Below are 144,179 nucleotides of genomic sequence, written 5' to 3'. Positions count from 1 at the left end.
TAACGTCAAAAAGACGGTATCTATGTGCTTCTCAATTAGAGGAAAAGCTAAATGTACTATTAAATTAGATCAAGAAGCCATAGAGGAAGTTGTGGAATTTAAATTTTTAGGTATTGTTCTGGATTCCCAACTCAAATTTAATAAACACATTAACAAACTCTGTAAGACTGTCCGGACAAACCTGAATTGTTTTAAATTGATTAGGCATCATATGCCTGGCAAGGCAGCTTTGCTGTTTTTTCATGCTATGATACTTTCCCATTTATCTTATTGCGTTACTGTATGGGGCCAAGCATCTCAGACATCGGTCAAACCCATCATATCATTAAACAAACAGGCACTGAAAATAATGGATCAGAAACCAATCATGTGGCATCACTGTTTGATTGTACAGAAATATAAGCTTTTAAATTTTGTTAGTTTTATTAAGTTCTCTTTTCTAAAATTGATTTTTAAATGCACAAATAATTTAGCTCCAGCCGTACTCTGTCCTTTTGTGACAAAAATAAACACAAGGAGAGTGGCCACTAGGAGAGCAGTGGGTGGCAACTGCATAGCAGAGGGACGCAAAACTACTTTTGGCCAGTCAAGTTTTTCTGTAATAGGGACACATTTTTTGGAATGATTTACCAATGGAATTAAAAACAGAAACCGACCTGAAAACATTTAATAGAAAAGTGAAACACTGGCTGAAAGAAAATCAAACATGTTGCCACCTAGGAATTCTGTTTGGAATGCATTGTCTGTACCGTGTGCCTAAGTGATGTGTTGTTTTGCGCAATGTGGTTGTGATTGTGTAAAATGTTAATGTTTGTGCTTATAATGTATTTGCTGTGTGAATGTGTACATTTTTACACTATGTAGTTTTTTATAATTAATATATTTGGATTATGTTTTTAGAAAGGTCTGACCAGGGACTGGGGTTGCGAATTAGCCTATTGGCTAGAAACCTTTTATGCAACACATTTACACTTATTTTTATTGTTTTGTCTATGATAATTATGTATGTAATAATGTGCGCTGCATTGTCCCTGACAAATAAATGTTCAAAAATAATAATAATAATATGTGTAACCACACCGACGTACAGTAGGAAGAACGAAAAATTCTCCTAGATATCAATTTGCTGATATCTCCTCTGTCTTCTATTTCTACCGAGAATAAGAAAATCAGAAACACCGGAGACTTAGTCGATTCTAACATGAAACAACAACATCAAATCTCTTGAGCTGTGAAAGAGCAACCTGTGAGCAATACATTTATCTATATCACACCACATGCTATTTTGCACAAGGAAGCTGCACTCTCCTTTTCTTATACCTTCTATTAAACTGCAAATGAAAAACAACACAGTCCGATTTGTTAAGTAGCAGTCATGAAAGCCGACTTAACTAAAGCTGTGAACAGCTTGTTTGCTCCGCGGCTACATCAGCCTCACCCAGTAACCCAATTTACCTGCGTACTTCGCCAAACACTTCCCCTTCTCTGTCTTTGCAGAACGCTCACTAACTTCCTTTACTTTGCCTAATAATGTCAAATGAAACTATTTGTCATGCGTTTGACACGGGGGACTGGACTCGCGACCTAATTGCTGCGTGTTTGTTCAAGGTCTGCCAGGAAAAACAGTTGAAGTCCACCTCAGCAGTGTGAACAGGGACCGGCACACAAAAGTCTGCATTCACATGGCCAAACCCTGGGGGGGAGTGTGGGGCCCGGGGCCCGAAAGATGACTGCGGACTTTCAGCCTCTTCCCCCCCTCGCAGACATTCTCCGCCTCGTTTTCATATATGGCGGAAAAGCACAGTCCAAGTGCCTTCCTCTTTTTACGAACATCAATCAGACGCGGCACACTGAGCTGTGTGGAGAGGTCATGCCTGTTTATGAGAGTGGGATGTGAACACGATGTAATGTCAGCTACTGTATCCACCGCTGCTGCATGAGGCAATTGTGGGAAAGATTCATACAGTCTGAAGAAAGATAAGTAAAAGACGACATGAAATCAAAACAAGGCAGATTCCAAGCATTATTAATCTTCCCCTCAGCGTCTCTCACATTTATATCTCAGCGTTGGAATAACTGCATGGCCCCTAACTTGGCTGATGACGCATCTTGGGAGATTTATGTGTCAGGAGCGCTCAGCCTCCCGTTTGTCTTGAATGATTCTGTGTCGCCAGGTCTCAGAGCTCCTAGTGTGAATCGAACAAGTGTTACACTAAAATTAGAGAAAGAAACAAGGTTTATTTTACATAAAGCCTGTTTATAAGCCCAGATTGTTATGAAAATTATATTTGACCATCAATCACTTTAACGTTTCTGGATGTTGTTTTTTTATTCTTATTATGATGGAGGTGAAGAAAATACAGCAGATTTTGTTGACCCTTTCCTGGAGACATGATTATGCACATCCCCTAGACATTCACCTCCAGAGAGCAAACACGGTACGTGACGATTTTAACGGAATGATGTCTGGTCATCTCCCTCCATCATGCTCATGTATTATGTGAGGCCAAAACACCATCTGAAATGAAATGACATCACTTTCTAACAAGAGTTAGTCGTGACAGAACAGATGTTAATAATATTTTTTGTATTGTATTATTGCAAAAGCTAACTAGCATGCCAAAATCTAAATATTACCATGTGGGACAGTGGTACGGCTCTCATCCTCCACGACACTGAAAACAGACACTTTGATGATCATACAGAATAATAACAGCACATATTCTTGAATACAGGTGCTGTTTTGCCAAACACAAGAAAGCCTTTAGAGAAATTCATCTGAATAATTTGGAGGTTGTGAGATGCCACCGTAACACTGAAATATGACTTTCATCAGTTAATGAGCGCTAGGTTTTCATAGGGACACTACGAGCTCACTCGCTGTAATTGGGTTACAGAGTTTCTTGCTAAAACTGATTGTGCGCGTCCTACCGGCTGATGGATGGAAATGCTATGCCGAGAGCACATTTTAATACCCCAGATTTTCAAACCCACTTACTGTTCTCAGTCTTTCTTCAGAAGACAATACCGGTAACGCAATTACAGTAGGATAAAATTTGCCTTGGTCCTAAAATAACTCCCACAAAGAGACAGCGCTTCAAAGTAACTCTCTTGCCTGTCCTCGCTCACGGAGGTATAATTTCTCAGTTAATGCATACTAACGAAGAATCTGCTTTAAAAACATCCTTATCCGATTAGGCCGTGGTGCCTTTGTTGAATATCTATGACGCTATAGGATTCTTTATTTGGAATACAAAATATAAGGCACATACATCACTGTCAACAGAATGCATCCTGAAACATTAGCGTGGTTTGCCCCGAGACAGAAGAGTGTTAAAAACTAGATCTTAAAAAATAGATTTGATGATCTTTGCGGTTGCCATGGTGTTGCTATGCAATAGCTAAGATGTTCTGAGCAGTTTTTACAGTGTTGCTAGGTGGTTCCTCACTGGTCCAAGCCAAGAAGCCCACTGAGATTTGTTTTTATTGCTCATGGTGTGCTCTTTCGTAGAGATGTGTACTTATTCGTATAAGAAACAACAACAAGAAGTAAAAACAGAAACAAATGAGAGTAAAATGAATGTAGATTGTAGATCGCGATTTGAGTACATTTGTTGAGAAATGTTTGAGATCTTCAATAATATTCTGATCTTCATTTGAGAGACATTGTTGGGATCTCTTCTGAAACTCTATGCGACTCTTTTCTGAGATTTCTTACTCTTTTACAAAGGACAAATACCCAAAGAGGCAAGAAACGTGAACAAATTCTCCACTTGGTTTCTATGTAACTGATATTGAGTAGAAACAATTGAGATATTCAACTGTGACCCACCCGTGATATTTTATCACAATGACTGCTATATTCCTGTCTCTACAAATCTGGCATTTTAAAGTCTGTTTAATGGATCGCAACGAAAAAGTAAGCCCGACCCAGGTCACAACATAACCCAACAAGCCAAACAATTTAAGGGATTGTAATGTTTGTTCGAGTCATTAGATTTAGCTTTGCTCACGTCTAATATAGACATAACTGTGGAAAAGATCAAAAATTTCCTCCGAGTCACAGAGGTGAACCAGGAAAGATTATATTGGCCACCGTTGCTGTCCTCGGTCGTATTAGCGCTCTCAGTAAAGGGGAAAGAGGTGGATTTGCTTCTAAAGTCCAGCTGTCTCTTTTATCATATGCCTGGCTGCACGTCTGTCCTCCTCCTAATTGTTTCCAGAAGAGACAGGGCTTGCTTGTGTCCCGAGTGGAAAATGTCCCGTTTCCTGTTCTTTTTTCTTGCATTTAATAAGGAAGTGGATCGGAAGATGAAAAGGTGAAAATCTCAGCCAATTTTCCGTCAACTTGCGTTCTCTCTGTTGTCGTGCCTGTGTGTGCGTTTAGATTCATAGGACGTTTTCACGACACGCCGTGTGCCATCCAAGTTTTACACATAGTTTAGGACATCACTCAATTAAATTGCGCACGCATGAACCATCCCCACAAATATTCTGACCGCAACCTGCCATGAAAAATTATTCAGACATTTGCATCACATCCTGTGGATAGTGGTGGAATTCCAGGAAATTCTGAACTCTGTTCGTTCACACACACTCCCATTCTATTGCTAGATTACACTTCCAAAATCATAAATCAATACAGCAATCTCTACAGGAGAACAGTAAGGACATATATCTATGAGTTTTATAATAAACAATAAATGACATTAAAAAGATTATCAGGGCACAAGGGCATCATTAAAGCAGTTATTCCAGATAAACTATCAATGCATAAACTATGTCTGCCCTTAACATTCCCAGAATACCACAATGTTTAGTGGTGCTTTTGAAACATCTGCATTCAATATTTAACTTCATAATTAAGTATTAAACTTTACTGTTTAACTCATATCTCAGATGTGCTATTACTTTTGTAAGTGAAAATCTGAAAATAATTGAGAAATCCAGTGAACCTGCATGGAAGGAGACTAGAATGTCATTGGAAGTTTGAAAGTTTGAGCATCCCGGCGATCGCATCACAATGTGCTAAAATAAGACAAACCACTCCACAAGAAAGAAAAATCACAGATGAGATCATTGATAATGTCATTGATTTCTCCAGAATTTGAATGAGATTAAAAGGAGAGCAAACGGACGGCAGGTCTCCAGCATCTCAGATATAAAACCTGAAAAAGGGAATCAGAAACTCACAAATGTCACCATTAGAGTTTGAAAGGAATCTCAACATCGTCTCAAACTGATATCAGATTTATCTCAATATGAACTCTCATCTCAATCTTCTCATTCTAGACCGCCATACTCTTCTTGGATTTCAACAATGGTTGAAGAAATTGAGTTAATCCTCTGCAAACATTTGAGTTTACTATATACGGTCCCAATGCTACACAAAGCCATTGTAATGGTCTGCAATGAGATTCTGGAAAAGCTAAAAGACTTCCTCTGATCGAGCTCATTTCCGGTCTCAAATCTTTCTCGCAGCACTTGGCTCACTTCATCGGTGGGGGCCTTGAGCGCCGGCCAAGCACTCACTCGCTCGCTCGAACCCAGACATCCCAATCTCTTCCTCGATCTAATCTCCAAGACCAGGAAATCCAACCGAAATGTGTTATTCCCTTTTCTCCACCCAAACAGCACCACAATTCATCCTCCAACGGTTCTGGCTTTTGCGTCAGCGCCCTGATAAGTGCAGAGCTACTGACGCTTTCACAAATCTAATGATAAAAGCCTCTTTTAAATAAACTCGGGAAAATCAAGAGCTTATTGCCAGGTGTGATGGATTGTGGGAAAAAGAAACTGCTCTGGGGATATATGTGATCGTGATATCAGCGTTTTCACACAGGATCGGTTCGTAAGAGAGCACAAACTGTGTATCTGGGCAGTATTGTGAGAACAGAACCCAATCCAGACTGTTTTGGTTGAGCCGTCTGCTGGCCCAGAGTATGTTTGCTTTGTTTCTTCATGAAGAACCCAAAAGACTTTCAACTTTTCGACATAAGCTACAAATCCAGCCAGAACAGAGAATATCTCCTCCATTCAGCACAGCAAACACCAGTCAAGTCCATATTTACCAAATATCCAAGACCTTAGCGTGAGTACTAAGCATTTCCAATAATCCGAGTTTATCACAGTTACATGTTTACATGAGAACACCTCTCGGTTTTATTAGTCTGATAATTTATTTAGTTATAATACACAGCACAAACCATGATCTCGGATACAGTAGGTGTGTGTTACTGGTTATCGTTTTTAATATATTTGCGTCAAATGCATAACACCGTTATGTGGACGTGCCACTGTGATAAATATATTAATTTCATATCAAATATCTCGATTAAGGCACATTCTTTTTGCGGTTAAAACCGGCGTACACCACGTATATTAATTTGATTATGCTTACTACAATTATGAGCTTAATCGCGTTATTTAAATGGAATGACTGCGTTTACATGAGATAAAGTGTCATCGTAATATTGCCAAAATCCTATTATAATCGCATTATGAGGGTGCATGTAAACGTAGTCGTTGATAAATAGATTTCTCCACATGTAACATGCCAAAGATCCAAGCGAGGATGAAAAGACTGTGGATTTGGCAGAAGGCCTGTCTTTGAGCTAAGTGATGTGGTTAAGTTAATGTCCTTCGGAGCATTGACACTGGCGGATATCATCAACCACAGGAGAAAATGAGCCTATTTTCTCCAATAAATCCGTGCCCAGGGCAGATGATGTAATTTCCCACCAACCTGTAGTGCATTACAGGTAAATAACTTGACAAAGATTCTAAATTGGTCTCATTGGCTCATTACGGATGCAGCATCACAAAAAAGAAATCAAGCTCTGCATATGTAACATAATTCTCCCTGTGGGGTTCGTGCGCCTCCAAATGCTGCAGCTATCGTTTAACAGTAAGTACATTCAGTTTTAGACGCTTTTGTGAATCTGAGACTCTGATTAGCATCCATGCTAATCTATTCTGTGTCTCAATGGATTAGCCACACGAGGTCAGGGCTGTTGATGTATTTTCTTTCCTATTTTCTCTAAATACTCACACTATCCTTTGTTAAATATAGCGGAGGGCTTACATAGTTTGCGCCAGGCAAACTGATAAAACAGTACATAAATCCCATAGTTTAAACATGGAGTTTTATTGAGAACAGACAATGAGGTCAGGCGGCTTTACGCTAAATTACATTACTTTGCGGAAAAGCCTTTTAGAATGGATAAACTCTATCTACTGACAATTTTATTAAGGACCTCATAAAACATGATGTAGCGCATTGAGCCATGACAAATAATGAAAGAGGATTAATTTTGATAGGAAAAGTTCAACCATATTTTATGAAATAATATTTTTTATGTTAATCATTTTATTATTTGACAAGCTGAACTAACACAATAAAGGCCAACTTATATTATATCTGTAAGGGTTTTTGTTAGTTTATTTACAATTTTCTGTTTGTTATTACAAGGAGCTGTTTAAGTCATTGTGTGTATAAATTCATGATCTTCTGAATAAAACAAATACACAAACACACAAATGTGTAAAACATCACTGACTCTATAATAACAAATTTGATAACTTCTCTAGCAGAGCATCATCTGTTCCATCAGTCCTCGTGAGAAGCAGAGCAGCGTTTGATGTACTGAGACCTTCGCTCTGGAAATACTCTTAATATACACGGCTCTGATCTTCCTTTGATCTTGGCTCCGTGTCATTTTGATAACATATAAGTTTTTCCCAGCCAATATCTGCCCAGGATAGTCTATGTTGTTCCACTGGTCTGTTTTTGCAACTTGCCAGGAGACATTAGCATGCAGCCCTGATACATTTTACATTCTCTCCAGACATTTGTTACCCACCACGAGACAAAATACAACATGGCCAAGCTGTATGAGTAAATAACTACACATTCACTTATAAATGCTTTAATATTAAAACATTTCATTCTTTTTTAATAAGTAATTCAATTCAAATGTATTTCAAATGCGCCTTTCACATATTGCATTGCATCAAGCTTTACTGTAAAAACGAAGCAGGCGGAAATGAAATATATATGGAATTGATGGTATTATTACAATAATGGTATTATTACAGTACATTTGCTGTACCAACCACAATATCTCTAGCACAAATTAATAAGCCTGCATAGCCCTATACATTTTTGTTTTGTTATATGTATCTATAAAAGTCTTTTATAGTGGTAAGCAAAAATGCAAAATAATCCAAATCAATTAAAAAAATTAAAATCAAATAATAGAAAAATGTGGAATATCTAAATATCTCTATAAAAAAATGTCAAAAAAGTGTTTATTACTAGCTTACTGTAAAAGTTATTGTCTGTGGGACAATAATCAAAATTGATGGTGCTATTATGAAAATATGAGTTAATATGAGCTGTAATGTACACAACCGGTCAAAAGGTTTCGAACACTTGCTCACTCACTTATATTTTAGAAAAATAGCAAACTCCTCAAAACTGAGGATTATGTTTCAACTAAAAAATCTAAACAATAAAATAAAACGTTATATTATATATATAATATATTCCCATCTTCAATTTAGTTGTGTTTTGCCTAGAATTTGAAGAAATGTTCTATTGGCATTTTATGATGCCACTTCTTGGGTTTTACCATAAGATCTTTATTTTAACAATATTAAAGAAGTTCCCATCAAATACTTTGCAATGAAAACTTTTTAAGACAATGAGAGACATTTTATTAAAACGTTCAAAACCTTTAAATCGTAGTGTACATGGCAAATGAACATGATCATTAAAATGAAAATTAAACTCTACCTGTGCCTGTTACCTTTCTAGTTTATACACTATAGTTCTGTTGTATGAGTCAGTCAAAAGTGAACCTATATTTGTCTATTTGATATATCTTGATATATCTAGTTTTACACAGACAAAAGATCTTGACCTCTCCTTAAAGTTTGTTCTTTGATATATGTGAACTCTTACAGCAAACCACTTTGTTTATGAGCCATCAGTATAGTCCTTATATTTGTCTAACCTTCACCTCTGAATTGCTCAATTTTACAATCGTTCCCAAAACTGTAAAAACATTTTCAATGTTCTGATGTCGTAGCATCAAATACAGCTATTTATTAACCGCAATATATGGACAAAACTCTAATGCGGTTCGACTACAAAGACAACCGACACTACAATAAAGTATGTTCATAAAAATAAAACCATCATTAAACAATCTTCTACGCAATCTTCCTACACACCCATACAGTTATCAATATATAAAGAGTTTGGTTCTAAAATGAGATACTGCAACTCATGTTTTTTATTATGTTAACATGTTTTTATTGTGTTTTATTGTGTTAGTTAGCCGTTAAAAAAAACTCAAATCAAACAAACCAACAGCAGTTTGATTTATATCAAACGGGCTGCACAATAAGAAAAAGTTCTCTCATTTTTTAACCAAACTCTTCAAATATTGCTGTATATTGTGAACAAGATTTGATACTGTTCACAAATGTGTGTCAATTTAGAAATATTTTAAAATATATAAATAGTAATATAATTTATTCTAGCATTAGTGCTGCACATAATATTCAAAATTCTTTGTATAACTTTTGTAAGTTTGTGTACGGAGAACGAATATAAAACATGAATTGCAACAAATAAAAACTTGTAATTTAGTCTAATACTGATGCTGGAATATTAATACAATGCAACGCAGCAGACTAAATGTGAGTTTGGTGACCTAAAAACTTTGACAATAGTCGTAGGATAAGTTATGACAATCACCATTGTGCCCTTGAGGTTTAACCCCGATCTGCAAAGGAGGAGATTCACGCAATTAACACCGCAAAGAGAAAAGATACTGAAACTCTCCAATAACAGCCTGAAAATATGTTCAGGGTCTGGAGGGCAGACCCAGCACCAGCATGCAATAAAGCACACTAAAGGAGGAAGTTGTGTGCGAGCTTATCAATCACACAATACACTTCACATAAATGGCAGCAATAAAGCTCAAGTCCGGGCCGTGAGCGTGCTTGAGTTCCCACGAGCAAGCCATCGTGTAGCACAACCTCATAAAAGCCATCAGTACTATTGGTCCATTGGCCCTTAACTTCTGTCATCTATGCTATTTCAATCTGTTATCGTTTACAGCTCGGAGACGACACGCCTTCATGGGCCCACAAGCATCACGGGACGATTAGCAGCGAGTCTTCGCCTGCCACCACCGTGAGTTGATCTGTTCAACTTAAACGCTTCTGACAAGCAAATGATAGGCTGATGATTTAGTGGCTAATGAATGAAATAATAAATCGGAGGCTCCTGGCACGCTTTAATCTCTTCAGTATGGTGCCGACTGATGAATGAGACCTCACCTGATTGATGGGACCAATTAGCCCGAGTTCATTCTCCAGTCACACTGATAACCATAACTGCAGCTACCGCCCAAATCCAAACGGTCATCACGTATGTCCATTCCTGTATCGATGGATGTGTAAACAATATGCAAGAATAGTTTTATAAACCACGTTATTATTTGCCAATGCAAGTTTACCTTCTGATTGCTTGTTTTCTTTGTCATTTGTTTGTATTTCTTGGTCTTCTCTGCATAAATAAAACATAACAGATACAGGGAGATTACATTTACATTACATTACGTCATTATCCAAAGCGACTTGCAAATTAGGTAAACAATGGAAGCAATCGGAACAACATAAGGACAACAAAAAAACGTAAGTGCAGTAAAAACTGGTCTCATGTAGCCTGCCACATTATACAAAGCATTTTTTTTTTAGGAAAGAAAGAGTAGAAAACCAAAGAAAAAAAGATTGCAGATGGCAGGCAATAGGATTTAAAAATAAACTCTACATCATATCTGTGCATCAAGCTGGACCATTGAGACCACTTTATAATTATCTCCACTCCTGAGCTTTACGTCTGACCACCTCACGGTTGACAGATCTGCGTTCCCAGTAGTCCAGAGAAAAGCCCACGTACGAAGATCCAATCGTCCAGAAGGCCCCGCCCCTCATCCAGAAGTCATCGTATCACTGACAGATGTTTACAATAGGGTCATAAAATATCAAAAACAGGAACATCCTCGGAGCTTGTAACTTTCAAAAACCCTAAATCTACATGCCAGACGGATGGATACACAGCGGCTACGGCAGGGATACGAGGGCACGTCGCTGAGCAGAAGTGAAATGCTCCCACAGCATCTCGTGTTAGGTCACTGTTTCCCCAGGGGTCTGTTCGACTGCCAAGCCAGACAGCGAAGCACTAAACGCTTCCATTTGACGGTCATGTGTATTGAAAGGGAGCATGATCGTGGTGACCCGACTATAAGGCTGATCTTACAGTAAGTGACAGGCCCGTCCTTATGTCGCCCCATCGCGACCGAGCACCCGCACTGTTTTATTTTCCTCCCCAGCTGCACCTTTTCCTCCAAACCCCTCAGTTATTCCACAATGCCAAAGCAGCAGTTTCTTTCCTTTGAAAACACATACAGCTCACAAGTCATCTGCATTAAGGTTTCTTTTCAAAAAAATGTTGCGTTGCATTATTGGGTCATTTTATAAGTTGAAGTTTCTAGGTTTCTTATCTACAAGAGAAAAAAAAGAGAGTGAGAGGGAAATGATGCAAAAGACAAGTGTGAGAGAAAAATGAGAAAGAATGAACTGAAAAACACGGCACGCACCCACACACACACACACACACACACAGACTGATCTGTAGACCATTAGAGGGTTTGCAGTGACGCAGGCAGCGAGCTGAATTAGCCAGGACTGATTGTGCTAAATGTAGTAAACATACGGTTCAAACAGGGTTATTCTCTGTGCTGCTGCCAGACATGGTGATGAAGTGTTCAATTGTGTCCATGGGGAGCGCACTAACTGTAATGTTACGCCATGTGCAGATGTAAATCAAACTCAGGCCGAACAGGAAGCTGTGCGGGGGGGTCAGCCGTCCTGAGAGACCAACAAAATCTCCACCTAAGCATTACAAAGTCTGGGATCAGAATGGTATAAAGGTAAATGTACAATATCAAATTTAACACTTTTTAGAGAGGGAGAACTTTTAAGCCCAAAGTATAGTCCGGCCATCCGCACGCCTTTCATAACGTCTGATGCAGCCCAATTTTTGAGGCCGTGCGGATGGAACACCTACAACAGCGCATGCAAGCTCGTCCACCCGTGGTTTAGTATGCTTGAAAAGCTACGCAGTCACGTGTGCGCGCGTGATTGAGACAGATGCGGAGAGTTAACTATACCTGGGCCTTTAATGTGCCAATCCCATGTCTTGGTATGAAATATTCCATGTGCTTTTTAGTTTTTCTTTTGTATAATTGTAACATTTCAAACACCCAATTTCACCCTTGAATGTTGTTTTATTGGAAGTTAATTTGAGTGTTTTATGTGTCTTCAATATGACTTTCTATACTGTAAAATCTATTTTACAAAAAAAGCCAATTTTATACATCCGTACGACCACAACAATGTCTTCAACGAACCGCTGTCTTTTTTGTCCAAAGATGGTCAAGACGTGTTAAGTTTCAGAATGATGATCCTTCTGAATAAAAATGCCCGCAGCACTTGCATCATGGAATGATTAACCAGCCTGCACTGCACTAAAAAATGCACGAGTTTAAAATCTCTTCAATCCAGCCTCGGCTCTCAGGCTCATTAAAAGCACTCGACTACAGCAATGAATTTCTTCATGTCGGACATGAAAGCGTCCTCATTTGAGGGGGTAATCCGTAGCACCGAGGTATTGTGGGAGATCCGGTCTTTTAGCAGAGCGAGTGCAGCTGGTTTGAGCGTTCTCCGCCAGCGTCTAGTCCTGTGATCTGACACATCGGGGAGTTGGACTTCACAGCGTTGCGAGAAGCCCTCGGGCACAATAAGTGTCTGAAAGGTACAGAGTGTGTTGTACGGGGTCTACACACTGAAATAAAAAATGAATAACGGCATCAGGGTGGGGTGGGCAAACAGTCACAGTGATTGCAGTGTCCACTTGGACTTTAGTGAGGGAAGAACAATTGTTTTGCTTAAAGGAAGCTGTATGATAAATACATCAATGACAATTAAACAACAATAACAGAAAATTGTAAGAGCACTGAATACAAGTTCAAGCTTTATTAAGATCAGCTTTTAAAGGGAATAACCTGGAAATATTCACCCCACAACTCGTTCGTAAATGACAGAATTTAATTTTCACTATTTTTAAGACGTTGCTTCGGTGAAAAACGTACAGTAAAATAACCCTTAACTAAAGCCTGAATGCCAAGTCTCAGCTTAGATTGTTCTTGAGGAAGAGAGATTCATATTCTCAAGCTGTTTGGCTTTGAAGTCTGAGAATCTAATCTGTTATCCATTTTCATTAACAATGTAATGTTCAAAGAGACCTGTGCTTCCCTCAGGCTCAGAGAGTCGGGTCAACCTTGACACAAAGTGTATGACAACGACAAGACTCGCTTCGCTTCTCCTCTTTTCTATGGCTATAAGAGACGATTTTGTGAAACATAAGCAAGGTCACCCTCAGCTCCATGAAACGACATGATTCACGAGGAGTTACATAACCTCACGTGACGTCAGATGCCTCACGAGAAATCTTGGCCTCGGTTGCCGAGAGACACTTTCCCGCTTATCGTCCTCGAGAGCTCTTCATCTGTGTTCTGGAGATGATGTTGTTCTAGTTCAGCCCTGTTAAAGAAATGATGCCTCAATAAAGTTCAAAATAGTGAAACAGTGGCAGACTACACCCAATGTGTGCTTCATTTATCCCACAATGCACTGCACGCCCTTGAATATTACATGAGGCTCCATCTGTAGATAATATAGGATGCCGGCTAAATATAAGCGCCATGCACGTGTAAATAAAATACACGGCATTGCCAGATAGCTGGTGGGCAGGCAAGTTAGGGTTTAACTAGAACCATCGCATTTCCTAGAACTATATCCACTAAATCATGACTGATAGATAACAATACAAATGCTTAATTTATAATCGTCCCCTTTCAAAGGCGGCTGATTTAGAATGAGACGTACTTTAATAGTCTTGTAGACAGTTTCATTGGACGTGCGCACCAGGACTGCAGTTAACGTCCTTTCTGTGTTTGGCTAGTGTCATGTTCATGTTGATATTCATTTACATTGTTATTTTATTGTAAATTAATTGTATTAAACTGAAAACGATTTGTTGAATTTTGTTGTGTTTATTTTACTAAATGAATGGGTCCTGTAGTCGCATTTAAAGATACTGTTTGGTACATTGACATCTAGCGGTTTAGCTTGGTATCGCAGTCTACAGTCGAAATATTGGAAAGGCAAATTTAGCCAAGTAACTGTTCTTTAGTGTTTCTTTTTTATTGTTATCAGAAATAATCTACAGTTACTCTTGTATTTGCGCATGTGTGTCGGAAGTTAAGGGAAGAGCCCAAACAAATCAAATATAATTTGTATAAAATTAGCTAAATGAATGAAGCCCGTTTTATGTGTTCTGGATTTGAATATATTACACTTCAACGTAATTATTTGTATCAATCTATCACATGTCGATTGCATGCTTTTAGCTTTACTGTCCGAGCATGGAAGCAATACCCGTGCATGAATGCATAGAGAAATATTTAATGAGGAAGTGACGATGTCACGTTTATCTGAGAATAGAAACACAATCTCTCATACAGTCTGAGAGGAAATCTAAAAAAGGTTCAGAAACCAGAAGAGGCCAATCTTTCACAATGCAACTTCAGGGATGGCATATAGGTTTACAGGTTTGTAATGTACATCCATTGAGAATGTGTTATTTAACTTGTGATATCAAACCACAACAACACAAAAATGTTAAAAAGCCGCTTCTATCTAATAGGATACAATTATAAACTATATTTATAAGACTTTTTTAATGACTTCATGCAAGATCTTTTTTTGCAGAGTTTGAGAGACAAGTTTAAAGGGATACTTCACCCAAAAATGAAAACTCTGTCATCATTTACTCACCTTCGAGTTGTTCCAAATCTGTGTAGATTTCTTTGTTCTGATGAAAACATCTTGCACTGATCTTGCATCTTGAACACATAAGACGACATTTTGACGAATGTAGGACAGCAAACAGTTCTGGGGCACTTTTGACAACCATTGTATTTTTTCCTACTATGGGAGTCAAGATCTGTCTGGTTATAAGCATTCTTGATGACAAATGATGACAGAATTTTCGTTTTTGGTTGAAGTATCCCTGTAATGTCTCATACGTTGGTCCAAATGTTGACACCAAATGGGAGGGCTGACCTCACACAGCTGACGGATTAGTGGATATTTAGAATAATTCACTGTATTTGTCATCTACCTGCCTGTAGGTGAAAGCATCAGTTATCACAGGAGAGCTCTGACAGGGGCCGAGTTTCATTTCACCCAATCACTTCTTTAGCTCGTTCTTCCTTTTCCCGGCACTGCTGACCCAACTGTTTTGATCCAGCAATTTTCTGTTTTGCTTCTGGGAGTGGAGCCTGTATTTTTTACAGTGTAATTCTCTCGGTCATTATTTCAAATAGGCTAGAGGTGGGGGTCCGCGGAGCTTACAGGACATTTAGAAGAAAACCTGCAACCATAAACACAGAGTGCTACTATATAACTAAATAACGTATGCTGTTCACAGAATGCTAATTTTCTGTATGCATAGAATACCCAGAAGACTTGTGCCAAATGCACAGTACATGACCAGAGTACAACGCATTGAAAACTGCACCACAAGTCAAATCCACCTAAATAAACATTGTGATTTCTATTAAGGGTGTAATAAGGGATTAATCATGTAGAGCACGGTGCAATACACAATACTGGGTTCACGTACATTAGTCTCACAATATTTTAAGAAAAAAAAAAAATGTAAACACCATTATTTACAAAGAGTTTCAACATTTTTGTAGTACAAACAAACAAGGTAAACTAATAAAAATTCTGTCAGAGAAAAATACAACTACATTTAAACAGAATAAGACTAAACTAAAAGCTAAACCCTAGAGAGAGTTGTGGTGACAACATGTGGTGAAACAAGTAAAAATGTCAGAGAAACGAGTTTAATATGAACAGACCGTTCAAAGAACGGTGCATCGCGCCTGTGTGGTCGTCTTAAACCGGCAGGTGTTCTGCCTCCGGTTGGGCAACTAAACCCTCATCGGTCCACCGACACAAAAGCGTCTTTGTGAACAGAGGTTTTGGACTCTTTTTTTTGTATTAATGGATGAGGTTCAGCGTGTGTGTGAATGCGGTTTGGGTAATTTTACTCTAGCTGCCAATACTCCAAACTTTTCTCCAAGTCCAACAGGGTAAGGCACATGCGTCAAATAAAATTCAATATTTGGAAGGATTTACCAGGAAAAGAGGACAGCCAAGCCCCGGGTACAGTGAGCACAGGACAAGAAGTCAGCAGCCAGGACAGATGCTTACGGTGAAGTGGGATGTGTCCCGAACGCTGCCGTTCTTCTACACTCGTCGCTGGATTCCTGCCACAGAGAGACTTTGTAAGTTTGGAGAAAGTCCCCGAGATTGTGTAGCAATACATACACACACAAACCCAGACTTCATTTGGCACGAGTAAGCACGTTGCAGAACAGTGCCATGAAAACACAAGGAGCCTGGCCCACAGAATCAAATCTGTGAATACAATGAAGGGCAGTAATAAAAGCCACATTACCCACAAACCAGAAGCAATACAGCACAAGCAAAATAAAGGCAACTATACTCAAACCCACCCTCCTTCTTTAATAGGCGAAAAAGCCTCAGCCTACTGCAAACCATTTCTGGATCATCCAGTGGAAACAAACTGATAAACATCCACACAGGAGCTCTTTTACAAGCTAACCAGACCTACACTTGCTACGAGCAAAAGTGTTATAATGGATTTAACTATGAGAGATATGTTTTTCATTTTCTCACAATACAACAACAAAAGATTATTTAATAGTAATGATGACATAATTGTGATTTTTTACTGTGTAATAAACCATTGCCCTTTTAACACCGAGTATTACAAATCAAACGATAACAATGGAAATTACACAAGACAACCACAAAGTGTAATGTTAAGGCATATTCATCTATATACAGTATAATGTAAAATAGCATTTAGTTTTCCAGAATCAAATGTTACGTGTGGAATGATAATAATACTAATTCATATTATTGTTGTTATTAATTATATGAATAGTTATATAATACAATAATAATAGAAATTCTTCAAGAATAGATTCTAGGTCTGCAAACTCCTCACCAGCACATGACAGCGTTAAAGCGCAAAACTCACACAGGTTCCATTACCACAGTCCATCAGTGTTTCATACAGAGAAACCAGGTGAACCTTAATAGAAATAATTCAATATTAAGGGGCTGTTGCGTGCAAAACAAACCAATCTGCAGGGAGATATGCAAACAGATTACAGTACATACTCCATTTATTAAGGAAAATGGGTTTTAAATGAAAACAGCATTTGTGGACTGCTTACTGATGCCTGTTATTTACGACATCTGAAGGGAAGCAGTGTGGAAAGTGTGTTTGTGTGTGTGTGTGTAGAGAGAAACTCTAGAGTTTGGCTTTATTAAACATATGGGAGTCATCAGGTTAGCGCTGAACTGAGCTCAGCTGAGAGCAAACTCTGCTTTTGTTTTCACTTCTACCCAACACCTTCCCATAGGACCCAAGAGCTTTAGACGGTAACCTCGGACACAGCCGGAGAGAGAAAGTGCGTGTGAAAATGAAAAAGAAAGGCACAAAACCCACACCAACCTCTTTCTCAGATACCAAACACATAAGTTTACAGGTTGACGTTACGGTGAGACAGCGGGAAAACTTGTCAAAGTTCATCTGCGGTCTCTCGTGCTGGATAACCGTGCATTTGCGGAGGTTGAGCAAATTACACATTCGTCCTCTCCATTGTCGTCACTTGCTCTTTCCTGTTGACATTAATAATTCAAAGAATTCACTGCTTGACGTTTGGGAGGGCACACATGGCCATAGATGGGAGCAGAGCGAGGCTTTATGCTTCGTGACGTCAGACGTGTTTGGCGGGTGGTTTTCTGCGTGGTCCACAGCCCCTCTGATAGATGACAATATTAAAGGTTGTTTAATTGGAACTACTTGCAATTGAATTGCTAAATATTACACAGGATTTATTGCAGCAAGGTTATTCCGTACAAAACAATATTTTTAGCTGCGTTTAATTGAAGTTACAACTGAGCAGAATCATTAAACTGTTTTTAAAACTCTTGACAACACAAACACGAATTATATTTGATGTGCACTACTTTCTTCTGGGACTTCACTTAAAACTATAATACAATATTTTACTAAAAACAATCTAACATGCCCTAGAAAGAATGTGATATGTGCTGTAATGTGGTCAACAAATATTGAAATCCCTTGACAGGAATTAACCAACACAGTTTGAATTCAAAATGCATCTATGACATGTATAAACACAACCATGTTCTCACGCAGTCTCCACACTAAACACCACAGCTTAAAGCAGACAATATTGGCATCATTTCTCCAAGCACTCAAACAAGACAACGTCTTATAAACTTAAGGGGGTGGGTTCTGCACTGTGGTATTTAAATGCGTCATAAAGTTTGCAATGTTTAAAGCACACAGAAAAAAGGAATTTTGTGTCATGACTTGGGCAAGTTTTTGATGTGGTCTCCGCAAACAGACTGCCAAACTACAAGAGCAGGATATGTTTCATAACGCGAGGTCCATCTCAGGGGAGCTTGTGTATTTCTCATGGGACAAAAACGCTCACGTACATCTATTCACTATCAAAAGAGCTTGGCTATATTTGTACCCAATCCGTGTCACGCCGGCAACAAATGCACAGACGTGCTCGCAGCTGAGGGCAGAGGCCTGTTGTCCATCACATGGCCCTGAGACAAACACAATCTGGGGTTATGACATCAGAGCAGGCCACTGTTAGATCACACGTCAATGATTGGCCACATGTGATCCCATCACAATAACATCATGGGAAAACCATGAACAGCTGTGGCGTCTGCAAGAAGGCTTTGTAAGCTTAAAGCGGTTTTGGTCTGCAACAAGACAAATGTGAGAAATACATAACAATTAAAGCAACACGGCGGCTTTTATGAAATAAATAATACGGCACCCAAATGTGCCACTATCACAGCCTTAGGATGGATGATATTTAAAAAAAAACTAAAAGCGCCGGATTGTTAATGTAAACAAAGCAATGCAAACAGAACATATTTAAAAATATACTTTTGCACCAACCAATCAGAATTCAGAAAAAGATCGGTTTTGTAATTCCCTGCAAATAACAGCGCTGATGTCAAAAGGTCAAAGAAAGTCTACGGGGAAGGGAAAGGGCAGGAGTGCAGATGGATTTGGCATTTTCTCAAAGCTGATTGGAGGAATGGAATTACCCGTGGGGTTTGATGCGAGCCACAGCGCGAGGTCTTGTGAATGATGCCAGGTGGCAGACAAAAACAATGGAAATTGGTGAAAACCATTCGTCCTATCCCATGTGCATGAAGAATGCAGTTTAACTACACGAGTTTATCACATTTTGAGCGACATCTCATTTATGGTTCAAAATGAGTCACATATTAGGCCGGCATAAATCTGATCCCAAAATAAATATCTAATCTTTTTTATAAGGTGAAAGTACAGTTTGCTTACAGAGAAGCCGGTTATAAAATCCAGTAAGAGATTTTGCAGTGTGATTTTTCTTATGATAATCAAGCAATAAGCATCTCTCTTTACAATAGTGTTAAAAGGTTATATTATTTGAAGGCATAGGTGTTATTAAAGCCAAAAATGCCAAGTTAAGAAAGTCAACCTTTAAAAATGGTACTAAAGCTATCCTTATAGTAACAAGCATCTGGTGGGGTGAACTTGTGCACACAATGATAAATCTCTTCTGTACAAGACATAAGAGAAGCCAAGACACTAACCAACATTCAAGACGGGCTTAGGAGTCATGTGACTTAACACGTACCCATCGGCACAGCCCTGTTGATGAGATGTTCATTATAAAATGTCTTATGGCAGATTACGGAGTAATGCGTAACCTTTAGCATTCACCCGTGCAGTGCTTCAGGGAAGGAGATATGAAGGGCCGGACAATCAAACCAGTTCCTCCTACATGTGTTTCCCATTAACAGGAAAACTCGACACCTTTGGTGTCAATGTTCCGTCTCTGATCGTGCGGTTTGGGCTGCAGCGAGCCCCAGAAGACTATATGTTAAGCGTCATGCGTTTAAATCTATTTATCCGACGAGTGCATTAATATCATCAATCTGCCTCCGCAGATTCAGCCCGGCATCCAAACACTTACTTCACACATTCCACGGATTGCAGCCGTAATGTTTCTCAGACCGGAGTGCACAGGAATAACCGCATCTGTAACTGAAGCCAATCGTCTCTAAAGCCTCACTAGTTACACCATTAATAAATCAATACATAAACGGTTAGTAGCTTTCTGCCGAGGACACAAAAAAAGCAAGAGTCGGGAATCTGACATGAGGATATCATGTTCTTAACAGCCAAGACATAAAATGCATAATAGCACATAGGAACATGGGTATTATTTGTTCAAAGGAAAACGAGTTGGTTTGACTCTGCAATGGTATGGATGGACTATAACTCTGTAGCCAAACATCTGTAAGAGGTAGCCACCCTTTCCGAAAACCCTTAAATGTGTGGGATGCTAAGAACGAGACGTTTCTCCTCTGCCAAACGCTGCGTGATCAACCCGTTGTTTTCAACTCTACACATGAATCTCATCCATGGCACTGGAAACACGCACAACCCAATATTCTCATACGACCGAGACTTTGATTGGCATAACCGGGCACTCACACTGCCCTACATTTCAAGCCGTATCTCATATAAAACAGTTTTTTGTTTGGACTAAATGGAGCTAAGCCACATTTCCCATGTGTTTCCAGGATCTGCTCTGGAACAGGTTTACATTGTTGTTTGATGTTTTTGTTGGGTCACACCGTAGCCAACAGTTCTGCCGCTCTCCTGAACCCTTTACTGCAGTTTAGCCGGTGTGTAGCAAATGAGTCAGGAAAGTTCACCCAAGCTGACTTCTAGCTCATGCTGAAATACATACTGGATTAGACAATATGCCAGAAACATAAGGGCCGTTCATAGAAATATTTTAAAACAAAGTAAAGATGAAGGGGCACCCTAAAGCAGCGAAGCTTTTAAGTGACAAGTTGTTACAAAACACACGGCATGATGAGACCATATTTAGCCATAATTCCCAAGATATTGTAGAGGTTCATGTAAACACGACCCCGGAACCACTGCTAACCCTCTCGAGTCCTGCCACAGACCGCTCTGAAAAAATGAGAAAGTTGTCATGGAGAAGAAACCCAGAGGGTTCATTATTTATAACTTAACACCAAAGTCTGACACACACTTTCAACAGTGATAAAAGTGACCCGCGGCCTCAACGCTAATGCTCCGCCTGGTTTGTTGCCAAGTTAGAATTTAATATTTATACACGGGTACATGTAAATCTGTCCTTCCTCGCACAAAAATGTATACATTCGACAGTAGTCCAAGACCATTTGGATTGTGTTAGCAGTCACGAAGAAGCCGAAAATATTTTGTAGAGACACAGAAAACTAATTGACAGCGAAAAGAAACGGAGCCAACATTCTCACACACTCAGTTATTTGACTTGTTGTCGGACACGAATTCCAGCATTACTACAAGCACCATTACACGTCTGTCTGTCTGTCTGTCTCGCTAGCACTTTCAGGAGAAGAGCAAACCTAAACATTGTTCCTCGACCCGTCCCAGGGCAGCTGCGAAGCAATTTTAGACGTTTCAAACTGAAGAATGTGAAAAGGCAAAATAATCTTTGGATGAGACGCGTCTGCACTGTATACAGGGGTTATCAGATGATTTATGGGCCGTGCGTGTTAACGGCCATCGCTGCCAAAGTCTTCGTTGAGATGAACATTTCCACAAGCCAGCCAACGGACTCGGATGACAGCTGGGAGAACATCAGAGCAACTTTAATAGTTTACGGGAATGAGGCAGCAGGTACGAATCAAACGGGACAAGGTCTTATTAGCAGCTGGGACTAATAGGATTACATGGATGGGGAAAAAGACATGTACATTGCTTTGCCTAAACAAACGTTCGACTACTAAGCACTAAATAATACACAATGTTATGATTAATAATAAGAACGGATAGATGAGTTATATTTGATTTTTTATTCAAGACTCTGGCTTGCTCTTCAGTTTTGGTTTAGAAGTCATAAAGCCTAAGGCTCTGTAAAGCGGCCACAGGAAAAGGAAATGGCTTCCACATGTGGTCCCACCTCTTTCATGTACCTCACTTCCTCTGATGAGAAAACAGCGTGTTTAAAATCAAGACCAGAGGCCAAGCATGAAGATCGATAGCTGTCTGCTAACCATCATGGGCTTAAAAGACAAAGAAGATGCCTTTTTTAAATGGTCGGATGGCTTTGAAAACGGTACATTACATTACACAACCTATGCATTACATGTTCATCCATCGGGAGCACGTGTGCTGTTTGACGTAACCAGGTCTGGATAAAAATTATCTGGTTAAATAGAAAAAAGTTTTCATCAGCTTTTTGTTTTCTGGATGGCATGTTTTGTCACAGCTCTAAAAAAAATACGCTTACTCGGGTAAGACAACAGATCCAGAAATCTGATGAGTCATCGCGCCAAAGCACCGCGAGTGCATTTGCATCCGCAACATTGCTCCGGATGAGCGACGGCTAGCGTGAGGCGGACCTTCACCTTTGACCCCAAACGCCGTCCCATTTCCAAGCAGCTATATACAACAATCTGTTACTTGGCAGTGTGTGTTAGCGACACAACGAAAGATTTCATCTGACAATGTCAACCACGATGATTCACTCTGAGCTTTAAAAATGTGTCTTTTTTGTCCTTTTCGGTGACAGAGGAGATATAATTAAGCTGTAAATAACTCAGAGGAGAAAATACATCGACTTCCCCCACCGGGATGAGAAGGCTCTTCGGGGAACGTGATTTAGCTCTTCGGCATGAATGAAGGTCACTAAAGAACTTGCTGTCAAAATTGAAGTATTTGATTTGCCAAAAGACAAAAAATGTCTACAAAACTACATTTGTCACTTTATCTTTCAGCACAAGTAACGAAGAATAATTGCAAAGTTATACTAAAATATGAACATGACATTCTCTTATTAGCGCAATGTTAACCCTGTTCCTTTTCTGATTATATCTCAACATAATAGGCTTGTCTCAGAATGTCATGTTACCATCATTCTGTGTAGCGAAGAATTAATCCTATGAATGCTATATTAAAACATTGCATTCTCCAATGTCAAATTAAACAACAAAACCCTGTTCCTTTTCTGAAAATATTATATCTCAAAATACATGAAACATTTAGAAAATAATTTTGATTTAAGATGACAGGACATCACGTTATTTGACTAAACGTCTCAAGCATAAAATCTTTTAGAAGTGGCACCGTTTTCACAAAATGATACATTTATAAGCCACTGGCATCATTCTGTTAGTGATTTTGACAGCACAGACACAATCTTACATCTTCAAGCATGCCAATCACAACATTCATTCATATTTTTGTTATTTGGCAAGTGTCATAGCCTTCCCACAAACCATCAACATGATTGCAGGTCTAATTATTGGCAACGCTCTGTTTCCCAGAGGTTTGGAGCTCCGCTTGCGTGAACAGAAGTAACAATTGTGACCATGTGAGAAACGTTTAGGCGCACGACGCGAGAAGAGCCAGTTCACAGCCAACCGTGGTAATCTATCAATCTGTAGTCACCTCAGTGTGTGAAGACTTACACAATGAGCTTTAATTCATAGCAGCGCTCCAGAGACAGAAATGATCAGACGCAGAGAGAGAAGCCGAGATGACAGACCACACAGAGAGCATTTGCCATTGCTCGCTGAAGCCTGAATCTTCCAAGGTTCATCTGACCTGATTTCAGACGTGCAAAACATTTTCTCTCTGCTGGATGCGGTTTGTGATGCTGATGCTGAAGTAGCAATAAGAGCACCGCAAGGAAAATAGTCGGAGAGAAGCGTCAATCAAAATCCTGGTTTTACACCAAAGACAACAAAACGCATGAACATTTTCTCTAGAATATCTCTAATACGAAACACAAGGATAAATACAATGTCAGAGAAACGACAATAGACTTATTAAATTAACATAGGCCTACACATTCACTTCTATTACCTCTAACCCAACAGTCTGTTTTGTGAAAAATATATATTCAGAGAGAGACACACGAGTTCCACTAGATGAAATGACCAGTATATTATTACTAATATACAGCGGCCCAAAAATGTATTTGTGCACTTAAACCAAAACTAATTTCTAAATCATTTAACTGCATTTATTTTAACAGAACTGCTGACATATTTCTATAATGTTTATAATTGTTTTAAAGTATTTTACTTGCTTTTTTTTTAAATAAATGGCAAAACATATATGGTTCCCTAATGCAATAACATGCTTTTATTTGCTATAGTACACTTGGGGCTACTGTGGTTGCTGTAAGTAAAAACTGTTTCAATAAATTAAATCAAGTATAATTATATGAATAAAGTATATTTCCCATGGCTTCATGACTTCTCTATTAAAACCAGAGGAGGAATTCTGCTTCAGCTGTTATGCTTCTTTCTAGCTAGAGGGAGTTGTGACGCCGTCACTGAGAAACACTGAATTAAAAACAGTAATTGATACAACAACTGTGAAGCAGCGGCTGCGGGAAAAGACAATATAACGCTTTAATATGTAGCATCTGTGTTAGACCTCGAGGTTAAATGCTTTTTAAAAGGTCTGAGCATCTTACTCTCAAAACTGACTTCACGATCATAATGTAGGAGTTTATTGCGCAACACTGAAGCTGAAGGTCTTTGCACATTTCTGTTTGTGACGCTGGTTTGTACGGTGAATTGTCTAAAGCTTGCTACGGATGCGAAAAACGCAGAAAATCGTTCCCATTCCAAATGTTTTTAATGACGGAGGAAGTGTGTAAATGTGATTGACACAACGTGAGGTGGTATTTATTTTTTAACGCGTGGAAATTTTGGGCGCAAATTTCAGACTCAATGTGCAATGGCCTTTACTGTTGTTTTTGGAAACATTATCAACCAGACGACTGTTTGGTAGACATTATATGAAACATTTGATGCCAAATTGCTCAGTCGTGAGAATTTAAGAGCTATGGGATAAACTGGAAATACAGTGCTCACATTACTAATGCAATATTGCTTTAGCTAGCTGCAAAATGACTCTTTTCATAATCAGGGCTAAAAACTTGACTAGGACACAAAGGTTCAAGCTGACCTCGAGCTAACTGATCTATATGAAAAACACCATTCCCGTATGTGATCTGACACTTTTCATTTTAAAAACAGAAAGCTAAAACTATGAGACCACTGGACCAGATTGAAGGAGTCAGATGACATCTTGAGAGACACCTTTTTCAAAAAGGTCCAAACGGATTCTTCCCCCTTAAAAATGAACACTGTTATTTTACTTTGCGAGGGCAATGATGTGTTCTTTGCGCCTTGACTGAAAGAACTTTGTGAACTAATAAAAAAAACAGTACATCTTCAGAAACTTTGGTGGGTTGCCAAAATGTGCTAGATGTGCTCTAAATACACACTAAATGGGAACCTCAATCTTTGCAGCTCAATGGTCTGAGGACAGAGTTGCCTCTGGGATTTGTGGGAAAAGCGTGATGTCATCACGGCCGCCATGGTCCTCCTGAGAGTCAGCTTCACTTGTTCTAATTAGGGGAAGATGTCTATAATTTACCCGGTCCAGATATGAGGCAGCCAAGGGGTGTTTCAGTGATCTACGACTGTTGTACGATGACGCACATGCCCCCCTTTTCAAATCTCTGATTGAAACCTATCGGGCCCTTATATCAACGTTTACAGACACAGAACTATTATCAACGTTCCATTCGCCCTCAATGGAACATATTCTTGTTTGTAAGCCAGCGCTGCCAGGAATTAAAAAATAACTTCCTGATCTAGGGGGCGACGTACACGGCTTTGTTTGTTTTTTCCCCCACGTTCGCAGATGGAAGACAGGTTTGTTTACGCAAAGTTGAAAAATGTACAGCAGCTGACGGTGAAACAGAGCAAAACAAGGCATGCTTGTGTTTCATAAATCAGTCGGCGTCATACATGGCGTTCTTGGAACGGCCCGCATAGGCGGGGAAGCCAAGCGACAACATACTTTCTCACACGCAGGTTAGAACCGCATCCAAAACCACAATTCACTGCAGCGTGGAATAATCAGATTCAATCCACAGGAAAGTATGATTCACTATGATTTCAGTCAATATTAAAGATCTCACAGGATGTTGTTTACATTACTTAGGATGATTTTACATGGAAAACTGGGTTTCACAAGCAAGTTCACATTTTCTATCTGTGACCCAAGAACAAACCAATTTCAAGCATCCAGTCGATGACAACTTAGATGTACAGAAAACAGTCAATTTAAGTTGTCGAAACGTTTTTTTTAGCTAGACATCATTCATTTGCATCCTTCGCACTTTTCTTATACAAAACCACGCTGTCTACGAAGATTTCGAAGACAGAGTTGGTATGAAAAATCCCATAATGCACAGCAGCAATGAGCTCAGGAAAAAACCTGTTAACAAAACTATCAGTTAGCAATACCATTTATCTCAAAGGTGGTGTATAACCTCTCAAAAATTGACTGTTATTCTCCATATTGCAGGTTTTATAGCCAATCACCTGAGTGGTAAAATGATGTTTTGTCAATGATGGCACCACTGTCCTACAATCAGCAGGGATTATGACAACTTTGAAGACAGCTCTCTATGCACTGCACTCCCTATAAGAACTAGAGAGCCTCTTCAACAACGTGAAGGGTTTTACCCAAAGTACTCCTTTTCGCATCCACTAGATATCGGATATTATATTTCTCTTTTCGTTCCTTCCAAGAGCTTAAATACCCACATAACCACGCCAGTCATGTGAAGCACGCAGGGCGCAGGCGGGACGTCGAGGGACCTATCCGAGGGAAAAGAATGAAAATGGACCCATAACTGAGATGAAGAATCAGAGCTCGAGTTAAATACGGTTTCAGCTGCGGTACAAACGGATCTAGGTCACATGCTTACCTTCTCTTCAAAGGCCTGGAGAGAGTGCATAACTGCGGTAATGGCATAACAGCACGAAAACAAAGGAGTCTGATGTTTCAGGACTTGGAAGATGCGCATCTAAACGCTGCCATATTGTGTTGAAACTGGATCTGTGTGAGCAATCGGATGGAAAAAATATCCTGGTTAATTTCTGCCACACACATATGAATGGGAAATGAATCTGACGCTTGTCATACATCACATTTAGCAAAGCCATACACGGTTACTTGAACATAATTACAATAATAATTTATTATTAAGCATATTAACGTAAGTTTTGAATATACCTCTAACAGACCAATATTGTAAACACATTTCAATAGCTTTGTACATAAGCGGATGTGAATTGGGTAGATTGGGTTATTGATGGAAATCTTTCAAATGGAGCAAACAGAATGTTTCAATACATCTATAGTAAAAGAGAGACATACGGTCTAATGTTATACCAATGATTTCATTACACTGAATTAAAATAAACTTACATTACTTTCTTTGACTAGTTCGCTTGAAATTAAAGCACTTCATCCACAGACATCACACGTGTTAGTGTTTTTGTTTAATACCATCAAATCATCAAACCAAAGCCAGCTGGTGATGTTTGTGATCTCAGGTCTACAGAACCGCTGAGGTAACCGCTCTAGACAGGCAGTTGCAGCGTTTTGTGTGGAATTTGATACCAAATTACAGTAACTTAAAGACGTGTAGCCAGGTCATTATGAATAACTATCATAACTTCTGTCCTGTCTGAAATAACTTCATTATAAACTACATGAGTCACGTGACTCATATTTTCGATCACTTGTATGACGTGAAACACAAAAATACTTTACTCAGACGTTGTTAAACAAGCACAATGTGACCGCATAAATACTTTGAAAACGTTTTATTTGTAATGCATAAACTTTGAGGCTCTGCTCCTGTTTTCTCATGGGACAGGAATCATTTTTTGTATACATGTAGAGTAAATATTTGAACCTTCTTCTGAAAATGACTCATAATAAATACTCGTTTCTCATGGTGACCTGTGCATACTATATGGAAAGCTATTTTGGATGCAAAGTTGGTAAAACGGCAATTGATTTCTTGTAAGAACATTTTGGAGCTAATTCACATCTCTGGATGATTGGGCAGGTTACAGGCAGGGTGTCGGTTCAGAAGGTTTCACAAGAACAATCTTATTGTAGCTGCCATGATAGACAGCAGATGTTGTGTATTTGTTGTCATTAAGACTGGCATGTTCCTAAGGGGTATGTAGTAAAAATGCATTTGTAAAGTCAAACATATACCCTTCAGGTGCATTACAAATTCCACCCATGATTGGGACTTCTCATTTGTAGTTGATGCAAAATGCATCACAAACCCACAGTACGAAACGCTGAAGAAAGCTTCCTTTTAAATATACTAATTTCCACATTGTAAAGCCCAAACTGAGCGTGACAGTCAACAGAAACATGAATTATTTTGTTATGAAATCAAACAATGGTCAGGTGTCACCTAAAACAGCAGTCGTACTCATCTGACACTGACCTAAGGGCCCTGGCAGATGCCCCCAGTGCCAATGCTTGCACTTAAATAACTCCCAGATGCCCCCGGCCTCCTCATACCTAATAAACAAGAGTCCTGCTGTGTGAAAAACAGAAGCTTTATATATGCTGGAACAAGAAATTACTACAAATCCGTTAGCAACCGGCTAAACAATGCAATTGGTGTTTATACATAGAATCAAACAAACACGACTTTTTTCAGGATATTTCCGCTTTACTACAAAGACAGAAGTATAATCTATGAGGAACAGGGTCTTGTTATATGATCTAAAAAGCACCATCATTGTTGGTCTAAGAATTGTCCTATGTGCATTAGACTAAACGCTAGTGTTAGCTTTAGCACCATTACGTCGAGATGTCTATACACTCCTTGGCTTGTGTAAAGCTTTAAGAAAGATAACACACAAACAGTGCACACTGTAAACAACAGCTTTCCACCATCGCCATCAGTGAGTGGAGCAGCAACGTGTTCAAATCACTCCGTATTAACCGTCAAACTAAATAAAAACACGCAAAACCTAAACTAAAACAATGTGTATGGAAGCATTTACATCAACCAAACTATTCAGCTATCACATTCTGTACAATTACATCATCTGTCAACTTGGCATATTATTTCTATCTACAGAACAGTAAAATTTTGCAGTACAAAAATATATTACAAATCTCCAGGAATATTTACACGGGCACTTTCTGACCAAAACCGAAAAAACAGGATTCATAAGAGCTTGTCAGAAGAGTTCAGGACGCAAGCAATGAAATTTAACTGATTCAACCGTGATGCACAACACATTTGAAAACAATCTTCCTAGACAGTTAAAAGTCCAGCACAGACAGGATTCACAATCTTTTCTTTTTCCTCTTCAAGCGATGAAAACACATTAAACTTTCACTGCATGCTTTTGCAGACTTTGAGCATTAAAAAGAAAAAAGGAGGAAAAAATCTTCAGTCTCAAAAGATCGGCACGTCCACATCGGTTTGGGTAAGTCAGCGGGCACTGCCACTGACAGATGTGGGCCCTCCCACCCGTCTTCTAGAAATACATCCTGAAAACAAGCAGATCCTGCTTTAGTACGGAACACACACACACAAAGGGAACGACTGCCATTTCCAATTGAATATTTGTAGCATAAACACGCAGCACACATGCTTCAGACCCAGGAGAACCAGGGCATCTGTCCGCACGCCTTTATAAGTCTCACTTTGTAGGGTTCCATGCTGTCATTAATGTGTATGAATACAAACACGTTTCCATTTTCAACAATATTAATTTTGCCTAAAAAAAAAAGTCCACTCCAATGAAAGAAATTAAGAAATTCCTAATGAATTCTAATACACCGAAAAAATGATGTATTATGTCATAATGTCCTGGGGAGGAGAAGGTCCGCAGTAGAAGGTCAAAGGTGATTTACTGGCGCTCGGCTTTGATAAATTAACATCGTCTTATGGAAGGTTTTTGATCTCCCACCCACATCCCCCTGAGGTCTCCACAGCACATCACAGTAGATCAGAAAACACTGACGTTAGCCGCAGCGACACTGGCTCCATCTGCTGGAAAAATTCAAAGTAAGTCTTCCTGTTGGGAACTTCAAAACACATGCCCTTGGTGATGAGAGGAAGGACTGATTCTTTATTCCTCGTGTTACGGATTAAATTTGTGATGCTAACAGAGTGGTTCGGAGTGTCACCTGGAGATGTTGGGGTCCAGGAGTTCGGCTGTGTCCTGAGGAAGCTGAGAAAGATGGACCACTTTGGTCTTCAGCTGTGCACGGTCGCTCTCGCCAACCCAAGCGTCTGGAAGTCTGCGCAAATCACAACAAAAGATATGTTGAATATTTCATTTCGGGACTAACACACTGACCTTTCTTTTTAAAGTAGAGCAGCTTGCTGTATGTATGCACGGTGTATGTGCATAATAAATAAACATTCCCATTCCCACACAAGCATGACGCTTTTAATTCTCCTCCCCACTCCCCCAACACACATTCCACAACAAGATGATTAAAAATGAGGTGGTTTTCTCTTTTCTTCTGACGTTATTCCGTGGAGGCAACTTGTTTGGCTCCGGCTTGTTGTGATGACCCAGAAATACATTTTAAACACGGCCTCCTGGGAAAGCAACTTGTGCGGTGTTATCGCTGAGCTGACAAACATTCCCCTGGTTCAGATTGATGCCTGCGTCAGAATAGCAGCTCACGCCTAGAATCTTGTGTGGAAGTCTACAGGCTTACAAAAGTGCATCGATCATCACAACTCTAATCTCTCATCTAAATCTTAAAAAAGATATTCAATTAAAATAAATCAATTTTCTCAAAGTATTAGCCGCAGTTTCACTACATAGTCAACTCTCAGAACGAGAGTTAAGTTCACATGTAAATGATCAACTTTAAATCAGCTCGTATACATTCATGTGAATCTAGGGAGAACAGCATCAGCGACACGTTCAAAGGTCACACCCGTCATTGCCATGGAAACGTTGAGAGGGAGAGGATATCCATTAGAAGGGATTTAGGAAAGGACGAACATCAAGGCAGGTTTGCCGGGCACACGAAATGGAGCTGGTGGGGGGTAACACGCAGCCCGCAGGCCCCTCCGTCAGATCGGACACTAACATGGATGTTAACCAACGAGAGCTCGGCCACGAACTGACCTGAACATCAACGCTCAGGTGGCACTGCATACCACGACACCAGACTCAACCTTCCCCTCTCGCGATGAATAAAAAAGCAGGCGGTATGCAGCACGCTAGTGTTCTGAACACAGCTCTCAGTACAGAAAGACACCGGACGCACCAGGACAGGGTCATATTAATAAACCTACAAACAGTTATTGGGACTTAAATGACCCCAGAACAGTGAATCTGTGAGCACAGAGAGAAGCAGGTGTGTGTAAAGCATCAATGACTAACACTGCCCCCTCAGGTAACCTCTGAATCACACTCAGACGCCTGATATTTGGGTCAGGGCTTTCAGGTGAGCGCATCTCCTTTCCTCTACTCACATGTCCTCCGGCGTCCAATGAAGCAGCACTTTCACCTTCCCAGAATCCTCCTTTCGCCTGGCGATCACCTGTTTCATCACACGTATCGGATCTTATTTATAGGTCAAGAACGGCATCAAACATCTGATGCTTCATTTCTGCTACCATGTGAAATCAATAGTAATAGTGATGTTTATCTTAGCAAAGGATTTTTTCAGTATACAGTACACATACTCCTGAACGGCAGACTACCGACAGATGTGAACACCACTTTTGTGCAGCATGTGTACACTGCGCTCTAGTGTGAGGGAGGTGAACTGCAGTCGCTCACCGTGCTGTGAAACACAACGCTGTGGCCCTTGCCCTGACTCTCGATGTGAGTCGCTAGATTGAGACAGATGGCACGATGACGGATGGCATCCATGGTCTGCGCATCAAAGAAGTCATGAGGCCGCGCTGGAGGAAAGACACAGACTGCTGTTAAAGAGCAGCAGGAGTTTTAATGAAACACTGCTGGCTTTTATATGATCACTTCAACAAATTCAGGACACCACCAGAGATCTAACAACTCTGGTTCACTTTAAAAAAGGCTTAAGTATGGTTTGTTTGTTTTTTTAAGAAGACTCAAAGTGTCTGATGATACGTACGTAAGGAGCGTCTGCGCTTGTACTTGAGTTTCCTCCGTTTGTTTATGCTCGCTTTGGAAGGCGACTCTTCCTTCACTTTGGCTTGACTGGAGAGTTTGGAGGAGTTCTGGGAGCTGAAGTGGGTCGGGACGTGGCGCGCCAGCCCTCCCTGTGAGGCGAAGGTGGCATTGCAGCCGCCCACCACACACTGCACAGAAACAGACATCAGCTATTACAGTAAATAAAAACAGCTCACCTGGAGATATAATTACAGATGGAGTCCTGTGAAAACCGTGACACGACTTAAACAAAACACCCAGTGTGTAGCAGTATTGTACTTGCATGAGAAGTTCAGAACCGGGTCTCACCACAAAACAAAATAAGAACGAGATCAAACATTATCATAATGTGAAAACATATTCTGAATACTCTCTGTGTGTGAGGAATAGATGTAACCTTGAATGGCTTGTCTCCGCTGTGGGACAGCATGTGTCTCTGAAGCCAGCTCTGACTGGTGGATGGTCTGTTATACACCTTACAACCTTTCCAAAGGCACACAAACACCTGCAGGAGAGCGACAAAGATAGAATTAAACATCATCTACGTATCACACTTACAAATGTTTGAACGTCAACAAACGCTACAAACAAGCGACACCTACCATTTAAAAACAATTGTTTTCTAGTGGAATGCATGTTCCATTAATGTCTATCAGACTGCTAGTGTCAATGTTTGTAAACACTTAGTTTAAAAAGTGAGCTTATTTGCATAGTAAATGCAGCCTTAACATAAACAGCCCTTGCTTTGATATCCCACACACTGACCCCTCCATGCTGGCCATCGACATGGACCCCACGGATGTGTTCCGCCAGGTCTGGACTGGTGTTGAACAGCATGTGACATTGGTCCCAGCAGCACGGGTAAGATGAGCCCTTAACGGAGGATGAAGAGGCTCCGCCGTGACCGTTCATCATGGCCGGAGTAGATCGTCCGCTGGACGCGATGCTCTCCATATCCATCAAAGTACTGCTAATACTGAAACAAACACACAAGATTATATTAAACACACAGTCCAAACATGTTCCCATACTCCTAATATTATACTGTATATATGTAACCCTGTATTCTAAAGATTGTATCGACAGGAAATTGATTGTGTAACGGGTCTCTATAGAACACGTGCATGGAAAGGCTGAAAGTTTTATAAGTGAAGTTCTTTTGAGAAAATTTGTTGACACAAACAATTTAATTCTTTCCCTTTTATTTATTATTTAGAAACAGACTCTTTACAACCCTGAGCCCGTGAGAAGAGTAAATGAGTGCAGTGGCACACGAACACTATAACATTGTGCTTCAGAGCAGACGCTACAGCTGTGCCATGCAGAGGAGAAAGGACCGCAGGAAACCACCATGAACTGAATGAGACTTAATAGCCCCCTGGGGGGGGGGGAAGAGGGGGATACACACACACACACACACACACACAGTATGAGGAGATTCCATCTGTTGGTTCTTTTCAGACTTGACTGCGCACAACAGACAAAATTCCCTGGATGTGCTGGAGCAAAGGATTCTGGGTAATCCCATAAGTACACACTTATTGCAAGACTGACTGACTTATGAGGTGTAAGATGTCTTTTACAGTTGAATACCTGTACGGTACGCTGTCAGGGTGTCGCTGTGGATGTGTGATTTGTGGCAGAATACTAATGATTGATCAAATGAAACTGCCGTCTAGGGCTGTAGTCAACCAAAGAAATGCTTGGTCGACCAAAGTCCTGTCCTGCGCAGCGATCAGTCGACTAAAAAAAAAAAAAAAAAAGACGCGATGTTTTGCATTTTGATTGAACATTTATTAAACAATCGTCATAGAACATTTATAAAACAACAACGAAAAGACATCAATAATACATACAACTATAATAATAATACAATTCTTTGAAAATTAAGTGATTTTTTTTAAATAGCCGAAATTAAAGTATTTAAAGTTGGGGATGAAACATAGGCTAAAAAAAATAGGCAACTGGTCGACCAATGAGAATGTCAGTCGACCAAGACGGCATCGACCGATTAGTCGACTAAACGACTAAAGTTGACAGCCCTACTGCCGTCTCCATTTTACTTACTTTTTTGTAGCCTATATTTATCCGTGAACGAGAATGAATGGAAAATGCCAAGCACGCCTGACATGTGATAAACATCTGCGTTCGTCTCAGGTTTATATGCTCAGATGAGCGTGTTAAGTGACAGTACAGAGGTCATGACCTCTGCACATGCAGCAGTCACACATCATATGTACGATGAGCTGAACTAAACACCATCTCAAATCTCCAAGCACCAAAAGCCCCAAAATTTAAATACTCAGAATATAAACAAAGTTTTACAAACGATCTCCGTCTCAACTCTGCAGAGGTGATGTGCAGTTGTCGTGTGTGGAACAAGCTTTACATTCAAGCCCTCCAGCTGTCGGAACAGCAGGACCCAATTCAAGAGCATTTACACAATGAATGCATCACGTGTCCGGCATCAAGTACAAATTCTCACACAAACCTCTGCCTACACCCTTGGGCCGACCTGATGCATTGTTTGGAAATTCCTTTCACGGTGCCTAAAAACATGTGACAGATTTCACATTTGCGAAGAGTCTCGCTTGTAAAAACACCGGTTCATCTTCACACATTCAGACTAACAGAAAAGCCATAGACATGATCACAATGCAACAGAAACACTACGACATTATGACTGCACCGCAAAATAAGTGTCGAGAATGACAAAGATCTCCGCATAGAAAACCCACTTCAAACAAATAAAGGGATTTTTTTTAACGTTTAAAAGGCAACAAGAAGTGGTGACAGCAGCCTAGGGACCCCACCTGTTTAGGGGTTATTCCACAACGACACGCATAATACACAGGCTTTGTTTTATACACAGTTTATGTAATGCGCAGTGGTTTGGGTTATTAGGGGCCGTTCATATTTCACGTAGCCTATATTTGTATAAAACTGGAACTTGCGCTCCCCTGGTGTTTGCTATTGCTCAAACATGAATGTAGAGCAAACACTAGTATTTGCCGTCTCAATGAGTGTAGCCGAGTGCGGTGGTTCCCGACGCCCCTCGCAGCGCTGGTTTGGCGTCTCAGCTTGATGGTGCGTTTGCATTCATCGGCATCACAAACGTGCACGACACGATTGAGCATTGCGTTAACAATGGAAGGTTGTGGGTTCGCAGACACCCATGTATACATGTATATGATAACGCAACGCAAGTCGCTTTGGACAAAAGCGTCTGCCAAATGCCTTAATGTAAATGTGATAGTCAGAACACGGGTCAATATGCTGTGCAGATAATAGCATCGAGTGAATAAAACAACACTTGGTCTTACACCTGACGTGACAGGCGTGACGTGTCATGACAACTGTGGGTTTGTTGCGTCGTGCCGCATCCAGTGTGGACAAAATGTTGAATTATAATGTGTATGAAGGTGTCCACTGCAATTAAAACATATAGAAGATAAAGATAAGGAAACGTTTCAAATGGAAACACAAATGCGGTTTTAGAAGTTTTATGGAAAAGTTAAGTGGGTTTGTCGCGTCGTGCCACATCCAGTGGACAAAATGTTGAATTATAATGTGTTTAAATGCGTTTCTGTCGTATCGGTGTTACACCGCTGTAACTGTATGTTCCCTTTTTAAGAGCTTTATAAATCTGGAAACATCATATTCACTTCCATTGACAAGGCCCATAATCCAAGGTAAATAACCAACGCTTCCATCCCATACATGCGTTTCATTGTAGAGAATACATTGTAATCGGCTAAAGCGCATGCGCAGCACGGCAGAGTTTGCGTGACAGCTTTCACATTGGCTATTTTTATGCGAACCGTGCCCCGTTCCGAACTAAAGCGTGAAAGGGGGGCAGCCTAGGGCCCCCCGACCACCATAACGCCCCCCCCCCCCCGGTTACACTGTATTTCTAAACGTTATAGTCACGTTGTTAACTGCTGTCCGAGGATCCTTCTGTTACCCTGCAGCAGTTTACATCGCGCGTATGAAGCTCTTGACACGCACCTGTCCTCAGAGTCCATGCGGCTGAGCGGCTCTCCATCCGAGGACGAGCTCAACTCCAGACTCGCGCGTCTCTTCATCGCGCCGCCGTTAGCGTTCTTCTCCGCCGGCGAGGACGCGCTCTCCTCCTCTCTTTGTTCTCTCTTAAGCGGCTCCCCGGTCCCGTCCGCACTACCGGGGCTCTTCTGCTGCTCCTTCTCCGCTTCCGGTTCGGTTTCGCCCTCGTCTCCCCTCGTGGCTTCATCCGGCCTTTGTTCTCCGTTCGACTTCTCGTGCGTCTCCGCTGCGTCCGCGTCCATCTTAACGGCCGGTTCCTGGTCGTCGGCGGCGCGCAGGCCCGTTTCGCTCCCGTCGCCGTTTTGTTCGCTCGGGTTCGGCGACTCTTGCCCGGAGCCGTCGGGGGTCGTCGAAGCCATCGGGTTCGGCCGAGTTTAAGCGGCGGCGAGCGGCTGAAAAACCGGAGACTTTTACCGACCGAACTGATCGTGGAACTGGAGGTTGATCGGGGACGCGCGGGGAGGAGCGAGCGTGACGTCAGCGCTTATTATGAAGGCGTCCACGTGCTCGCTGCGATTAAAACATGTAGAAGATAAAGCAGAGGAAACACGAATGCTGTTTTAGAAGTTAAACCCACGTGTTATTTTCATTTAGTTGCATTTCACTAAGGGAAAATGTAAAGATTTTGCGGCGCGTGTGCTTTTTAAAAGCATTTCTTTTACCGGCGCACATTTTCCAGTTTCATTATCGAGTAAAACACGTTTAATTGAAGCCTTTCTCGTGTGTTGGGGATTTCCAGTGATAAAACTTTATCATATGAATCTAGAATGAAACCCGTAAATGAGTCAGATAAACCATTTTGCACTTTCGAGAAAACACCACCAGATGGCACCAGTTTCCTGTTTATACACACGGAGATGTTGGGGTCGTTTCATTGTCATTCATTTTGAAGAGCTCGTGATTTACATGTAAATTTAAACTCCACAGAATCGATTACTAAACATATAAAAATAAAAAAATAGAGTTTAAATGTATATATACTTCAACACGTGACCTGCAGGGGGCACCCCAGCATCAAATACGCATTGCATTCAATGAGCAGAACTTGTGATCTAAAGTGATTTGCATAAAATATAATGCAATTTATGGCATTGCATGAAGACAATATAATAAGATGATTAAAAGTTGCACAGCCCTAGTGCGCCTCCAAGCAAAAGACAATACGTTTTCATTAGTGTTATTAAAGTAAAACAATTCTCATGATTTTTTCTTTTCTTATTTGGTAGATATGATGATCAACTTCCCAGCAAGCACCAATGAGAAGATGAGAGGGGATGTAGAAATGAAACCGACCATTCATATTTTCCTTCAAGTTGGTTGGCAAAATAAGTAAACCAACAAAAGTGTTCACCTTTTTATTTAGCTATTGATTTGAGCTAGATTTATTGTTTTAGAATAGGGCAATTGATTTTAAATTGCATTTTGTCATACTACATACGTAATAAGGAAGATTATAGTACCAGAAATACATCTCGTCAAGTACAAAAATGAAATGAGTATCCGTAAACGAGAATAAAATCTAAGTGTTTCTTACACTTTGGTAGACAGGAGATAAGTGGGAATCTTTCCCACATATTATAGCATTTTCAAATGGTTATATTTGTCTACTACTGTACTGTTGTCCATTGAATAAAAGCGTCTGCTAAATGAATAAATGCAAATGTTGTCCTCCACCAGACTAAAAAGAAACCCGTTAATATCCATCAGATGAATCACAGGAAGAGCTCTAGACAAGAGAAAGTCCAAACCGCATTATATGTAAGAACAACATTTATTTCACATGATATAAAACAGATGAAATATGAACATTTTGCATATTGACTCTTAAACATAACCTCTTATGGTTCTCTGCTCTGCTCATTGTATGATGTACACTATATACACCATGAATTGTACAGTTTATACATCAAAGTTAAACACCAAAACCCTGCTTATTGCTGTTTTTGAACTGTAAAACCTATACCACACGTGTGCTATTCTCCTCTAGGTTTTGACGCTTAAAAAGCGCCCGAGCGCAAACTAAAGCGAATCTCTGTAATACTCGTCTTTAAAACTGTAATACTCTTACTCATCTCTCTATTTAAATATATCTCAGCCATAGAAAAATAAAACGTAAGCTGGAACATTCATGAGTGTGTCGGAAAACAGTGTGGAGGCTATTGCAGACTATATATCCATACAAATCATTTACAAATCCCGTCCGTCGGCAGCAGTACTGTGGCACCTTAGTGAAATTTTCTCTTGTACATCGTTTATACACAAATCGTTTGATATCAACCTAGTAAAAAAGAATCAATGGGAGTTACAGTGCAAAACATATGAGTACTTATAATCGCATCCACCAACAATGGGTACAACTGGGAGCCATCGATTAAAAGTGATATAAAACAAGCTAACAATGAACACAACCCTTATATTGTTCGAATAAAATGTTTATCTGTTGAAGCATCTGGCTGCCATAATGTACACTTATGAGGGTTCAGCACCTTTAACTCCCACGTTCACACTAAACTCATCAAACAGAATAAAACTCTGTGATCTAAAATATGCATCATAAAAACAAAGCCGTAATAGGAATATAAATAATTGTCAGTATAGCTGTGGGGTTTTTCCTTGGATTGTGGTTGCAAACTGGATTGTGGTGAACTAAGGCTTGGATGTTACGTCGGTATTGGTCAGCCGATGCAGGAGTGGGCGGTACTTCCTGTCTGCCATGACGTCCGGTCACATACTGCGGTTTACTGATGACAGTGAAGGGCTGGTGGGAAAAAAAGAAATACCGGCATGTTTCCAAATATACATTTGCACTTTCATACAGTACATATCACACTGTATATACGGCAGAGCTATAACATGTTGCTTTTTTGCACATCATCCATGTTTAAAGCCAGACATGTATATCTTCAGTCAAAGATGTGTGTGTTCTGTGAATGTTCATGTGTGTTTGGCAGAGCTGGCTGCGGTATATATATAAATATATATATGAGACGCTCCTCCTCATCTGGAACTTTCACTATCAAGAATGGCTCTTAATGACATTGATAATTACTGAAGCTTCATGCTTGCTGGTACACTGTGATGCTAATGAATCCTGGTTGGGAAGCAAATTACTGCTTCATTTGTGCGAACCCTTATGTTTCCCCAGAGAAGAGGCCGATTACGGCATTCACTCGCTCACTTCTTTTTATGATGCTGTAAAATCCCAGTGCACTGGTGCCAAACTCCTCAGAAAACTTCTGCAAGCTGCTATCAAATGCCCAGATGGATTTTGTAAAGGGTTCACTTCGCTACCTCCATCTACTGACATGAACATAAAGGGATGCGCAGACAGGTCGATACCAAATTAACAAACAACTATTTCAAATCTGATATAGTTTGTGTTCTCGGTTGATATATACTGTATGTATAGTTCATTCGCTTCTGTTAAATGCAGTAAAGTGTAGTTTGTGTGTGCTTGAAGTCATCTTACTCTTCCACATCTCCTCTCACACGCACATGAAGTGAGATCCGTCCGTCAGCTGAGGGGGAGAGGATGGGGGCGGGGGAGAGGAGGAGGAGCTTGGAGATTGGGGCGGAGTTGACAGACTGTTCACTGCAAATCAAACACGGCACGCGTGACACAAACAAGCTGTTAGTCAAACACAGAGACGCATTCAACTGAAATCAACATTCGGTAAGAGCCAAATGAGACTTCAGTTCATGTTCAGTCATCGGAAGGTCATTATCACGAAATGAACCCAGACGGGGTGATGAGTAATAGATGACTGTTGATAGTGTAATAAATATAATAACAATCAGACCTTCTCTAAGAAATAAACGAATAAAATGGATGCAAATCTTCCCGTTGTTAATGACTAGTTTTCATGAATTGCACATAAATAGAACAATAGAGCTTCATTTTTACAAAGATCGCCTTCGACAAATCCTCATACTTTCTTCGTAAAGACGTAAAAAACGTTTTTGTAAATATTCTTGATTTATAAACAACTGTCAGCCTCACAACACACACAGTTTAGTTTGATGTTAGTGTTACACAGGACGACAGACGAGGTTTAAAGAGAGCCGGGACGTTCAGCTCGCTCACCTGTCATCAGCGTGCTGTGTTTGCTATTGGTCATCTCATTAAAGACGTCCTGCTCCCGACTGGCAGATTTCTCCTCCTCTTCATCTTCATCTTCCTCTGTGCCCACACGTACCATGACGGCCTTCTGTAAACTGAGACACACAGCACAGGATGAGCTTGTACACACATCAACACTGACATCACTGATGTTGGGACGAGCTGTACCTGTTCTGAGCGGCCAGAGTCCTTTGGTTCTCCACCGGTGATGGGCGTTTAGGTCCTGTTTCCTCCTCGTTCAGCATGGGTTTAGGACTTGGGCTCTTGAGTAAAGACTCTTTGATCGAGTTTGTCCGGAAGATGTCTGGTTTCTTCTGTATAAACAGAGAAGACGATGATCAGAAATAAGAATGTTTAGGTCATGTTATGTTCATGTGTTGTGTGTTTGTACCTTAATCTCTGGTTTGACCTTCTTCGGTTGTGTGTCTTTAGCAGTCGTGCGGTTTTCCTCAGGGTCGGCCGGTTTTGTGAGTGGCTGGTGTTCTGTTGGTGACACATCTCTGCGGTCGTCCGGTTCGTCCGGCGAGAGCGACGGGCTCTTCTTACGCGTCTGCAAAAACAAACGTCTCATTAAAGCACTTTGGTCTCCGCTCAAGACACTGACAGATGCTCATTTCTGAAGAGTGGTCGGCCAGTAACACTGCTGTGGGGAATAATGAGGAGCACGAGCCGCCTGCTGACTCATCACTCACTGTTCCTTTGAATTACAGCTACGTCTGACACAAACCTCTAATGGCAGAGCGGCCTTATGGGCGGAAGAGCCCCGCTGAGTAGCTGTGACGGATGCGGCTTTTCAAGAAACCAAGTTATTCAGCTCCACGTCACGGGGCCACAAATTCGGTGGAACCGCTGTGAGATTCACGAGTTATTCATGTCCTGTGCTCACCTGAGCATTTTACGCTGTATTGTACGGCAGTCAGGTCACGTATCAGACAAAATCACAGCCAATTAGATTATACTTGATGTTCTAAGTCTAGCTACATGACACATGTCCAACAAACAGGATTTCATTGCGCTTTGGGCTACCCGGAACAACCCAGTGAACCCCAGATGAAGTGTGTGATGGATGTTGTCAGGTGCAGGTACCTGTAGTGTATAGTATTGGTTATCTCTAGTGAAGGAGAGGCTACGAGACAGCGAGCCGTCCTCCCTCCTTCTATCCCGCAGCGCCCCCTGCTGGTGTCGTCTGATTCGTTCCATTTGTTCCTCGACGCTCATGCGAGTGCGTCCGACCTCTAGTGCGCTGGTAATGTTGTCGACTGCGCTGCGGGGGCGGTCCTGCTGCTGCTGAGACTGAAAGCACATTTAGACATTTGATTTGGTTCTTGCAGACTGAAAAAAGCAGTAGGAAGATTTTACAGCTATGCACGTACTGTTCTGGGATCAGGTTTCTTGCTCTTCCTCAAGGTTACGTAAGAGGCAATAGTGGAGGATTCAGGCATGGGTGATTTGGTTCTTGGGCTCACGACACCGACAGGATAAACTAAACCTGATATGAGAGAGAGAGAATCAACGGCAGGTCAGGTTAAGGAGTCTGTGTTCAGATGTGTTGATGTTTGGTACCTTTGGTAAAGCTGGCTGGCTCTTTCTCTACAGTCTGTTCGGATTTGTCTTCTCCGTTACTCTCGTCCACCTCTGCCACCGTGGTCAGCTCGGGCTCACTTTTATACAGCCGGTAATCTGGACCCTAGATAGTAGAGATTAACACTTCATTTACACTGCAAACAGTGCTTAGTTATCAGTGCTGACATTATATGATGTTCATGACCATGAATTAAATGTCAAAATGGAAATGAGTGGAAGGCCGAAAAGAATGAGGTACATGATGTGTTTGTTTGTCTTCATATATTGAATGTTTCACAGGAAAAGCTCAGGGATGTTGATGGACTGGGTGCTATGCGATAAAAAGACTTTCCACTTACAATAACAGAACAGTCAGCAAAACTAAATACACAAATTCAACTTTGGGATGCAAACAAAAAACAGACTTGAAACCAATGAAGAGTTTATAAAGCAACGACATCAGGTTAAATGAAAATGTCGGGGATGAATCTGGTGACGGGGATGTGAGGGTGGTACACAGCTGCCTCTTACGCTTTGGGAACCGTTTCGCTGGGCGGCCTTGCGGTCTTCAGGCCTGTGAGGGGTGGTACGGGGCACGAGAGGCTGAGGCGGGCGCTCTCCCCCCTCATAAGAGTACGGGAGAGGAGGCCGGGGGGGCACGAGGTCTGACTCCTACAGATCGCAAGACAACGGCAAAGTGAAGGCAGCTGCCATGGGCGACAACCAACCTCATAATAAGGAATCGTGTGATGTAACCTCTGAATACAGGTGAGCGTTTGTTTTGTGGGTTTGAGATTGTGCGAGTGTGTAACATTCAGAAACATGAGGACACTCACTTCACTTTTATGCAGGTTTGATAGAGGATTTGCTCCAGGAAAACCTATAAAGAAATGTAATAATTTGTTTTTTAATCAGATAATATACACTATATCTTTTGAACACGATCTTTTTTTGGATAGAGTTTTCCTACTGGGTTCTGTTGTTTTCTTGGGTTTGTTTTTGCTCAGCGCCTCCATCACATCCTGGATTCTCCACAGCTCCTTCTGGATCTGAACGTGTTTTTGGCTGGGAGGCTCCGTCTAAACACACAGACACAAATGTTCAAAATATTTTCGTGTGAGGGATTCTCTTCGTTCCATACGACTTAAAAACATGTAGTGTGTAGTAAGCAGATGAATATGGGAGGTGGATGATCACCTGTGGACTCCCGAGAGCCTCTAGTTGCTCCAGCAGGTTACTCTTAGCCAGGGCGACGTCAGCCTCCAGTCGATCAAACTCTCTGCAGCTGCGCTCCAGTTCCTGTGAACATCACAGCTTTTAGAGAGAGCCCACCAAACACTTCATCACGGCCTGTGTGTGTGTGTGCGACGTACAGCGGTGACGCGTGACACCTCTCTGCACGTGCTCAGCAGTCCGCTCTGCAGCACATCTCTCTGCTGAATGACGCTCTGGATGGCCGATGGATTATCAGCGCTCATCTCGATCTCCTGACTGGCTGACAGTAGAGCAGTCTCCAGTGTGTGCTATACACGAACACAAGCAGAACCATCACACACCGCAACACAACAATAACACTGCACACACTCACCACATGCCTAACAAACACACTTGCATATGCTCTCTCACAATCACGTACCTTTTCTCGATGGAGCTGCTGTAATTTTTCTTCTTGAGTTCTCACGACTTTGTCCTGCTCACAAAGTCGACTTAACTTGGCCTGAAACAACGGAAAAGTCAAAATCAATAGCCATAAACAGTTGTGCTTCTGCAGACAGTCTGATCAATAGTGTTTACACTTTATAATAACAGTTCATGCCTATAGCGGCTAATGAACAGCAATATTTCAGCTGAAAATGCTTTGATCTCACAGACATGAACTTCTTCTCACTGCTGCGCCTTCAGATTTCCATTTAAACATTTATAGCATGTCAGTTCGAATTCATTTCCACCAAGTAACATTTCTATTCATGAATCTATAAGTTGCTCGATCAAGTTAAGATTATCGTCTATAAAAACAACATCTCTTCATATTTTGTGCAGGTCGAGAATGTTATATGAGAAAATAAAGGTACACATACATCAATATCAAGTTCCTCTGGTCTGTATGAGTAGGAGGATTCTCTGAACTCTTCGGGACTCATCTGCTGGAATGACAGGACATTACATGAATATATTATAATACACTCCTCATAGTATACACTATATATGTGTTATATATGCAGGACTACAGAGTGCTTTGAGCGTAAACGTGTGTTTTGAACATGAAGCGATGGAGCAAGCAATGTGAATCAGCTTGAGCTCTTACAACAACACTTGAGACAGCAGTTTGTGTGATTATTGCATCACATTGATGAAAATATATTGACATATTTGTCTTTTGATTGCTGTTTACAGGTGATTTATTATCAAACAATAATAGAAATAAACTCCATTTGAACTTCAGTTTACATAACTGAACAGAACTACTGACATGATATAAATACACAGATCGGCTGTACACAATGTCACCAGACGATACACAATAACATGCAAACTGCATCCAAACAGTTTCGAGAAAGCAAATGGGAAAATCTGATGGAGTCTTTTGAACTAAACAATAGCGACTATTACTAATTTAAAACCTGATAAACTGTCAATAGTCCCTTTTATTGTAAACGTGTCGTTGAATTAAAGTTAATAAAGACATTAAAAGTCTTTTATCATTGTGTATGTGCAACAAAACTCCTAATGTATTACTAAAGTGACTGAAGTTAATAAAAGTTCATTCTTGCACATATTAACAAGTCAAATACCACAAAAGTAGAACATTGTAAAGGTTATACTGTTTATATAAGAAGGGCGCAGAAATGTCTGATTGATACAAATATGATGCTAAAAGCTTTTAATGCTAAAACGACGCCAGAACAACATCTTATGGGCAAGTACAAATACCAATCTGACTACAATCACTTATCTAGCAAATATTGTACGGAAATCCTTATCCGTCTGTATCAAATCAACGCCGACACACGTTTCTTTATAAAGAACACACAGCGGACAGCACACACTCTGAAACTCCATCAACACATGAATGCTGGCGTGATGGATGAAGTCATTGCTAATGAGCGACACATTAGCACCAGCGGCCTGCTGGATTTAATCAAGCCATGCCAACACCAGATTCACTCTCAAAAACGAAAAACAACAACAACGACGACGAAGACCAATGGGATGTGCAGGAAACGAGACCGTCACGGGATGGGCGTGTGAGGGGTGGAGCTTCCATATGGAGGAACAAAGAGGCGGACCCATGACACGAGGGGGAGGAGCATAACCATGTGTTCCAAACCCTTACTTGCTGGTAGAGCTGCGGCCTCGGTGCCGAGTTCTCAATCATAGTGTGAATCATGAAGATAACAGGCTCACTTTCTTTCATCTAATACATGAGGAGGAGGAGGAGTAAGAGCTATTATCAGAGCACAGCATCATACACGCTTACTGTTTGGATTTCTGTTCCAGGACAATGAAGGCACACTTTAGCAGAACCATCAAATATTAAAAGAGATAATAAATGGTTTCTTGGTTTTGTCATGAGAAGAAGCCTTGGAGGAAAGATGTTGAAAATAACTAAATTGTTCAAAAGAGGAGACAAAAGCAGAAATGTTTAACCCAGTCAAAACATCCGAATTTCCAGCTGAAATCATCATCTTTACATTATTCACTGTGTTGTCTGATACACAATAATAGGAATCAATCTTTTATTAGTATCAGTTAATGCGATAGTCTATTACTTGCATTAATAGCGCTGTTTTAAAGGGACAGTTCACCCAAAAATGAAGATGAAGATATTTTGAAGAACGTTGGAAACCAATTGAACCCCATTGACTACCATTACATGAACACAAGGCCACTGAGACATTTCTAAAAAAATCCTTCTTTTGTTTTGCACAGAAAAAAAGAGTCATATGGGAGTTTTAAATGAAATAAGAGCCAAACAAATGATGACAGAAGTATTTATTTTGTCTGAACTATCCCTCTTTTTAACAGATATTAGTACTTCTTCAAAACGAAGAAATATATCTGGTACATTGAACTCTACACCTGAAAAAAGCACAATGACAGAGAGAAAGGCTGAGTTTGACCTGTGCTTGAACGAAAGCCAAAGAAAGAGGCGACCAGTGAGAGAGAGAGAGAGAGAGAGGAAGTGAGAAACAGGAAAGGCCCTCACCTGACTGTCCAGGTACATGAGGTTCCTCTGTAGGTGATGGGAAAGAATGTCACTCTAGAGAAGCCAAGAGAGAGAAGAAGAGACGAGAGGAGTGAGAAACCGTGAGACGCTGTGGGAGATAAGAGCATCAGAGGAGGGGAAGTGCACAGCGACAACAGAAGCCATTCAATGCTGTCAACAACCGCAACCAAAATCTGACTTTACAGCAAAGCTCCTCCATCATGCACATCTATAGGGCTGAGTAATGACTTCACGTGTATTCTGACATGTTCACCCAAATAGGAATATTCATATGTCATCCCAGACGTAAAAAGCTTCAAGCATTCAAAATCTGTCCTGACTTTATGGCCAAATATTGCACTCAAAATGTTAATAGAGAAGCATTAAGATTTCAAGTTATTCACATGTTGTCATCTGAAGTTTGGTTCTGTAAAATTCTTATGACTTAAGTGCCAATATGTGTTTGTTTTAGTTTTAATTTGGCTAGGCAAGTTCACTAAAAGGACATCATATTTATCTGGATTCTAGAATGGCAGGAACATAACATTTTTTGGGTGAACTATTCTTTAACAAGGGTTGGGTTCACTTTATATACAAATTGATTTCTTTCAATATATATTTTTCAGTGTTACAAACTTGCACAAAGTTAATATAATGCAACAACTCTGAGAATGAGATCTGCACAGAGCTTATAAAAGCATGGACCATAGGTCCACAACAAATAAAATAATGAGCAAATATAAATAGAGTTTTCCACCCCAAATATATCCACAGAATACAAATTTCATTTAATATGAAACAGATTTTTACCCAGCCCTATACTAGAAATAAGCCAAACGCAGCAAGCCAAATAAGCACATCAGAAATAAGACAAGATCTGCATAAACCGAGCAAAACTAAACACACGAGGATCATGTTCTTTAAACCGCATCATTACATTCATGCTACAGACGCTCAAAAACATGATCTCTGATCTACAGGGCTGAAGGGATTTCTAAATGTTAGTTAGATACTTGTCCTACATCTTAACATCAATCCACAACAGCATGCGGCAGCAATGAGGAACAAAAACACCAAACTATATAATCAAAGGGGCGGGATTGAGGGAGTGGGAGGGGCTTAGCAGGGTAACGCATACTGGGATGCCCTTGACTCTGGGTAAGCGCACGTGTGATCCGGCTGACCTTTGGGTTGGCGGCATCAAGGTTTATCTGCATGAGTTGGGCGAGCGTGTGCTCGCGGAGGCTGTTAAGCTCCGCCTGCTGTCTGCGCAGTTTGATGAGCAGAAGGGTGAGTTCCTCCGGCTGCAGCGGGGACACAAGCGTTAGTTCGGACCGTGACGGGGGGATGATAGGACGGGTTACAGGGGACTGACCTGACGTCTTTTGCTTTGTGTTACTCTTGTATTTTGAAACCATTCTACATGTGCGGATAATTTGGTTAGATGAGTGACTTTTGGGATATATTGGCAAGAAACCTGGAGTGTTAACTGAGTAAACGTGACTTACAGAAGCTTTAAACTACGAGATGAAAACTCTTGCTAAATAAATAAGCCACATTTGAAGAACAGGAGGACCGTTGTGTTGAAAGATGGTTTGAAATATTGGGCCTTAACACTCCAAATAAAATATATTAATAAGAAAATAAAGAGGGTAAAATCATGTCTGGAACATAGAGACACTGTTTATTGAATGCACTAAGAGGTACCAGCAATAACAAGGAATGAACTCTTAATATTTCATAAGATAACCGCAGGCTTTTCTATTCAAATGTTTTAGCTCTGAAGCAGCTCAGACATTATCTATCAGTTTTATTATTAAAATCAAGAAATAACCACAGCTAACACAGAAAGACTATGTTAGCTATTAGCACAGAAAGCATCCATAACCGATTGTTCTTATATATATAAATAACCAGAAATGAGTCTATAATCCATCATACCAATAGTCTCTTAAAGCTCATTTGTATGGAAGTGTTTCAGGACAGACACCATATTACACTATGACATATTGCACAAATGTAAACAATGTTGTAAGGGAAAGAGAGACATTTACATTTTTGTCTTAGAAATATAGTTTCATTCGCTGTGTTAGCTACACAACAGTATCATCAATTGGACAGAAAATGCTCCTATTCCTCACAACCCTACAAATGAAATATTCAGTCTCCCCGACTACGGTCCATTGAAATGCTTTAAAGCTTTGTTTACTTATTATAAACATTTTCCACCTTCAGTCTAGACTAAAGGTAAATATGATGTTCCCAGCAGTTTAATCTGAAAGGCAAAGTCAGAAACTGAAAGGTGAGAGAAAGAGTGATATAGAGAGTGAGATATAGAGAGTGAGAGAGAAATCGTGAGATAGAAAGAGTGAGCAAGTGAGAGAGAAAGCGTACCGTTTTGCCCTGCAGTGACTGCGCAGTGATGCTCTGCGCTGGAGGCGGAGCTCTGCGTTCAGGAGCATACGAATACTGACAGAGAAAAGATGAAAGGAGGTGAGTACCGCAGAGCAATAAAGATCATCCAAACAACCGATCAGGTCAAGAGCGGAGAAGAGAAGACACTTATTGATAGAAAACACAAATGAAAACATTAACAAAGATTTTAGAAGATGGGTAAAGGATGCGTCCGTGCGGATGAAGAGTGGATTTAATTGCACTCAAACCTTTCGACCAAAACATTTGTCACTTCATGATTTAAGGATTTTTAATGGATTAAGGATTTTAAAGGATTATTCAAAATCATTTTAAGGCGAGTGAACACTAGCCACCATTTTAAGCTTATAAAATATTTTAAGGCAAAAAAATTACATTCTCTTAGAAACTAAATAAATAAATGATGAAAAGTTCTGCTTATTAGTCTCTATGGTTTAAATCAAGCTTTCAGTCACTCTACTAGAATATGTCATGTAAACGTACTATAATACAAAATTAAACATTACCTTCAAAATATAATAAATAAATACTAAAATAAAATATATATTTTCCTATTTTACCTTTGACAGGTGCTGTCGGTGGCGTCGTTCTAGAGTCACGTCCCCACGAAACACCGGCGAGGTCACTTCAGAGCGGGTGTCTGGGTTAAGAGGGCGATTCGGAGAGAAGGTGTGATATCCAGACAGGGATCCGTGTGAAGGGGAAGTGGGGATAGACTCTGCTATCTGTCCGAGTGCTTTAGGGCAGGGCAGCGTCCCGTAACCGAGTCGAGTGTGTGCCTGCCTCTGCTGCCACTCATACAGCTGCCACATGGTGTCGTCCCGGATGGAACGGCGCTTTTCCGCTGTGCTGGGCTGCAGGGCGCGGTCATAAACCGACCCCGCCACGCTAGAGATACTGTCTGGTCGCAGCATGTTGCGTGGGAGCGTGCGGTAACCTTCGGGGTACCGCGGAACCACCTGCGCCCGGTGGCTGGGCATGTTCCGGGGCAGCGTCTGGTAGGAGGTGATGCTGGAAGACACAGAGAGATTAGAAACTCTATGGAGATATCTGTGACCTTTCTGCTTCTGTCTCAAGAGAAATATCAGAGATGCCCTCAGATCATCACAGAATCTGCTTAAAGTATAGACAGAAAGCTTCTGAAAAGACACAAATATTGATCTTGGTTTTAGAAGTCGACCCAAGCCGAGACACTTCACCAAACACCTTTTGATAATCAGCATGGTAAACAACATGAACGCACACAGTCGTTCCTCTCCACGCTCGCCCTCTCGCTTCTCTCCCTGCCGCTCTGATTCACTTTCAGATGAGTTTCTGTGGTGCTTGAGCACAAAAGTCCATGACTTATTCATCTGAGGAGAGCAGGAGGAGCGCAAACACGCATCCTCCAGCTACACCGCTAAACGGAGGATGGCACCTGACAGCGATATGTGACTCCTACATAATAAACAGAGAAACTGAGAGCAAGCAGCACGGGGTCATGAGAAAAAGAGCTCAGAGAGGAACATCGCCTGCAGACAGAGAGAGGTGCTGAGGAGGGATGTGTCCGGGGGCGCGTGGGAGAGAACATGCTGAATTCTGCCTGAACTGCACTCTCACTTACACAATATTCACGATATTTCTTGAATTGAAAATAAATGAAATGAATGTGTGCAGACAGGCGTCCTCACCTCCTTGTGTCATCGTCTGGTGCCCGTGTGCGTTGCGTCCGGACCCAGTGCTCCAGCTGCTGCATTGAGTTTGTTCTGCTCAGGGTTCTCTCTGGTTCTACAGGTTGGGGCGGCACGGCGGTCCTCCTGGGCAACGTGTTGCCTACATCAGCAGGGCTTCCATCTCCTCCGTTGACCTGCGGCGGCTTGTACTGAGCGTTCTGAAGTTGTCTGGACGAGGACACGGCCGCAGCAATGGCCGCCGCTTGTGCGGGCTGAAGCTTGATGCTGTTGATCTTAGTGAGCGGCCGCTCCAAAGTGCCTTCCTTCTGGAATCCGTACTTCTCACCCTCGCGTGGAGGCGGAACAGGTTTTTGTGTCTCTTTCTGCTGGCTGTGTTTATCTCCCTCCCGTTGGAGCGTGTACCTTCCTTCCTTCTGCAGCATCTGCTCAACGTCTTTGTCGTGTTTGTCCTCCCTTTGAAGCGTGTACTTATCTCCCTCCTTGTGCACCGTGTACTTCTGTCCATCCTTCTGCAGTAAATACTTGTCTCCTTCTTTGTGAAGGGCATATTTCTCGCCGTCCTTCTGAAGGACGTATTTCTCCACGTCTTTCTGCGGCATGTACCGGTCTTCGTCACTCTGCAGCGCCAGTCTTTGAGCTTCTATCTGGAGAGCGTAGCCGTCGCCGTCCGTCTGTACGATACCTCTGCTCTCTTTCTCCTTCTGGACGCAGGCCTGTTTCTCTAAAGCTTTCTGCTTCTTCTCCTCGTGGCGATGAGTCTCGTGGTTTCTCTCGTTGTTTTGGATCTCGGGTCGGGTCAGGACTCTGTGATTCAACATGTTGTTCATCTCCTGAGTGCTGCGTGGCTCCATCTTTACTTTCTCAAGCCTGCTAAAAAGAAAAGAAACAGAAGACCGGAGAAATTTAGTTTTATACATTTATATCATATGTATACTTTCTTCTGTGTTCAATTGTACATGTTCAAATGCATTTATCATTTGTGCACTTATGAATCCTAACTGGTTCTCATGTGTCTCGTGACTGCTCTTGGTGATGTCAAACCTGGATTTTGAAACATGAGGGTGAATAAATAATATAATAATATAAGTATTCCTTTAAAGTCGCTAGGCATAATACACCGGAGAGTCTTCACCTGTCGATCTATACAAGCACAAATAAACATTATAAGAACTGAAGAAAGGTTGTGTTGAATATACACACAGTCATATTTAAGTGTATGTTCCTCTGAAAGTACAGGCTTTCACTATAACAACACACTAAACCATATAATAACACCACAATAAATGGACATGTAAACAAAGCCCAACATGATTTTCTTCACTTATCCGCCACCAACCGTGTTTCAGCTCCTCGATTTATTTTTATTCACAGCTGTTATGTTGTATTGTTCAAAAGCAATTTCAGCCTTAACATTCCTCGACTTCTGTAGTTGTGCTTGTTGTTCAGAGAACACTTAAACACACACACTCACGATACCTCATACACACACACACACTCTTCCCTCGCATTTCCAAAGCTGTGTATAGAAAGTAGGATTTTCCTTCAAATAATTCGAGAGCAAGAGAACAACAGAGCAGAAGTGCTGTGATCTGTAAAAGTGACTCAGCTTCCTCTGAGACGAGTTAACAAAGCTCTCAGATAGTGTTTACATTCAACAATCACATGTGATTTTCTAGGTATAGTCTTCCCCCTGACGTCTCCACACTTTAAAATCTACTCAACATTAATAAACACGAGATTTCATGATTCCTGCTGTTAATCGACGGCCGATTTCTTACCTTCTGATTGGCTCCATGTGGACCAACGCCGCGTCTGTCATGACCTTCATCCATGACTCCATGTCTTTGGCTGTGTCGGTGCTGAAATAGTACGTCCGCATGTTCGGATGCGTCGCCTGGTTGCGATTCACACAAAATAAGCAATGCGATTTTATCACTGCAGTTTCTTATTAGTTATTCTTATTTTCATTACTGTTTCTATACGTTTGATAGTGAAAATGATTTTCTGCGGTTCCTTACAGCACAATAGAGTTAAACATGAATTAAAGTGTCTTAAAGTGCCAACTCTCAAAGCTCAGCGTCATAATGATTTCAACTGCAGCCAAATGTTCGACCCTGAGCGGATATCATCATTACTGTCCATCATAAGACCTGTTTAAATTCAAAGACAAACTGCCCCTGTGTGCTCGGCATTCACCCTAACACTACATTTTGTGTCCCAGAGAGAGACTAAATCTGTCTGGGCTCTGAAAGAGCTCTATGGAGACGGAGGACTCCCGTCCGTCTGAAACGTCTCGAGTCCAGTAGTGCGAGCGCTCGGAGTACAGTTTACATTGAAAGATTGTTCATGTTTAACTCCAAAACGCTGTCAATTAAAAATAGATTGGACACATTTGATCGTTCCACACGGGTCGAAGCTTTAAATCAGAAATGAAAAAGCAAATGTTTTATGTGACTTGTTATTCTTTCGCTTTCAGTAAAGTTATTTTAGTAAAATTATAATGAAAGATTTCAGGTTCAATGAACGTCTCTTAGTCTTTCACACAGAAGATTTAGGTACACAAAAAGACGCGGCCACATTTCACAGATGTTGAATATAGACTCTGACCTTGAAGGCGTATTTTCTACTTATATGATCGTCCACAGACAGCATAGAGATGTGGAAACTGGGTAGGAGAATACTGCCCAGGATTCCCTCTTCCTTCTCATCTGAAAACAAAGAGACAAACGTCAGCAATGGTGAACACCTCCAAACAATAAACATTTGTCTGTTTAGATCTCTGTGTGGACTCACAATTACAAGTATACAAGAAAACACAATCTGAGAACTGGATGTTTGATTCGGTTTTGGTGAACATTTAAGCCGAGCTGATGGGAAAAATGGTCAATTTAGCAAAAATCACATTTCAAAAATAGATTTCAATCTGTTGTCATCTGTCTGCCCATGAAAAGCGTTGCCCACACAGGTCAGTTAGAAAAAAGTGCTGCATCATGACCACATGACGCCATCCTTAAAAAAGTTGCACGTCTATAACTTTTGTGTCTTCACCGACGTCCCACACACTGAGTTCTGGACCGCTGCGAGATGCTCAGATCTGTGAAACTGCAGAAAGGTGTCAAGATGCTAGAAAAGCCACCAGTGGCTCACAGCAGCTGCAGTGAATGATCGACAGACGAACAAACAAACACAAACTAACAGAGAGAGAGAGATTTGAAAGAGAAAATTGAGATGAGGCCGTTTCATAGCCAGGGGAGAACAACAACCCAAATGTTCTGATCTGAAATTCTCGCCTAGTCAAACTGAGACTCTGATAAAGACAAAATGTCAAAGCTCTGAGAAAGAATGAAATCTGCACCACAAAATGTAAGGCCCGTCCTTCAATAAACAACCGCAGTTATGCAAACCTTATAATGAAGCAGAGAAATATTTATATAACAGCGTGTGAAGTACCATCTCACACAGACAGGAGGCGATGGTGCTCTTACCCTCTTACAGTTATAAAGGAACCTTACCTGCCCTACATTATTAACATCTACTCTCATTAACAGACACCGGAGCAATATTCCAGAGAGAGAGAGGTAATGTGTAGTGGGTGCACGTCTCCTGTGTGGTTACAACACATCTCTCTTCCCCATCAGCCAATAAACAGCCTAATGGGCCCGGCCGTGAAAGTGAGATCTGATAGCACCAGCAGACTATTTAATTGCACAATCTTTGGATATCTAACAACAGGAGACTTCAGAGGGAAGTACCTGACCAACATCACACCGTCATCTAATTCACACGTCACTTTCTCCCTGACAGTACATTAGTACCAATCAATAAGTTCGTCAAAATGCAACTGTAAAAAAACATTGTATGGTCCGAGTTTGAATTAACCCAAAAATTCAAGGGAGCTTTTGATAGGAACTATGTTTTTAAGTTGGAATCGGTGAAAGAGACTCACCTCTATAATAGAAGAGACACATGTCGGACAGCGTGAACCATCTCTTCTTCCACATCTTCATCCCAGTACTGTCCTGCAAGAGACACAGAGCACAACAAATGTCAAACAATCCATCCACCCAATCACAAGACAGTATTTGTGCGTCAGAGCCCGCCCAATATCAAAGCAAGCTCAAGCAGTATTTGGTCTCCGCAGACACCAGTTTGCTTTATTGCTTATTTATTCCTAACAAACAAAAAAATCTGTTTCTGTTAGTCCCCCACTTGCTTTTTGATACTGTCATCCGTGTTGCTGCTCATCTCCAGAGCATCATCTCTGGTTCACAGGCAGTTATTTCATTCCACATTTTCATTCCTCCCCAGCGCCAAACTGTTTGTTCGCATGTACATTTTAATTCAGACAACAAAGGCAGGCGGTTTTGCGTGTGCTGTGGGAGCAGCTTTGATGGAGGATGTTTTGTGAAGGGGGTGGCCCTCCTCTGAAGTCGTGTTTTTGGTGGATACGCTGTGTTTTCAAAGAAACGCTGTGTTATTTGTGTGTTATTTGATTCTGACCTTCAGAAGAGAAGTTTTCAAATGATGCAAATGTTTGTGCATATAGTGCAGAAAACAACAGACTGAACTTCTGATTGAAAAAATGTGATGGGCAGAGTGAAACGAATCTGAGAAAACAAGCCTTTAGACTTTTAACAAAATAAAATAACATGTTTTTTATTCTCAGATTTAGTAGAATGACATGTTGATTACAAATGTCACAGTCACTATAAAATCTACTTCATCTCATTTCTCACTAATGAAACTGTTGAGAAATAATAAATGGTGTTTTAATGTGAACAATGTTATCCATCAAAAGCACAATTCCTTGTAAATAACAGAGAAAAAGACTCATTGAGTTTCCCTTCAACAATCTAAAATAAAGAGATGACTCTTAATAAATGTCCAGGCAACATTGTTAAGGAACTTTAACATTTTTATGACAATTTTTAATGGCAAATAGGTCACCATCTGCCTATTTAGGAACAAACAAACTAATATAACTCAAAGTATAGCTTAATATTGTAATGCAATTTCCAATAAGGACTTTGAAGAAATGTTAGTTTGCATTGAGAAAATTAGCTGAATTTAAATCATTATCACTTTTGGTGCGCACCCAGATGATGTGAACGCCATCTTCCGAACCCAGGTGCCCATCCGCAAACTGTGCCCTTAAAAGGGAGGTCTGGGGTGTGTGGTTCATGTGAAATACATTATGCTTCGCTGCTGATGGTACCAAATCGCGTATGTGAACCGTTTTTAATGATGTATTATATGGCAAAAATCTCTTCTGACGAGCGTGACAGATGAAAGTGCCGTTACAAAACTAACGGTTCAAAAACATAAATGAATAAAAGTGAAGTGAGCAATCGTATGCATTTTGGGAACTTTAACATTAACATATTCCTGCGTCGTCGTTACAAGAGACAGGTAAACAGCTGCTGGCTTGATGACGCAAACGACCTGCGGTTCGGACCCCCCAAAGCGCGGTTCGGACCCCCCAATACAATATGGACGCAGTCCAGCGGGGGCAGGGGGAGCAATTGAACTAGGGTTCGGACCAGGCAAAAGAAATAATATATGTATTCATGAGATGTCAAAGTCACACACCTGTTTGTAAAGCCATCCGTTCTTCACCACAATAGCATTTGGGTTCCTCTTGATGGAGTTGGACCTCTTCCCAAAGTTGTGCACTTTATTTGAAAGTCTTGACTGCTGCGAACACAATTTACGGAGAATATTTTAAGAGCGTTCTGAGGATCCGACATATCTACATACATTATTCAGTGATAAACCTCCAGTAAAGTGAAGCTGGTTAGTGCACTTCTAAAAATAAGCTGTGCATTCTAAGAAGATGAAACTTACAATCTCGGAAAGTTATCAACTCAAGCTGCTGAGGATCTGCTGAGGCGTGTTTATCTTTCTCCACAACATGTCATTTTTCTCTTTCTAATGAGACAATCATTCAGATTCAGGTCACTTATCTCGGAGCTCTTTAAAGGGACGCGGATGTTTAGATTCAGTAACTTCTCTAATGTACGATGCTCACGATAAGGGATCAGTCTGGAAAATTTGTTTTATTTCACAGTGAAGCTGACATCATTTCTTGGCTTGTGGAGATAAACAACCGATCAGCTTTCTGTGTAAGTGAATATTATGTTTATTTATTCGTGAGGCATTAAATGCAGTCACAAACTTGCAAGCCGTAGGGATTCATAAATTGTTTAGATTTATTTCATTTGTTTGTGAGGGATGTGCTAAACTGCAACATTTTACAAATCCATTAGTTCACAAGTTGAACTGACCTGAACCTAATGAGCACGTGTGCTGTAATGTGGCCGGGTGTAACATGTTACTGATGCATGATGGGATAGCCCAATCTCTCATTACAACTAGGTCTAGGTCACCATGTCGTTCTGTGCATGTGTGTGTGTACACTCACTCTTGTGGTTGGACTGCTGGGATGTGTTGCGTAGTCCGAGCCGCCGGTGAAATTGGAGGCTTCGCTCATGGTGCTGTTGGGACGTTCTTTCTTCTCAGTTGGAGCTGGAGCTTTGGTCTCTGGTCTGAGAAGATGACATGGACGTATTAAAACAGATGTACATCAAACGTATGTCTTCAGACGACAGCATCTACTGCGTGCCGTTGATAACGACAGACAACCATTTTCACGTTTCTTGAACAGTATAGAAGTATAAATGAACACAAGTTTACATGAAAACTCTCTGGAAATAATCTTCTGGAATTACTTTTTTATATCTAAAGTACAGCCAGTACTCTTGAACACAAGACCACCAATTAACCCAGGTATATTACATTCTTTAATTCGTGGTCAGCAAAATGAGCTACTTAAAAATAAGAAGCCATCAAAAATTTTAACAACACCCATGGACGCATCGGAATTGTGTATCTTATAACTTTCTAATATTTTATATTACAAAACTTTCATAAATCTTTATCTTTAAAGTAGCCCAGATGTCTCGGATTAAAGCTCAGCACATCCCTTTCATGTAATGCATGCTGGGATACTTTTACACATCATTTAAAATGGGGGTTTATTCACTTTATTATCCGGTCTAACACATTCATACAAAACTAAATTAATGAATTAAATAAAAAAATACATAGCCGCACATATACATTAATAAAACAAATGCGAGTGTTACGTTTACGTCTCAACTTCTCCAGAGAGAACAACTGAGATGTCTGAGTCTCTAAACTCCGCTTTAAATAAGTGAGAGAGCGAGTGAGAGAGAAGAATACATGGAGGAGACAGGTCCCATGCATCAAAGCAATTACTCACTCCACGTCTCCGCTGATCTCCTCCTACACAATTGACAAGTTTAAATGGGCTGCCAACTGCAGGTCTGACAAACCGCATTCAACGTTTATGACCTAGCCAAACTGAAGGGCACAAGAATCTGAACGCGAGGAAGACTGAGAGTCAAGGTTCAGACCGCTGCCTCATCGTTCTCCAACAGCGAAGAGAAAATACAATTAATAAAGCAAAAAGCTCGTCCCACAGGTTTGCCCTATATTCTGACGTCTATCTGGAGCGAGGTAAAAGAAAAAACACGGGGGTGAAAAATAATAAAGCTGTCTAGCTTCTGGGTCACCTTCATCCCATTTTCCAAAATAGTGAACGTTAGCATTGTTAAACAAATTCGGAGATTCTTGTGGGTGGCGAGGGCCATCTTGGCATGCGTTGCTGACGGACCACAAAGTCAGGAGATCAAATATAATTCATGCATTTAACACAGATTTTCATGCGTGTTACATGACGAAACAAGTATCCGACTTTAAGACGGACACAAAAGATCACATTGTGGAATGATGAGACAGTAAGCTGCTGTCACACACGCAGACAAACGAAAACAACCCAAACTCATGTCTAATCTTTAAGGAAAATGTCTAGGAGAAATAATTGATATTAAAGAGATCTCATGTGTGATTTGTTCTCTTATGGGCATTGAAATAGTGATGCTGGCTTTGGCATTAATTACACAGGGAAAGGCCTGCTGGTTCAGACTGGTACAAGGATCCGTGTACGACCTTCCAGGCCGCTGAGCTGAAATTAAATTGGGCATTCAATACGGCTATTAGTGCTCATTAATTTATCTGTTCTCAGATAATGAGCTTTAGCGAGCCGCTTCTTAGCCACGCTGGCGGGCATCGCTCACATGGCACATGCCCACCACATCAGGGAATGGCAGGAAGGGTGAAATTAGCCCGACATTACCAGGATGAACCATGGTGGTAACCGACCGTGTAAAGTTGCTAAAAGGATGAAAAGTAAAGAGTGATTGTTGATGTCAGTACAAGGGAAAGTTGTTTAAAAGGTGGACTGAGTTGTTTTGTTTCATCAAAGATTATGAAAAGCACCACTTTCAAAAAGCACGTTTCATTTAGGACTGCACGATAATGAAGAATATAGCTTATGTAATGTGTTTTGACAATGCCTTGTTTGGAAAGACAACTTAAATATATTTAAAAACGATATAACCAACACATAAGTTATTCAGTTATTGCAAATCATTGCAATATGCATTGATAACTTTAATATACTGTGCAGCCCTATATCATTCATGAATTAGTGAATAGGATCAGTTGTGATTTTGTGTTTGATTTGCATCTTCCTGCACAGCCTTTAAAGAAGAAATCTGGAAGCCTGATTTGTCGTCCTACTTTGTACGCCAGATGTTACCCAAAAAAAACAAGAGCGCAGCATTCTGGGCTTTTTCTTGCATGTCCGCTCTGGAACAAAAAGGCTCAAAATCTCATTGTTCTACTTAACGCTTTGACGTAATTATAGTAACTTATTTCATTATCTTGTACCTTTAATAAAAGGCACTTTGTTTTAACAAAGAAAAAGCAGGTACCACCGAACTGTTGAAAGCAACTCCCCTTAATGTTATCAGAAACCGTTCACCTGTTATCTAAGACAGGGCCCACGTGCACGTCAAGACCCATAACGGCGCATTTGAATCCAGATTAATTATCGTTTCATCTCCGTCCAACGCTTGACAGGACTGTTTACATACTCAGTCTCATTGCTAACGCGTGGGATCACAGAACCCCTGCCGAAGTGACGGAGGACAACATTATTCGTTTCTGACGGAGACTGAACGTATCGTCCTTAAAAGCGCAACGTGATCGGTGATTCATATTCAATGTGGGCAAGACAAATCGGACGGCAAACATAAATCTTGCATATCTTCACATTAGCAATGCATAGCAGGATATCAGGCAATCCAATTCAAACAGTGCCTTGAGTTAGTGGATGAGCAGAATTAATGAGACAGAAGTGCAAAACAACCAGAGATGAATGGAGCCTCCGTTTCTATAAAAGAAGCGGCTGAAGCTTAAGACAAAAGATGGCGGAAAGGCAACCTTTAGCCAGCTAAGCATTACCTGCTTAAAACAGGATGGACAGGTTTCCCACAATTCAGGCTAGAAAACAGAAAAGGAAAAACAATGAACCAAATGCACAGTCATCTGGGGTTCATGACACACATTCACCAGAAACTCAATCAAACCATCATGAAGATTTATGGCAGCCCTGCTGTAAAATCCAGGTGAAACCGGTTTCACAGGAAAGCTGGTTTTACACAGTGCCGTTAAGCCGGTCCAAGTTGGTTTATAAGTGGGGACACGGGTGAGATCACCATGTCCCAAAACCCAGCTTGACCACCTGATGAGGTTGTTTTTCCAGCAGGGCTGCGATAACACATGTAAATCATAAAAAGATACAGTTGAAGATGTTAAGAAATGAAAGGATAAAAATGATGTTCAATGGAGTCATCATCTCAGTTGGACTCCAGATGGTTTCAATACTGAAAGCGGCTGTAATCTGATGTACCCTGAATGCCAAACTCAACTTCACTATCTGTGTGCTAATGTAATCAGCCTGTGTGCAATCTGATTGCTGTTATCACCTCTCTGATAAAAACCGGTAGACAACAGGAGGCCATCATTCAAACCTTCAGATAACGATTAATACATGAATATATTTACACGACTGTATAATGATATTTTGTCTGCTACTATAAATAAAAGAACAGCATAAATATAAAGATGCCTCATCAGTTTTTTTTGTGCCACTATGCATAAGTCGTCCGCCATATTGGAACAGTCAAAGCCAGTCTGTGAACACTCAAGGATAAATTTACTGCATGAATATCAAATGTTACCTGCTGTTATGTAGACCCAAACATTATAACTGATAACATAACACAAAAAGATAAAGGCCACCAAAGTTTAAAACCTGTAATATAGAGTTAACAAAGACACAAACAAACACCTGTTAAAGGTTTCCCAATAACTTTACATTTAAATGTTGGTGGTTTTAAAACCAGAGGCAGGGAAATGTTGAAGAATTTTGTAAAACTTGTAAATTTTTACTGAGAGTGATAACTGAAACTTAAATGTTGACTGTACCAAGATGGCGGACACATCAACATGTCTGTTCACGTGGCATCTATACATATCTATAGAAGGCAGGTTGAAAACGTCTCGGTTACGTCTGTAACCTCGGTTCCCTGATGGAGGGAACGAGACGTTGTGAGAGACTGACTGGGGTTTGATCTTGAGAACCTACCTTCTCCGAGATAATTAATTAATAAAACGCCAATGGGCTTGGCGAATGGCACGCGCACGCCAGTCTCCGCCCCGTGCATACGGGTATAAAGGAAGATGGCGGCGGTCATTCACTCACCCTTTGTACTGAGGAACCTGAGAGGGCACTCCCGTTCACTGCAGTGATTCGGTGCAGCGTTGTGGCATGAAGTCACAACGTCTCGTTCCCTCCATCAGGGAACCGAGGTTACAGACGTAACCGAGACGTTCCCCTTCAGTCGGTCTCTCGACGTTGTGAGAGACTGACTGGGGATCAATCTTAAACGCCACAGCGCTTGCACCGATATCACGACCTCTAGCGGAGCGACCCTGACTGGGCTAGCGAGTCCCAGAGTGCTACCGCGAGACGTAATCTTCCAGTCATATAGTATTGGTCATACCGAGAAGCCTCTACTGACGGCCTCACGGACAGTGGCGTACGCCTCTAGTAGCGAGGAGCTGTCCGGAGCCGAACACTGGGGAAACACTGCTCTCCTCTTAGAAGAGTGTGCTACGGAGGCCACATCCTACCCGGAGGGGAGGTACATGTGGAGACATGACATGGTCTCCCCGGCGGGGAGAACAACATGCGGAACGGTGTTAGCCCGAATAGGGGGACAATCCAGGTGGGATTACCACCGGCGGGGAGGTCACAGATTCACCAATCGGGAAATCCTGAGTGAGGAATTCAACACACGGGACGACCCAAAGGGGAGTCACTACGTATGGGGCACTAGTCCTAATACAGGGGTCTGCCTGAGCAGGGATGACTCTACCTGTAACGGACCTGGTTCTAACAGACGGCTCCGCCCAGTCTGTTACCAAGTGCAATGCTTAGTGATGGATGGAATGCCTATACTTCGCCCGAGAGGGGAAAGTAGGTAGGCTACAATAGCGCACTAGTCTCACCTGGTGAGGGGAGAAGGCGCTTTCGCAGGCGTACGCCCAAACCAGGAGCCCACCCTAAACGTTGGCGGCGTTTAAGGGATGTGCTGCAACTGGTTCCACGTGGAGATTGTAAAATCTCGTGAAGGTACTGGGCGTAGCCCAACCCGCAGTTCTACAATGTCTGCCAGAGAGGCGCCCTGTGCCAGTGCCCACGAGTGGAGTGGGCTCTCACTGCCAGCGGGCACGGCGATCCTGGGATTGGTACCCAGTGCGCCACTTCTGTTTGGAGACAGCCCCCCCCGGGTGCCGTCTCCCAGAACAGACAAAGAGCTGCTCAGAGCTTCTGAGGCTCTGTGTGCGGTCCAGACCGAGGCGCAGCGCGCGTACTGGACACAACACATAGAAAGGTTGGGTCTTCCTCTCCGGAGGGGAGCGCCTGCAGGTTCACCACCTGGTCCCGGAAGGGAGTAGTGGGAAGCTTGGGCTCGTTGTCGGGATAGGATCTCAGGACCACGTGAGAATTACCGATCCCGAGTTCCAGGCACCTTTGGGACACAGAGAATGCCTGTAGGTCCCCCACCCTCTTGATGGAGGTGAGCGCCACAAAGAGTGCATCTTTCATCCGACTGAGGAAGATTGGCAATACTTAGGGGCTCACCAGGGCCGTACCAAGGCCCTGTAGGACCCCATTAGGGTCCCAAGAGGGTACGGAGCGCGGCCAGGGTGGACACACCCTTCTCGCGCTCCTGAGGAACCTGGTGACCAGGTTGTGCTGACGGGGATACTTACCTGCGGGTCAGCACTGATCCGATCAGGCAACTCCGCGGGTTCTCCTCCCGGGGAGAACACCAGGACAATTGGCGCCACTTATAAGCGTATGACCGCCTAGAGGCGGGGCTCTAGCCTGTAAGACAGTCTCCCGGACCGCTAACGGGCAAGCCCTCGTCCCGTCCAGGGGCCAGGCATGGAGGTTCCAGAGGCCTGCGTTGGGGTGCCACAACGTGCCCTTCCCCTGCAACGGAAGGTCCTTCGTCAGGGGAATGGGCCAGGGGGGCTGTCGTCAGATCTACCAGATCCGAGAGCCAGGTCTGGTTGGGCCAGTATGGCACCACTCACCAGAACCTGATGCCCCTTTCTCTGACCTTGCACAGGACCTGTGCAAGGAGGCTCACTGGGGGGGAAGGCGTACTTCCGCTTGTCCCGCGGCCAGCTGTGTGCTAGGGCATCCGTGCCGAGGGGACCCTCGGTCTTGGAATACCATAGCGGGTAATGGGTGGAGTCCGGGGAGGCAACAGGTCCACCTGTGCCTGCCGAACCGCTTCCCACATGAGCCGGGCTGCACGGGGATGGAGTCGCCACTCTCCGTGGGGAGTACACTGTCGAGAGAGCGCATCGGCTGTCTGGTTCAGGTTGCCCAGAAGAAACGTGGCCCGCAGGGATTCACCTGCTGACTCCCAAGGAGGAGGCGTCGGGCGAGTTGTGATAACTGCGGTGAGCGTATGCCGCCTTGTGATTGATGTACGCTACGGCAGTCGTGCTGTCCAACCGGACTAGCACGTGTTTGTCCTGCACGAGGGGCTGGAGCCTCCTCAGTGCCAGAAGGATTGCCAACAACTCTAGGCAGTTGATATGCCCACGCAGTCGGGGACCTGTCCACCGCCCCGATACTGCGTGCCCACTTGCACACCGCACACCACCCTTGCAGGGAGGCGTCTGTCGTTCCCACGACACGCCTCGAAACCTGTCCGAGCGTCAAGTCTGACCAGGGTAAGAGAGTGCGAAGGCACTGAGGCGTTACCGTAATCCGCCTGGTGCCGGCGTGCCACGCCGTCCAGGGAACCCGACTCTGTAGCCAGTGCTGAAGCGGCCGCATGTGCATCAACCCGAGAGGGATTACCCCCGTCGAGGACGGCATGTGCCCCAGGAGCCTCTGAAAATTCTTCAGCGGCGTCGAGGGATTCTGACTGATCAACCTCAGACAACGCAGCACTGACTGTGCACGCTCGTTGGTGAGACGTGCTGACATACGGACAGAGTCTAGTTCCATACCGAGGTAAGAGGTGCTCTGCGCGGGGGAGAGCTTGCTCTTCTCCTGGTTGACCCGGAGGCCTAGACGGTCTAGGTGCCGAAGCACAAGGTCCCTGTGCGTGCACAACACATCTCGCGAGTGTGCCAAGACAAGCCAGTCGTCAAGATAGTTTAGCACTCGCACGCCTTGCTCCCTGCCAGGAGCTAAGGCAGCCTCCACTAGCTTGGAAAAAACCCGTGGAGACAGGGCCAGACCGAATGGCAGGACCCTGTACTGATTCGCCCTTCCCTCGAACGCGAACCGTAGGAACGGCCGGTGTCGGGGGAGAATAGAGACGTGAAAGTACGCGTCCTTCAGGTCGATTGCCACGAACCAATCCTGGTGACGTACCGAGCCCAGGATGCGCCTCTGCGTCAGCACTCTGAACGGCAGCTTGTGCAGGTGCTTGTTCAGGTGCCGCAGATCCAAAAATGGGCCGCAGCCCCCCGCCCTTTTTTGGGCACGATGAAGTGTAAAACTCGGACGACATCTCGGTTATAGGGACGGGTTCGACCGCACCCTTCGCCAGAAGGGCGGCGACCTCCTGCCGAAGTACGGAAGCATTCTCTCCTCGCCCCGAGGTGTACAGAATGCCACGAAACTTGGGGGGGGCGCCTGGCGAATTGGATCGAGTAACCGAGACGGACCGTCCTCTCTATCCAGTGTGACGGGCTGGTGCGCTACCAAGCGCCCAAGAACCGTGACAACGGGACCAGAGGGACAATCTGCCTCACCGTGCCGGGGGAGGCTGGTTCGGTGGCTGACAGTACGGTCACCTCGCACAGGGGGGACCCCCAGGGAGGTTGACGGCTCTGTATGTTTACCTGCTTCAGGCGGCCCAACGCAATGTCCGGAGGAGATTGCGGTCGGCGGCCCGATCCATCCCATACACCGTCTGGACGAGAGTGTTGTGGAGGAAAACCCAGGGGAGATTTGTCTCTTTGAGAGTATGTGGGCGCCGGACCCTGAAAAGGGCCCAGACTCGATGGAACGCGGCAGGCAGCGTCTTTTTCCGATCCGGCATTGGAAAGGCCGGGATTCGGGCCCAGTAAAATCTCCCCCTGGTTCGTCCCGTCAGGGCCGCTTTAAAGAGCCTCTTGGCGGGCTGCTGACGGGGAACAGATGCCCTCTTCCGCGGGGGTCCACCTCTGGTGGGTCGTCCTCTGGGAGGTTCCTTAACCGGAGGGCCGCCGCGGGAGGGCAGGGCTGCTGGGAACCAGACTGTGCCCGAGACCATGCCGACCTGTTGGCGGGCACGTTGCCGCGTGGCAGGATCTGTTCGATCGCCTCAGTCTGCCAGACCGCGGAGAACTGCCGTCCTCCACGGTATCACCAAGCAGCCCTGCTTGCGAGATGGGCGCATCCAGAACCGACGTTCTGGGCGCCGCTCACCTGCGCAAGACTAAGCCACAGATGCCTCTCTTGGACCACCATGTGGACATCGACCGACCCAGTGCACGTGCCGTGGCCTTCGTCGCTCGTAGCGCGAGGTCTGTGGCAGTACGTAGCTCTCATACGAGTTGGGTCGAACTTCCAGTCGTCCAAATCCTTCAGGACTTACCTGAAAAACCCGGAGGACCGCCATGGCGTGGAGAGCAGAGGCGGTTCGTCCAGCAGCACTGCAAGTCTTCGACGAGTGTCGAAGAGCTTACGTGCTCTGGACGGGAGTCTAGGTCGAGCCCCCCCCAGTGGCAGCTGTCTGCGGGCACAAGTGGCCCGCGACTGCACGCTCCACGCGGGGAACGTCAACATAGACTCTAGCCGCCCCACCAACCAGGGAAGTCACAGCCACAGAGCCCTCCGGCCTGAAACGCGCCAAAAGGAGCGCATTCCAGGACTTGGCGAGCTCGTCATGCACCTCCGGGAAAAATGGTAACGGAGCGGGGCGTGGCTTTTGACCACGCCCCCGAAACCGCGCATCTAGCCGCGAGCGTTCCGGCGAGGATGTTGTTACACCCTGCAACCCGATGCACGCGGCTGCCCGGGAAAGCATGGCCGACATCTTAGCCCGAGTCTCCTCCGGAGCTCTCTTCCGCATCCGATGCCAGCAGGCAGCTGTCCGACGCAGCGACACAGATAGCGTCATCATCCGTGTGCGAAGTCTTACCACTATGAGACGGCCGTCTGCCGCTCGTAGGGGACGAACCAGGTGAGCGTGAAGAGGTATAGATGGTCCGCGAGCGTGAAGCTGACGGAGCGACATCTATCGCGTCCCTAAATCACCCCCGCCGCTCGCCAAAGCGGTCAACCTCGCCGAAACGGCAGCTGAACACGCCTGGGAAACAGACGGGGTGGTGGCAGCGCTCGAAAGAACGTAGCCAACCGTGACCGCAACACCCTGATTGCTATGTCCGCACACACGGGACATTGCACCAGTGAAAACCTGCCTCAGCATGCTTGAGCCCCAAGCAAGTGACACAGGAATCATGGCCGTCAGACTCCGGGATGAGTCTGTCGCACCCAAGGATACAGCTACGAAACATGCTCGTAGCCGGAGGGACTTACCTCTTAAGGTCTGTAGCCTTCTGCCGAAACGCCCAGGGGAAGTCCACCGAAAGGAGAAGTCCGCTGCTCCGCGTCATAAATCCAGCAGGTTTTTCTCGAAGTCGAGTATCGTGTGTAGCATCAGCAAACACACAGGTTCCGAAGAACAAAGGATGAGTGAATGACCGCCGCCATCTTCCTTTATACCCGTATGCACGGGGCGGAGACTGGCGTGCGCGTGCCATTCGCCAAGCCCATTGGCGTTTTATTAATTAATTATCTCGGAGAAGGTAGGTTCTCAAGATCAAACCCCAGTCAGTCTCTCACAACGTCGAGAGACCGACTGAAGGGGAACTATTATACTCCAGCCTTAGATATCAAGACACAATGAGGAAAAAAATGTACCAGCTGATCTAATGAGGTTTCACTGTAATTGGAAACAATGATGCTTGTCTGATGTTGTCACCTCATAGCATGAGTGCCTATGTCTAGCACAAGAACACTGTGACAAATCTCCCACCTACAATCTGAAAGAGATTAGAAAGGTTTCATTCTTGTTTAAAGCGAGAAGGAAACCATAAGAACGAGGCGAGTGTGTGGGTGTAAAAGGTTGGGGACTGTGGGGCTGTAACCTTGTTATCAGGAAAGTAAAGCTTTAGAGCACCATTTAAACCCATTAGCCTCCTGCATTAGCATACTCGAGAAGCTGGGAAAGCATCTTCTCCCACTCCATTTTAAAGCAGTGGGTTCGAGAAGCGGACATGGAAATAGTGACCGCAAGAGGATTCATTACATCAATCATGCAGATTAGATACGGACATTCAAACTTACATTCCCCAAGATAACAAACCTCATCTTAAGTCATGTAAAAGAATCATACATTAATATGCATTAACCACAATTTACAATGCATCATATGCTAAATATATGTGCATTTCAGGCAAATGTGAGACGTGCAGAGGAGAGGATAAAAAAAGCATCTGCATTTGGTTCGTCCGTGGCAGATACATCAATCTCTGTCTGTCGATAGCCCAGAAAACATTATTGTCCAGCTGATTAAGACACATCGGTGATGTTAAGAAGCAATGCTTTATCTGTCAGATAAGCAGATTGGGTTTGGACGAGATGTGAAGTAAATCTTTGTTGAGTAACTGCAAATTAAAAAACGTATCTGATTCAATCTGACATCTAAGAGCACCTGTTATTCATCATTACAAAATTAACTGTGCCATACGACTAAGATGTATATCCATCATCGTATCTCTTACCCGAATCTAATCATCAGATAACAATTGAGACAGAGGTGGGAGGGGCACAGAATCTTGTATTACAGGCAACCGAAGAGATTCTGACAACCAATCCAATGGCCGACCAACTCAGTTTTGTCACGTTCTCTGCTGTGAGGAATCAGGGGATGCGTGACATCACACAGTGAAATCTCGCGTGCACACATGCACACCTTACAGTGAGACTCTCATGTAGCGTAAAACTAACACTTAGTAAAACTAGGTGTAAATCTCATTCGCATCTACCTCACTGCATTACAAGTGTGATGGAGGTGATAATTGAAACGGGTCCTGAAAAAGCAGCAGGGCTGAACTTTGAAGAACGTCTAACCTGTAATTCTCTCACACTTCATTTCATCTGAAAGAAGCACCATAATAGTACTTCACTTGTGTGTTATTTGTGTGAGACTTCTAAAGAGAGTGCTGAACTTCTGCAGTTGTGTTCAACAAACAAAAACCCCAAGTTTTTGGTGTTTGGATTGACACATGGCTAAGTAAACATCTGACAATTAAACCTTCAATTGCTATTAAATGAGGCGTCTTGTGCTTTCCTCCAACACAACAGATTTGATCTACAGGACCGATATTAAACTGGAAGCTCTGCGGTTTTATCCGCAACAGGACGGGAAAAGTTCTTCACTTTGCTGGAGGACACAGGAGAGAAGAGCGAGAGATAAAGACGAGATGTCTTTCTTCAGCACTTTCAAAGCATCCGGCCGGCCAATTATCAGGAGAGCAGCGGTGTTGGACAGGCAGAGGTGAGCTGTGAAGAAGAGGACGACATTTCCCAGACTGACTCATGACTTTACTCCCTGTAGGCTCTGGTTTTATCCGAGGATATCCAGCGTAATGGTTTTCATGTGTCTCAAGCGATTGTTGGCCTGTTAATTGGTGGTGGATTTGTGTGAAGATAGGGGGGGGGTTTATTATTCACAGTTCACTTTTTTTCCAATGGCGAACAAACACACATAGTAACACATGCACACACATCAGCAGACAGGCTGTGAATCTCACAAAAAAAAACTCAGGATACATCTTGGTCAGTCTTGACCGTCCCAATACAGGTAATTAAAGTTAACTAAAACAAACCTATTAAAACATTTAATATATACACATATATATATAAAACCAAAAAACGTATATGGTAATAAACATGTAAATCATAGAAAAATAAACATGTAAAGCACATAACAAAATAACAAAAAGTAAACTAAAATTAACATGAAAATGAGAAATTAAATAGTATTTAAAGTGAAAACTAAACCAACTCTGTTCCCAATATACCTGAACTCCTCTTATGTTTGGTATTTCTTTTAATGTGATTAAAAATAAATAACTTTAATGTAACTCTCTTACAATATTACTGATCGTTATTTGTAAGTAATAAATAATAGCATGCAAATGCATCTTAAAAGTCCTAGGGTTGTTGGGTTTATTTACTTAAAGCTAAAATACAATCATTTCTTTTGAGTTTAAGGATGACATGTGACTCGGACGTGTTTTCATAAGGTTTTCACTCACAATTGTGGCCATCAGCGAACTGATGGAGAATAATGAGGCCTTTATAGTCCGAGTGGCACAGAAATAACATCTTTGGAGTTATTTGTCTCGAATCTGAATGTGTCCTCTTTAATTTCCCCATTCTAGTCATTATGCGTCCTAAAAGCATCCATTACACTCCAAAAACATCCAGAGATGTCCGGCTCCAGCGAGACGCCACAGCCGGCATGAATCATTATATTGATTTAGTTTTGTGACTTTCAGACAAAGCGTTCTGTTTCTGCGTGAACGCAGAAGAAAACTGTGAAGGGCCATTGAAGAGAGATGCAGAAATGACTCACTGTTCGTTGACGACAAAGATGCAGTTGTCTTGCGACGGAACGCCAGTGACTGGATGTTTGCAGGTCACCTTCCGCTCATTGTGACTGTGGGAGAGAAAACACATGAGAAATGGTGAAAACGTTATAGAGGTGTTTGCTCCAAACCTTCTAACATCAAACAGCGGTTTAAAATTTGCAATTTTGAAACCAGAATATGCAAAAGAAAAAGTGTGATTTGCATCAAGCCCTGCAGAAAAAAATTCAAAGCTCAAGATGTTATTTCTTTTTTTAGAAAACTGCTGGTGTGTTGTTGGTTTAGTCTTCTGTCTCACCAGAGGATAGTCGAACACATCCATCACATAATCCGTTTAATTCATATGAAACCAGAACATATCTGGACCTTCCAGCAGAATCCACTCACAAGCCAAACAGAACAACACACACAACCAGAAAAAGCACCAAGAGGACTTCAGACGCTCCATCAACCTTCTTAAACCAGAACTCACCATCAGAAGCACACAAACCTCACCCTTAACACACACACACAACTATACACACCTTGAGCGAGGGGTGGTGCTGAACTTCAACATGCCTCTCTCCCTCACGGTCTCTACTCCATCACCGCCGCCTCTCTCTCTTCTCCCTTCTCTCTACTTCATCACTAATCCAAACATGTAGAAGTCACGCCAGCGTTCTCCAGTCATACGCCCTGATCACAAGCGCGTACAGACACCCACCAGCCCACCCCCTGCTCTTCTCCACCCTCTTCCTCTCTTGACATAATGCCCAGACGATTCAGTAAACACAATTCCCAGCACAGAGGAGGCCGTTCACTCAACAGAATGGCCGTTTAGCCCTGATAAGTGCACACAACAGGATTCTGTGTCTCAGAACCGCTGGGTAACATGTGGAAACATCGAGCACATTGCACATTGAAACTCAAAAATATTTCTGTTCATCGCAATGAGATATAACATAGGACTGAATTTGATTTGAAACCATGATGAAAATTACTAATGTTGACTGGGCATTCAATTAAGACAAATTATGAATGGGAAATAAATAAACTAAAAACAGAACAAATCATAAATTATTGTCATTTGATTTGCATAAAAACAATTTATACAGCCATATAAATTAATACAATTATGAAAGCACATTGCTAAAAACTAAACTCATTCAAAGCACAAAAAAGCTAAATGAAACTAAAAAAACAAAGACTATAAGTTTGATTTGAAATACCAGTTTTTTGTATAGTTCGGCCTGAAACTCTGCATCATTCACATTCATTACAACAATACTGTCATGATGTACGTCAGAATTTCATTTCTATTAAAGGTGGACGACATTTTGATCATCAAACACCATCAATCATCTTGCCTGCAAACGTATATCAAAAAATACATATGAATATCAGTCATCTGATGTGTGGTGATGGAGAGAAATTCATATTCATAGTATGCTCATTAGAATCAATTTAAAGAGTGCCGTTTCAAGCAACATCTTTCATTGCAGCCGCCCAAACCACCTTAGCAACCACTCAGTCACACCCTGGCAACCACCCACAACAATCTACTACTGTGGAGGAGCCTTGAGACACAAAAAATCTTGATAAGATGCATCAACATACCCACACATGCCCACCAGCGTCTGGATGGATGATGGATGAAAAAGCAGCTCTTAATGTCATAAGCATCCTTCGTCAGGGAACGTTACCTTGGCAACAATAAATTAACCAACACGCACGGCACCAAAGCAGAGTGCACGTTAGTCCCTGAAGATCCTGCATTTAAAGTTTTGACATCAATTCAACAAATGACATCACTTTCAGCTGAGTTTAAAAGAAGAGAATTCAAGAGCAATAAACAAAGAAGAGAGTGGAATGAAGGATCACGTCGTCCAAGGAGAACGAAAAACAGTCAATGTGACATAAAAAAGTTCATTTCCCGTATAGGTTAAAACATTCAACTTTTTTTCTTTGACACGTATATCTTGCTGACATCATGACACTGTGATATAGCTCATTTATTTATTGCTGTCTTCTGTCTAGCGTTTTATTAAAAGCCGCAATCCGCAACTTCAGCCTTTATTATCAAGATTCTTTGAAATATAAAACACTGTTCTATGAATGAATTGAAGTCACAAAGTCATCTCAAATTATAAATCATTGTTATATACTTACAACTGTGAATCGGAGGCAAGTTTAAAAAAGTTACCCTTTTCGACACTGATCTTTTGTCTTTTTACGTTTTTTCTGTTTATTGCTGTAATGTTAACATTTGCACACTTTCACTGACAGCCTGGGTCTGCACTAAATTTGCCACAAGCATATTCACAATATTTGTCAAAAAACACTGTATATACGATAAACATACATCTTTCAGCCCTAGTTTACACTTGATCACGCTAGCAAGACATGTGACAACATAGAACATTATGTCTGTCACGCATACATGCCACAAGGACTCGTACATACATGACCTACAGCACACTGGATAAAAATAGTTCACCCTCTTCTTCACCATCTCTCTCTCTCTCTGTCACTCAGAAGTGCGTTTGAGCGAGAAAGTCACACTTCACTTGCTTCCGTCACATCGGCAGTACACCCAAGGGGAGGAATGGAAAGCCTGTGTCTGGTCTATACCTCCAGGCCTGGGGGGAAAGCAGGTGTACTGGAGAACCAGCGTCCAGCTGTGGACAAACCGTTTGGGTTCCTTACAGAGACGCTCATACGTTTCACCTGTCAAAATACACTGAGCTCTTTCATTCTGAGAAAAACACATTAAGTAATTTAGTCTTTTGTTGCACAAATTGCTTGTATTGTTTTCCCCTACTCTGGATAAAAGCGTCTGCTAAATGACTAAATGTAAATGTATGCAGTAAAACAACTGGTTTTTAGATGAAAATCTCTATAAAAAAAGTGTATGCAGATCAAAAAGATCAGAGCTTGTTTTTCTCTAGCATTCTGTAAGAGAGCCCCAAATGGCAGAACTGAATGAATGGAGTACAGGTTATACATTAAAGAGAACACAGGAAACAGAGTTTATAGTGTATTTTCAGCTGCGTCATTCTGAAAGCCGTCGGGAAGAAGCAGAACATTACAGAAAATCACAGACGCTTGTTTCTGAGAATTTACTCTTCCTGCCACAGGCTTTAAAGAACAGAGTTAGCAAAAAAACTATCACAAAATGATAAAGATATATGAACCAGAAATATAGAAATAAACCAAAAATTAGTTACACTGAAAATCAGTGTTCAAGACTGAAAACAGACTACAGCTTTAAATGGTCAAAAGGCAATATTTTCATGTAAATGAAAATTCACTTGACTTTCAAGTTGTGTTGTCAACATCTAAATCCAAAAACACATCAGATCCAGTTGATTTGGTCACATCCAGAGTTGTCCAGGGAAATTCAGTAAGGATTTCTGTACTGAAGCGATAAAATCAACAAGTGTTTTCTCGAGTCCAGCACATTGATGGCAAACAAGCAGATTACAAATCACACTAATTGGTTGTAAACACTATTTGTCAAGCCACGAGCAAGCGAGAGAGAGAGATAACATGACATAATAAGTGCCTGCAGAGCACGCTACATACAGAACTATCCCACAATGCAATGCACTCAACATTTACATGCCACTGCTTACACAACAGTTTAATAGAGTCGCAATAGTTGGTCCATTCAGCTCCTATTCTCAGGAGAAGAATACGAGACGACGATAATTGACGTGACCCGGATAATACATTCTCTTAAAAGGTTCTTTAAAAAATAAACAATGTTGTCGTGTTTCAATGGGCATTCAGATTTGGAGAGAAACGGACGAAGCGTGTGCCATTCACATACGGTCTCTGCAGAAACGTGGGTGACCTTTCTGAAAGGTCAGCGTGCCTTTATGCCCTCTTCAAACCAGCCTCTCTCTCTCTTTAATAAACTGGGTCAATACGGCACCTTACACTTTTGATCACTCTAGATCTAGACCAAATAAAGTTTTGTACGATGTAAATTGTGGTGAGCAAAGCTTCAATCCATAACCTTTGCTCATAACGTTTAACCAAAAAAAAGTTTGGTATTAAAATCTCTTTAACAAAAATGTCAATTCTCGATAAGATCTAAATCTTGCACTGGATAATTTTAACAAATGAACACAATGTTAATGTTTTAGTGATTTTTTAAGGTCCTACTTTGGTGTATGGCGTGTCCAACAACAAGTTTACGTACATACACGGTATAAAAACACATTTTCTAACAAAAGGCAGTTTTTATTAACTTACTTCTTGACTGACTCTCAATGATTCGTTCGGCGATTCAATCCCCTCCTTTCTGTCAGCCCACCCTGATCTGATTGGTCAGTTGGTCTAGTCTGCTGTGATTGGTCTACCGTGTGCAGTGTCACAAATGGAAAGTAGGCGGGCATTAAAACCGAGTGACACAAATCTGACCCGGAACTGAAATTAGAACGACAGACGACTCGTTCGTGTGATTCAGAGTCGACTCCTTTTTTCCAAACTTTGTTATTCGCTCACTTTCCGCTTTACTACTTGGCAGACCGCTTACATTCACACACAGCAACATTACACACTGCATTAAATGTCATTTAGTTACTCTTTATAACAATCTCTAAAATCTGAATTCAGCAACATCAACATCTTAAAGTCATATCATTGGATCAGACTGTAAATCTGAAAACATCATTTCAGAGGTATCCATCAAATGATTCGTTTAATTTTACGATGCTACTGCCAGGCTTCAACTTAATGATCCGGCTGGGACTAGATGAATCATAAATGTTAAATGACACATTAAATGAATGAATCTTATCTCATCTGAAAAACCCAACACATCATTAGTGAATGACTCAACAGAGAGTGAAATATCTCACACATATCAGAATGAATCACGCTATAGTCAGTAGGATGTTCATTGTATTGCTTTTTTAATATTGCACTGTTAGAAAATCCTTTGTAAATGTCAAACTGATGGTAAAATCATAAGTTTAAGTCTCAGAGGAACGCGAAAAACATTGGTGGCATTTAAATCAAAGCACCTTTAAAAAGCATATGCTTTTGGTAGACAATTGTTTAAGAAAACCTAAATCCTGAGGAGGCTTATGTTAGATTCAAAACAGTATTTTGAAGTGAGATGCAGCAATACTCTGGCAACAGTTTACAAAGCAACTATCTTTAGCGAAGCATTTTTAAATGCATGTGCGGATGGCGCAATATAAATCCAGTTATAATGTTTTGATTGCAACTGCACCTTCAATCGCATTACATCATCACCGGTTAGCTAACAGTCTTGAATTTAAGTGCCATAAACTCCCCCCGACATCAACTCATGTCTGCGTTTGGTGTTGCTAACGGTAACCGCTGCATGTCGCTGCGTCCGTAACCTAAGGGCTGCGCTCCGGTTGAAAATCGGATGTTTGACTTCTTTTTTTTAGCCTAAAAGACGTGCAGGAGGATACTGCAAATAGAATAAAGAGCAAGAATGCGGGAACGGCTCCTGCCAAGATGCTTTAGGAGGCATCGTCATGGCGACGCAAGACACAGGTCAAGGTACCGGTTCCAGTTTCCACAGGCCAGAGAAGATACATTTATTTGGCTTTTTTAACAGTTTCAGTTGTCTTTCGAAATCACATTAGCAGTCACAATGATCACATTCAATTCTGCTACGCTTAGACTGAAAGAAAGTTTAAGAAGTTACAAACGGTTTCAGAAGATAAACTTGATTCCTCGCTTGTTTAAAAGTGGTTAAAGTGCTCAGATTCGAGCATTACTCTCTATAGCTTATATGTTTCTATTGTGAGTGGGAACAGAAGGTGTCTGTGGGAATGCGGGAGGGCACGCGGACTCCCGCAAAGGAAAATTGTTTCATCCCTGCATGAAAAGAAAAACAACATTTCAGACTGTCTGTTACAAGTGCCAGGATCTGGGTCTCAGCACATCAATAAAGCGAAAAGTCATTAACGCCACACAGAACGAGTCGACTGCATGAATTCTGAGCCATGACAACAGATGCCATCTGGCTATATAATGAAATCCTGAGTTACGGCGCTAGACGATAACAGAGAAAAAATACAACATCCTTCAATTCACTCCGGTTCACACTTACAGCGTCTTCAAATGACAATGTTTATCTCAGACGGTTATGCAACCACTAAAAGTAAACAAAGCTGACAGGAGTAGCCATACAGCCCTTACACTGAATGACAATTATTAATACAACTTCTGCAAAAATAGCAAAACGATCCATTAAAATGAACCTTAAAATGAAAAAGAAAAAAAAGAGATACAATTCCTAATTTAACTTTACATAAAGAGCAACAGTTTATTTTCTTCTTTTTCCCGTTTGTTGGATTACTTCCTGTTTGTCCAACCAATGGCAGACCTAATAATAAGAAACCCATGCATTCCACAGAAAAGTGTAATGAGCTCTCCAGGTGTCAAACGGCATTCAAAGCCGCTGTCTATGAAATCTGAATAAATCTGAAGAGTCCTTTCACTCACACTTGAGCTTCTGAAACTGGGCTAAAGACAGCAGGCGACCGGCCCGATCGGAAAAGACTGGTAATGATGTATCATTCCATCTTCCCCATTCACCACACCATCTGTTTCCCATCAAAACATGTATTCATATCCACTGTCGGGGCGGCACGGGTCTTTTTTACACTTCCGGCTGACACTTGAAACGATCTGTCCGTACAGACGAAGCTACAAACCATTTGTGACTCAATTTAGATGAAAGGTGCATCTATGGGCTCCAGGGCAGAAAACTAAAAACGAGCCACATTTACATCAACAAATTGTTGATTTTACATTGACTTTGAACAATATTATCTTGACTGTTAATAGTCATTTCTGGTCCTACGGAAGAGTAACTGCGTTTCTGAAGACGTTTGATCGTGTTATAAATCCATGACTGGGATAGAACCGAACACACGGCGACGGATGAATGTATTTGGTTAGCACAGCCAAGACCAAAATTAAAGGGTGATGGACATCACTGCACATCTCTTTGAAGCCAAACTATCCATCACAAAAAGTAATTCTGAACAAATCCATAACATTAAAGTCAACTTTCTGCTGGAAAAAGTGATTTATAGACTGCTGGACGATTTGGACCAGACATATGAACCGCTGATATACGAATCTCACTTACTGCTGTATTCTGGACTGTAATACGGAGACAACCTCACATTAAAAGTTCTGTTAAACCACATCATGAACGAAATGCACAATGCAGCTTTCTACTTTGGCAGCTTCTCTAACAGTTTGTCTGGCCTGAGTTTCATATTTGAGTCGGAACTGTCGTGGAGTCAGAGGTTTGGTATTAAACAGCAGTGTTTACAAAAGGAAACTAAAATATCATTCCCGAAAATATTCAACTTTCACAGCCAACCGGGGAATCCAAAAGGAGTTTTCGAATGGAAATGCTGCAATTTACAGAACGAAATGAAACCAGACTGCCCAAAGATATCACGTTTGTATATCGGTTTATAGCTTGGCATAAATGTAACACGCCTGCATTGAAGTACATGATTCTGTACTCAAACAGAGAGACAAAGCTGCAATGACTCACATCAGCGGACACTTAAAGCCGGTGGGAATCACGTGCCTGATGGACGGCATTTGTTCATAAAGGAGAGAAAATCGCTGCCCTCCTGCAACAACCTCGTGCTCTTGTTTCCTACGGCACACATCTATGTTCAGTCACTGGAACTTAAACTAGCCTGTAGCCGGCATCTCACGTGTGTGTGATCACAAGAACTCCTCTTTCATAAAGACACTACTGTACATGACTTTAGACTTGGGCTGTGTATTGGCCAGGGCCTTGCGTTACCATACATATCATATGTTACGATGCAATACATATCACAATACTTTTTTATATCAAAAATGTTAAAAGAAAATGGACCTGAAAATACAACTTGCTGTGGACAACCTGGGGTAGTCTTAACATCCGAATCCCTCACATGGTAAACCACCATACAATTCCCCTCTCCTCATTAAATCCATTATATTTTCTATTGTGTACTGCAGTTTGATAGCGTTGATGTCAGTTTGTGCATGCTTTAGATTGCATTTTAGGAAATGGATTATTTAATAGTTATTGTTTGGCAGCGGAGCACAAGGATAGTTTGCAACTTTGGAGTCTTGTGCCTCATCCCTACCTCATTGTCCATCCTTTAAAAAAAACTCATGCATTTTCTCTATATTGACACAAGGCAGAAAGTAAATAACGCCTGACAGAAATGACACAGGTTTACACGTTTACTCATGTGTAGTATAAGGATGTAAGCGTTAAATGCAAGTGTGGACGAAGGGCGTTTTTCATTCAGGCATCTGGAAAAATCCCAAGGAACGTACGTTTTATGCCGACGCGTCAATTGTGACAACAGCCATATGTACTGTGTATGACGTTAAAACGAACTGTTTTAAAAAGTTTATCGATAGTAGGGGTTTGACTATAGATACAACATAATGGAAAAAATATTGCGATAGTTTGATATCTCAATATTTTTGCACAGCCCTGCTTTAGACCGGGACTAACATTGCCACAAATGCACAAAAAACATTTCTTTGTAACAGTTTTTCCAAATCAATTTTCAGATGTGTTTATCCAAAGAGACTTTTAAAACCCAGAATCTTTCCCAATGCCCCACTAAGTGAGATACAGGAGCTTTTATAGTTTATCTAGTCAAATGTATTTTATAAAAACAACTGTATCACGTCTCTATGTCGCCATTCAAAGATCGGGAATGAAATGTTTCTCAATAAATAAAATATCCCGTCTGTGACCTTTACATTGACCAATGCACAAAATGAAATATACACCTAACAAGCATAAAGTAACGCTATTCTTCATGCACAAGTTCATATTAAAAACGGTGATGCTGTGTGCCAAGGTTAAAAATATAATTTGCTTCTTTCCTGCGTGTTTATAAATCTGTCGTCCTTCACGCATCCCGAGATGCTGTTTGTTTTGGGCTGGATACAGAATGCTAAATTCATGCGGAATGTTAGATGCTTGTTGCCAAGGTAACAGGTGGGGGACTGGCAGAGCGTGTTATTCCCCGTACCACCTAGTACAAGGGAAGAGAGGATGGATGGTGAAAAGAGACAGCGGCATTTTGGTATCTTCATGTTGTCAGGGTGACCCAGGAGGTGAGAGAGAGGGTAAAGCACATCGGCTACGTCGGGTACATTAAACTTGAGCGCTACAGACAGGTCTGCCCTTTTGAAATGGAGTTAGCAGCTGGGTTCATTGGGAGTGGAAACAAGTTTTTGGCCAAAGAAAGTTGTGAAGGAAATTTGCAATGGTTTCACTTTAGTAAAACTATTGTAATCATGTTTATTTTTGGGTGGATTGTGTCCAATCTGTATAACCACAGTTTTACCACAAATACTATGGTTAAATTATAGCTACTGAAGCGAGACTGTGGTAAATGGTGTGGTTACCATGCTTTAACTAATGCAACGTCTTCTCTGTTTAATTTCTTCATTATTAGCAGATAACCTAGTAAACCTAATCATTTCATCCAAATGCTTAACAGCAGCTGTTAATATCAAAACAGTGAAGAAAACCTGTAAAGTCCCTCTGTTCGATTTAAATAATTAATCGGGTCTCTTTTATAACCGATTCTAGCTCGAAATACCACCGGCCAATAACAACAGCAACAGACACGTCGTCTCAAAGGAGCAAACAAAATAACCCATTAATATTTCATCCCGTTCTAACCTCACGACCATCCACTGGAACATTTTCAAAAGCAGATAACATTAAAACAACGGTAGGAACAGAGGAAAAACCCAGTTACCGGAGCGTGACTGCTCCCCCTCGGACTCCATCAGACCATCACAATAGAGTGCTGAGGTGGAAGGATCGCCCGCCATTCATCCTGCCAGCTCAAACGCTTTCCTGGAAAATGTGCTTACGCAAAAACGAGAGACCTTTAACGCTAAAAGTGCATTATTTCATACCTACAATCCTTTCTGCTTCCATTGGAAACTCTGAGCCTCGCCGTCCTCCGATGGATATGAAATTATACACCGAGATCTTATAAACCGTTATTTTTCCCCATCTGCAGTCCATTCGTTTTCCGAGTTGGGAAAAAGTTGCAGAGCCACCGGTTTCTGCTGGAGACAGTGGTTTGGCAGATTCTGCGGACCAGCATACTTTATACCCTAATGTGTGCTGTATTGCTTTATTACAGGGAGAGTTCAGCCAAAATTAAACATTCTGTCATCATTTATTCAACCTCATGTGGTTCAAAACCTGAATGCGTGTCTTTCGTCATTGGAACACAAAAGAAGATATTGGTTTTGTGTCTGTATGGAGTTCAATGGTTACCAACATTATTCAAAACATTTCCTTTGGTGTTGTGCAGACAAAAGAAAGTCCTGCAGGTTTGAAATGACATGTGGATGAATAAACGAGAATGTGAATTATCCCTTATGACTTAAACTATTAAGTCATAAAATTGATGAGCCAAACCACAGGCCGTTTACAACTTCCAAACAACATTAAATCTTTAAATAAATGATTGGACAAAATGCAAATAATGTGCAGTCACGTCTGGGCATGTCAGCATCCGGTTTTACAACAGCTTTGAACATGGCTCATCAAACAGCTATTAAACCTGGAACTATGTTTTAAAGTTTCTCCTCTCAACCAGATTTGTTGCAATGGTGTTAAATCACTGTTTATGCAGCAATCTTGTGCTCTTCCTATTAAAGAGTATTGGCAGATTTTCCAGTGTGGAGAGATGGCATCCAGCCCGCTCTCCCTGCCATGGTGAGCTGCAGATCTGTCTGTGGGTGGATGCCACACTCAGAGCGGCATCTCCTTTCCTCCACACCCACGACAAGCTCTCATCGTTCCGGGACCGCAACATTCACGATGCGCATGTGCTGACATGGCCGAGAGCATGCATGTGTGGTTGTGCAATGCACAGTTCAACACAAGCATGTGACACAGACCGTGCCCGAGGTCACCTCTAGAGAAAGAGCAGATTTTGAGATCACATAAGGTGAATCTTGAAGACTCTGATAAGAATAAAACCTGACATCTTTCTATCCCCTCAATCATTCGTGAATTTAAAAGCTGTGCGTGGCTCTGGCATCCCCACGACAGGGACTTAATCACAAATGTGCTCGCCAGCATCAGCTCGTGGATTTTCTTAGTCTGGGTTTAATCCCCGGATGACAAACTCAATCCTTTGACTCCTAACATACTGCAGTTGTAAATGTACCCTATGACGCTTGGTGGGGGAAAACCCAGGGACAAAACTGGATCTAGTTATTCACTATTTGAATGAAATATGGAGACAAACAGGCAATCGATCAATAATGAAAAAAAATGTTGTCCAGGGCTGCAAAAGGTCTCATATTTCTTCCGAATGACTCGACTGCAGACATCCACTGAGACCTTCACTGAAAGCCCTGCATACAGAACACCAGTCAATGCCTCACCGAATTCACAATCGCTCCCAGAACAAACTAATGATCAGTCAAAGTAGGAAATGTCATGTAACCATCATTACGCTTTGTCATCAGACCAAACATTATAATGAACATCAAGCGATGTTTCATCAAGATCAGCGTGTCAATCGCGGCCCGTTCGATCGCTCACAAATGCACTTCATTTGCATGTCGAGAGACGACGAATATTTCAATAATGACTTGCTGTAGAGCCGTCCAAATATGTCACTTTCTCTTAGACGTCTGTACAAGACAGACTGCAATAACATATTCCAATGTGCGAGGACAAAAGGTCCCTCTGGTCTCAGACACATCCATTACAGCCGCACAGAAATCACAATAATAATGTGCTGGGCAATAGTCTCGCACAGGAAAAGGAAAGCCACTAACCACACAGCTAGTTTCCCTTGTTAAAATCTCATCTATAAAAAAATTGGCTTGGTAGCGAAATGTGACTGGTGAACGCTTGATATTCTTCATGGCTTTTGTATTACGAAGTGTTTGCAAATTGCATTTTCACGCTAGGACAAGAAAATAAAGAAACAAACTATAGTACTGATAATAATAAGGACTAGAATAATAAGGACTGGTGAGATATAGGGGAAGAACGATACAATTCGATACATTATTACAAAACGATTGTATCACAATATTTTAAATAAAATATAAAACATTGAACTGGAATTCAATTAACATATTTAAATACGAAACATAAAAAAATTACCCACGTTAGTTATTTAGCAAAAGCTTCAATTGAATCTTCTGCATGTAAATAAAAAAACTGAAAGATCGGTCAATGAATTTTAACATAATAAAGCTAAGCCACTGCTTTAAAGAAGTCAAAGAACAAAATATTAGATCAAATAGAAGCTGAAAATCTCATCTCACATGACGCTGTGACCTGTGCCTCACACAGTTAAACATCTCAACCCTCACAAGGACAGAAATCCAGGACACGGTCCATCTAGAGCAGTGATATCAGATACGTTACGCTGTGTATCGATGGGTCCTTCTCTATTAGCCAACCAATAACTCATGACCACTGACTCGCAGCCATGGCAGAAGGGTTTGTGAAAGAATGAGGGCACTCAAGAGCGAGCGAGCGAGAGCTCATAATTGTGTGCTGACTACCATGTGTGTGTGACATTGTGCTGCGCATTGCAAAAATCAGCCCATTGTGCGCCGCTACACAATTCTGTCGCACAGACGCAGTCAGCTTGTCACAAGCTGTCACCGCTTTTACGCAAGTCATTGACTTCATGTCATCGGGGTCATAAACACATTCATTAACACAAACCCTACAGCAAGCCTCTGTACGCCATCCATCTGCCAGGTAAGAGCCCGTCTCTTGCTCCAGGGCCCAGAGCGGGTTATCCAAAGCTGATTGGCCACGGTTCTGCCGCGTCCGGTCCCGGGTTTGGCCGTGTGGATATTCTGGGTCTGACAGAAATGCCGATGGGATTAGATGATTAAATGTGCAGCTTTCTAATTGGACAAATGTGTGCGGTGTATTCTGCAATGAAACAAATCCTTCAGCTAAAAGCATGCAAATACCTTCCACCTTAAGATGACATTCTACACAAATTCTGTCACGTTTCCAAACCCCATTTTCAGCATTCACTGATGATTTATAGCAAAGTTGATTCGAGCCCTAAATCTAAACCCTTAAGCCAGTTTTAAAGTTCATCTAGAATCCGACTGGTATAAATCAATCCACGCTGTTCGCATGAATTCAAATCTGAAAAACATTGTAGATTTGAAGGAAAGGCTGAGAGCTCACGGTCACATTGGAAGGGCTATATCATTTTGTGTTATGTGGAAAACCAGAGCTGCTTTAAGAGTTTACTTCATGAGCATTTCACCGCTTCATTCGAGCGAAGCTCCTGACAAACGTGCACTAAAAAGGTCTTCGAGTCCAGTTAAATTTAAGTCACTATGACATACCCACATGAATAAACTGTAGTATATTATAGTATTTCCTTTATTAAAGTATATGTACGAAGTTAAAAAATCTTACATTTAAGTAGGTGTAGAAAAACTGGAGACATGCTGGTTTATATATGAACATAGTTGTTACCATATTATTATATGGATTTTTTCTGTCAAGTTCAAAAATACTGTATTATCTAGGTGTTTTACTATAGCATTTACTCATTAACTATAGTATGCTTAAGTCTTTCTCATGTGGGCAAAAATATGATTATTGCATTTAAAGAAAAACAGAATCATTTGGGAAATTTGGGACGGATTTTATGTGGCCCGACATTGGCCATCAGGACCGAAGCCTCTCATTTTAAAAGGGGTTTCTTTTAGTAAACATTGGAAATCAACAGACTATATTTTGCACTTTTTTGTCATTTGGAAGAAAAAGGGCAGGGAAATCCTCAGGGTTTTTTAGGGGACTGAGCTGATACGACTGAGGCTGAAGAGATAAAGGAGACAGATTGGTGATGGGCGTCTTGCCAGAGCTCCAGATAACTCACGGCATCGAGACCAGGCTTAAACCAGCAGAACGGATCTCCACAACATATTACCCTACCTGTGACATCTAGTATGTTCAGATATCCAACGGCATTAATAACATGGCAGGCCGACAACAGAGGTGACAAATCGCTGTCATTTGTCAGACCTACATCCATCACGGCTTTAAAGCAAACGTTGAGTTGCATTACATAATCTGTCCGTGTGATATCAATGATGAAGAGAAACCGGTGAGATGACGGGCTGATGTGGAAGCCTTCAACATCACTGATCAAACGTCTGAACCTGACATGATGTTCCTCCACAAACAAGTCGGGCAGGAATAAAAGCAGCGATAAGCGATTATTTTAAAGGCCATCTCGGTTTGTATCAGCGTGCATTTTATGAGGCTTGGCACTGTAATATCCTCACTGCTCACAGCTGGGAAAAAACATCCATAGCAGCACCACAATATTAATAACATGCGCTGCCAATATTAGCAATTAACTCTTGATGGATGACTGTGTTATTGCAGGAAGCATCTGTGGGCCCGACGCTCCTGCACAACTGACATCAAAAGACCAAAAGAACAGAGATATTAGAGTGGGAACTAAACGTGTACATTATCTTACACAGAAAGACACATACACACATGATAAACACAAAGGGACGTACACAGAGAGAAACACACACTAACACTTACATGTCCTAATCAAACGCGCCACGAAGCCACAACACGTGATAAAAGGGTTTCTTTTCCATGTTAATCAGAGGTTTTGATCTAACCAGCCGTGACGTCATGGCTGATAGCTCCGCCCACACGACCATCTCATTCGATGCAAGTTCTGCACCTCACGAATATTAATCGTCAAACATGGATGATTACATGTGTTTAGATTCTGAAATTATAGTCTGGTGAGGCATCACTGACGTCATGAGAACAGGACGCATCTCTCTGCATGTGCGTCGACAGACAAAAATGTTCTGATTGGCCGTGTTTTGTGATTGATTGTAGCATACCGCCCGTTTCACATTCGGTACGGACACACACTCACACACACGCACTTAAGAGCTACAAACAGACACACACTCAAAAACATATTCAATGCTATTCTCGCATCTGACCTTAAGTCTGGTTATTAGGACTCTTGCATTCATCCATAATTTAGCTAAAGACAAATCGTAGGCATTTTATATTTACAAACAAACAAAAATGATTCGCTTCACAATATTTGAAAAGCCTTATTATGTACGATTTATGAGATGCGTGTCATCACTACACGGCATTTCTTCTGCCTTTTGTTTACACAGGGCGCTCTCCAGGACTGATCCCGTTAATGTTACTAGGTCCCCTTTCCGGAATCACTATTCAGATCAATCCGGGATGCGTTTGCGTTCACACAGAAGGTTTTACAGCAATTTTCTTGGATCAGTGGTCTGTGTGAATGTGGTTTTAGAGACACACACTTTGAGATAGAGACAGACAAGCAGAGGCACACACACACTCCTGTCTTCATGTAAATCCAGAAAGATGCTCATCATCTCGTGATTTTGTCTGTAAAGACTCCACTGTTCAATGGTTTTGTTGTAATGAAGGTAAAGCTGTTCTCCCGCAGGTTCTGGGGAAATATCTAAACCCTGCGTGAGTTTCATCCTTTACCTTTTATCACAGCTTCAGCAAAAAAAACAAAGCAGCTCCGCCTGAAACAATTCAGAGGAGACCTGCATGAAGATCTCTTGAATTATGCCGCCTCGGCACGCGTCCGTGTTGATTCCTGCATGTCGAACCCTGCCGACCTCTAGATTCTCTCTCGACGTCCCACAGAGACCCTCAGCCAATCTGGCTCTTCGGCAAACCATTAATGTGGTAAAATCATCCAACAGAGCTCTGAATATGACAGTCAAGCCGAGGAATAGAGAACATAAAGAGAGCGGAAAGGGACTCTTTGGATGCCCACAGTCCGATGTCCCTGTGGATCATGGCAAAAAGCAGATGGATTTTTTAAGACATTTAAAGCAGTTTAAAGATATGCATACTTAAAAAGCCAATTCCTTGGGATCTGAGATTCAATGAAAACTTTTCTTCTTCTCATTTGCATGATAGAGTAGGTATAAATAGTCTTTGTGGCTGCTGAGAGTTAGAAGTTCAGGAACGGACGCTCTGTAAATATAATGTAGGGATGTCAGGTGAAGTCTGAAGTGTGAATTCAGTTCACAGAAATGCTGAAAGCGTGGAGAGATCGCTTCACGCACGACATGACGGACAGCGAGCACAAAAAAGATTTCCCAAGAGTGAACAAAGCGGTGGCCGATTGCTAAAGCTTAGACAAATTCTGCCCGACGGCGAAGATAAAGCTCTGATGGGGTTTCTGGGATGGTTGAGAAAACACTGGAAGTTCATTTTGTCTATAAGATACTGTCCATATTATTTCAGTTCAGGACGAACATTATTGTCTCTCCAAAACATTTCCTGCTCAGCATAAAATCCAATTTTAGTCTTTAGTATTTTGGGGGGATATCTTGGGGAACTGGGGTTATACATATCCATTATCTCTATTCTGCTATCTCTACGTTATTTATTTACAGTTTGGGATGGTCGACATTATTAAACCAAATACAAAAATATATTCAGATAAGAAATATATAACAGATGCCCAATTATTTTTACTTTATCCATTCCAAAACACTTTTGGAAGATGGGCTGTGAGCAGACAAATATGGCAAAGTAATAGAAAAATTATGATAATAATAAATTAAATAATATGATTATTTTTAGAAGAATATTGTTTTTATTTCTTGCATTTCATATATTATTATCATAATTTTTCTATTACTTTGCCATACTTTTCTGCCCACAGTCCATCTTCCAAAAATGTCTTGGAATGGAAAAAGTATTTCACTTAGAAATTATAGCTCACAATTTGAGGTGCTAACTTTATTCCTATGAAGTAAAGATAAAACCTTATAAACCCAATATTTTGTCTATAACTTGAAGATAACAAAATAATATCCACTTGCATGTAAATAATCAAACCTGAAAGTTAAACAGCCTGAAAAACAGTGGACAGAAATAGAACGGCACTATGTAAACCCAATGTTTTGTCTACTACGCACTTACATCAAGATATTTATTTAAAATCTCAATTTATCTCATGCTCTTACATAATAATCTAGTGAGTAAATGTGTAGGGTTACGTATACATGGCTCTTTCGTCATTCTATCAGGGGTTTCACCCACAATTTATGGCAGGCATCAATACCCCCTTCCTCACCTCGAAAGGAACTACCCGACTGCTATTTTCAGCCTGATTTCCATCAAACTTTTCTAACTACGGAGCAAACAGCAGTTTAGCACAAACCTCCAGAGATCTGGAATGAGCTCACCGTCTCCACACCTGCGTGTATCTGACAGGGTGTCTCATTAGGGGCTTCTGCCGCCGCTCGCCAGAGACGGACAGCGGCGCGCTAATCACTTAACAAAAGAGAGGGTCGAGCAATTTACAGCCCAACGATTCCACTACTGCTGACTAGCACAGGGTTTGTTATTTCCTTCTTGATGGGAAACATTTTCCACCGCGCGCTGGCCTGATGGATCTTATAATTAGCCAGATTTGAGGAAGCCAGCACGAGTGGAAAATGCAGAAGCGTCCCTCCGGCCGTTTATGAGCTGAATATATAACTCCAGCATCGTCTGGAAGGGATGAGGATGGGATCTGTAAGATAGGGTAAGATATCCTCAGGGAGAGGAGGAAAAAAGGGCTGGGCTGGTTTTCTGCTCGCAGATGTTACGTAACTACAAACCTTACAGGTTAGTGCTTTAATATGTGCTTTTACCAGTCCCTGCGCCTTTGACTATTTCTGTGAACATGCTTTTTTTGTTCGTTCCTGAAGTCATAATGTGAGTCACCGGTGAGGGGAACAAGCAGCAGGTAGTGCGCAGAACATGTCTATATACTGTCAAGAATCAAGGACCCTGAAGGGCTTTATACAATCCACTGCAGGCAGATGCATGCTGGGAAATCCTCTCGACCCAGCAAGTTGTCAGATTGGAAGGGAATACAGGATACTGGATAAGCGTACATGATGTGCTACAATAAAAATTTAAAACAGTGTTGTGCTACACAGACCTCATTTTTTATTCAATTGCGTGGTTATTTTCTTGGAAATTAGTCAAACAAGTAAAAGTAATGCAGCTCGGATCACTTTGGTTCATTAGAAAATAGTAAGTTAATTGCATTGCATTATGGGACACATTACCCAACAAAGCGTGCTTTATTTTTGTATGCTGCCAATGTTACACATATTTTATACGTAGAGCAACTTTGCATGCAATGTTCAGCCAACATGATTGTTTGCAATTGTGAACAACCTACATCTCTCTATTCGAGCGCATCCTTGTCTCCGATTGTTTCCTGCATGGACTGTGTGGAAATCCATAACTGCAACTTCTGGATGATAATAATCTTTTCGCTCTATCTGAGTTCCCCAACACATCCACCATGAAAGTACAACCGTAAGTTGTCTAACGAACTAACAGCTTAAACACATTTTATATTCACATGATTCCTTCACCCTCCGTCCAAACACCCTGCTGTGCAGAAATCCAGAGAGCTCTTCCTTAGTCGAGCTCAAATACAGCATGCAAAACATGATGCCAACAACGATGAGCACAACCCAATCAAATGACAAGCACCTAAGTGTTTACATTTGGTTATTCCAAGTCACCAACTACAGAAAAACACGTTTAAAGACAATCACACTCTCTTACCCCAGGTGATAGCTTCATGATAAATCCTACCGAGATCCACAGCTACTGTACGTGCGTCTGTATATGAGTGCGAGTGTGTTTCTAAACTGCCTTCACTGGCTCTCTTCCATGACAAACTGCCAATACTTCTGTTCTCTGACGTCCCCTCCACGAGCAATGCCAGAGAGAAAGAGAGAGAGAGGGAGAGGGAGGGAGGGAGAGATGCTGTTTTCATCCAGCAGCAGTAGCAGCTGATCTTTCCCTCCGTACCGCTGGGCTCTTACTGAGCATGCTCAGAACACACACCATGATTTCATCCACACGATGAACTGGAGCTGCACTTAAAACGTCACAAACCTTTATTTCGTATATTCATATATTTTAACATTAGATAGAACACAGCAGCTGCTGAAGAAAATATGGAGCCATGATCATGTTTTTTCATCAATATGAGAAATGTATATAATGTACATGAACTTCATATTCCATTTCAGTTGATGGCTTATTTTGCAATCTTTTGCAATTTACTAACTTATTTAAGTGGTAATTCTGTGCCCTGCTTACATGCACATGAGCTGTGCTTTTGGGAAATAGTCGTTATTTAAATCTGTGTGTGTTTATTTGCATGCGAGTGGGTGCGACCTGCCCTGCTCTAGTTCCTCCGGTCCCACAGCTCAGGTCCTGGACTCAGTATGGAGCCTGCAAGCTAAAGACGAACTCTCAGAAATCTAGATCACACATTGATGACACATCTAGTACAGGTTATAGAATAGCACAAAACCGATCGCGAGGACCACAGACACAGATAGACCAAGAGAATTATGGGTAAATTGCTCTCCAAACATTTTCAGCTGACGGTTATTCTCAGGTTGCGAATGTATAATTTTAACTATTAAAGGAGGAAAGAACGGCCTGTGTGACAGCGGTGATATACGTTCACCCGGTGGATCCGTTGGCAACCCTCAGCGCCATGTAATGGAATCCAATGATCTGTGTGAAAGTGATGAAACGTTCGTTGGGAAAAGTTGTTTGTTTTCTTGCCATCGTTGTTGACTCTGTTAGTCTGTGTGGTGCGAGGGAGGGGATATTTTTTTTGGCAAACAAAAGTGAGAGAGGAAGTGGTGAAATGTTCTTGTGCATTGGACACCGTGATTCAAAACAGACACGGCTGCGATTTCAAACTAGCCTTGATCTGAAACGCATCATCACATTTAATATGATAAATGTCAGACGATGTTCTTTCTCATAAACGCACTATTTACCGCTGAGACGCCTCAGTTTGACATTCAGGGGGCCGCACAGCCCGCCGGAGACACAACAGTCTCGCTTGGAGACATCATCGCCTATCAAAAACACCCTTCAGACGAGATTACACAAGGAACACCCTGCAAGCAAGGGCATTTTACATCCCTGTAGCGCACCGGCGCCAGTTCAGCCCACACACATGCACGCCCACCTCTGAACTCACGAGGGGCGTCATGAGAACCTGCCTGAAGACAGAATCGCATAGCAACCCGTGCAAAAGTCGCCAGAACAGTGCGAGTGCACCATGGCAACCGGTCGGTACACCTTGGTATTGTGATGCCAACGTTCACGTAATTCTGTTTAAATGGACTTGAAGTAAACAGAACCTGCGTGACCTGACAATGTCAATGACAAGGAGGTTAGCTAACAATAATAGAGGTCATTTGCATACAGACGTCTTAAAGGTATAGTATCAAAACCGGCTTCATCAAGTCTTTAGGAAAATCACAATTTTACATTTTGCAAAGCAGTCTGACATGTATATAAATAATATAATAAAATCTTAATTATAACTAGAATTATGGATGGGTTTGAACACTTCAATGTTTTACATCTCTTTGTAAGGTAAACATGTACATGTACATGCACTGTATACGTGTTATGTTACCTCTGTAAAAACCCTCAGGTGCTTTTTAAACAACAAGAAAAGCACAAACTTTTACTATTAAAGACATTTGGAGCTCATATAACCCCGACACACAACAAATCCCACAGCAGTCGTATAAGCCGTCAGACATCAAACTCATATTAAGTGTTTTAAAAATCAGACACAAATACGAGCTCACAGCAAAACTCACAACGCACTAAACCTCCTAAATCACACACACATCTGTCAGCGGATGTCTACACGCACGACACACAGGAGATTATGACAACCATACAGCTGTCATATAAACATCTCACATGTGCAGATTACTTAAAAAGGAAAGATGGAGTCTTACCTGCTCAGATGAACGGACGATCACGACGCACATAGAAAAGAAACACAGAGAGAGAAAGTGTGAGGTTAGTGTATGTAGCATGAGATGAAGGTATAAATCAACATCAGATTCAGCAGCGGATACAGACAGCTCAATACTGCCCCCATCTGACCACCGAGCAGACATGCAGTGAACGCGTCACCTGCAGGTGCATCTTTATAAAGGCTGTGTAGAGATTAGATTTAGGATGTGAAGACGTGCGATCAGTCTTTGTGCAAGCTTGAGAGGTGTGTCAAGGGATTGCAGTGAGGATGCTAAGCACTTAACGTTCTGCTGAACTTTACATTATTTGTTTAGGTATTTGGCAGACGCTGTTGTCCAAAGTGACTTCAAGTGCATTCAAGGTATACCAGGTGTTCATCAAACCCACAACCTTCGCACTGCCAACACAACACAGCTGAGGTATAGGAAACTGCCATAGTCTACATTTCACCGGCTTTATTACCTGTCAGGCAACATCTCCTGAAATTCTCAAAGACATTTCGTATAAAAACAAATGGAGCATACAAATGACGTGACACCATTGAATAACCACTAAACAGTGTGAAGCAGTCTATACATAACACATATTCTTTCGGCATCATATGCGCATTGGACACTGCCTGTAATGCCTACAAATGCAGCCGAGGTAGGAGGTTAAGGGAGTGACACGCAGCTTGCTGGTGTTTTTATGTCGCAGGAATTAAACACTGCCACATCACACAGTAGGGCATCTCACACACATATGCAGCGACTGCAGGCAGATCTAAAAATCCAGTCATGGATGCGTTTATGCTCCAAGCGATCCTGTAAATCAGGTGTATAAAACTACATAAAAGACAACACGGGAGAGTTCAAACTGATGACAAATCTACTATGTGTCGGACAGGATTCACAGGTAAAGAACAGGTGCATCACACCACCTGGTGGACTAAACCTGTCATCACAGATCACAGATGATATACACATAATACCAGACTAAGCAAATTAAATATATTCAACATCATGTAGAACGCGCATGGTAAAAACAACCAGATCATCTGGTCCTTTATCACCTTTATACTGACACCGATGGGCTTGGATGAAGTATTACGGAAGAACCAAATATCTTTGTTACGAAATACATCAATATCTACCAAACCTGTTCCTTATGACTCATGTATTCTACATCTGAAAGTATCCAAGACAAATTAAGACTTTATAAAACAGCTAATATGGTCAGCTAATAAAGACCTTCATGTCATGCAAGCATTTCTGAAAACATGACTTGTTTCTATGCAAGAAAGAGGAGCTGTCTTATTATAAGGCGTTTTACTGGATGTTCTGAGATTATTTATCATTTCCTCTGCCAAACAGGTGGAGTGGGATCTGTTAGTCACGGCGGTGTAAATTCTGCTTCAAGAGAGCCAACATCCACCTCCACATTAGTCAAACATTAAAGAACTTCTGTGAGCGCATGTGTAAGACCCGCCCCCACCCCTGTGATTGATATATTACACACATTAGTTCAGCTACTGAGACGGAGACAGACAGAGGCAGTCAGATAGACAGAAAAGAAGACAGACAGACAGGAAGAGAAACAGACAAGTAGACCAGCCAATAGACAGCTAGACACTGAAAGACAGAGAGACAAACACACAGACAAATATACAGATAGACAAGCAATAGAGGCCAACAGACAGGCAGGTAGACCCGAGAGGCAGACAGACAGACAGACAGACAGAGACAGACAGACAGAAAAGACAGATAGACAGAAAAGAAGACAGACAGACAGGAAGAGAGGAAGAGAAACAGACAGGGAGACCAGCCAATAGACAGCTAGACACTGAAAGACAGAGAGACAAACACACAGACAAATATACAGATAGACAAGCAATAGAGGCCAACAGACAGGCAGGTAGACCCGAGAGGCAGACAGACAGACAGACAGAGACAGACAGACAGACAGAAAAGAAGACAGATAGACAGAAAAGAAGACAGACAGACAGGAAGAGAGGAAGAGAAACAGACAGGTAGACCAGCCAATAGACAGCTAGACACTGAAAGACAGAGAGACAAACACACAGACAAATATACAGATAGACAAGCAATAGAGGCCAACAGACAGGCAGGTAGACCCGAGAGGCAGACAGACAGACAGACAGAGACAGACAGACAGACAGAAAAGAAGACAGATAGACAGAAAAGAAGACAGACAGACAGGAAGAGAGGAAGAGAAACAGACAGGTAGACCAGCCAATAGACAGCTAGACACTGAAAGACAGAGAGACAAACACACAGACAAATATACAGATAGACAAGCAATAGAGGCCAACAGACAGGCAGGTAGACCCGAGAGGCAGACAGACAGACAGACAGACAGAGACAGACAGACAGAAAAGAAGACAGATAGACAGAAAAGAAGACAGACAGACAGGAAGAGAGGAAGAGAAACAGACAGGTAGACCAGCCAATAGACAGCTAGACACTGAAAGACAGAGAGACAAACACACAGACAAATATACAGATAGACAAGCAATAGAGGCCAACAGACAGGCAGGTAGACCCGAGAGGCAGACAGACAGACAGACAGAGACAGACAGACAGAAAAGAAGGCAGACAGACAGACAGACAGAGACAGACAGACAGAAAAGAAGACAGATAGACAGAAAAGAAGACAGACAGACAGGAAGAGAGGAAGAGAAACAGACCAGCCAATAGACAGCTAGACACCGAAAGACAGTGACAAACACACAGACAAAAAAAAAGTAGAGACAGTGCAGGTAGACCCGAGAGGCAGACAGACAGATATACAACTCAAGGCGAAAGATAGACATACAGAGAGACGTGATGTGATGTGAATGTAAAAGCTCAGGGTGAATAAATGGTACAGTTGTGTTGATCTTGATCAGGATTATAGATTATTTCCTGTAGTGTTTCCTGTTTCACATGATGTTTGTCTGGCGCTCGGGCTGATCAGAGCTGAGATCATTTTGCGCACGCACGCACGCATCCCTCACTACACATCCATTTCCCATCAAACCCTGCAGCCTGCAGAGAGGACAGCTGCTCTGAACGCATCTGAAAGAGCTTCCAACTAATCATACTCAATGAGCCGTGAGCTCCAATAAACACGCAAAGACAGAAACATCACAAACGCACCGCTTGTATTTTCATCCTGAAATGCATTGATGTTAGTCAAGGTTTACTGCTATAAAACAGACTGCTATCACTTCTACTGTATATCTTTCAGCCTTATAGACTTCTTTACTTGTATATGTAAAGTAAACGCCAATTTGGATTCGACATTGAATGTAAATGTCACTGAATGCATGTTGTGAATCACGTAACATTAAAAGCTCTTCAGAGAGATTATTTCAATAAACATCACATTTAAAACCCGCAGAAAACATCTCAGAGGGTTTGAGATTGATGTGTATTTGCTCCAGGGTGTAATTGAGAGCCCCGGGGCTGTTATAAGAGGATATATTAGTTTAATAACACTGTAAACTGCAAACACATTCAGTAATGATGGAGTCTCTATCAATCTTGTGTTTGTCAAGTGTCTTGCGTCTGCTCTACTTTTATTATAATCTCATTTTGATGGTCGGAACAAATCAAATGCACATTATCTGAGACAGTCGGGTAAGTAAAAAGACCGTAACAGCAAGACAAAAATAAAAACGGTACATCAGACTTCAAAAACTGAAATCTTACTGACAGTAAGTGGAGTGATTTAGATGTGTGGTGTGACGTACGGCTGGTTTCAGAGGTATAGCGTTTCTCTCATTCATTTACATTTACATTTATTCATTTGGCAGACGCTTTTATCCAAAGCGACTTACAAGTAGTTTTTTTTTATACAGTGGCACATTACTGCAGAGCAATCAGGGGTAAGGTGCCTTGCTCAAGGGCCCTTCAGTCATGACCTGCTGGTACTGAGATTAGAACCAGCAACCTTCTGATCACAAGCCCAACGCTCTAACCATTAGGCCACAGCTGACCCCCATTCAGCGCGAGTTACACACAAAAGTTGAATGTTTACACTAGATTAATGAGTGTGTGAGAATAAATGTGTTCATTCAGAAGCCGAGCACATTTCAATTACTCCGTTCCTCCCGCGGTCTCACAAGGGAGGTCGCTGGCGGGGAAAGAGGCTAACAACAACTCACAGCTCAGACCATTTACTACATTCACTCCTTTATGAGCGCTTCTGCAAAGTGTACGTCTGTACAAATGCAGATTTCGTAAAAACCTCAAAGAACAAAGTGCTGAAGAAACAACTATTTTACATGCTCGCTCGCTCGCTCTCCAGGGGAACTCACTTGAACCAAAAAACACTAATAACAGTCATTTTGTGTGTGCGTCTATTCCGCTTTCATCTTCGAATGCCTTTTTCCTCTTGCGAAATCGTCGCATTTCAAAACAGATTTCATCTGAGTGGTTATGGGAAATTGGAGCTAACTGTGAGCTGCTGGTAACAGTGATAAAGTGTCATTATTATCAAATTATCATTATAGACTATAATCATATCTGATGACCATCCCAGTGGAAACCTAAAACCATTATGTCACGTAAATATGTCTAATACCACGGATCTGTTTATGTCATTTATCAAATCATTTTATATTGAGCGCTTGTTATGTCACTTAAATGAGTGTTTAGATTGCTGTGGGCTTTATAATGCACAGAGCAGACGCATTGAATAACTGTGCATTCCCAGAGCTACGGACGCATTATTTTCAGTCTACTCTTTAAAGTCAATTAACGTCCGAATGAAATTCGTTTTAAGTATGAATAAATTATGTTATTCTTAAAGATATCAATAAACCACTGTGCTCCAAAACATTGACAAAATTCACATTTAGACGATAAAAGCAGTCAAAACTAAATGTAGATTATTTTTATGACATTAGGCCTATCGAAATTTTCAAAATATCACACATGTGCATATCGTAATATGCATATCGCGATGGTTTCCGATAAATGAGCTATTTATTTCTTCGAAAGGATACGTAAGGTAAAAGTTTTAGGTCGATGCAGATAGTATAGTATATCTGGCATGGGGATGTTATTTGGGATATGCGCGCATGATAGCATGCAAATGCTCTGACGCAAGTCAATCAACAAATTTGTTTTATTTATTTTTGTGTGTTTGTTTACAAAATGTCAGATTTGTTTAAAGCAACAGTAAAACATGGCTGTCCACTTTCAGAAGTTGTAGCGATGCTTTCTTTTTCCTAAAATAATGTGAAATACATGTTGGTTGTTTAAAATATATGTTGGTTGTATAATTTCTTAAAGATTTGAATAGAATTTAAATAAAATAAATATCGTAGCGCTTATCTAATATCGCATTATTTAGCATGCTATCGCATATAAAAATTTCCCTCAATATCGCACAGCCCTAGATGACATCATTCTGCACTTCAGCTTCTCATTGGATATTGGCTATGTTAGAAAGGGGAGGAGCCACTGAATATATCGCACACTACTTAAGTGGTAAATTTAAAAAGCAAAATAAAGTTAAGTAAATAGATAATATACCATAGTAAGCGATATAAATATTATTATATAATAATAGTAATTAAATAGTTAAAATATATAATTAATAAAACTAGAAACTAGTGACATTAACGACCTAAAATGAGGCAGATTTTCTTTAAAGCCAACCTGAAAAGTATCAAACAACAGAAAACACTGCCAACCTGAAGCCATATCTACGTCTGAACTTACACAGTCTGTAACAGAACTACTTCAAGTTTTGGCAGCAGACTCAAGAGACACAAAATCTATTCGACCTCTTAACCTTGAGATGTTCCTCTGAAAAGTCCTTATTTCCTGTGACCTTGCAATGACAACAAACACTGCTACTTATAGACTGCTGAAGTCTTTACAGACACATAACATCAGGAAATGATTATAAAGCAATATTAAAATGAGTAAGAATGGACACGAAGTGTTTACAGTCTTGTAAATGTGGGTGTGGAAGGACTCGCTCACTATTAAACGGCACAGATTCTTCTTCAGATTCTTCAGAGAAAAATCTTGGCGGCTATTCAATAAACACACAAACAACTTATGTTTATACGCTGAAAAAATACTACAAACGAGGCCCGACACATACACACGATGTGAATTTTTCTACAAAACAAGCGGCCGACACTGCTCCTCACCGCTGTAACTGAATGCGACAAACCCGGATTAACACAGAAACCTGTTTTAATCACTTTGCTTCAAAGCGCCTGGTTAGGACACGCTGTAATAGTGTGTCATTCTCCAGAGACCAGCACACAGAGACCGACCTCTGACCCCTCTGCTGTAAGAGTACAGACACGGCCTGCGTTTAGCTAAAAGAGATTTGCTTCAGTCCGCCCTCGAGTATACATGAATAAGACATGGAGACAAATGTTCAGGCATACTGTACAGCTCTGACAGACTCTCCCAAAGCCGGTTTCTTCTTTCTCTAATGATTCATCTGAATGTGAAGTTATTAATCGGTCACACTTTATCGTCTGCATCATCAGTCCTACGTCAGACCACCGCAGATTTTTTTCAATACCGTGATACTATCAACAAACCTAGTTTTTGCACTACAGACATGAGCGATAGCTCAAAGCATGCAGCTCGAGCATGAGAGATGTGATATTACTTCTAGATCTAAACCTACAAGTGATCTCTAGAGTACGCATCTCTCGACACCACCCGCAGATTTGTAAAAGCAACATAGCCCAGGGTTAAACAGACACACACGCGGCATGCAAGACATAAACATCAACGCAGCAAACCACCAGAGGGCGCCCGTCCAAAGGGACGCTTCACAACAACCTCACAAATACTTAACCCCTTTTTTAGAATACAGACTTTTAGCCCTTTGAAAAATTATGTAAATACCAAAAAATAAAAAACTAGCACGCTGATGCAAGATGCGCAATGTGAGAAGCAAGTCAGACCTGCGCTGCTGAACAAGTGCAGCTGTCTCAGAAAAGCACACAGAGCTCAGAATAGAATAACAACAGAAAGCTACGGCTGTCAGAAAGCCCTGCATCTTTCACATCTCTGCCACAGACCTGAGCGTCTGAGCTACACCCATCTCGGTCTATTTTCACATACGGGACATGTAAAGAACGCTGGGCGCTTTCCAGATATAACACACTCGATGAGTGGGATATGTATATAGGAGAACATTTACAGATCTCTTCTTTCAGATAAATTCCTCTAGCAGACACAGCAAACACAAGCTCACACGTATAAACGTGTCTAGACGTATTTTTGAAGTGAGTAAAGAGTCACTGGAGATCTTGAAGGAGCTGGTTGAACGGGTATGAAGTTTCATAAACACACTCCTTTCTACAGGATAAAAACACACACACACACGACAAAATGGACACAAATCCAAAGCAGGGGGATCGTTGCTCTCAGTGATGACGACAATGAATCGTTTCTATGACACAGCAGTGCTGACAAATCCACTTTTGAAACACCACATCGGAGCGTTTGAGAGTCACACCACCCTCCCCGGCACGACAGGAATGTGACAGCAGCCTGCAAAACATTCCCCAGCTGAAAATATGACAACAGCGTTCAAGACCCAAGAAAATCATGACAAAGCATGAGAGCTCATGACCACACAAACATACACACAGAGAAAACACTCACACCTGACCTGACAGACAGCTATAAAATAAAATCTAGAAATACTGTTATAATCTGATGGGAATAGCAATGATAAAGGTTATTATGTAAAAGAAAAGGGAATTTGTAACCACAACTACAAATGTGTGAAACTCATATACAACTTGTACTTAAGCTGGATGAGAACACTTACAACGCTGTTGTTGTCGTCATGCTTACATAGTAGCAGAACAAATGCGTTTAATGTTTATAAAACCTAACCGACAAATATAAAGCAAAATTTTATGAAATGCAAATAAATGTTGCTTAGTTTTACAAAACGAAAATGCAAAATATTATAAAAACAGAATTTCATTAAACCATTCAATTCAAGCAAGATGCAGAGGTGGGCGATAAAACTAAATCAGCAACAAGACTATTTTCATTGTGAAAAACATGGTAAAAAAGCCAACAAGGGTTTAATTAAAGGGTCAAAAGCTCACAGACACACTGCTACAAGTGAAGCACAATTGTTTTTTTTCTTATAAACGACACGTTGGGCTATTTTCTGTTGCCCTCCATCCTCACCCTGACCCCTGAACACAGAGCAACAAGGGCACAGGGCATCTGATGCCCAGCATCCATGTGCCCCGAGGGCTCCGATCTACAGTTTGCCCTGTGAATTCTCATGTGCGGTGTTCCCTCCGGTAAGATCCATCTGCTGCTTCCAGGGATTCTGTGTGGTCCTGATCGAGCGCAGCCTTCCGCTAACGGCCACAATGGCATACAAGACTATTTTGAACATTTTTATTCCTCAGAGTATTGTTGTTTCTGGCTTTCTCTTGAAAGCATGTACACGCGTGTTGGCAGATAAGCACGTAAAGCTATGGCAGCTTTTCACAGACCAACATGTTTAATGTGATGTGTAGGGTTTGGGTATACCGCACTATAAGCTTGTGTAAAGAGTAAACTAAAAAGCACTGTGTTTTGTGTGAAAAGAGCCAAAGCTCATCTCCAAATGTTCCAAAACATATTTTGGATGGGAAATTTCTGCAAAGTTTCGTCATTCCTGGTAGCAATACGAAGGAAAAAGATTCCACGGCACACGAGCAATCTGGCCACCTTCATGAAGGCATCCTGGGGCAGGGGACCAGAACTGCCCAATTTGGGTTTTTGTGAAAACGCTTTTATTTTTGCCAAAGTCATTTGCATTAGCCACGGAAACCATTAATCCCTTTAGCCTTCAAAAGCTTGTTTGAGGTTTTAGACCCCCATGCAGGACCACATATACTCTGCTTGGAAAAACATAATAAATATATATATCTGGGGAAACAAACGGGACAATGAGGATGTCCACACATTCAAACTACACATGTCAGGAAAGATCACAATCAAAAAGACAATCCAATAAGACTTGGAAATGCAACGCTGAAGGACACCGTCGAAAACGCCAATGACAGCCTAAAAAAAGTCAATGAATTTATTAAGATCACATTTCCACTCTTCAGCATCTGTTGTGACAGCATGAGCGTTTCACAAAACATTCATAATTACAGGTTTAATGGAACTAAAGTGAATACAAATACACTTTTAAAGAATATATATTCTGAAAGCAGAAATGTGTTATGTGGGTCTGAAATTGAGCTTCAGCACTGAACGAGGTCACTGCGGTAGTTTTTACACCTGCTGTGCTTACGTGCCTTTTTTAGCATTACAACAGAATAAGATTTGACTAAAGCTGTATTCTGTGTTTATTGAAGAGTCTAGTGTGAAATCTACAAAACCAGCAGTGTTGGGAAGAAACCAACTATAGACCAAGCACTACAAACGTAGCGTTTTTATTATCGTCGCCGTAGCTTATTGTAACCTTTCCAAAATACTATCTTAAATATAACAATATCAACACTTTTGTAAACGAGACCCAATGAGCAGGAAAGGGTCTGAACAGGTTTTGATTGCAGTAAATGAAGTGTGAACATGTATTGCTTAAACTGAGACAATCTGCAAAGGTATGAGTGAAGGGCAGAGCACATACGAGCAAATCTCTGGTCAGTCCATCTTAGAAAACAGCGCTGAGTTAAGCAGAATGAGAGTAAGAGAGATGGATAGTCCAGGCTTCTGAAAGAGACACAGTGAGGGTGCGAGGCCGGCTAGACCAAATCCTTCAAACTCTATTATTCTCATTCTGCCCCCGTCTGACCTCGCTGGAGGCTTTACAAATAACCTCATCCTGCATTTCTTAACTCCGGACCTTATTTATACTGTAAAACAATTCTAAACCAAATGTGGAGACTAAAGGGGCATTCACACAGAACACGTTATTCCATTGCAATGTGCTACTTTTCCATCGTCTTTCTATGTAAACATGCGTTTGACGCAGTGACCTCGTACATGAGCGCCACGTTTTAAAGACGACCTGTCATATTAAAATAATTTCAATTAATACATGTCGCGCTGCTAAACAATGGTCAGTTCCTAAGCAGTGGACCAATCAGAAAAATCTGGAGGCGGAGCAAACTTCTGTTTACAAGCAAGTTGGCATGACATGAGACGCAAAGATGCCCCCTCTGTGTGAATGCCCCCATTTATTTTTTGGCATTCTCATCATGAATCTCAGATGCAATTCACTCATCCATCACATAAAACGTGGTAGTATTATTCCTAAATCTACTTTGTAGGTGAGAATGAAGTCTTTCGCGTACAACACAATATCTACCGGCTGTGACACGCTGACTGCAAACACAACGCACAAACGCCTGAACGAAAGGTTCATGTGTTTGCATTCTGTGATTTGGAAACAGGCTCGGCCTGCCAGGCAAGATTTATGCAGCAACTCGGGTTTAAAGCTCTTCAGACGTCTAAATTGAAGTCTTTCTCGGCCAAGAGAGGATGCCACCTCTAATACTCGACACAAGCCACAGAGATGGAAAAAAATCACAGGACCGGGAATGAGCTCAGAAACTGAGAGACGCAGCCAATGCAGTGGCACTACAGACAGACTGCCCTGAGACGGCCGTGAGAGACAACTGAGCCACGAGGAGAAAAAGTAGTGAGTTATGAGTAATAGTATTAGTGTAATACATTTCAAATAACATTATATATCATTTTCACAGTAAATAACATTAATTAAGTGTAAATTCAGAGTCCAAATACTTTCGGGGGTCTTCGTTTGAAGTCCGTAGCCTGTGCTCTCAAAAACAAAGTTGGTGCAAAAGCACAAGCGCTATCAGGCGAACCCAGCATCACTTCCACTCTATAAACCTCTCTACACACTCAAAAGGGTGCAACCGTAGGGGTCAAAGCAATTACAATAAGTACAGGAAGAGGAGGGGCGAGCGTGTGCTTGAATGTGGTGTAGTATAGCGGCAAACTCTCGGTCTGCCCGCCGCACGGTTGCTGCTGTTCTATTAGCGTTGCACGATAAGGTAGACGGACTCATCAATCCCCCGACTTTAATTGAGCAACGTCCCGGGCAGAATAATTAAAAGACAGCACACAAATAACAGCGAGAAGTCCTTTATAGAACAGGACGGGTGAGAGAGACAAAACCACAGCCAAAGGTGACGGATCGGCCCAGCGTACGGCCAAGATGTGAGGTCATAAATAAGGAGCTTGGACACGCTGATTAGAAAACCAGATTGCGAGATGCCGTCGAGCTGTAAAATGGAAAGCACCTAGCGACGGGGAAGCAGTAGAGCAGAGGAATTGTGGGATACAGATCTCAGACTGATATGATGGAGTGCAGAAGCCCAGGCACACGCTTCTGACATTCGGCCCTGCGTACACGCCAAACCCACACACATGCTTATCAGAGTTGATCAGATTTCAGTCTTATATTTCTGGACCGTGCGAACCAATGTGACAGATATCACGGAAAGATGTGCGGCTGCAAACTAATGAGCAGATAAAAGACAGCGAGACAGACAGACACATCTCACGTTTATATTCCTACGCCTGCTGCTGGCCGTCACGCTGTTCCTCCGTCTATATCCCTCTGGCATTACAGCTCGGGTGCGTCAGCCCTTTCTGTCCGGCTGGAGGCGGAGCACAGCGCTGTGATCTCTGTTTGTGCATGCTTTGCTTTTTCCTGTAATTTCCTCTTTTGGACTACAGGTTTGATGTGGTCGGACACACAAAGGAAGAACACGGCCGCCCCAAACAAACACACACCCAAATGAATCTCATCTAGAAATTATGGATTTATAATAATCATTGAAATTTTATATAAAATAAAGTTGATAAATGACCTCATAGTGATCATTAAACTAAATTAAAAGAAAGAACCACAAAGTAGTTTACACATTCACATACTGAACTGTCATCAAAACCTCATGGTCACTTTATAACCTGCATTACAAACACAATGCGCATTTAAAACATTGCATTTCATTTTGCACTTGTGTATGACATCTTCTACTATAAGTTACTATGCAAAACTAACCGACCAGAGAATTTATTAAAATAATAAATCAAGATATAAATGAAGAATAGCGCTGTCATAATGCCAAGGAAGGACCTCTAGCACACAAACAGCTTGAGATTACTAGAAAGAAAAAAAACATGGTACAGATAATAAGACAGACCCAAAGGCCTTTTCCAAGCTCAATCTGTCTCTCTCTCACACACACACACACACACAGTATCTACTCTCAGACCGCCTAAGAGTTTAATCCCTTGAAAACTAGAGAAACCAAGGTGTGTGTACACATGCATGCACTAACACGACCCATGCGCGTGCTCACGGTTCCCACCGTTTTTTCACAGCCCTCATTCACATCTTTACGCAACTCAGTAGTAGCTCCTCTCCAAGTAAACTCCAGAGCCGTTTCAACACGCATGAGAAAAACTGATTTCACATGATGTCTGTGTTTTTCTGTTCACACGCGAGCGTTCAACTATGTATGTTTAATATGCACACTTGAGTTTACAGGTTTCCTCATATGACCCTGAACTGGGTGAGCAGGGTGATCATTTCATCATAGATCGACCGCATGTTTGATACAGAGCGTTCACTCCAGAGATATCAATAATGTACCGCATAAGTCCCAGGACAGAGGTTATCACAGCCAGCGATGGGGTCTTTAAAAACAATTTATGGGGTCTTTGTTTTTACAAGGCATCATATCGCATGTGCAATTATCAGAGTTCACAATACAACATAACAAACAAGCTTTGCAGAAATTCACAGCACTGTTTTAATGTCTCAATGTGGAGCGTGACTTAAGGCCAATGAGATTTCCCTCTGGACCAAAATACCCAGCACAACACCCAAAATAGATTTCAAGCAGCCGAGTAAACTTTCTATCCTTCCGTGACAGTCAACACAGGGACAATAACAAATGGAAGATGTTTAGATCTCGACTCTTTCCATGCCGTGCATGTTTAGGACGCTTGTGTTCAAGTTAAGATTTACAAAGAAGGTCCCTACTGAGGGAATAACCCCTCTCAACCAATCCAAGCCATTTTCTCTTTACTTCATTACACACTTGGCAGTGGCAACAACTAAAGTCGTGCTATTTTTAAAGCCGGGATGGTTCAGACATATATTATCGCTCGCTGCGAAGGATTAATGCCACCGATGACCTTCTGAACTCTGAGAGCCAGCACACATCTTTACCAGCCAGCACCCCGTCCCATTTCTTTATTTAGTAAACACGGCTTGACGCACCTGCTCCGGCCTGATCTTTTTAACTAACCTGCATCTACAGAAGTTTTCAAACTTGGGTTTTTATGCGCAAGCTAGATTTAGATCCTGCAAAAGATAGAGACAGGAAAGATCTAACACATATCTCTTTAAATAAAAACTAAATATAGTGTCAGAAATGAAAAAGATTGTCTAAAAAAACAGGTCTCTTGGTTTATAAAGCAGTAAACCGGTTGTTTGGCGTTTGATAAAGAGAGCTCGTACACATGTGGGTGTGTGTGTCCAAAGTCCGACCCTGCTGTCTTTACCTCGGGCTCATCTAGTGTTTATTCTCAGCATCTCTCGGCCAAAACCGCCTCTCCGTTTACTGAAGTTACGTTAAGCCGTTTAGCGGTCAAGATGTTGTTTGGGATAAAACCCCATTAAACAGTTTGAGCAGTTTCCCTTCCCGTGCAAACACATTTCCGATTAAAACAGGAAGTTGTGGCGTCCTCTTTCATGACGAGACAATACATTCTTATTTATATCACAGCGATGAACCAGGAAAACCTGCTCGCCATTGCTTGCTGCTACAAATAAAGACAACACTTTTTTTAAAGGTTACACGTCAGGATAAAACCTCTATATAAAACACAGGATAACACAACCGTCAACTTTCTAGTATTAACAGTAATTAATAAGTGACTAAAAAAGGCTCACGAAAGTTTTTGAAGGAACTGGAGGCCTAATTAAACAAAAGAGCTTGTGTTTCCTATGAATGAGTCAGGGCTGTGTGTAAAAGCACAGATCATTGGACGAGAAGGTGGGGCGATTCCAGATGAGGTCATTTCCTGCCCAGACTCCCTGCTGTGTGTCACTTTCTCAGGAATATGACCAACACGACAGACCGCAGGATTGCTCAACACGAGTCATTATACAGTAAGTAAAGGTTGCCCTTCATTTCACAACTTGGACTTCTGGTGTGTTAAATGAACGTCATGTAGGCTTTATAACCCCAAGCCTGCGCTTGCAGTGGAATATGATACGAGTCTTAATAGTTTTACTCTTATCTCCCCTTAAACAACAGCACATCGTCATGCTTTAAACAGACAAATTCTGCTCGTGTAAACAGCCCTTTATTTACTGATGGCTCGCCAGACCTGAGAGAGAGATGCTTGTTTTAAACTATAGATGTACAAATATTTTTTTAATTTAAAGGGAATGTTGTATATAATTAAACTGGTTAAGCTTGTAGACACTGATAGAAACGTCATATACTTCATTTAATATGTACGGCAAGCATGGCTCTATACACGTCACTCATTTCAATTTCTGTGAACTATTCGCAGCATCTCTGAAACAAAAGGCTTCTTCAATTTGGGGATGTTGGGGTAAACAAATAAAAAAAGATTTATTTATTGCATTACTGTTAATTTTTTGTTAAATATAGTAATATTACTATACATTGTCTTCAATACTTTTGGCCACAATAATGGAAACTACATATTGTGACAGATCTAATCTGAAGTCACTTTGTCCTCCTCCCCGCTGATATACTAAAGCAACAGACCCGACAGGAGAGCTAGAGAAGATCCTGAGCCAAAACACACAACACAATCTGATGTTCAAGACGTGAAAGACTGGTGTTAGACAGTCTAGAAAGACGAAGTTAACAACGACATACAGTTACTCAACGTAAGAAAAGCTGTGCTATAGTTTTGTAATAGGGTTTTAACTATTTGTCAGTTTAACAGTTACATAGATTTAACTGTCGACTCTAATTTAGCATAATAACAAATTGTTCTTGACAATTCTGCATCATACACACGCTCATCTATTTGCATGAAAAACAACATCACATTCAACCCGCTGGCAACCGCTGTAGCCGGTTCGAGTTCACATCTCAGACGTTATTTATATTCAAGTCGATCCGCTGAAAGCGTTACGGTTTCTCTGTAGTAAGCTCCCCAGAGTCGTACGGTCAGGTGACTTTGTGCTAAATTTATCTCTGCTCCATTTCTGCCTGCGAATTCACAATTATTTTTGTCACCGTTAGCGCTGATGATGTCGTTTCCTCTCGTTTTGGCAGAATTCAGCTAACTGGCACTGTTGTCCAAACTTTTAGCGGGGCTTTGAAGTAAGTCATTAGCGTTTCCTTGGTTAGTTTGCAGGGTTTCTCAAAGTCGTCTCGCTTTCAATAAAGTCCTGCATTTCTACAACGGCATACAAATACAGACAAGCACTTATAGACTCAACTACACAACTGTGATCTCACAATCACGGTCCAATGAGACTATTGGAGATAACAGAACTCAGATTTTCTGTCATCTGTACAGATTAGAATTATTTAACAAATCCAAAAACAAATATTTAATTATATTTATCATAATCGTGATAAACACTTTGCATTTACGATTTTCAATTACAATGAATTACACAGAAAATTCAATCTGACATCTCCAGGCATGAAGAGGAGGCACTTTACCCAGTATTCCCTAGGTACACGCAACAATTTAACACAACAGAAGTTACACAGATCAAAGCGTAACCTCTTTAAACACAGACAAGGTATGTTTGTCATGTAGTGAAATATTTCTTTATTGCCATGATCAAATTGACTGCACATGACATGTTAAACCATTGTCTCAAATGTTTAACCTTTCCCTGGGCAGCGATGTTGTCATATGTCAATTATAATTGTGTTAAATATAAATTCTTTGACAGACAGGCCTTGATACTGCTAACAGATTGGCCTCCGCCACAAACCGGGATGCTTCAATCTACCCTGTGTGAAAGACCATCAGGAGGTTACGTTTTTTGGCCCAGAACCAAACTCGCAACGTCCAGCGGCTCAGGTTCCCCGATCATCCTCGGCCGGATCCGCTTTTATCACCTCACAGCAAACAGGTTTAGCATCTTATGTAACCTCATTAGTGTAAGACAGCCCTGAGCTGACCATTAGAAGATCATCGTCTGGAGGAAACACAAGATCCAGTCAAAACACATGAGACAAGCTTACAAACCTGTGCATGGACATCTATACATGAAACACCTACATATCAGCGCTGACATATCCCCTGGTTTGGAGCAATTGAGCCCTGTTATAAGAACAGAAACGTCTAAAACTACTTCAAAATAATGCTCTAGAGGGATTGAGCCCTGTTATAAGAACAGAAACATCTTAAACATTAACATTAATTCAATACAGAGTTTTAATGCAATAGAAATCAACCCTACAGCAGAAAACCAGCTACCGTAAGATGAATCCAATTCCTCTAACACATCTTTCCCAGAGCTACAAATCTAGAGCGATTCACAACGCTGTTCTAGAGCGATCCAGCCTGCAGCTCGAACAACACAAACCAAAACAATCTACAGCAATCCAGGCACATTTCAAACACATCAGTCTTCTATAACAGCAGACTTGTTTTACAAATTCATACAGTCATTCTCTGATTAAGTACCATTCTACTTTCAAGAGCAACATACACTTTTTAATGTCTCCAAAAGTCACACAGGACGATGACAGAAACCGGCAGGTGAATTATTAATAGGGGAAAGAAGCTGGTGTAGAGAAAAGCCTTCAAGGTAAAAAGGAACTGACTTGGATTTTATTCTGCCTTTCTTCCCATGGAACGTTTCAACACACGAGCTGTTTCATATTATACCAACTAACAATGCACAAAGCAACTGGGCAATTTTAACACGCCTCACAAGAGATGGAGAGGAAGGTGGAGTGGTTACGAAGGACTGCAAACAGTGCCGAGGTAATGACACACCACACTACATCTACGCGGTCGGCTCCCATACTGACATTTTATCATTGAGTCTGAGGAGGTCTCATGACACTAGGATGAACATCAACCGAACATGAGAGAAGAGCCAGGCTTTTGTTTGCATTGCAACGAAGCTGCGTGCTGCAATGCGATATTGCTGCCATTACTGCGATTCCAATAAAAAGTGATCCCTTATATAAACACCTGAGGATTACATCAAGCAAATTGCCTTCAAATCACTGCAACATATGCCGGGCATTCAAAGCTGGAGCTCTAATACTGCTTTTTAAAAATTAATCACATAAGCGCATGCAGTGAGGGATAGAAAACATGATTCACATCAGATTAACACAAAAATAACATATCCCAACGACAGGCATGGTTTTTCTATCCTTGTTAAGCATTTGCTGAAGAAGAAAAAACATGACCCCTTTGGCTGGGTGACACGACTTCTTCAGCAAAGCTTCTCGGGTAAATGGCGTTTTGTAGACTCAGAGTTAATATGTGATGCAGCTATGCCGCGGCGAGACGGGTGCAGCTCTGTCGTGGAAATATTAAAATATTTAAGTCAGAGAGCCATTACTGGAGTACCATACACAAGCTTTGATGATGTTCTCTGCTGGAGGTGAGGTCATTTCGTGCCACAGGGAAAATGAGTCACTGCCATGATAGAGGGATTGTGGGTATGTCTAGAGAGGTAAGAAGATCTGAGGGACCCCTGGAGAGCCTCCAGGTGAGTAAAACCTGCGGCACATGTGACAGATCTGCAACTCATTTGATTAACTTCATACAGCGCTGCACAGTCTGTAGTTTATTGCCAATTTAGTTTAGCAGTATTCTATATTTAAAGATTAAATCATATTGAAATTAACATTCAGGGAAAATAATCTGTATGCTACAGAAAAGCATCACGAGTACTACTGGGCTCATATGGGACGGGAACAAACCCCAAATGTAAATATTTCAATTACTAACTGACCATACAGATAAAAATATGATATGAAGTGGAAAATTTAATCACATAGATTTACATTGCACATTAACCACCCAGCATGCATTAAGAACTCCCTAGCAACTAGTCAAAAGACCCAAGCTACCAAAAACACCAGCTAAAAATACACATACCTGTCGCACAGGTTTGTCATTTTTATTTTCAGAAAACAAATTGAAGTAGTAGTTTCTTACCCAATCTTTTAAAATACACTTTGTGACCTTTGTTGTACACCGTATCATCCTCAAAATTCTCTTTCTCATGAATGAAGATCTCGCACGCTCCTGTCAAGTTGTTCCTCATATCGCAATCTGAAAGCAATTCATGTAGCCTGCGTGTTCTAATTAAATCAAGCAAAATGATGTTTCATGGGCAAAACGCAAAACGGGGGCAAACTGGAGGGGGCCGCGAACGAACTGTAAATCACATCACGTTTTATTATAAACATCATCTCCACTACTTGCCATCCGGGCCGTGATTAAAACAATAACTCAAGAAGCCTCTTCACTCGAGTTTTAAGCAGCAGCCGTGACATTCTACACTTCATTAGTCCAGAATGTCTGAGTTCTCGGCTACGCACATCAGAATCGGTACCACAAACGTGTTCATTAGAAACTAGCGGATCTAGCTACGCAAGACCTCTCCAATTCACATCCTCATCCATCACCGAACTAACCCAATGCAAACCACATTAGTACATCTATTAAAACACGCCGCTGTCGCCGCACCAACTTACCAGCACATCTGCTTCATATTAGCTCACGGGTCTTGTCTGCAACAGTCGAATGAATGCAGCGCAACACATGGAGTGTCCGTCAGTAAATGGTGCTATCATGCCACCCTCGGTGTGGGACAAAAATGGGTTTAAGAGCTGGATAATCTGATAGGAGAGATTAATGGCAGGGTGGCCACGTTAGTCAGGATTAGAGGAAGCGCTGAGGTGGGACGTCCCTTTCATGAGATCAGCGTATCAGTCAGAACATAAAATGCATATAACGCTATCCCAGTTCACAATAGTCTGTCATACAAATCTGTCATTCAAGACTCTGTATGTGAGTCTTCAGTGGAACAAAAGAGAAGATATTTTGAGAAATGTCTCAGTGGTTTTGCATTCATAATGAAAGTCAATGGAGTTCAGTGTTGTTTGGTTATCAATGTTCTTCTTTATATTTTTTGTGTTCTGCAGAGGAAAGAAGCTCATACAGGTTTGTAATAATATGAGGGTGAATAATGGAATAACCATTTTCATTTGTGCGCGAACAATCCCTTTAAGAAGATAAGATGGTTGCTGGACTTGTCAACTTCTGGCAGCTGATCAAAACATTGAGCTCAAGTCGACAGTATTCTTCTCCCAGAGTAAAAAGTGTTTGGTTGGATTAGAGAATGCCGACATTTGCACGAATTTTGAAATCAAAACGTTGCATGCGACGACAGCGCTGGATTTGAGTGAGGCTTTAGCGTCGCATGCTGCAGAGGAGGACAATCCCATTAAACTCTGGGTTTGGGCTGCAGCGTATGCGCTTCTGATTGAACGCGTCTTAAAAAGCTTTATAAATTACCATATTCACAGAAAAAGAGAGAAAAAACATTACGTTGCCAACATTTGGATTGGGACTCCGTAAGCCGGCCAACATCCCACGATGATTCTAAACATTCGACGGTTGTTTAATACAAAATAAAAAGAAATAGAGCTGTTGTGTCAAGTGGGAACCGATCTGATGACATCTGTAGTATGCACATCATTAACATCTACTATAGCAGGAGCAATAAAAGAAAACGGCGGGTGGAGGAATTTACGACTCACGCGTGGCAAAAAGACCTGGATGACTACTAATGGCCGTCTTCTTGCACACATACACCTCAACACTCCAGGTGGCTTCTTCAGTCAATCTCCCATTATTACAGTCCCCTCGTGTGACAACCCAAACAGAGTGCCAAACGGACAGTGGTGGGATTTACTACAAGAGAGGGTATTTGAAATTGGGTACAGAATCCAATGATCGAGCAGGGAAGTGTTCGACACTAAAGACAGCCAAACGCACTTGGTGTGCATCAGCTGTTTTGCTGCGGTAATTGCATGACTCCACCATGAGGGAGTTCCGGCAAAGACAGTCGTTGTCTGGTTTTCATTTGCCGTGGTCATTTCTCAGTTTCAAGCCAATGCTGTGGAAACTAAGGGCTAAAACTTCAATTTTAAGCAGCACAATCACGTAAGCTCACTTAAGGGTTAATGAGGGCATTGGGACGGGTGGGGGTGGGAAGCTTTACTTCAAAACACAGCCACACAGAAGCGCTTACAAGACAGATTAAATTTCACATTAGATTACATCACCGGCTTGACACAACTCTCCATTATCCTGCCAATCACGTCGTCTGTCTGAACTCGCCTCCCTGTGATAGATGGGGAAAAAATGACAAGGCACTTCAACAATCGGACGGCTACCCCATTCTTTGTTCTGCAGAATGCCAAAGAAGATATTTTGAAGGACACTGGTAACCAAAACCTATTGAATGGAAACAAAACCACTGAGACATTTCTCAAAATATCTTCTTTTGTGCCGCATAGAAGAAAGAGTCATATTAGAGCGAACAGGCATTCATTCATCTCTATGAAGCAAAATAATAAATGTTGTTTTTCGCAGAGACTGGGAGAGCATTTGGCACCAATTAATCTGAATCCGATACTCGCACAACCGAAAAACACTTAAATCGCACGAGAGCGGAGTTTACAGCTGATCCCTCGGTCGCTGTGGAAACCAGGAGGACATTCAATATGTGATGAGAAACCTCAGGTCAGTGCACGTGGCCTGGCTGGAATTCAACCACACGTCACATGCTTTGGGAAATAAAAGTAAGTACACACGGTGAATGCGTATGCTTTACATTCAGACAGATATACGTCTGGCTGTCGATTGGCTGCCTGCTCGCATCAATGTTTTCTGATTTCGCAGCCTCTGTTTATATCTCTTGATTATATGTATTGTTTCCTACAGATCCTTGGCTCACGTTCAAAACTGAGTTTGGCTGTTTATTGTAGTGGGAAGTAAAAATTTAATTTTCTTCCTTTTAAACAGCAGCTGGCAGCCATTTGGACGGCCGCATGAAAGAGGAGATGAGTATAAATGCCACGTGAATATATGTTGTTCCGAAGCATTAGCGTTTATCACGAGCCCCTACGATTCACTTCAGGACGGGAAACCCATTATTACGGTTCTCAGCGTACGGCCCTGCTTCCTCTGGATCAGACTTATCTTGGGAGTGGCCGTAAATTACGCCAGACCACAACCCAAGAGGGACAGCCGTTTCGAAGAGGATCATTTACAGCTTCAAACTTTCCAACTCGCATGCAACACACACGAGAGCAGAGACCCACAGAAAACACTTAAAAAGATGTTTCACAGTTCACCGGCTTCCAGCTCACCCACAAATGAAAATCCTGTCAGTATTCTCTTGTGTCGTGATGCATCACACTCATAAAACCAAATAAAACAGTGGTTACTACGGTGTAGTTAAACCATGGTTAGTTTTATAAGATTAAATGCAAACGTTCACACAAACATCTCATGTTCCAGTGGGAGGAAAAACCTACAGGTTTGGAATGTCATGAGGATGAACAAACAACAACAACAATGTCATATTTGTTCCAAGTTTGTGCATCTAAAAGCACTCCTGCGAGGACACGCTCAAAGAGCAAACTGGTTTAACATACCACCAAGTCACAAACGAAGAATGTTTACTCGGCCGACCTGATTTCTCTGCCAATTGCAGGACTTTCATCCCTCTGTTTGTCGTTTTCTTATCAACCGAACACCGTGAAGCGTTCTTCAGGTCTCAGCGGTGGGTCCGGGCGGGCCGAGAGAGATTGTGCCATCGACTGAGTCTACAGGCAGGTCACTCAAGGTCATCCTCCTCTCTCTCCGCTCAATCTGTGTAGTGTTCTCAATTCTCGAGAGAGACCCCTGACGATACAACCAGGGACGAGGATTAATGCGATAAATTTGATGGGCTTTGACTCTGAAGGAAAATTAAAACCATCAGGCGTGAATTAATAAAGCTTTTTGGAGTCAATTAGATTAATGATGTTGTTACTGGTCGGCTTTGACCTTTTTCACACCTCCCTGTAAGAAACAGTTAAAGAGAAGCCTCTGAACGCTGATAACCCACCATCCGAGAACTGTTAATAAAGTCTGGTAGTGAAAATAAAGACTGAATTATGTAACTAGATGTCGATGGACACTGCAGGCTTCTAGACCTCTATTTACAAACATAATAAATCTCCGTAAGTCATAAATACGTTAGCACGGGCGAGCCTGGGACATTTATTACACAATGTTTCTGATTCTGTTTGATAAGCAAAGCAAGGGACTACCTGTTCGCCACACTGGGATTATTAGACTACAGATTGCAAAGTAAACATGATACAAAAGCAGAGAAGGCAAACAGTACTCCAAGGTGGGTTCCCACACTTTCCGACCAAATCATTTTCATAATGCAGTCATTCTACTACAGTCATTCAATCATAAAGATTTAACCCATTAATATGAATGTGATTAAATGTTTTACTAAATGTATTAAACAATATAAAACGACATATTTACAATAGAAATGTAAATGGCGAGTTGAAACATATGGAAAAATGTCATCACTTGATGCATGCATGATAACTCTATGAGTTTATATAGATGATTTTCGTCCTCTATGATTTAATTATTGTTTTATAATTCAAACTATTTATCGATTGATAGATGTCTGCAGAACAGCCCGGTTAAATACGCTCTACTTTTAATTTGAAATAAATGGAAAACCTGAAATCGAATTCCTTCAATACCATTCCGAATTTTCCACAGCCGTTCCTCAAAGTTCAGATCCAATCATCAGACAGCACATCTGAACCTGTAGCAGATGTGAGTGTTCTCTTATCACAGCACACAGACAACTAAATGAGAATGTCATGACAGGCCGGCTTGGTGAGGAGACAAGATGTGAGAAGAATTGTACTGAGCCTCCCGAAACCCAAACGTTGCCCGGAGCCCACCTTCACCAGAAATTCTCTGCACAGATTGACATGACGCTAACCTTTAACAAACCCATATACACAAATGAATGCACAAGATTTATAAACTTACAACCAATGCAGAACACATCTGTGACATCGTGATCACAGAAAATGTTGTAAGGATTCTAAGCAAGAGAGAGAAAAAATGCATTTGTATAAATGCAATAATATCCATCCATCTATAACTTCCACTTTTAGTCATTACACCTATACAAAAATGTAACAAACATCTAAAGAAACTTTACAGTCTTCCCAAAGAAAACCACAAAATAAGAGTTAAATAAAATAAACACAACCTTTGTATTATGGCAGAGCACTAAACTAACATTCAAAACCTTAATTCGTGAGGGTTTGGCTGGGAAAAGGCAGCGTTTGTTTGATGTGTATTTGCACAATAGATAATGAGGTAATGAGATCTGGTCTGGTAGAAATGACATCAAGAAAAACTCGAATAAATATCATGAGTCAAGGAGTGGCAGTGAATTTTAAGAGCCCAATATCACTTTATTAATCTGTCTAATTGAGCAAAGGCATTAGGGAAAGGGCTCAGCGCTCATGGATTACCCAGAAAAATTATGACCTTGTCAAAACTGGCAAAAAAGTAAATCTATTATCTTACTGCACATGACAGCCGTCCATCAAGAGAGGCCTGACTCCTGATATCAGCAGGAGGGGGAAGAATGAGGTCTCGGTGCTCGAGTCACACCGCAGGTCGCTGGTGCTGAAGAGATGAAAGATGTTGTGCTGCAGGACAGGGCCGCATGCAGAGAGCATGCGCTGGGCTCGATCCTCCGCATCACCTGCACTACAGATCATCCAACCATGAAGCCTGCACTGTCAGGGCGCTTTAGAAACAGAGAAACAGACAGTCGCCAAAAGACACACGGAGCGTACAAAACAACTCGGAGACATCGCCGGGGTTTTGAGAGATCCTAATGAGAATCACCAAGTAGCATCTCCGCTGGCGTCTTGTTAAAACCTCAAAGTTTGGCCCGGTTTCACAGCGTAGCTACTGGGCTGACCCAGAAATTGCCATGCTTGTCGTCACACACACCAGACTTAGACTAGCACTGTTTCCTTAAACATCTATCCTAACTGGTAAAAATCTAACCGTGCGAGCTGGTTAACATCATCATATAACGCAACCTCCCTCAAGAAAGAGCATCCGGCTGCTGACTATGAATTAGTGAGCTCTCCATCATCTCTCAAGCTGCCATCTAGTCATTCATTTAGATGTCCACACATACGAATCATCCAAACCCAATATTAAGTGTCTAACAGCTGAACCATTCCCACTGGCTTCGTGTCATTTTTTGACAGGGTAATAAAAAACAACTGGAAAATGGCTGAAAGGGCATAAAGCACCTTTAATACACGTCTACGTGATCGGTCATCACGGGACCTCCCAGCACTCGGATGCCAATTTCATATTTTCTATTGATTCGCAACACAGAGTTGTCAACAACCGACTCGTGTGTCAAAACAATCGACGGGTGATGCAGTCATGTACCATTTCGCTACATTTCTCCTCGGCCTAACACTGTGAGTGCAAGTGAGCAAACGAGAGAGAGTCAGAGAGACAGAGAGAGAGAGAGAGAGAGAGGAAATGGGTCCCCACATAACTCAAAAGTCACAGGAAGCATTAGGAAGCTTTTCATCAGTGTGGATCCTCTCCACCCATCCATCGACCCACTTAGCTGTCCTAAAACCACAGCATCTTGCATGATTCATTCTGTGGAAAACCAGCTGAATGTAAATATATGAAGACCATTAGAGACATTTAATTCAGCAGCATTTAAAAGGACAAACGGCAAGGTGAAACACTTCATTTTTTTAAACAAATACTTATATTTAAGTTGTCAAAAACCAAACTGTGAAAATGATTTGCTGCATGTAGGTTACCGTGTGGCGTGTGTTATTCGTTTTGAGCGGTTGTTATCTTGAAATAACGAACCTGCAAATGTTGCGACTGGCCAATCAGAACGGAGCATTCCAACGAGCCATGTAATAAATAATAGTAATGACATCACATTAATTATAATTGCTTTCATACCAGTTAATTATATGTTTTGTCTTTGTGTGAAAGCAATAGAAGACAAACCTGCACACACACACAAGCAATCTGGAAAACTACAGATACAATCTACTGTAGTAGTTTTATTATATGGATAACAGGCTAAACAACAATAACCTTCCGTTGGAACAAAACAACATAGTTCTTACTAAATGATCCTAACTAATTAGGCACAATAGGGAGATCTGAAGTCTGACAGTTATCGTTTATTATTTACAGTAACAGTAGGTTTATTGTTATAAATGTTGTACATGCACTGCCGCAGTCACAGGGTTTTATTAGGGATGAATTTCTCTAAAGGGTTTGCAGCTAAACTGTCTGCGAGCTAAAACCCTCGCCGTGAAGCTGCATCTTTAAATGAATCCAATTTACAGCATGACCACAAAAAATACTACAGCTCAGGAAATAAGCGGAAAAAAATGCACGACAAAGACGTGATGCTGGAACATAAAGTAAACCTTCAGAAAGAGCACGTCACACTGTTATGTGACCTTTGCAACTTTCTTCTCTCGTCAAATCCTGCCACATCGCTCCATTTATTCCCCACTCCAGTCTGAACTGGCCCAGGAAAAAAACAGCAAGAGATTGCATCTCGAGAACAAGTGCACTTAAAACAAGGACTGGCAAAAGGTTATTCCATTCTGTCGCAATCTGTCGATGAAATCATGACTTGAGTGCTTTTATTTTACTGCAGTCCCCTTAACGTGCAACACAAGGGATGAGTAAGACACAGGGAGGGAAAACAAGCCCCGCCTCCCGCCGTGACTCCCAATCAGCGCTGTTAGGCGGAAATTAATGACCAACATGCGCTGCTTTACGGAGCTGTTTATTTTGCAGCATTCCCAAGACGCTGGAACAGCTGCCAAGCGAAACCGAAAACAGAGCGATGTCTTGAAGCGTGCCCTTTAAACTCTTCTGACGAATGGCGTAACTTTCCTTTCTTCACCACTTCAGATGTAGATCGCAGGTTATTCACTTTACTTCAACCTTTGTTCCTTTGACTCAAAAGATTACAGAAGAAAGGAATGGAGTCCAACAGTGAGATTTCAGAAGCCTGATCACATTCACTTCCCAATGACATGCATCTTTTAAAATAGAATTAGCACCAGATTAAGCAATGATGTATGATTCTGTCACAATCAGAGAAAAATCGCTGTTTCTATGGAAAAAAAGAATTGCTTAATGAGAGTGCAGCAGCAAGTATAAATGATGTCATTGAATCTTACACAACATATATTTCTATATATCTGAAAATATTGTACAAAAAGCTTATAAGGTCGTATAAGGTCCGTATAGAGACAATTACAAGAAAGTAAGTTTAACAAAATGTTTCAACAACCATCATACATCTCATAATAACAATAATTCAAAATTATATTGTTGGGATCGTTTATTCGTAGTGGGTTAAGGATAAACCATTATCTATGTTAGGCCCAGAAGACATACCGTTTCATACGGTCATGTGACCACGATATCGATAACTAGCTTTCAATGACATCATTCACATTGGGTGCATCAATATCCATCAGAGTACTTGTGTTTCATAATATGCAATTTATTCAAGGTTTCTAAACATTTTAACAAATAGCTTTAAATCCGCCTTGAAGAAAATGAATCAGAAAAATCATTCTGAATCCGCAAAAACAATGTGCGGTCACGGTTACGCTCCACCAAGAACAAAAAGTATCACAAATGAGCTAATCCGCATTTCTGCTTCCTCTAGCTAGGCCTTGCTATTCCTGGATGACATCGAAAAAGCATCCTTGCAGTGTCGTGGACACACACGCACAGGCCCTTAGATCAAACACCACCAGTCTCTGCTACTGAGCATTCTCAGCGAGACCCTTAGCGACTTTATACCTGTATAATAAATGACCACGTATCGGTCTCAATCTCAGACCGTTCGCCATCTGCCGCTGCGGTAATGTGAGCTAAACCAGTTCCCCTAAATGTCATTGGTCACTGTACAGTCTGTCCTTCCATACTGATCAATCACAGTTCCCAGTGTTGCATTCACGGCCAGAATAAGATATCAAACTTACTCAGGTTTAATCTGCAATCCTACATCATATATGTGTACGAGAACCGCTCTGCACCTCCAGGTATGCTCCAGTAGAAGAGTCCAGGGTCAGGCACAGTACGGTAATCCACAGACAGACAAAAGAATGTCCATTCAAGCAAAAGATGATGCACATAACAAAGTCCCTGGATTTGGTCACAAAGAGAGTTGTGGTAGATCACTGGAGGGATTCGTTAGACGGGTTAGCGTGTCCCAAGAGTGTTCATCGGAGTAAGCGGACAGTGATGGAAGGGCCTTAGGTCTGTGCCTGGGTCTCCAATTGTTGTTTCCTAGGTTTGAGGACGAAGGGGAGGCACTGAAACAATTGGACTGTCAATCCTGACACAAATAAATAAATCAGCTCTCATCAGTCAAGGTCCCAAAACGCTCCGTTCTGGGTTGGGAACAAAAATGGCAAAACAAACCACATACATAGCTACACACTAGAAGTAGAAGGAAGTTCAAGTAATGTAAAGAAGAAATAAACATATTTTTTCTGTATACTTGAGACAACACGCATTTTATGCAACGAGGATCATCGATGAACAAAACATTAGCTAGCTACAATATCAAAACTATTAAGCAATGTATTTATCTGGAGAATAAGTGACGTGTAAATTTTTATAACGGCTCGCAAGCTTTCTGCAAACCTCAGCCTGACATTTTATTGGTCTGCACACATCCTTCAGTACCCTTTAAGAGGCACAAGAGTGGTGCTTCAAATCTCGAACAGAAAATGTTAAATATCAGTGTCGGTTTGCTCAGAGCCACTAAGCTATTAATTACAGTTCAGTTCACTCGATCCAACACACTGCCTCCAGTCACCTGACACAACAAGTGGGAAAACCTTTGTTCCAAGATTTTCTTCTGTGAAATACAACTCAAAGCTTTCAGCTCCAGGTTCATTTGCCGTGAATTTATCCAGAGCGCAACAAATTGCATAATGATATACTGAAAGGTTCAGTTTTCACACAAGATATACCACAATCACTCCGTCCCGATCCATGCCAGCCGGTATGCAAATGGTTGAATTTTTCACCGCAGGGCTGATAACGGAAAGGTTTAGAATGTAACACAACAGACTGAGCTATAACGCATCTGCACGCATTCATTAGCACGATTCAAAATTGCGAGTTGAGAACAGTTTGTAATCGTGCCACGTCAAACCACACTCACGTGGAAACATAACTGTAACCGTTCCAGACTGAGCTTAGAACGGTTCGGCACGATGGTGGAAGAAACAAATTTCATGTAAATGATGAAGATCTTCGCCTCTCCACAATACTGTGGAGTCAACATCAAAGATAGTTCACTGAAAATGACAATTCTGTCATTATTTACCCAGTATGACCTATAAAACGCAAACCCGTATGACTTAGTTTCTTTCATGAAACACAAAAGGAGATGTTGGGCATATTGTTAAGGACTGAAAGCCTCAGTCACAATTGACTTTCATTGTAAAAGAAAAGCGTCAACATTTCTTCTCTTGTTCGCCACAGAAAGAGCTTGAATGGATGAAATGAAAACAAAATTCTTATCTTTTGTTGAACTAACCATCTGAGCCATTAGTTACATTATAAACAACACGATAATGAAAATGCCAATATGTTGGTCTACACGACAGCTTCGCAATTATTTGCAAATCACAATCACACCAACAAACCAAAGCTTGGCGAACAGATGCGTTCCCGCAGACACTCCCAAACAACAAGTCAAACATGCAGCCGACTAAAATTAAGGGTTCGTATGATTCACAAACAAGCTGAGCCTGTTCAACCAACCGCTCTGAATCACACAGGCCTGTCAAGCCACCCGTCACCCTAACGGTAAATACTTTCGTGTTTTTTAAACGGGCGAGAAGGTCTAATGCGCCCTGCGTGCATTCTGTGCGAGCGGAAGCATTTCTGGAAATGCTACGGCATGCGTGTGTGAGGGGGCGGCAGGCTGAAATCACCGCTGCTGTCAGACAAGCACAGGAGAGAGAAATATCCTCCTTCCAACAACAGCCGACGTCCAACTCACTTAATAAAGCACCGTGCGCCTTCGAACGTATATCCTTCCTCCCATCCTGTGGGTAAATCTGAAAAAGAAAGAGAAGGAAAAATAAGTTCGGCGTGCACCTTTATACACCGCGCGCGCTCGGATGCAGCAAGCAGCACATCATGCCTGTGATGTGCAGTGCTTCTAGATGCCCACAAGCACTGCTGTGTTCCCATGCTCGCATATCAACACGTCAATTCAGCTTGCATTTCAAGGGTTGACATGGCCGTCTAAAATAAACAGGATTTTTACGTGTTCAAAGGCTGGTGAATTTTAAAATGGGGAATTTTAAATGACAACGACAAACTCTGGCAATAATAAACATTTCCCTCCAGCTGTCAAAGCATTGCTGTCAAACGCAACACATGACAGGCATGCAGCGCCGTGCACGTCACAAATGCAACAGAACAAATGCAACTTTGTGTCAAATATTGAGCGTCCAGGTGTGCTGCATGCGCGCATGCAACGCAAACGCGCTGACATTGTGTCCGCTGCGCATTTCTACCGCTGCATTAAATGCATATCGTGCTGCATTCCCTCGCACATTATGTCAAAACCATATAAAGATATAAACGTTTTCTTACCCGGAGTTTTGATGTGTCCCGTGATGACGGCTTCTCCGGTAACTGGATGCAACCAGGTCGTACTCTTCGCTTCTTCACTGTTGGGTGAGAAAAAAGGAGAGAGAATGTGAAAAGCCCGCGACGGGAGACCCCCGAGTCGAACCCACACCCGACTCTCCCTCGCGCGGATATTTACTTGATAAAGAAGACGCGTCCGTCCCGGGTCACGCCGTAACTCCAGGAGGAAGGCAGGCGAGACAGCCACTCCGGGTTTAGGTCCGCCGCCATGACTGAACACTGAGCTGCGGCGCTCGAGCTGCGCGCCTCCGAACCGCTCGCGCGCACACGCTATTTCTTAGCAACAGTGTCCAGGGCGCGGGGGGGAGGAGCGCGAGAGAGCCGCCGGAGGGGCGGGCGTACGCACGGACACGTCACATGACGTTTTGTGATTTTATTTCTTTCTTGTTTTTATTGACGTTATTAAAGTCTAAATTCAGAGGGAAAATATTACATTTAACCGAGAAACAGAAAAGGATTTGATTCAAATTAAATTGAACTAAATTTGATTCAAATATCGATTTTTTGCTAAAACAACATTGGCGTGAAGCGTCACTATATATGTTGTTTGTTTAATTAAAGTATTTTGAATGCACACATTTCAGAGAAGATAGATTTGAATAAAATGATCAAATGAACAATCTGCAGGACAATTAAAGTGACGTAAATAGTTTCGATAAGACTGAAGTGATAAAAAAGAGTTTAATGTTTAAAAACTGAATTGTAATACTTGTACAGGGTTATTAAAACTAAAGAGCAGCAAACAGAAAAATACTCATATAAAAGACTTGGGGTATTATTTGGTCTCCTTACCAAAGACTTGAGGCTTCACCCAAAAATGAACGTTCTGTCATCATTAACTCACATTCAAGTTTTTCCAAATCTGTATAAATGTCTTTGTTATGATGAATACAGAGGAAGAATGCTTATAACCATACAGATAGCCCCCCATTTACTCCCATGGTAGAAAAAATGTAGGACAGCAAACACTTCTGGGACACTTTTGACTACAAGTGTATGTTTTCCTCCTATAGTCAATGGGGGGCGAAATCATCAGAACAAAGACATTTATACAGATTTGAAACAACTCGAAACCCCTGCGGGACGATGTACAGTTTGTCCTAAACAGATGTTTGTTGACTAATCTCATTAATTCCTTTGGTTTGTTCAATGGGGACATTTATGAATGTTTTACTGTAGGGCTTTCATAAGACAATATATACATTTCAATTTGTCTGTGCTTGTAATCTCTATCATCAATGTGTCATTTTATTCATGAGTGAGCGATTACTCAGTGCTGGTGTATATTAACACAGGTGAACAGGTTACCTACTCTATTTGATACAGTGTAGATCAAATAAACAAATAACATTTATATATCAAATCTGTTTACTGTTTGTTTATCAAACACAGATTTAAATAATGTGATGAACTCGTGCGGTGCCTGTTAACCGTAAGGAATATAAATAACTTACCGTTGATCTTCAATCTTTATTTGAGTTGAATGGAGTCCTATCTGACGTGTAACCGAAAACGCATCTCCGAATTTTAACTCGTATTAAAGTCTTTATACTTAAATGTGTTGCAGACGTATACAGTAGTCTGTAAACCAGCAACAAATCCACCCCATGAGTAATCCAGTCTGTCTAAGGGCTTTAAAACAGATTATACTGGTGTCTAGAATACCCTCTGTGATGCGTCCTTATGCACTTATTAACTTAACATGGATGCTAGGGTGCTGTTGCTATGCGGTTGCTAAGGTGTTTAGATATCTAGCACACTTCAATGTGGTCAATAGAGCGATGTGGCATTAATAGAGCATCAGAGGGTTAATATTTAGGGTCATGGGGTTCGTTCAAAACATTAACTTTTTATAGCACCATAAAGAGATAAGAAGTTCTCTGTGTCAACTGTCATGTGAAAGAGCATCACGATAAAAAGAAAATGAAGTGAGGATCAGTTTCCTCCACAGCATGTGAGTGTATACCACGCACGTAATTTGTCACAGCTCGACGGGTACCCGGTGAGGAGTCAGGGTCCGAGCTCCATGCGTATTCCTCGGCGGGCCTCTCTAAGCTTGCCGAATCCTCCCCGACCCGTCAAAGCTACTCAAGGTTTTCATCAAACTTCCAAATGTTCCCCGGGTCTTCTGTTCCCACAGTTATTAAATGGGCTGCAAGATGTGCTCATAATGAATATTGATGAGGTTTCTCTGTACTGAAGCCTGTCTGAGGTGAGCTTCAATCCCCTAATGCATCACTCTGTTAGATGGCTGCTGTTGAGTCGTCTAGAGAAGTTTCGGCTTGGCCTGATATCCACCTTTAGCTTTGCGTGCATATTTACATTTTTTTTAACAGCAAAGATGATTGTAAAACACTTTTTGCAGTGAGGGGCCAAACTCTGGCTGATGTTATGGCACATAGAGTAAGGTGTAGACAAATAAGGTTTATTTCATTTTTATATAGTGTATATGTATTTTTATAGATTATTTAATCTAATATTTTGTCTTTTATATTTCTTATTTTGTACCGTTTAGTAGAATGCGAGTCTGTCTTCATAAATGAAGGTTACAGTTTAGTTTTTAATCTTCCAAAATGAAATTGACGTGGGCATAGATGAGTTGTACTTTAATCCTACGTTAATCTAATATAAATTGATTTCATTCAAACAGATGCAAATAAAGAGTTTATTTGCAAAAACAGATTACAGTAACTTTAGTATTTAGAGTAACTCGAAACACTCTTGTAGGCTTTATGAGACCAGTTCTATTGCACTTATGCTTTTTGTTGTCCTTATGTTGTTCCATTGCTTCCATTGTTAACCACATTTGTGAAACGCTTCGGATTAAACGTCTGCTAAATTACTAAATGTAAATAAAACAATTACAGCTACTTACACAATACATTTTTTTTAATGAGTTATCGCTTCAAAATGTACTCATCTGTCAATGAAGTAGTTTCATACCAGATGCATTTTAGCACTGCGGAATGTTTCTTCTTTTCTTCATTTAAATCTGATTCTTAACAAGACATGGAAATGGATCTGATGAGTGTATCTGTTAAAGTCAGAAAGAAAGATGTTCACCAGCTATAACTACATTTTCCCCTAAAAGCTCATCTACTGTGTGACTGATTTTGGACCCCTGCTGGTACTTCCACTGAGCTCCAGACATGTCAGATTTATCACAGAGACGAGCTCTCTAAAACCTTCCTTACTGTTAGCGTTCGTGTTTTAAGACACTGCGGCACTCCACGGACGCTTGTTGATGCTGTGAGTGAAATGTTCTCCGGGTTTGTCTGAGAACTTCAACCGCTCCGATATCTGAAATGAGTAACACCTGTCAGCTGGTCTCTTATCATGTCTGTTTCCATCTCCTCCGGGTACAAATGTTGTTTTTTCTCAAGCTTACGTGTATTTCTGAGCATTGACGGAGTCTCTAAACAGTGCAGGGGTCTCACAAACACAAGTTAACTATTGCCATCTGTTAAACACTTCATAATGCTGTTCAGGATTTAAATAAACCACCGACCATTAGAGTTAAATGTGAAATCGTCCCGCACTAATTCTTTTATTTGGAACAACATGCACTAATGAGTCACATCTTAGATGGGGTGAATGTGTTTGATTTAGGAGCTGTAATGTGCAGAAATCTGCTAAGGTCCCCGAGCACAGATTCCATGTGCCGTATGAGATGGTTTAGTTGTGTTTTAAGAGATGAGCGAGGTTATTCAGGTTTGTGGTTTGTTATGATCAGATCAAGTCAGGTCACCGTCTGTCTGTCTGCAGGACACAACAGCAGTGTTGTTAAATACCACATTTACTTTAATGATCTCTCTGTCTGTTACTGAGCAGCATTAAGCTGTGAAGTTTAGTTCCTGCGAACCAAATGAGAAAAAAATATATATATAAGTGTGTATGTGTATATATTTGTATATGCAAAGTTACAACCATCAAACACTCAGATGTTTTATTTTGCATCCGTCAAACCGTGTGCTTCACTCGATTATTCTCTCTCGTTGGTCTCTGAATGCATTTTAATAAAATATTCAAAGCTTTTTGACAAGTTACACAAGATTTGCATTAAGAGTTTACCGAGCTGTTTGCAAACTTTAGGAAGGACTCCACCGCAGAGAAGAACAAACAGGACTGGTGTACTAGCTCATGTTTACTCTCTGAAAGCTTATTAATTTCGTTTATTAAATGAGGATTTGTTTATATATGCCACAGGTTCAACAAGCCCTCGTATAATCAGTCTGTGTTTTCTGAAACATTTTGTCCGTGTTTTAAATCTCAAGCTGTTTTGACACATCAGAATGAGTAAAGACTTTTCAAGAGATGAATTATGAATGTCTTGTGGTCTTTAGGATCTGAGCACAATGTCAAATCTGTATGTTAGAATCTCACCGCTCACCTATAGTCTGAAGAACACATGGAGCGAATAGTAAGTGTCCATTATTGAACAGAAGAATATCTGTTTGACACGCTTTTAAAAGGTTTGTTACTGCACTTAAACATTTCTAAATGCAATGATGTGTTTTCTTTCATTGCGTCCTTGCGATTGCGTGTCTGAGCTGTAAGAGTCTGTGAAGATTCTCATCTTTTCCTCTGAACACGGGTGTTACGTCTAATATTTCCTCCACGGGTCTCCACTGATGGAAGTAAAGGTCAGGACGTCTGTTTTCTCACTCGCTCCACATTTCTGTGCCATTGCAAGCGTATGTGTTTCTTTGTCCTACAGTGATGGAGAAGCCCGGGCTCTCTCTCTCTAAAGAGGTTTAGGATGCTGTTGTAACACAGCAGATCAAGAACATTTATTTCAACTTCCTTCAACATCAAAAAAGATTGACATCAAGTCAAAGTCCACATGACTCATCTGCATTATGGACACATATTTTTATGACTTCGTCAGACTGCAGGACTATTTAAATAAACTGAAACAAATCTGTTATGTTTTTCAGAATTTGCCATTTATAGGTACGTGTTTAAGTAAATTTGTTAATATTCATGTTCAAACAACACAATATGAATGTAATAACAGTTCAAAATAATGATATGATGCAATAATCTATCTTTGCTTATCCTCACAGTCTTTCACGTTGCTTTTGGGCCCTGAGGTTTGTCACAGTACACGCGGAAATGCTGATTGAAGCCATCTTCCTTTTTTCCACAGTTATATTTGTAAACCTTCAAAGTTCATATAGAGGTTATTTGACAATAACCCAAATGAAACCATGTAAGGAATGCAGTGATGAGAAGACATCAATTACATAATCACATCCTGACCCCAGAGAAACGCTTATCATGTGAGAGACGAAACCACAGGCGTCAACATGCAACTAATGAACACGTGATATCCAACAGCTGTTTGAGGTTTCCATCTCTCTCTCTCTCTCTCGTTCACTCGCTCACGCTGACGGCTCAAAACCCAACATCATACAGGATCCAGCAGAGAGAGACATGCAATGCAGCAAATCCTTCTGGATGCTGTTGCTTCTCTTAAACTGGAGTCAGAGTCAACTTGCCGTTGCTATGCTGTTACTAAGGTGTTCAGAGTGGTTGCCAGGATGTTTTTGGCAGGGTGATATGGATGGATATTTACTGGCCCTGATACAAGTCAAATGTCTATTTTGCATCAATGATCTTCTGCTTGTACTGTGTTTTTATGTTCCTGTAACATTTTGATCTGTTTGTATTACAAACCGGTGCGGTCGGATTCATCATTTCGTTCGATGAGGTCTCGATCAGGTTTCACTCATTGTGTGAGAGTTTCTGTATTCAGTCCCCGCCGTTGAATATTGTGCACGCTGACGGTCCCTCGGCTCGCTGTGGCTTTGTGTTTGTTTGTGGCGAGTGTCAGGTAATGCTTTTGTTCTGCCATTCACAAAGAAGAAAAGCAATCCTTCTGTTTCTCTCGTTCCCTGTGCCCCCAGCTCTCTTCCTCTTGTGCCGAGTCATCACACAACGCTTCCTCTATTGTGAAATCCAAGAGGAGCTGTTCATCTGCGGCTCCGCCTGTGTAATGATCACATTATACTTCCTTTTGAACTCGGATTCTGTGCTAATCTAAAATACTGATCACAGTTTCTGTAGTATGCATTTCCCATAAAGCAATGCACTTTAATGTCAACCTCAATGTTGCATTGTGTGAACACAGACATTTCTCACAATATCTTCTCTTGTGTTCCACTGAAGAAAGAGTCACATGCAGGTTTTTGAATGATGACAGCATGTCGACTCTCACGGCTCATTTTGATATTTTGTAATGAGGGAACTCTGGGATTTGTCTTTGACACTTTACAGATAATGTTCGCTTGATTACGGAAACTTTGGCTCACCGTCGGGACTCAGATTTAAGCTAATGAATCCAAGACACACAGCTTTGGAAATTAGAAGCCTCCCTCAAACAATCTGTTCACACACGGCCAGACACAATCTCTCTCTCTATACTTTTACAGACACATCACCTTCCACCATAACATGAAATGCTTTACATTGCTTTGCTCATTCATTATTTATTTATGACTCACGCGACGAATAACATGAAATATTACTGGATCCGCTGATGTACAGAAATGATAAAAAATTATTCACAGAGCACATCTTCACATTATATATTTGTTCTTTCTGGAGTAAGGAGAAAGTTGTCGTACATCCAGCCGGAGATTGGTTGATTAGATCTTTCTAAAGAAAACGAGATCTTTCTTGAACATGTAGGAAGAGACTGAGATATCAAATTTGTGTTGTATTGCTCAGCACTTCTTATAGCACACAGTGAGAAAAAGTGTAATGTGAACACCACTGCAGAATCTCTGAGCATCACACAGACTCGACCATTCTCTCAGTGCTCTTCATGTCACCGTCAGCTTCAGTAAATGACTCACTTGACCATGTGTGAGCCATGAAAACCCCCAGAGCTGCTCTGCTGTGCCACGCTTTAAGAATCTTTAGTGAAACGCCCGTCCCGAGAGTGACTGTCTAAAGACTTCAACCTGTGTGAAATTGAGTTTTTTATGTCTTGAATTTAATTTATATTTTAAATTAGCATCTAATTTATTTTGATCTCGCACGTTCAATTTAATTTAATTGTTAGTTATTTTCTTATGTGCGTATATTATTGTTATTCGACTTTAAATACTTCTATACAGATTTAAGTAAATTTAATTTTAGTTTATAGTGAATTTGTTAGGTAAAAAAAGATTAAAACTTTAAATAACTACAAATTTTTTATTTGTACAGTTTATTGCTAAGAAACAAATGTCAAATTTTCAAATAGAATATTTATGTCAAGGTCAAGTTTATTTATAAAGCTTTTATATAAACAACAAAGTGCTTTAGAAAGGTGAAAAATAGTAGCTAGCAAAATTACCAGAAATATAATAAAAAAATATTCATTTTATATACAAATAATTCAAATGTAGTAGATATTTTATTTTATTTCAATTAACAAATTAAATATTAAATGAGGTTGCTGTTTTTTATTTTCTTTTATTAATGCATTATTTTATACATTTACATCTAGTCATTTAGCAGATGCTTTTATCCGAAGCGACTTACAAAATAGAAGCAATTTGTGAACAACAATTATTTGCACTCTTTTTCATCAAAATGTATGCGAAAAAACCCAGTTTTGAACCACGAATGAAAAGAGGTATTGTCCAAAAAAACCCTGTGATGCCCTTCAGGTCAATAACTGCATTCCTGGACATTTCGCAAACGTAACAACTTTTTTTAAATTCAGCTAAGTTCCTCATTTCCATCGTGTCGCATTATTACCAGACTATTCTTGACTCCCTGTTGCACAAAGCCCATTAAAATCATCTGAATCTCCTAATGCCGGATGAGTAATGATAAGCAGCATTGTGCGATATATCTGGACGAGAGCCAGCCGTTATTTACAAGCTTTTGAAGAGATCGGCTGAGACTCGGGAAGACGCTGTTCTGGGAGGGAAGGGCAGGAAAAGAGATCCAATCTGCTTATCAAAGCAGAGCAATGAAAACATCATTACTCCACCCGTGCACCTCTGAGCTCTTTTACCTAACATTAGCCCATCTGACGGCCCTTTCACGTGATGAAATACTGTCTAAAAGCACCGTGGCTCTTTAATGCAGCTCACTTTGCTCAGGTTTTGTCGTCACATTCTAAACAGAACGCCTGAGATGTGCACTCGTAGATTTCCACCATTTTTGAGGCCAAAGCTGACAGATATTAAATGCACAGAGATGCATAAATCATCCAAGATGAGAAGAGGATTCTGACATGTATATCTGATTTATAAATTAGCATACATGACTCGCTGAAATACTTCACTCTGATTGGTCAAAAAAAACACAAAACGAGGAAGCAATGGCTAAAGATAATCAATAGTGTTTATCCATTAGCTAAAGAAACGGATAAATCCGCACCCATGAATGTCATAAAATGAGATTTGTATGCGTTTGCACAGCTGCACGTGGGAACATCACATGAGAAAGCTTCACTTATGTGATTGATAATGGTTTATATTGATCAGGATGAATAAATGTCATCTCTCCTGGACAGCTTTAAGGTAACACAGATAGGATTTATGACATCCACGCCTGTAGATTCAGTATTTTACAGGATGATAATGGCTACCGGTCTATATATTCCGGCTGGGATGTTGTATTTTGTGAATGGATGTGGAACAATCTAAGCATTACTGTAATTAGATATCTGCCGTATTCAACATGATTTAAAGCAATCGAGGCGCTTTGAAGACATGAATATGTTACACACAGTGTGATGAGATATTCACAATTCAATGTGTTCCCTTCTAAAACTGCTTTTGGTCTTTGGAGATCGCCTGGTGAATATTCATAAGCTTGTTTGAGAGACGAAACGATAAATTGGTATGAAGCACATTCATTTTCAAAATGCATGAAAGTTATTTGTCCTCTGTATCCTCAGGACACAGTCTGCTCTAAACTACCATCCATTTTTTAAGCCCGTGTCTGTTCGTCCTAATGGTTTCAGTCTTGTAGTAATGAAATCACTTACATGGCTAGAAATTAAATAAACGTACATGTCGGTTATGGTTTATTTTTACATTAATAACGCATCTGTCATGAATTTATTTCCTAGAGCAAGTCCTGAAGTCACTTGGCTTTTTTTCAGTGAATTAAAAAAACAAATATTGTATTTCTTTATTTATAAGACATAGTTTTAAATACTCATATGAACTTCAATGTTTGTAAGTTTATACAAGCATGTATAACAATTTAAGATAGAATATCGTTTTTGAATAATGTACTTAAATTAAATATATTTGAAACAATTTGAATATATTAGTAAAATGTAATATATAAAATAATATAGTTTACCACTTAAATACTTAATTTACTATATGTACTACAATGTTATTTAATATATTTCTTTAATATAATATATAATGTGTTATAATATACTACTATATATGATTTGTACTGAAGTATACTCCTATTACTACAGGTTTAAAAACGACTAAACTGGGCAGCGCTTCCCAAAAGCATCGTAACCTTCATTTGATCTTAGAACCAATGGAGCTACGGTCAACATTGGCTTACAATGCTTTTGTGAAACGCTGCCAGTAAGTTTACTGAGAATACACTTCAAAGTACGTTTGATTATCTAGTATATATAAATGTTCATTTGTAGTATAGTTGCAATACAAAAAAACATCAACGTAGTTGTAGTTGTGTACTCAAACGTTTCCCACTATTTCACCCAAAGTATTCTTACTGTAAAAGGTCATTTTAAAAACTAAATGTCATGTAGTATTAAAACGGTTCACGTGTATACTAGAACATTGACACAGTATTAGTAGACTAGTATACTATAGCAAAATGAACTTAGAGGAAACTTGTTTCATGGAAATCTTATGTCTCTGCTTAAACGGAATCTGTTGAGCACGGTGACCGGTTATCACATCACTGCTATTGCTCAAACCAATAAATTAAAACCTCTTTCATTTCAACAAGCGCTGTTGGCCTTTCCCTTTCATGTGTACCATATCTGTCTTCTGTTTCAATTAGACCTATACAGGACGCTCTCGTCAGGTATCGATGGGGGCTTGGAGGGCCATTGGTAATAAAAGTCTGTCAGTCAGTACCGATATTCTGGATTTACAGCTATAAGGTGCGTATCAGCGCTTTGCTCCACTTTCAGATCATATAAAGACGTCTCTGTGCTGAGAGTTATGAGCGGAGCACCTCATATCTGCACAGAAAGACCAACATCCAACCGCTTTCACGTCGGGCTGCCAGACTCACATCATGTAAACAGCTGCCATCTTGGATCGTGCCGGGCAGCCGTACTCGAGTCCCGTGGGAAGCGAAGGGGTTTCACTCGTCCTGGCACATTGCAAACGTGATCGCTTTACACAGAGAGGACAATAGAAGAGAAGAAAAAGGACTGATGCTGTGTGCAGAGCAAAGAGACGGATTGGTTTGCATCATCATGTCCTGTTCAGTTCTCACACCCCCTCTCTCATCTCCTAACAAAATAAAGTGAAAGTATGCATAGCACACAGTACAAGTTTGCAGTGTTTTGTCATTGCAGAGATTCACACAAGTGTAATGTGATGAATGTCCTCAGTTTTCCACCAATCCAGTGATGTGTTCATGACGACAGTGGTCGCTGGACGTTCTGTCTGGAGGAGCAGGATTCACAGCGGCTGGAGTCTCAAGCTGGTCTTCTGGGTTTTCCACTGGCAGCTTTCTCAAGGGTTAAGAGCTTTTAAAGTCTCTGCTCTCATCCGGTCTCATGAATAAAACCCTGGCTTTCCGTTCAAAAGCGACGGGTTGGACGTGTTCGAAAGTCTCTTCTGAAGTCTTGAAGAGTCCATGGAGAAAGTGATCGCGCTTGTTTAAGAGAGAATTTGAAACAAGATCAAAATGACTCACATTATTTACTCTTTTTACATGCATTTAACAACGGTTTTAACACGACCTCAAGTTCATGTTATTTTAGTCTACAGCATCACTATTCCAAATGCAAAATATTAAAACATTTTCCTCTGGGTGGATGGCACGTGAACTCAATGTTTTGAGTTTAATATTACGGTACACCCCCTCCCTACATTATACATTATTCTGACTCCATTTCAATTCCTTTTTCCAACATAAGCCAGAACTTCATGATCCCCCTCAATACAGATACTTTATGAAGCAGTGGGTGACAATATTCATTCACGAGAAATATTTTAGCTTATTCCCTCAGGACTGAATTTACCTGTAATGTCTCATTTCTCCACAAAGGCCGCTCGAAAAATGAATAACAACACAAAAGGTCATCCAAAAGCGCCTCTTGGCTTTAAGAAGAAGAGGCCAAAGTAAAACACACAATCTTTCTCTGCATGCTTTCATTTCACACGCCACGAGGACCGAGTAAACAGTGCCGTGTGGATGAGGATCAAATCTGCCTTAATGCTTTAGCTTAAAGGGATGGTCAACGCTGAATTTAATTTATTAATTCATTTACCTTTATGTCAAACCCTGTTTGACTTTCTTTCTTCTGTAGAACGCAAAAGAAGATATTTTGAAGACTGTAGGTAACCAAACAGCACTGACCCCATTGATGTCCAAAAACCTGAAGGTGAGAGTTTCTTTATTTTGGTGAAATATCCCTTTACTTCTGGTGCAGTTGCACAGCGGTCTGTGTCATTCCGAGGCTTTTTATTCAAATAAAAATTTGAGAAAGCCTTTGCTCTCTCAGTTTTAATTCCACATTACACTTCCTTTCACCTCAGAAACATTCGACTGTGATTTTCTTTTCATTAAATCCTACCAATGGCGAGATGATTATGTGTGAGTATATAGAATCCACCTCTTGAACAGCGCACATTAAAGCCACTAAGTGATTCTCAAGGCAATGAAATGTGACACTTGACGGTAATGACAGGAATCTAAAAGCCTACGGAGCCGTGCCATGCGGTCTACTTGAAAGACTTGTGGTTATTTTCATCTGTGGCACGGCTGTACCTAAAGACTGTCAGGTTATCCACAGTAAGCGCAAGAGATCTTATTGAGTTATGCATCATCTTTTACGGCTCTTTGTGTATTGATTCTTATTTTCTCCTTCCACACGCAATCTGCCCGGCATTCTCGACCATCATTAGCTTAAGATCCCTGGCTGGCTACAGCGGTAATGGAGCAGACGATTAATTACCCACAGCTCAGTTTGCTATCGATCCGCCACCCTAACCCCCAAATGCAAGACAGGGCAGAAATTCACAGTATTCACATAAACAGAGAAGTCTACAAAAGACCAATAATAATATCATCATACCACTACAATACCAGGGCTGTACAGTGTAATGGTGACGGCCCGATAAAAAAAGTAATAATAATTTACTTAAACTAATTTAGATGAAGGTCAAATTTTTCCGGGTGCCAGACAGGCAATCCTGTCAGTAGTTTCAACAAATTATAGCATAAATGCCACTCGTTACTTAAATTAACTCGAGATGAAATTCAATACAAAATCATAAAGGCATAGGATTTGGTTTTAGAATGTTGTATTTAAAAAAGAGACAAGGAACGACAACACTTTGACCACACTTCACTCAATTCGAGTTGCGAACAAACATAATAACAACTGAACTCAAATTCATTATCCTTTCCAGTGTCACAGATTCATGATTTTATAACAACGAAATAAGAAACCAGTCAAAATATTGGCTAGGAGAAAAAATGGCGAAACAAACTAAGAGGGAAAAAACACAAATTTAACTCTACTCACTACTCACATCTTGGTTTGAGTGTAAACATAGTAAATGGGGAGTGTGGAAAGTGCTGAGAGAAATGGTGTGATGGTGTGGGTGTGTGAGGGGAAAAACCAGCCGGTTTATACGCAGGGAAGCAACTTTCAGAAACGGTGAGAGAAGTCCGATGAACGGTGAGAGAAGTCCGATGATCGAGGGAAGCAACTTTCAGAAACGGTGAGAGAAGTCCGAGAAGTCCGATGATCGAAGTCCGATGATCTGGAGTTAAACCCCACAGCAACCGGTCTCCCAATTACTTGGGAATGGTTGGCTTTTTAGCGCTCATAAATTTTGGCTTTACCTCTCCTGCACAACCTCGAACACCACTCTACAAGATTAACTTCCCCCCCCCCTCTTTGTTGTTTACCTTTCTCCTTTTATGTGCTACCTCGTTTCCTTTTTCCAATTTGTCAAACGGAAAAGGGGTGGGGACAAAATTTTTTATTTATTTATTTTCTATTTTGGCATTTCAGCTTAGTTACAACAGTGCGACATGTATGCTATTGCTATTTATGCTAATACGAATGCTATTTATTTCACGAGCATTTTACTGTTTGAATAAAACAAACACGCAAGCTTTTTGTCAAAATTAAAAGCCCCTGAACACTCACATGAAAAATACTGATGTGTTTTAAAAATAGTATTTGTTATAGAAAATTGTTGGGCCCTTGTAGTAAATTGATTAAGTGTAGAAAACACTGCAGTATATGTAGTATCTAGGAATTTTACTTCAGTTTACTATTGTAAATACTATACTATGCTACTGTATTGTGAACAAATATACCTCTATTGTATAGTGAAAAAATTTAAAACTCAGAACAAATTTGGGTAAACAAACCCTATCTATGTAATATTAATGTCAAATGTCATTTTTTAATGATGACAACAAACATGTTATACTTGTGCTACAACTGTTTGGCCTGTGCTACAAAACGTTAAACATCTGTAGCACCAGTGCCATGAGCAAAAAAAGTTCACGTACAGCCCTGAGTACTTTCTCTCACACACCACCGCACATAACTGTTATTTTATTAATCTATATCTTTTCATTTTTCCATCTTCCATCTAATGGATAACTTTGGTTGACATGAAGAACGCTGCCTTACAGCTGGTGCGGAAGAACTTCCTGTTTCACAACACAAGTGTTTCACTTACTAGATACAACCAACAGAATATTTATAAACAATTTACAATGTTAAACAAAATATTTAAGAACAATAATAAATACATTAAAAAAGCTGGAAATGCTCCTGGACTGGTGTTTTGACTTGTGAAGTGGTCTATACTTTGCAGCAAAATCATATGCAGTAGATTTTCATGTCTTATTATACAGAATAATTAAAGAAAATTAAAGTGTAATCAAATAGCACAATGTTTTACATGAAAGAAGAAAGGAATCACAGAAAATATTTTTGGTATAACAATATCTTATTATTTCCCAAAATGTAAAATATTCCCAAAAGAAAAAATAATAATGTCATATGTAGTATTTCAGTTCTTACTATGGTAAGCTGTAGTAAATTGTAGTATAATGTAGTAATTTACTACACTTTTTTAATGTATACTGCAATATGCTGAATTATAGTGAATATATTATTTATATACAGAATATTATTGAATTGGACTGTATTAAATACTGTAGTATATTTACTATAAAACAATATAGTAAACCGTATTAAAATTCCAAGATGCCAGTACTGGCAATACAAACCAGTGTGTGGTGTAGATTTGAACTAATATTTTTTAATCCAGATCCATATACTTTACAACATGGTATTAGATCCTAACTCAATATCACCTCAAGGTCTGTTCTAAACCCCAGTGAGCTGTCTACACAGACAGTATTTTAAGATGTCACAGGCATTGCTTTAGATACCAGGACTGTTTCAAGGTGAGAATCGTAATAATCCTTCCTTTTATTATACTGCACACGCATCTGATTTTATTAAATATGATCTTTATGACCGACTGTCATTTTTCAAGTGATAAAATCACATCTATTTAAACAGACAGTGTAGAAGTCAATATCCGGTGTGTCTATGGTGAATCGGTTGCTATGGTAATGATGTAAGCGATAGTCTCGAACGACAACAGCAGCTATCACAGCATCTGATGTTTCCAAAGGTCTGTTGTTCAAGTTCTTACATGTTTGGACACTAAACAACCGGCAATAATTTATTGAAGAAAGTCAAAGAGTTTGAGTTTGGGTTAGGGTTTGGGAAGAGATTTCAACAATGTGTCAAACTGAGCTCAGATTTGTCAAATCTGCATTGAAAAGATCTGATTCAGAATTTTGCCCAAATCCAGATGATTTCACCTCTACAATCTACAGTTATTTTACACTTCCAGACTCTTCGTGTATTACTGTTTTTAGGAGAAACACATCTCTTTTAGTGAAATGTTTTGCTTGTGCTCTTGATATTTTGACTCTTACTCATATTAAATGCACTAAAAGCTTTCGAATGCTTCCGAGGGCAGATCACACTTCTGCATTTGACTCTATGGGATTTCACACAAAACTTTCTTATAAATGGTTTGACATTGTTGGCATCTCCTCCAGTGAACCTCTGACCGAATCACATAGAAACAATCAGACTTGTGTGAGTAAACAAAAACAAAACAAAATGTTAGAAAAAAATACCAACGTAGCGATTACTATCTTCTGTTTTGACATTTCAGGACATTGCCTTCTGGCCTAAAGTTTCTCTTGAGTATAAGCAGATCTCTCCAGCAAAAGACAAGTGGTTGTGATTATCACATTTATAAAGATAAGAAACTGTTTAACATTTCAGCGATGCTTCTACCAACACTGAGATTTGGAAATGCAGTCTCTCTTATACGAGACATTTTCCACATCATTTTTTAATCTCTTGTTTTTATTGCATGCAGACTGTGAGTGATCTGCGCTTCAAATCAATCATTCTGGAATATTATTCTGTCAGATTTTTCTTCAACCTTTCATTACAGTAAGTGAAGGCGCCGGGAGAAATTGCTGGATTGTGACGGCGTTTGCATCTGTTTAAATGAGGAGAAAATCCGTCACGTCTGTGGCTTTAAAAGGCTTGATAAACCTGCGCTGATCACGAGAAACTGTCAGCAAAGATCTTCAGTGCTGATTTCTTTAACATTTAAAACCAAGACGAGAAGTCCAGATGTCATGTGAAAGAAAATCACAATCTTGCCATCATTTTTTCACCGTCATGGGGTTGTAACCGTTCATCGGTGGAACACAACAGAAGATATTTTGAGAAATGTCTGAGTGGTTTTGTGTTCATACAATGGAAGTCAATGAGGACCAGTGTTGTTTGGTTATCTACGTTCTTCAAAACCTCTTCTTTTATTGTGTTCTGCAAAAGTTTGGACAATAATGAAATTATTAATATTGAAAATCTCATTGAAATTTTAAGTTTTCATAAAAAATTTTGATCAAGTCATGTTAAAGAACTCCAGTCATCCAGTAAAGCTGCTGAATTTGTCCTTGTAGATGTACTTTACATTGTACTTTACATGATCTGTTAATATTAATGATTTGTATGCTATATATTTGTTTCGTAAATTTTCCATTATTCAAATTTTTTTTATAGTGTTTGTACGAATACTGTTTGTGTTTACAACACATGTAGGCCGGGTTGTTTTAACCCTTGGTCAAGTAAAATATAAAAAACTAAATCATAGAAATACTGTGACGAAATTAAACAGGAAAAAAGAAAATTATCAAATTTGAAATACACAGAATTCCTAATATAATATATAGATTGTATATAAAACAAAGGCTACTGTTAGCTAGCTGCATTACAAACGATGTAAAAAGTACTCTAGTAGAGTTTATCTACAACACAAGCAAAATGCCAACAGTGTGTCAGTACGTTTAAACACTTCGAGCTCCGGTTGTGCCGTGAGCCAGCAGATATGATGAACTTTGAGTTTTTTTGTCGCCCGTGTAAAGGTGACGTTTTCCGCCGTGGTATCTTTAGAGAGAATATGTTGAAATGTTCGCTGGCATTCTGCACGGAGGTCATCTTGTTCCCATGGGCTGATTTGTTGACTCGTGGGCCCGCGGCCAACATCCTCAGCAGATGGGAGGACCGTTCCTGCTTGTGACTGGTTGAACGGACCTTTCCCGGGGTCTGAAGATCAATCATCCCAGTGTTTCATATGATAAACACGGCGTGACAGCACGCTGAGCCTGTGAGGTGTTTAAATGTCTCCCTTTTTCCTCTCCTCGGGGCATCTAGTGCTGGCCGACGGCCGACGCTGTGTAGCTCGACAGGAGCTCGGTACAGATACGGATACAGTGCTAATGATTCGCCTCCTGCCCACACGGAGTCTGGCGACCAATTAGCATTCACTTCACACACACGCTGCCAACAGACACGAATCCCACACAGCTCGTACAACACCTTCTCAGCAGCCACATTTACAAGCATCTCCTTCTCCCCGTAGTCATCCATTCGCACCTCTTAAGGGTGCACTGAACAGGTGCCGGAAACTGGCTTCATTTAGCGCCTCCATTCACGTTTACAGTGCTCAGCTTCTCCTTAACACAACATGATTTCTCTTTCTGAATTTAATTGCGGTGGCGCGGAGAGATGCTGTTTGTTCTTTCTGCTAATAGGTTTCTTCACGAATGAGCAGTAACTGGAAGGCCACAAGCAGTGCGATTGCGCTGAATTGCTTTAAGGGGGGCGAACGCCGGAGAGCCACCTGAGCGATGTGTCGGATAAGACGACGATACTATCTATCTGCACTCCGGCTTTACAAAAGAAGATCTGAAACAACACCCAGAGGATAACTGTTGCTCAGAGGTTGCTCTGGAGTTCTCAGATGTGTTTCAGAGCATTTGCTCTCCATTTAAGCTCATCGATGTCTAGGACATCAATGACTGAGATATTAAAGATCTCATCTGTGATTAGTTAATTCAGCGTTACAATATTAAGGGGTGTTTTTATGTAGAGAAATTAAACCAAAATACAATGACATACAAGATACAAGTTATTTGTGGTATTTTTTCTGTTAACTGAAACGTTCCGGTTTATTGAAATTATATAAAATATTTGTCTAAAATTATTGGAAAAACTTAAGCTAAACGACAAATTGAAAATAAAGTGAAGTCACTAAAATTCAAAGTAAATTAAAACGACAAATAAATTAAAATAATTGTATCTTTTATAGCAAATGAAACAAATAAATAATAAAATGACAAAAGAGTAAAACGAAATAAATAAATAGGTTTTACAAAAATGAACATAAAACAAAATAAAAGCCAATTTAAAACATTAAACTAAAAACAAAATGATCTCCAATCTAGCGGTGGTTTTGGGGTCGCAGGGTCCAGAATTATGCACCTGGGAAAAATGATGCGCCGCTGAACATGAAGGAGCAGAAATGACTCGCAGCGTTCCTCCCTGAAGAACTTCTACGACACTTTTGTGCTGAGGCATGGCAGTTTACACAGTCGGATGGTAAATATGACGGTGTGTTTCCATGCCCTCTCGTCGCCCCGGGGCATTGCGCTGGCATTTGCCCACCGATTTATTGGCCGTTAGCATTCAGGTTGGTATTAGCATGTATTGACCCTCTTTTGCTCGGTGGAATTCAGTCGCATCATGCAAGGAATGCAGATGCAAAAGTGACAAACGTGTTCTTTAAGTTTTGCTTTGTGAAAGGAGGCAAAGTTACCATTACACCATATGTAAATATTTGACTTTTCTTTGCTAAATGACCTAATAAATGCTTGCATGCATAGTAAATGTTAGGAAATATTTTCTGCCATGGCTGTCAAACATCTAATCTGTGAACTCAAGATGCTTCTGGTGAGATTAGCATGGAGGGTAACACAAAAACAAACTCAAAGCAACAACCAAGCAACCAATCAGAGCATCCTAGCAGCTGCGTAGCGAAGTGCACAGAACCCTTGGTAACACCCTAGCAACCATCCACAGCATCCTTACATCATGGCAGCAAGTTTGACCAAAGCGAGCTCTCAACCTCTTTACACAATCTAGTTTAGTGAGAACGAAAGATCAAAGCAGATAAACAAACAAAAAACTGATTCCTCAGACAGAGATGTTAGTTTATTGAAAATCTGAGTGACAATGCTAGAAACACTCGGTGGCTTCCCCCCCGTGTGTGTGCTGCTATCATACCTGCATCTCTCCACAGGACGCTGTGTTATCTTCACAGAGCAGGTTTCTCTCTCATCATCTGTCACATCACGTCCCGTCGAGCAGATGCGTCCCACTCTGCCCTCTGTCCCGGGGTCAGAGCGCATCTCTCCCCTACCTGCGCTTCTCACACGCCTCGCAGGACACAAGCTCTGTGATCCTTCAGACATGCTCATACACTTTCCCTGTGGCCAGAAAGAAAACAAATGCTTTGTTGGATCTATTTGAAATGTGTCCATCCAGGCCTGTCACCTGAGAAACATACGTAAATACAAAATTCAAGGAATGTTTTATAACAAGAGGGACATTTTGAATGATCATGTATCTTTACTTTTATTCGTAAAAAACATGAAAGGGCAGATAACTGAAGCACACCTGCATCAAAACAAATAGGTGGTCAAAGTCAATTAAATATTTTGTTGCAATGTGGACAGGATATATATATATATATATATACATTTATTTGGATAAAAAAAGAACAAAATTGACCTTTTGTTCAGTATAAATGCTAAATGAATACGATAAATACAAATATAATAATAATATAAATAATAAATATACAGATGTACAATTTATGTTCTTTTCCATTTGCAGACACTTTTATCTAAAATAATAGAGCATTTCATATTTTGTATAAGGAGCTAAAACGTGTTGTTGTTTCTTTAGCCCAAAAGGCAAATCTTCAAAAAGCTCTTTTCCATTCAACTCTCGGTCAAGCTGTTTCAAAATACCATGAAAGTCCTTCATACGACTCGTCTGGACTCCTCTAAAGAGGTTCTTGAATCACACAAACCACTTTTATTGTGATTTTCTTTGACTTATTTTTGGAGCTCTGTTTCCATTAATCATGTGTAAAAGACATTTTGAAAAAGACCTTCTGCCTTTTTCGATTTATTTTATTACCCGCCAGGCAAAAATCGATCACTTTGAAAAGTATTAAACACATCTATCCTCAATACGCTTTATATTTTGTTGAATCACACATATCTGTGGCTTGTTCAAACCGTAAAGAGCACAAGTAATAGTGTTGCCTGCCCTAAGCAAATACTAATAAAACATAACATTTCAAAGCATTTTCTTCAGAGCACTGAATCACCAGCTTTGAAAACTGTGATATTACATCACCATTGTCAAGAGAAACCCGCTGCTGATAACAGCATTGACATGAAGGTTGGCTGTATGCACGCTGTCCCATTGTGCACCTGTTGGGGCCGTAATAGAATGGTAAAGAGAGAGAGAGAGAGAGAGAGGTGGTGATATACCAGATTACATCCTCTCAGCCAAAGTGTCACTCGAGGTGAGAGAGGTCATTATTTACCACTCGTGCTGATTTTCTGTGCTAAAACTCTTGGAAAGGACATTGCTGATTTAATTTGCTTGAAAAAGACACAGCGACGCTTCCAGATGGCTATTTATAAGTCTAGGTCACAGAATACTGTACGTCTCCTTTCGTCTCCGAGTCTGATCGTAACATTTGCTGTTCGTTTTGGTTCCGGCGGCCGGATATTTAAAAACCGTCAACCAAAGAACTTGACCTTGAATATAAGGGAGAGGGATTAAAACATCTCTCCTGCTGAAGTTGTGTTCCTGCTGAAAGCTTGTGCAATACTTCCTGACCTTTGCTTGTATTGCACAACAGACCCAGTGGGTTTTCAAAATAAAAGCAGTAGTCTGCGTTTGAATATTCCTGGCTGGTTTATCTGCCGCTGTTACGTGAGACCAGAGCTTCACTTGACTCGATATCAAATTCATTTTGAGTGTCTTCATTGTTTGTTTGAGGGTTGTCTGCTTATAAATACAGTTTATAACATAACAGGCAGTTGGTTTTGGAAGAAATTGTTACTTGCATCCCAATCTGATAATCCAATCTTTGCAAGTTATCGTGCATTACAGGTAACGTTTGTTTTGCTTTAAATCAAAGCAATCCTTCATGTTCTCTAAATCAAGTCCTTCAGCTGAAGTTCACGCAGGTTGAAGCGTCTGCATCTGCGGCTCTGCTTTTCAAACCCGACGTGACGTTTATCTACCGGCTCAAACTCAATCACCGCTCCCTTCATTACTCACGCATGCAAATCATGTTTATGAATTAGTTTGTGTTTAAGTAGACATGTGTAATCAGCTCTCACAAATGAAAACAATTGACCCACCAGCTGTGTTTGGATGCCAGCGTTTCATCAGGGCTCCGTCACTGCCTTCCTGCCAACAAAGGCTGATGGTAACCAAATCTAAAAACACAAAAACAATGTTTACCATCTGTTTCATGTAGTCTGAGGAAGTATATTGCGTTATATACTAGTCTTGAGTGAAAATGCAGTTCAGCACGATGTCTTTGATCCCTAGCTAAAGTTTCCTATATTGATTTCAAATAGGAGTTCATAAGAGTTTTAAGTTGAATCGAACAGATATTTAATTTATTACTTGATTTTATCTCAAATGAATGTCACAAAATTCTGATTCCCAACTGTGACAGCTTTGCCCATATAGCGGGACAATATTTCACATTAATCCTAAAGAAAAACTACCTATCCAAAATATACACTGAAGAAATATCTGTGACAGCGAGCCCTGGGTATCCCAGCAAAGCTCGTGTGTGATTGACAGGTTAATAGACTCTTATGAGATGTGTTTTAATGACATTACAGCTGCAGTCAGTAGATGATGATTATTAGGCATTATTGATTCTGTGCCTCGAGTCTTTTACTGACACGTTTATCACCTCCAGCATCTGGACCACCGTGTGCTTTTATATACGGTTCTCAAGTGCTTAGCATACAGCTCCCAACACTATCTGGGGCATTGCCAAAAGCTCTTATTTTTATTTAAATTGTCATTTGTGAGGAATCTCGTGCTATTCGATTTAGTGATAAGACTCGATTCTGTCAATCGCATACGCTTTCAAAATCTCTCGTTTTATGTACTGACAACAACCTTTAAGTGACCTCTCTTATTATCCTTTTAAAAAATCTATCACACCGGCCATACTCCACTAAAAACTCAATTCCTCATTTCTTTTTTTCTGAATTAAAAGCATCGTCGTCCAAGTTCTGGAATGAATTCTGCGGTTCGACCGGCCTGGTGCCCAACACCCCTGCGGATGAAGTCATTTATAAAACTCAGGAGGTGTTTGTAATGGAACGATTGGAGCCACTGGAGATATACTGCGAGTTCTTCACGTCCTCGGGCCAGTCAATGATTTCTGTGTTTTATATTGATTCTCTGGTCTCACACCCTGCGTCAGCACGGACGGCAGGAACGCGGCCCAACACACAACTCATTGTCTTTTTACTGCATCCACAGACAAATTCTGAATGTTGCTGCTGGTGCAAATAAAAAGAAGCTGAAACGTCATAACAACAAAAGTGTTTATGAAGGGGACATATCATTGCAAACGCTCTAGCAGTAAAATATTCCTTTTTTTAGACGCTAGACTCTCATGCGAGCGGGGCTAAAGAGAACGATGTCACAGAAATACCAACCGATACAAATGTTTTATTCACTGGGTGAACTATTCCTTTATCAACGAAAGAGCTTGTTTATGAACTGCAGGCGTTTGTGTGAATCTGCTGAGGGGGGTCAGTCCCATCGCGAGGGGCGGGGCCTAGCATTGTTCTCACGGACATCAAGGTCACACCAGCGACCCAAGGTCACCGTCCGGTCATTGTATCCCACGAGAAGACAGAAGAAGAGTTTCATCTGAAAGATTCCCCGTTGTGGGGGGTTTTAGCATCACTTGGTGCACAACAACAAAGGCGGAGCTTAATGACGTTACGCAGGAGACTGGAATGATGGGAGATGTTGTTTTCCATCGATATAACCCAGACTGCATTAAAGGATAAACACTCTGTGTGCCGACAACAATGTGTGCCGTGAATGAATTGACTACAGGGAGCATGAAATCTATTCACTATTAAAATCCAGAGACATTTAGCAAGTCGTCAGCGATTCATCCTGATATCATTTTGTATTGTTGGGCTGTAATGGCAATAATCCTAAAAACAATTGTGGTTGGACTATTAACAATTTTGTCGATGTCCAATGTCAAATTTGGGACCTGAAAAAAACCAATTGAAATGCCCTGATTTAACACACACACACACACACGGTTGTGATAATGCACGTGTTGCAGGATTGTTTTTCATGCCAATGATTCCAATACCTGCGTCAGAACGGAGTCGATGCATTAAAAATGTGCAGCGGGGCATTCACTGGTGTTGGGTTAGGAATGAAGGACGTGCCTGCAGGAATAATCGCACAAAGAAACAATGGATCGGCACAACAGATGGCTGTGTTTGTAAATGTTTATGTACGAGCATGTGTGTGCAGCATTTGTTTTAGATAGCATTGACTGCCACACTTTAAAGAAGCAGTTCACTCAAACATCGCATCATTATTTACACCCTCCTATTCCAAACCTACAGACAGAGATATTTTCATATATATATATATATAAAGGTTATTTAATATTCTACCCACGCAAAGGTCACATGCATAGCGATAAAACAAATGTCTTGGAGTGCACTTTAAATCACGTTGGGGAGAAGCATCTGCTTATCAGGGGGAGAATATCTCATGCGTTTCATGAAAGAAAGTCATTGCGATTTGGAGTGACAGGAAGGTGAATAAATGATGACACGGTCTCTTTAAGAGAGCACTGACGTGTGAACTCTTGACTCTGTAGACAAGAGCCTGAATCCATTATAGTTCTGCTGATGTGTTTGTGTGTATTTTAAAATATGACCCAGATCTTTCAGGTTTGGCTGAAGTTCTTGAACCCAGCTCTCCGCTCGTCTGAACTCAGATTCTCTCTCTCCACTCCATACGTCACCTGTAAGAGCAAAAGCACATCTTTAAAACACTTCACTTTTTTATTCC

At 41.2% G+C, this 144,179-nt stretch overlaps 2 protein-coding genes across 29 annotated transcripts; both read right to left on the bottom strand.

The window, feature by feature from the left end:
* Positions 1-28,063: 28,063 nt before the first annotated feature.
* On the bottom strand, positions 28,064-36,999 carry aebp2 (AE binding protein 2). Of its 13 annotated transcripts, none has more exons than XR_013786535.1 (9): positions 36,412-36,972; positions 33,169-33,379; positions 32,801-32,908; positions 32,366-32,552; positions 32,050-32,174; positions 31,740-31,807; positions 30,428-30,541; positions 30,212-30,287; positions 28,818-29,785 (listed from the first exon to the last, which is right to left on the bottom strand). XR_013786535.1 is itself a non-coding variant. In XM_079454729.1 (8 exons), exons 1-8 carry the CDS (start codon positions 36,822-36,824, stop codon positions 30,263-30,265), a joined length of 1,254 nt encoding a protein of 417 aa, XP_079310855.1. In that variant the 5' UTR covers positions 36,825-36,972; the 3' UTR covers positions 28,064-30,262. The 13 variants fall into 13 exon arrangements, 6 of the variants coding, with proteins under 6 accessions (XP_079310855.1, XP_079310851.1, XP_079310852.1 ...); XR_013786536.1 differs by having other exon boundaries at positions 28,819-29,785; positions 30,152-30,287; positions 32,050-32,195; XR_013786537.1 differs by having other exon boundaries at positions 28,820-29,785; positions 30,212-30,290; positions 32,050-32,195.
* A 1,220-nt stretch (positions 37,000-38,219) lies between these two features.
* On the bottom strand, positions 38,220-120,694 carry plekha5 (pleckstrin homology domain containing, family A member 5). 16 transcript variants are annotated; one of them, XM_079454631.1, is made up of 31 exons: positions 120,525-120,694; positions 120,350-120,426; positions 119,748-119,805; positions 69,622-69,705; positions 59,852-59,890; positions 56,883-57,006; positions 56,051-56,155; positions 54,408-54,480; positions 53,069-53,169; positions 52,240-52,355; positions 50,459-51,328; positions 49,349-49,799; positions 48,750-48,824; positions 47,540-47,659; positions 46,356-46,409; positions 45,483-45,563; positions 44,227-44,292; positions 43,785-43,865; positions 43,522-43,671; positions 43,346-43,447; positions 43,119-43,227; positions 42,985-43,028; positions 42,680-42,820; positions 42,149-42,272; positions 41,959-42,074; positions 41,672-41,878; positions 40,977-41,135; positions 40,754-40,899; positions 40,550-40,680; positions 39,935-40,057; positions 38,220-39,223 (listed from the first exon to the last, which is right to left on the bottom strand). In XM_079454631.1, exons 1-30 carry the CDS (start codon positions 120,614-120,616, stop codon positions 39,951-39,953), a joined length of 4,203 nt encoding a protein of 1,400 aa, XP_079310757.1. In that variant the 5' UTR covers positions 120,617-120,694; the 3' UTR covers positions 38,220-39,223; positions 39,935-39,950. The 16 variants fall into 16 exon arrangements, 15 of the variants coding, with proteins under 15 accessions (XP_079310757.1, XP_079310750.1, XP_079310758.1 ...); XM_079454624.1 differs by lacking the exons at positions 42,680-42,820; positions 45,483-45,563 and having other exon boundaries at positions 44,227-44,289; positions 50,459-51,331; positions 56,051-56,152; XR_013786532.1 differs by lacking the exons at positions 42,680-42,820; positions 45,483-45,563; positions 46,356-46,409; positions 47,540-47,659 and adding an exon at positions 39,644-39,765 and having other exon boundaries at positions 44,227-44,289; positions 50,459-51,331.
* Between the last annotated feature and the right edge of the window lie 23,485 nt (positions 120,695-144,179).

The sequence above is a fragment of the Barbatula barbatula genome (genome assembly GCF_947034865.1).
Source record: "Barbatula barbatula genome assembly, chromosome: 4".
Classification (NCBI taxonomy): Eukaryota; Metazoa; Chordata; class Actinopteri; order Cypriniformes; family Nemacheilidae; genus Barbatula; species Barbatula barbatula.
The sequence above is the reverse complement of the archived record's forward strand: the minus strand, read 5'-3'. Positions and strand labels throughout refer to the sequence as shown.

Excerpts from the sequence above, each read along its gene's own strand:
- aebp2 (XM_079454724.1), bottom strand. The coding sequence starts at position 36,824 with ATGGCTTCGACGACCCCCGACGGCTCCGGGCAAGAGTCGCCGAACCCG. Across the intron at positions 32,196-32,365 it reads CAAGCGCAGACGCTCCTTAC|CAGTCTGTGTCTTTCCTCCA; the intron begins GTACGTATCATC and ends GCTCTTTAACAG. Across the intron at positions 31,808-32,049 it reads GCGTTGTGTTTCACAGCACG|GTGATCGCCAGGCGAAAGGA; the intron begins GTGAGCGACTGC and ends GTGATGAAACAG.
- plekha5 (XM_079454631.1), bottom strand. The coding sequence starts at position 120,616 with ATGGCGGCGGACCTAAACCCGGAGTGGCTGTCTCGCCTGCCTTCCTCC. Across the intron at positions 40,900-40,976 it reads AGGTCAAACCAGAGATTAAG|AAGAAACCAGACATCTTCCG; the intron begins GTACAAACACAC and ends CTGTTTATACAG. Across the intron at positions 40,058-40,549 it reads ACACAGCACGCTGATGACAG|TGAACAGTCTGTCAACTCCG; the intron begins GTGAGCGAGCTG and ends TTTGATTTGCAG.